Here is a 144,179-nt window from a genome sequence, read left to right as displayed (position 1 = left end):
AGCTGCTATTTAAACCTCATTCTGATGCATGGTGAGCAGCTTTGAAAAATAACTTATTGTTCGAAACGCGTAGCCTGCTGCTACTCTCTCTCCTGTGAACCATGTCTTTGGATTTTGGATTTTATCTTCAATAAATTTTGATATTTTTGGAAGCTGGATTCTTTTTTTCTATTTGTTCTACTGTTTCACGTGAAGACTGCACGTCATCCGGGCTTCCCCACAACAAATGCCTAGTAGGTGAGCTGGTTTTTCATTTTTTTTATTTTTTTTTCCCCACGAATAATGACTGTGAGTAGGAGAAGAAAAGACACACGCAGGTAGAAAACAGGATTTAGCAAAAGAGGCCACTCTAGCTAAATAGGAAAGGATAGGACAGATTACTAGGCGGTCAGTAATAAAACCCTTCCAAAAATATCCACCGCAGATAATACAAAAAATTCCACAATCTAACTAAAGACGTGGAATGAATATCTGCAACCCCAGAGAATCCAACAAGACTGAGAAAATACTGACACAATCTAAGCTGGACAAGAAAACACAAAGAATAGCACTGAATTATGAAGCACACAGCATGTGTGCCACAGAAAAAAAACCAGACACTTATCTTTGCTGATTTGGCAGAAAGACAGGAGGAACCAGGAAGAGGTCCAACACCTCCCAACAACAATTGACAACTGGCAAGGACTAATGAATCCTGCACACCTAAATACCCCAGTCAGAACTGCAATCAGCAGACACACCTGACCAGGACTGCAACCCAGGGACAACTGCATTACCACCTACTACCACCGGAGGGAACCCAAAAGCAGAATTCACAACAGTACCATCCCCTTGAGGAGGGGTCACCGAACCCTCACCAGCGCCCCCAGGCTGATCAGGACGAGCCCGATGAAAGGCACGGACCAAATCAGCAGCATGGACATCAGAAGCAAAAACCCAAGAATTATCCTCCTGGCCATAACCCTTCCATTTGACAAGGTACTGAAGCCTCCGTCTCGAAAAACGAGAATCCAAAATCTTCTCAACCACATACTCCAACTCCCCATCAACCAAACCAGGGGCCGGAGGATCAACAGAGGTAACAACGGGCACCGCATATTTCCGCAATAAAGATCTATGGAAGACATTATGGATAGCAAAAGAGGCCGGAAGCGCCAATCGAAAAGACACCGGATTAATAATCTCAGAAATCCTATAAGGACCAATAAACCGAGGCTTAAACTTAGGGGAAGAGACCCTCATAGGACATGACGGGAAGACAACCAAACCAAATCCCCAACCCGAAGCCGGGAACCAACACACCGACGACGGTTAGCAAAACGTTGAGCCTCCTCCTGAGACAACACCAAATTGTCCACCACATGAGCCCAAATCTGCTGCAACCTGTCAACCACAGAATCCACACCAGGACAGTCAGAAGGCTCAACCTGCCCAGAAGAAAAACGAGGATGAAAACTAAAATTACAAAAAAAAGGCGAAACCAAAGTAGCCGAACTAGCCCGATTATTAAGGGCAAACTCGGCCAATGGCAAAAAGGCCACCCAATCATCCTGATCGGCAGACACAAAGCATCTCAAATAAGTCTCCAAAGTCTGATTAGTTCGCTCGGTCTGGCCATTTGTCTGAGGATGAAATGCAGAAGAAAAAGACAAATCAATGCCCAGCCTAGCACAAAAGGCCCGCCAAAACCTAGAAACAAACTGGGAACCTCTGTCGGACACAATATTCTCCGGAATACCATGCAAACGAACCACATGCTGAAAAAACAACGGAACCAACTCTGAAGAGGAAGGCAATTTAGGCAAAGGCACCAAATGAACCATCTTAGAAAACCGGTCACAAGCAACCCAGATAACCGACATCCTCTGGGAAACTGGAAGTTCAGAAATAAAATCCATAGAAATATGCGTCCAGGGCCTCTCAGGGACTGGCAATGGCAAAAGTAACCCACTAGCACGGGAACAACAAGGCTTGGCCCGCGCACAAGTCCCACAGGACTGCACAAAAGAACGCACATCACGTGACAACGAAGGCCACCAAAAAGGACCTACCAACCAAATCTCTGGTACCAAAAATACCAGGATGACCAGCCAACACAGAACAGTGAACCTCAGAAATCACTCTACTAGTCCATCTGTCAGGAACAAACTATTTCCCCACAGGACAGCGGTCAGGTCTATCAGCCTGAAATTCCTGAAGAACCCGCCGTAAATCAGGGGAAATGACAGAAAGGACCACCCCTTCTTTCAGAATGCCGACCGGTTCAAGGACCTCAGGAGAATCAGGCAAAAAACTCCTAGAAAGGGCATCAGCCTTAATATTCTTAGAACCCGGAAGATAAGAAACCACGAAATCAAAACGGGAAAAAAACAAGGACCATCGAGCCTGTCTAGGACTCAGCCGTTTGGCAGACTCGAGGTAAATCAAATTCTTATGATCAGTCAGGACCACAATACGGTGCTTAGCTCCCTCAAGCCAATGTCGCCACTCCTCAAACGCCCACTTCATAGTCAACAACTCCCGATTGCCGACATCATAATTGCGTTCAGCAGGCGAAAACTTGCGGGAGAAGAAGGCACACGGTTTCATCAAAGAACCAACAGAATCCCTCTGAGACAAAACGGCCCCTGCCCCAATCTCAGAAGCGTCAATCTCAACCTGAAACGGAAGAGAAACATCCGGTTGGCGCAACACCGGAGCAGACGTAAATTGGCGTTTAAGCTCCTGAAAGGCAGAGACAGCCACAGAGGACCAATTCGCCACATCAGCGCCTTTCTTCGTCAAATCAGTCAAGGGTTTAACCACGCTGGAGAAGTTAGCAATGAAACGGCGATAAAAATTTGCAAAACCCAAAAATTTCTGAAGGCTCTTCACGGATGTGGGTTGAATCCAATCATGAATGGCCCGAACCTTAACCGGATCCATCTCCATAGATGAGGGAGAAAAAATAAAGCCCAAAAAAGAAACCTTCTGCACCCCAAAGAGACACTTAGACCCCTTCACAAACAAAGCATTGTCACGAAAGACCTGAAATACCATCCTGACCTGTTCCACATGAGACTCCCAATCATCGGAAAAAAATCAAAATATCGTCCAAATATACAAACATGAATTTATCAATATAAGTCCGGAAGATATCATGCATGAAGGATTGAAAAACAGATGGAGCATTAGTGAGCCCGAATGGCATCACAAGGTATTCAAAATGGCCTTTGGGTGTATTAAACGCAGTTTTCCATTCATCACCCTGCTTAATACGAACAAGATTATATGCCCCCCGAAGGTCAATCTTCGTAAACCAACTAGCCCCCTTAATCCTAGCAAACAAATCGGAAAGCAAAGGTAAAGGGTATTGAAACTTGACCGTGATCTTATTCAAGAGGCGATAATCAATACAAGGTCTCAAGGAGCCATCCTTCTTAGCAACAAAAAAAAAACCTGCTCCCAACGGTGAAGAAGATGGCCGAATATGCCCTTTCTCCAAAGACTCCTTAACATAACTCCGCATGGCGGTATGTTCAGGCACAGACAGGTTGAAAAGTTGGCCCTTAGGAAACTCACTGCCTGGAATCAAGTCAATCGCACAATCACAAACTGTTGTGAACTGTGTTTCTGGGCTCCCTCTGGTGGTCACTAACGGTATTGTGTTCGGCATGTCTTGTTGCAGGCCTGAGCTCCAGCTGTGTCGTTAAGCAGCGGGTGTTCCCTATTTAAGTCTCCTCCGGACTCAGTCTCTTGCCTGGCATCGTTGTATCCAGACCTATATGGTCTCCTCCGGATTCCTTTCAGTCTGTCTCATGCAAGAAAAGCTAAGTCCGTTTTGTATAATTTGGATCGTTTGCATTTTTCAGTGTCTTTGTCCAGCTTGCTTAATATTTGATTTTCTGGCTCGCTTGAAGCTCTAGGGGGCTGATATTCTCCCTCCGCACCGTCAGTCGGTGTGGGGGTTCTTGAATGTTCAGCGTGGATGTTTTTGTAGGGTTTTCTGCTGACCGCATAGTCCACTATCTATTTTCTGTCTATCTAGACTAGTGGGCCTCACTTTGCTGAATCTAGTTCATCTCTACGTTTGTGTTTTCCTCTTGCCTCACCGTTATTATTTGTTGGGGGCTTTCTATATCTTTGGGGTTCAATTTCTCTGGAGGCAAGTGAGGTCTTATTTTCCCTCTAGGGGTAGTCAGTTCTCCGGCTGGCTCGAGACCAGAACCAACGTAGGCATGTTCACCGGCTGCTTCTAGTTGTGTGTGTTAGGATCAGGTATGCGGTTAGCCCAGTTTCCACCTCCCTAGAGCAGTATTTATGTTTTTGCTATCTTGCCGGAATATCAGAGGTCCTCTACCACTGGGATCATAACAGTATGCCAGGCCGAAAGAAAATGTTTATTGCATCGCAGAAGCGGGATTAAAAAGAAGTTCTGAGTTTTTTTTTGTTTTTTTTTGCTGCAGTTTGCCTAGCTTCTTCCATCCCCTTTTTCTCTGAGTGGCTGGAACTCTGCTGCAGATATGAATGTCCAGACTCTGACTTCTAGTGTGGATCAGCTTGCTGCTAGGGTGCAAAGCATTCAGGATTTTGTTATCCATAGCCCTATGTCTGAACCAAAAATACCTATTCCTGAGCCGTTTTTTGGAGATAGATCTAAGTTCCTGAATTTTAGGAATAATTGCGAATTGTTTCTGTCTCTGAAACCTCGTTCCTCTGGTGATTCCGCTCAGCAAGTTAAGATTGTTATTTCCTTCTTGCGCGGCGACCCTCAAGATTGGGCCTTCTCTCTGGCGCCAGGAGATCCTGCATTGGTGAATGTTGATGCATTTTTCCTGGCACTTGGTTTGCTTTATGAGGAGCCTAATCTTGAAAATCAGGCTGAAAAGATGTTGCTGGCTATCTCTCAAGGTCAGGACGAAGCTGAGGTATATTGTCAAAAATTTCGGAAATGGTCCGTGCTTACTCAATGGAATGAGTGTGCACTGGCCGCAAATTTCAGAAATGGTCTTTCTGAAGCCATTAAAGATGTGATGGTGGGGTTTCCTATCCCTACGGGTCTGAATGATTCAATGGCTCTGGCCATTCAAATTGATCGACGTTTGCGGGAGCGCAAATCTGTTAATCCTTTGGCGGTGCTGTCTGAACGGTCACCTGATTGTATGCAATGTGACAGAATTTTGACCAGAGCCGAGTGACAAAATCATAGACGTCAAAATGGGTTGTGTTTCTACTGTGGTGATTCAACACATGTTATCTCAGCATGCTCTAAACGCTTAAAAAAAATTGTTAATCCTGTTGCCATTGGTACTTTTCAGCCTAAGTTTATTTTGTCTGTGACTTTAATTTGTTCATTATCTTCTTACTCAGTTATGGCTTTTGTGGATTCTGGTGCTGCGTTAAGTCTGATGGATTTGTCGTTTGCCAAGCGCTGCGGTTTTGTCCTGGAGCCTTTGGAAAATCCTATTCCTCTTAGAGGAATTGATTCTACACCATTGGCAGAGAATAAACCTCAGTATTGGACGCAAGTGACCATGTGCATGACTCCTGTACATCAGGAGGTGATTCGTTTTCTGGTACTGCATAAAATGCATGATGTTGTCGTTTTGGGTCTGCCATGGTTACAGGCCCATAATCCAGTTTTGGATTGGAAAGCTATGACTGTGTCTAGTTGGGGGTGTCAGGGGATTCATGGCGATTCTCCATTGGTGTCTATTGCTTCTTCTACTCCTTCTGAGATCCCTGAGTTTTTGTCAGACTTTCAGGATGTATTTAATGAGGCCAGGTCCAGTGCCCTTCCTCCTCATAGGGACTGTGATTGTGCTATAGATTTGATTCCTGGTAGTAAGTTTCCTAAGGGACGACTCTTTAATTTATCTGTGCCAGAGCATGCCGCGATGCAGAGTTATATAAAGGAGTCTTTGGAGAAGGGACATATTCGCCCATCCTCTTCTCCTCTTGGTGCAGGATTCTTTTTTGTGGGCAAGAAAGACGGGTCTTTGAGACCTTGTATAGATTATCGTCTTCTGAATAAGATCACGGTTAAATTTCAGTATCCTTTGCCATTGTTGTCTGATTTGTTTGCTCGGATTAAGGGTGCCAGTTGGTTCTCCAAGATAGATCTTCGTGGTGCGTATAACCTTGTGCGTATAAAGCAGGGAGATGAATGGAAAACGGCATTTAATACGCCCGAGGGTCATTTTGAGTACCTGGTGATGCCTTTTGGACTATTTAATGCCCCTTCTGTGTTTCAGTCCTTCATGCATGACATCTTCCGGAAATATCTGGATAAATTTATGATTATTTATCTGGATGATATTTTGTTTTTTTCTGATGATTGGGAGTCCCATGTGAACCAGGTCAGGATGGTGTTTCAGGTTCTGCGTGAAAACTCTCTATTTGTGAAGGGCTCAAAGTGTATCTTTGGGGTACAGAAGGTTTATTTTTTGGGTTTTATTTTTTCCCCTTCAACTGTGGAGATGGACCCAGTCAAGGTCCGTGCCATTCATGACTGGACTCAGCCCACGTCTGTTAAGAGCCTGCAGAAGTTCTTGGGCGTTGCTAATTTTTACCGTCGTTTTATCGCTAATTTTTCTAGCGTGGTTAAACCTTTGACGGATATGACCAAGAAGGGTTCTGATGTTGCTAATTGGTCTCCTGCGGCCGTGGAGGCCTTTCGGGAGCTGAAGCCTCGGTTTACTTCAGCGCCAGTCTTGTGCCAGCCGGATGTCTCTTTTCCCTTCCAGGTTGAAGTTGATGCTTCTGAGATTGGTGCAGGGGCCGTTTTGTCGCAAAAAAGTTCTGATGGCTCCGTGATGAAGCCATGCGCCTTCTTTTCAAGAAACTTTTCGCCTGCTGAGCGGAACTATGATGTTGGTAATCGGGAGTTATTGGCTATGAAGTGGGCATTTGAGGAGTGGCGTCATTGGCTCGAGGGAGCTAGACATCGTGTGGTGGTCTTGACTGATCATAAAAATCTAATTTACCTCGAGTCTGCCAAGCGCCTGAATCCTAGACAGGCTCGTTGGTCGTTGTTTTTCTCCCGTTTTGACTTTGTGGTCTCGTTCCTGCCTGGTTCAAAGAACATGAAGGCTGATGCACTTTCTAGGAGTTTTGTGCCTGACTCTCCGGGAGTCTCGGAGCCGGCTGGTATTCTCAGAGAGGGAGTGATTTTGTCTGCCATTTCCCCAGATTTGCGACGAGTGCTGCAGAAATTTCAGGCTGATAGGCCTGATCGTTGCCCACCAGAGAGACTGTTTGTCCCTGACAGATGGACCAGCAGAGTTATTTCTGAGGTTCATTCTTCGGTGTTGGCTGGACATCCTGGGATTTTCGGTACCAGAGATTTGGTGGCTAGGTCCTTTTGGTGGCCTTCCTGGTCGCGGGATGTGCGTTCTTTTGTGCAGTCCTGTGGGATTTGTGCTCGGGCTAAGCCTTGCTGTTCTCGTGCCAGCAGGTTGCTTTTGCCCTTGCCTATCCCGAAGAGGCCTTGGACGCACATTTCCATGGATTTCATTTCGGATCTTCCGGTATCTCGGAAGATGTCTGTCATCTGGGTGGTGTGCGATCGTTTTTCTAAAATGGTCCATTTGGTGCCCTTGCCTAAGTTGCCTTCCTCCTCTGATTTGGTTCCTTTGTTCTTTCAGAATGTGGTTCGTTTGCACGGCATCCCTGAGAATATTGTGTCTGACAGAGGATCCCAGTTTGTGTCCAGATTCTGGCGATCCTTTTGTGCTAAGATGGGTATTGATTTGTCTTTTTCGTCGGCTTTTCATCCTCAGACTAATGGCCAGACCGAGCGAGCTAATCAGACGTTGGAGACTTATTTGAGATGTTTTGTTTCTGCTGGTCAGGACGACTGGGTTACCTTTTTGCCACTGGCCGAGTTTGCCCTTAATAATCGGGCTAGTTCTGCCACCTTGGTTTCACCCTTTTTCTGCAACTCTGGTTTTCATCCTCGTTTCTCCTCGGGCCAGGTTGAGCCTTCTGACTGTCCTGGGGTTGATTCTGTGGTGGATAGGTTGCAGCGGATTTGGAACCATGTGGTGGACAATTTGAAATTGTCACAAGACAAGGCCCAGCGTTTTGCCAACTGCCGCCGCAGTGTGGGTCCCCGACTTCGTGTTGGGGATTTGGTTTGGTTGTCTTCTCGGCATGTTCCTTTGAAAGTCTCCTCTCCTAAGTTCAAGCCTCGCTTTATCGGTCCTTATAAGATTTTGGAAATCCTTAACCCGGTGTCTTTTCGCTTGGACCTTCCAGCGTCATTTGCTATTCATAATGTGTTCCATAGGTCCTTCTTGCGGCGGTACGTGGTGCCTATGGTTCCTGCTGTTGAGCCTCCTGCCCCGGTTTTGGTTGAGGGCGAGTTGGAGTACGTGGTGGAGAAGATTCTGGATTCTCGTATCTCTAGACGGAAACTCCAGTATTTAGTTAAGTGGAAAGGCTATGGTCAGGAGGATAATTCCTGGGTTGTCGCCTCTGATGTTCATGCGGCTGATTTGGTTCATGCCTTTCACGCTGCTTATCCTGATCGCCCTGGGGGTCTTGGTGAGGGTTCGGTGACCCCTCCTCAAGGGGGGGGTACTGTTGTGAACTGTTTTTCTGGGCTCCCTCTGGTGGTCACTAACGGTATTGTGTTAGGCATGTCTTGTTGCAGGCCTGAGCTCCAGCTGTGTCGTTAAGCAGCGGGTGTTCCCTATTTAAGTCTCCTCCGGACTCAGTCTCTTGCCTGGCATCGTTGTATCCAGACCTATATGGTCTCCTCCGGATTCCTTTCAGTCTGTCTCATGCAAGAAAAGCTAAGTCCGTTTTGTATAATTTGGATCGTTTGCATTTTTCAGTGTCTTTGTCCAGCTTGCTTAATATTTGATTTTCTGGCTCACTGGAAGCTCTAGGGGGCTGATATTCTCCCTCCGCACCGTCAGTCGGTGTGGGGGTTCTTGAATGTTCAGCGTGGATGTTTTTGTAGGGTTTTCTGCTGACCGCATAGTCCACTATCTATTTTCTGTCTATCTAGACTAGTGGGCCTCACTTTGCTGAATCTAGTTCATCTCTACGTTTGTGTTTTCCTCTTGCCTCACCGTTATTATTTGTTGGGGGCTTTCTATATCTTTGGGGTTCAATTTCTCTGGAGGCAAGTGAGGTCTTATTTTCCCTCTAGGGGTAGTCAGTTCTCCGGCTGGCTCGAGACGTCTAGAACCAACGTAGGCACGTTCACCGGCTGCTTCTAGTTATGTGTGTTAGGATCAGGTATGCGGTTAGCCCAGTTTCCACCTCCCTAGAGCAGTATTTATGTTTTTGCTATCTTGCCGGAATATCAGAGGTCCTCTACCACTGGGATCATAACACAATCCCTGTGCGGTGGAAGGGAACTGGACTTGGGCTCATCGAATACATCCTGAAAATCAGACAAAAACTCTGGAATTTCAGAAGAGGAAGAAGAGGAGATTGACATCAAAGGAACATCATTATGAACCCCCTGACAACCCCAACTAGTCACAGACATAGATTTCCAATCCAACACAGGATTATGTACCTGCAACCACGGAAAACCCAGCACAATAACATCATGCAAATTATGCAACACCAGAAATCGACAATCTTCCTGATGAGCTGGCGCCATGTGCATGGTCACCTGTGTCCAAAACTGGGGCTTATTTTTAGCCAAAGGTGTAGCATCAATCCCCCTTAAAGGAATAGGGTTATGCAAAGGCTGCAAGGGAAAACCACAACGCCTGGCTAACTAAAAATCAATTAAGTTCAAGGCGGCGCCTGAATCCACAAACACCATGACAGAAAATGATGACAATGAGCAGATCAAGGACACCGATAACAGAAATTTAGGTTGTACTGTACTGATAGTAAATGAACTAGCGATCCTTTTTGTCCACTTAGGGCAGACTGAAATGACATGAGAAGCGTCGCCACAATAATAACACAACCTATTCTGACGTCTGAATCCTTGTCGTTCCGTTCTAGACAAAATCCTATCACACTGCATTGGCTCAGGACTTTGCTCTAAGGACGACGCCACAGCGCGCACAGTTCGACACTCCCGCAAGCGCTGATCAATCTGAATGGCCAGAGACATAGAATCACTCAGACCGGAAGGCGTGGGAAACCCCACCATAACATCTTTAACGGATTCAGAAAGACCCTTTCTGAAAATTGCCGCCAAAGCATCATCATTCCATTTAGTCAACACAGACCATTTTCTAAATTTCTGACAATACAATTCTGCCGCCTCTTGACCCTGAGACAGGGCCAACAAGGTTTTATCCGCTTGATCCACAGAATTCGTTTCATCATATAATAATCCTAAAGCCTGAAAAAAGGAGTCTACATTAAGCAAGGCCAGATTCCCAGATTCCAGGGAAAATGCCCAATCCTGTGGATCGCCACGCAGCAGGGAGATGACAATTTTAACCTGCTGAATGGAATCACCGGAGGATCGCGGTCTCAGAGCAAAAAACAGTTTACAATTGTTTTTAAAACTCAAAAATTTGGACCTATCACCAAAAAACAAATCAGGAGTAGGAATCTTCGGCTCTAAAGCAGGAGTCTGAACAATATAATCAGAAATACCCTGTACCCTAGCAGCAAGCTGGTCTACACGAGAAGCTAATTCCTGAACATCCATGCTGGCACAAGACTCCTCAGCCACCCATAGATAAAGAGGGAAGAAAAGACAAAGCAGACTGCAGAAAAAAAAATGGCTCAACACCTTTCTTCCCTTCTTCTGAGATGCATTTAACTCATTATTGGCCAGTTGTACTGTTATGATCCGGTGACCTTGGAGCCGCATGAAACTTTCTCTGGAGTCGGTGGAACCTGTACTGACCGCAAATCCTGAACTAACACCGCAACTAGAAGTAGCCGTGGGGTGTGCCTAACAAACCCTAGACACCTCGACACAGCTGGAGGACTAAATACCCCTATAGATGGAAATAGGAATACTACCTTGCCTCAGAGCAGACCCCCAAAGGATAGGCAGCCCCCACGAATAATGACTGTGAGTAGAAGAAGAAAAGACACACGCAGGTAGAAAACAGGATTTAGCAAAAGAGGCCACTCTAGCTAAATAGGAAAGGATAGGACAGATTACTAGGCGGTCAGTAATAAAACCCTTCCAAAAATATCCACCGCAGATAATACAAAAAATTCCACAATCTAACTAAAGACGTGGAATGAATATCTGCAACCCCAGAGAATCCAACAAGACTGAGAAAATACTGACACAATCTAAGCTGGACAAGAAAACACAAAGAATAGCACTGAATTATGAAGCACACAGCATGTGTGCCACAGAAAAAAAAACAGACACTTATCTTTGCTGATTTGGCAGAAAGACAGGAGGGACCAGGAAGAGGTCCAACACCTCCCAACAACAATTGACAACTGGCAAGGACTAATGAATCCTGCACACCTAAATACCCCAGTCAGAACTGCAATCAGCAGACACACCTGACCAGGACTGCAACCCAGGGACAACTGCATTACCACCTACTACCACCGGAGGGAACCCAAAAGCAGAATTCACAACAGCAGGCGCAGTAGCATCTATTGCTTGCCGCCGCCATTTTGCAGGAGGTTATTTTTTTTTAAAGACCACAATATTAACTGCGCTAGTGCAGCATATAAAATAGGAGGCAGGTCATTGAAGGTTCAGTGACCTGTCATTTAAGCCCAAAATGATGATGATGAAGCCAGGGCATGAAAAAAAAGAGCTGCCCACAGTCCCGCCCCAGAGCACGAGCATCTAATTAACTGAAAGTTTCTAGCACAAGAACCACAAGACTGATTTCTTCAACACAGCTGTTTTAATTAGTGTAACAGCACCAACCTTACAATGCATGTAGTTTAAGTAGCAAAATCCTGATGACAGGTTCACTTTAAAGTGCCTCCATTGTGTCTCCATGCTGCTTGATTGAAAATGTCAATTTGGCTCTATGGAAAACAACCTTTCCTTACTTCCATAGTTGTTTAAACTCTTTGAATGTTGATTCAGATATTTACAGCCAGGGTTGGACTTGGGTGTCTGGGGCCCACAGTGAAAATGGACACCAGGGGCCTACCCTACATCTTTGTGCAATTATCTGTTAGCTGCTAGCCCTGATATAGTGGAGTGTTGATTGTAAAACACAGGAGACTCCTGCACATCTACTGTGAGCCACTATAACTGGGATGTACAATTGCAGTAGTTTGCATTAAAGGTGTTCTTAAGGTACCGTTACACTAAACGACTTACCAACGATCACGACCAGTGATACGACCTGGCCGTGATCGTTGGTAAATCGTTGTGTGGTTGCTGGGGAGCTGTCACACAGACTGCTCTCTCCAGCGACCAACGATCAGGGGAACGACTTCGGCATCGTTGAAACTGTCTTCAACGATGCCGAAGTCCCCCTGCAGCACCCGGGTAACCAGGGTAAACATCGGGTTACTAAGTGCAGGGCCGCGCTTAGTAACCCGATATTTACCCTGGTTACCATTGTAAAAGTAAAAAAAAAACAGTACATACTCACATTCTGATGTCTGTCACGTCCCTCACCGGCGTCCACAGGGTTAAAACTGCTTGCTAATGCACGCGCTGCTGCTGAGAGCTTCCCTGCACTGAATGTGTCAGCGCCGGCCGTAAAGCAGAGCACAGCGGTGACGTCACCGCTGTGCTCTGCTTTACGGCCAGCGCTGACACAGTCAGTGCAGGGAAGTTCTCGGCAGCGCGGCATTACCAGCGCTCCTGCCGAAAGCAGTTTTAACCCTGTGGACGCCGGGGGATGTGACAGACATCAGAATGTGAGTATGCACTGTTTTTTTTTTTACTTTTACAATGGTAACCAGGGTAAATATTGGGTTACTAAGCGCGGCCCTGCGCTTAGTAACCCGATATTTACCCTGGTTACAAGTGAACACGTCGCACGTCGATGACAGCGGGTCATCAGCGACGAAATAAAGTTCTGGACTTCTAGCTCCGACCAGCGATATCACAGCGGGATCCAGATCGCTGCTGCGTGTCAAACACAACAAGATCGCTATCCAGGATGCTGCAACGTCACGGATCGTTGTCGTTCTCGTTGTAAAGTTGCTCAGTGTGAAGGTACCTTTAGATGAAAACAAGTCATCACCGATCCATAAATTAAGTAGGTGATAACTTATTCATCAACGGAATCCAAGCATTAGAAACTCCAATCATCGAAAGAATGGCGAACTATTATCCCTCACAGGGCACTTTTATCCCATTTTATAATGGAACTGCAGGTGGGATGTCTGACCATAGCTACATTCATTCTCTTTGGGGGCTTCCATTGTGGTCCCTTAGGGAATGAATGGATCAGTGGTTGAGTAGACATGATATATACTAATGGAGATAAAAGTTGCACATTCTGCAGATCCGTGCAGGTCCCAGCAGTCGGACCCCCATCAATCAATAACTTATCCTTTGGCCACGTTCAATATTTGGTCAGTACTTTACATCAGTGTTTGTTACTCTCCTGGTTTTTCCTTACAATCAGAGGAAAACTATTATAGAAACACGTGCACCACTTCTGAATTTATCGCCCACTACTGGTTTTGGCTTACAAATACTGAGACAAAATACTGACCAAATACTGAATGTGTGAACATTGCCTTAGAATAGGTGATTACTTGTTTTCACCGTAGAACCCCTGTAAGTGCATATTTGCTATTGCGTAACAGTCAGAGGACAGGGAGAAGTTAAATGTCCAAGTATTTAATCTCTATTGGAAATAAAGAGTCTTCCCTTTATTGATGTCAGAGAGAAGTGACAACACAATCCCCTATACAAAGACCAATAATACCACATACAAGGGAGAAATACCACCACACCATGACCAAACACAGTGACTGAATAATACCACATACAGGAGATTAATACAGTCACACCATGACCAGACCCCATATTATCACCACATAGTGAACGAATAATACCACATACTAGAGAGAAATACCACCACACCATGGCCTTACAACATAGTGACTGAATAATACCACATACAGGGAATTAATACAGTCACACCAGGACCAGACCAAATATTACCTCCACATAGCGACCGAATAATACCACATACAAGAGACAAATACCACCACATCTTGACTAGAGATGAGCAAATTTGATCGGGTCCTTGCTTATTCGGCAAGCTATAGCACTTACCGAATAAGCTAAAGCGGGAACCTGGATACATGGAGCGCGCTGGCTGATCAGCTGTTCGGATCCGCAGCTGTATGTGTCACGGCTCTACAACAAACAGGCTCTACAGTACATGCATGTGTTGTGACTCCATCATCTTTCCTCCATCTCACTCTACCCCTCCACGAGACCTATCCATCAATGTCAATGGCTGCTCACTTTCCCCAGTCCCACACACTGGGGGCCTCGGGGTGATCCTTGACTCTGCCCTCTCTTTCAAGCCTCATATCCAAGCCTTTGCCTCCATCTGCCAGTTCAAACTCAAAAATATTTCCCATATCCATGCCTTCCTTGACCATGAAACTACAAAAACGCTAGTGCACGCCCTTATAATCTCACGCCTCGACTACTGCAACCTCCTACTCTCTAGCCTCCCCTCTAGCACTCTGGCACCACTCCAATCCATCCTACACTCTGCTGCCCGACTAAGGGTATGTTTCCACGGTCCGGAAGGTCTGCGCTTTGGACGCAGCGGATACCCCCCTCCGCCCAAAACGCCGCCCCCTGTTGTACGAGCAGTGATTCCGCATGTGTTCATTAAACATATGTGGAATCACCGCATCGTGTTCATAAACCGGGTTATTTATCTTGCGGAGATGGAGTGTCTCCGCAAGAGAAATAGACATGCTACGGTCGGTAAAGACGCGCCGCATGTCCGGATACGCAGGGCCTCCGGATGCGGCCCTGCACGCATAGGCAACCTCCACATGTACTCAGGCTGGCTACTAGCTGTAAATCATATATAGAAAAAGAGAACTGAGTCATAGCTAGTTATAGAAAATACAAATATATTTTTATTTATACCAAATAGTACATAGAACAGACAAATATAAAACGAGGCACATGTAGAGCAGTCAAATGGACTTAAAATAAACACTGGGTTAGTGATATAAAAGATCCCAAGCTACTAAGGTGCCGGCTACAGAGCTATGCATCATGGGTATATAACGGTTTAGATGTGTCACCATATGAGTAGTAGTCAGAAAAGACGGGTATTACTGGATACCAGGAAAGCAGTATATTACTATAGGTGCATAATGCTACCCCTGGGTGAATCCCAGCGCTTGCACTGCCTTCATAGTTCCAGTAAACCAGTAGATATTGGTGGCACAAAGAGACAAAAATGTGAAAAATCTAAGTCAAAGTACATTACCCGTCATGATGTAGAGCAATGGAGCCGGGACCAGTTCCCCAACGCACGTTTCAGTACGAGATGACCTTCTTCAGGGGGTGTGGCTAGTATGGGTAATGATTCCTGTATTTATATTGGTGAAACACAGTCACCTGTATGATCCGAACCAATGAGAGGAAACTTTAAACGTATGTGCGCAGCCCTAAACATCATGCGGCCGTATAATCAGTGTAGGTGAAATCACATGGAGTGGGCAAGGCTTCAGCGTGCAGCAGCACCAAGCATCTAAAAGCCCGTCATATGAAGCGGCCGGCAACTGACCGTCGCCAGGCAACCAGGCACAGAGTAGTCGGCGCCGCCGCCCCCCGGTCCCGCCCATCCACATCCGGCCACATAGAACGGCCGGCGTGACAACGTTGCCAAACAACAAAATAGTAAGATCACATGCGGTGGGCCAGGCTTCGCCGTTACCAAGCGACCAGAACACAGAGGGCGGCCCCGGAGCGCGGCAGCACCAGACATCCGAACCCGGTCGCATGGGGCGGCCGACGTCATAGCCGTCACCAGGCAACCAAGCACTCAGAAGCCGGCGCCGCCGCACCCCAGCCCCGCCCATCCAGATCCGGCCACACTGAACGGCCAGCGTCACAATGTTACCAGGCAACCAAACTGGACCGAATAGAGCTGAATGGAAAAGGTTGTATGATACATATAATTGCAAATGCCCAACAATGTATATTATAAGACTGGTTTACATATAACTGGTATTTAGCAAGGTCAGATGCCGATAGTTCAATTTTAATAAGTCATGATGTAGTCCATTTTTCTAGTCCAAAATATGGAAGCCAATATATGGATTTTCCAGCTTCAGGCTTTTGCAGAAAGAGTCCAGTAGGTATAAATATGGTAGTTTTTCAGCCATCATGGCAATAACCACTGGAATCATACAGGCGAAAATATGACAGGATATCATCACTAAATAGAAAGGGGGACAAATAACACAATATGGTAATAAAGCAAGAAATAAAAAAGTAAAACAAAATAATAAATAAAACCAGCCATTAAAAACAAACGGATGGCAGAGAAGGTGGCAGAGTACACACATAGGCAAAGTAACGCATAAGGATGGCTAAAGGAAAGAGGCAAATCCTTGTGATTCATTAAGTCCATTAGGGGACATTGTCCCCAAAATGGTGATCCACCTACATTCCTTTTGTGCCAGAAGTCGTTTTATATCACCACCACGGATACCACTACGGACATGTTGAATGCCTCTGACCATGAAAGATTTTGGATTACAGTGATGAAATAATTTGTAATGTTTGGGAATAGTTTTTAATAGTGTAAGGTCTGTTATAGAGGCTGCCGCCTGAATGTCACGCACATGTTCCCGTGTGCGTATTCTTAGTTGGCGTGATGTCAGGCCGATATAAATTTTGGGACATCCACACGTGGCATAATATATCACCTGTGTAGTAGCACAGGTGATATATTGTTTGATAGAAAAACTTCTTGCACCATCAGCTGAAGTGAAACTGGTGGTTCTTAGGATATTTCTGCAGGCAGCACATGTACCACAGGGAAAACATCCCTGTGGGGGGCCTCGAGAATTCAGAAAATTGGGAATTACTGGGGCATAATGGCTATGGACAAGAATGTCAGCCAAATTTTGGCCCCTCCTTGCCGTCATTAGAGGGTTTTTAGGTAGACATCCAGCAAGGACAGGGTCAGTATGTAATACATTCCAATGACGTTGGAGACACTCCCTCATCTGTCCCCACCGCCCATTGTATGTTGAAATGAACCTAATTTGGTCCTGTCCTGTTTTCGTTTTTACTTGGGGATGTAAGAGTGCAGCACGGCTGCTTCTCTTAGCACGCATATATCCCTTTTTGATGTTTCTGCCGCTGTACCCGCGCATCCGGAACCTATCACTTAGGTCCTCAGCCTGCCGCTCAAATCCCTCCTCCAACGAACAGATGCGCCTAATGCGCAAAAATTGACCCACCGGTATGGCCCTGATAGTGCTTACTGGATGGCTAGATCCCGCATGCAACAGCGCATTTACCGAGGTGGGCTTTCGGTAAACGTCAGTTTGTAATTGTAGGCGTTCATCCACCAATATTTTAATGTCAAGAAAGTCCAGCTCGGTCCTACTATATTTATAAGTTAACTTGATGTTATATGCATTTGAATTCAAGTCATCCATGAATTGCTGCAGTTGATACTCAGTGCCCTGCCAAATTATGAATAGATCGTCAATGTATCTAAGCCAACACTGCACATGGTCCGCGGCCTGGGCGCCCTCCCCGCCAAATACACCCCTCTCCCAGAATCCCAGGAAGAGATTAGCGAAAGAGGGCGCACAGGCCGCCCCCATGGCAGTGCCGCACTTCTGTAAATAAAACACATCACGAAATACAAAAAAATTATGTGACAGGGCAAACTGCAGCAATTCAAGTATGAGGTCACACATGGGGCCATCCCAGTTGCTCGTGGAGAGAAAGAAGCGGCAGGCCTCAAGACCATCATGATGCCGGATGCACGTGTACAGCGACTCCACATCAGCTGTAACCAACAGCATATCCCGATCCAAAGACATACCATCAATCCTGGCAAGGACATCCATCGTATCTCGGGCATAGGAGGGCAGCGACTCAACAAGTGGTCTAAGGTAATAATCTATGAATTTACATACTGGTTCGCACATCCCTCCTATGCCGGAGACGATGGGTCGACCAGGTGGCTCCGATGGGTCCTTATGGATCTTGGGTATGAAATAAATTGTTGGGATCCTGGGGAATTTTGTTAATAACCCCTCAAAAACTTTTTTAGGGATAATCCCCTTATCAAATGCATGTTGCAGTATCATTTCCAATTCCGCACTAAAGGCCACAACAGGATTGCGATCAAGACGGGAATATGTGGTTTTATCTTTCAACTGCCTAGATGCCTCTCTCTCATATAGATGTTGGGGCCAAATAACAATATTTCCCCCCTTGTCAGCCGGCTTTATAACCACATCCTTGTAATTTTTCAATTCCACAAGGGCGGCACGTTGAAGGCTGGTAAGATTATCACGACCCCATGTTTCAGATATGTGTCTGAAGTCCTCCATTACCAGCCTTGTGAAAATATCAACCGCTGGGCAGGCTGACAAAGGGGGAAATCGGGTGGAGCGCGGGTAGACTGACTGAGGGAACATACCTGTGCATGTGGGCTCTTGTTCGTTTAGTAATTCCTCAAGGGCGCGGAGAGCCTCCTCTTCTGCCCTATCATCCACAGACTGCTCTCCCCTCCCCTTTGTATGCAGTTTCTTAAGGATCAACTTTCTTGAGAATAGAAAGAGATCCTTTATGGCTGTGAACGAATTATAATTATTAGCAGGGGAAAATGTCAAACCCTTTGAGAGAACCTCAATTTGCGGCTGTGTAAGTATGTGAGTGGACAGGTTAATTACCTGCAAGTGAGTATTCCTATTCCGCTTATCCTGTTGATTGGGTTGCGTGATTTTTCGTTTGGTCACTGAGGCCTCTCTATTAGGGATCATATTGTGGGAATCCAACATAGGTTTTTGTGATTTAGAGGATTCCTCACTCGACACACAAGATGTCGCAGACATCGATGCTATTGACCTTCTCCTCTGCCCACGCATTGGCCGGCGTGATTTACGATTCCACTTATACACCGTATTGGTCTGTCTGTCTCCCACATCCCTCTGGAATTTTGTAGTTTTTGTCGTACATATTTCTTTCTCCCATTTTTGAAAGTCATTATCTATTTCCCGATTCAATGCCTGAAGTTCAGCATCAGATAAATCCTGCTTGAGATTATTTTGAGCTATTTCAATTTCTTTGTCCAGCTGATCTATGGTGTCCTTATTGAGTTGGGCCAATAGTTCCATATATCCTTTAGAGCATAAGTTTGCACATTCTTCCCATTTTTGCCGGAAGACTAGATCATCTATTTCGAATGAAGGGAACACCTGAACCCTTAGGCCCCTAGGTATCAGGCCTGTTTCTATATATTTAGATAGAAATGCTCTATTCCACCAAATTCTGGTGCGTCTATGTAGTAGATCTTTAAGTTTTTTAGTTGCCATGTGTGTGTCCCTGCCACCGCCTGCCACCGGTAACTTGGGCTTGTCACAAAAAACCTCATCAATACGTGTAAGCCACGACTGCTCACGTGCTTTATAGTCCATGGTTATTTTGGAGCCAGAAACTGTGAAAAACACAGATAACAGGAATAATATATAACCTCTCCAAGTCATCATTATAGATATGTAATACGATGTACAGATCTACATCTATATGCTAATTGCATATTATAGGTTAGCGACTCAACATTAACAATATATAGAAAAAGAGAACTGAGTCATAGCTAGTTATAGAAAATACAAATATATTTTTATTTATACCAAATAGTACATAGAACAGACAAATATAAAACGAGGCACATGTAGAGCAGTCAAATGGACTTAAAATAAACACTGGGTTAGTGATATAAAAGATCCCAAGCTACTAAGGTGCCGGCTACAGAGCTATGCATCATGGGTATATAACGGTTTAGATGTGTCACCATATGTTGTTGTTTGGCAACGTTGTCACGCCGGCCGTTCTATGTGGCCGGATGTGGATGGGCGGGACCGGGGGGCGGCGGCGCCGACTACTCTGTGCCTGGTTGCCTGGCGACGGTCAGTTGCCGGCCGCTTCATATGACGGGCTTTTAGATGCTTGGTGCTGCTGCACGCTGAAGCCTTGCCCACTCCATGTGATTTCACCTACACTGATTATACGGCCGCATGATGTTTAGGGCTGCGCACATACGTTTAAAGTTTCCTCTCATTGGTTCGGATCATACAGGTGACTGTGTTTCACCAATATAAATACAGGAATCATTACCCATACTAGCCACACCCCCTGAAGAAGGTCATCTCGTACTGAAACGTGCGTTGGGGAACTGGTCCCGGCTCCATTGCTCTACATCATGACGGGTAATGTACTTTGACTTAGATTTTTCACATTTTTGTCTCTTTGTGCCACCAATATCTACTGGTTTACTGGAACTATGAAGGCAGTGCAAGCGCTGGGATTCACCCAGGGGTAGCATTATGCACCTATAGTAATATACTGCTTTCCTGGTATCCAGTAATACCCGTCTTTTCTGACTACTACTCATATGGTGACACATCTAAACCGTTATATACCCATGATGCATAGCTCTGTAGCCGGCACCTTAGTAGCTTGGGATCTTTTATATCACTAACCCAGTGTTTATTTTAAGTCCATTTGACTGCTCTACATGTGCCTCGTTTTATATTTGTCTGTTCTATGTACTATTTGGTATAAATAAAAATATATTTGTATTTTCTATAACTAGCTATGACTCAGTTCTCTTTTTCTATATATTGTTAATGTTGAGTCGCTAACCTATAATATGCAATTAGCATATAGATGTAGATCTGTACATCGTATTACATATCTATAATGATGACTTGGAGAGGTTATATATTATAGCTGTAAATCATGCAGCTGTGTCAACAAAAACTAAATCAACCCGAGCGTGCTTGGGAAAACCTGAGCAACGAGTACACATGCTCATCACTAGTCAGGAAGCTTATTATTCTGAAAGTGAAATCAGGCAAAAGCCAAAAGACGTAGCTATGGAATTCAACTGCTCTCAGAGTCAAGTGTCACGCATAATAAAGAAAGAAAAAGAAGGTTATGGAACAGTTGACAAACCTAGAAGTGGACGACCACGGAAAACATTCTCCAAATCACATTATTAAGAAAAAGTCAGTATCTGATGTCCATAGAAGTGCTGTCCACTTAAAAGCAGTAGGGTTGAATGCCCAAGTTCCAGACAAGAAGCCTTTCATGTCTGCAAAGAACCGCAAGGTCTGACTTGAGATTGCCAAAGAACACAGCCAATGGAAAGAGACAGATTGGTCTAAGGTCTAATTGGTCATGTGTTAATGATTAATATACTCTGACTCACGTTACAGAGGATCTATAGGACCTCTTATAGATTTGGTACTGGTCCATACTTATGGCTGAAGGATGTATTGTAAGGTCCCCTCCCTGACTTGGCTACAATCATGTCTCCTCTTTGCTACCTTCTGATATCTACATAGTGCATACAGCACTTATATGCAGATTTGTGACATTTTTGTATTGATATAATTAATAAAAATGTATGTATTTTTATATTTAATTATGTTGTGGACGTTTTTACTTTGCTTTTTTGCGCTAATTCCTATTTGGAGTTGTCCTGGTGACGTAGCATCCGTGTGGTGCCTTGGGAGAGCTAATTCTACTTGCTCTTGGTTACAGCATACGTTGGTGCTTCATGATTTTGTTAATAAATACATACATAGCATGCATACACAGCCCTGCTACGTACACATTGTACACACACATGTCTGCTACATACACATTGTACACATACAGCCACTCCTACATACACATTGTACACACACAGCTCAGCTACATACACATTATACACACAGCTCTGCTACATACACATTATACACACAGCTCTGCTACATACACATCGTACACACATAGCTCTGCTACATACACATAAATCACACAGCTCTGCTACATAGATAACATACACACATCTCTGCTACATACACATTGTACACACACCTCTGCTACATACACATTTTACACACAGCTCTGCTACAAACACATCGTACACACACACGGCTCTGCTACATACATAGCATACACACACACACACACACAGCCAGGTACGGACTGGGGCTGAAATTCAGCTCTGGCATTTGAAATCACACAGGCCCATGTTGTTCCCGTCCCCATGAACCAGATGGGGATATATTACTAATATTACCCCAGGTGGAGGAAAGGAAGATTTACTACAAGACCAATATTTCTAATGATACCTCCGTCACAGCTCTTAGCAGTATGGGTGTTTTGAAAACAATGGTTCTGTTATCAACGTAGCAGACAAGGTGGCCCACGACCAGAGAGGCCCTTCTGGCATTTGCCAGAATTGCCAGATGGCCAGTCCAGCCCTGCACACAACTCTGTTACTGTTATGACCCCAATGGCAGAGGGTCTCAGAAATAATTACTAAGTCTGCAAACACAAAAAAACAGCTCATAGGGCAGTGGTAACTGGGCTGACCATATATCTAATCCTAGCACCACAAATAGCAGCAGCCGGGGAACGTGCCTACGTTGGTTCTAGACGTCTCGCGCCAGCCGGAGAACTAACTAACCCTAGAAGGGAAAAGAAAGACCTTTCTTGCCTCCAGAGAAAAGACCCCAAAAGTTGGATACAAGCCCCCAACAAATAATAACGGTGAGGTAAGAGGAAAAGACAAACGTAAGAATGAGCTAGGTATTTAGCAAAGAGAGGCCCACTAGCTAATAGCAGAATATAGTAAGATGACTTATATGGTCAGCAAAAACCCTATCAAAAAATATCCACGCTGGATATTCAAGAACCCCCGAACCGTCTAACGGCCCGGGGGGAGAACACCAGCCCCCTAGAGCTTCCAGCAAAGTCAGGAATCACATTTAGTACAAGCTGGACAAAAATAAGAGCCAAGCAAATAACCAAAAAACAAAGAAGCAGGACTTAGCTAAAATTTGCACGAACCAGGAACAGCAGACAGGAGCAAACAGAAAAGGATCTGATTACAACGATGCCAGGCACCAGACTGAGAATTCAGGAAGTCTATATAGCAACACCCCTGGACTAACGACCCAGGTGGATGCCAAACAGAGGAAAGACAATCCCAGAGTCATATCACTAGTGACCACAAGAGGGAGCCAAAAAGGTCTAATTCACAACAGTACCCCCCCTTTAAGGAGGGGTCACCGAACCCTCACCAAGACCACCAGGGCGATCAGGATGAGCAGCGTGAAAGGCACGAACTAAATCGGCCGCATGCACATCAGAGGCAACCACCCAGGAATTATCCTCCTGACCATAGCCCTTCCACTTGACCAGATACTGAAGCCTCCGCCTGGAGAGACGAGAATCCAAGATCTTCTCCACCACGTACTCCAACTCGCCCTCAACCAACACCGGAGCAGGAGGCTAAACAGAAGGAACCACAGGTACAACGTAACGCCGCAACAAAGACCTATGGAACACGTTGTGAATGGCAAACGACACCGGAAGATCCAAGCGAAAGGACACAGGATTAAGGATTTCCAATATCTTGTAAGGACCGATGAAGCGAGGCTTAAATTTAGGAGAGAAGACCTTCATAGGAACAAATCGAGAAGACAGCCATACCAAATCCCCAACAAGAAGTCGGGGACCCACACCGCGGCGGCGGTTGGCAAAACGCTGAGCCTTCTCCTGTGACAACTTTAAGTTGTCCACCACATGATTCCAGATCTGCTGCAACCTATCCACCACAGAATCTACCCCAGGACAGTCAGAAGGCTCCACATGTCCCGAGGAAAAATGAGGATGGAAACCAGAGTTGCAGAAAAATGGCGAAACCAAAGTAGCGGAACTAGCCCGATTATTAAGGGCAAACTCAGCCAACGGCAAGAAGGTCACCCAATCATCCTGATCTGCCGAAACAAAACACCTCAAATAAGCCTCCAGAGTCTGATTAGTTCGCTCCGTTTGTCCATTAGTCTGAGGATGAAAGGCAGACGAAAACGACAAATCAATGCCCATCCTAGCACAAAAGGATCGCCAGAACCTGGAAACAAACTGGGATCCTCTGTCAGACACAATATTCTCAGGAATGCCGTTGTAAACGAACCACATTCTGAAAGAACACAGGAACCAGATCGGAAGAGGAAGGCAGCTTAGGCAAAGGCACCAAATGGACCATTTTAGAAAAGCGATCACATACCACCCAGATGACAGACATGCCCTGAGACACCGGAAGATCTGAAATGAAATCCATGGAAATGTGTGTCCAAGGCCTCTTCGGGACAGGCAAGGGCAAGAGCAACCCGCTGGCACGAGAACAGCAAGGCTTAGCTCGAGCACAAGTCCCACAGGACTGCACAAATGACCGCACATCCCGTGACAAGGAAGGCCACCAAAAGGACCTAGCCACCAGATCTCTGGTGCCAAAAATTCCCGGATGCCCTGCCAACACCGAGGAATGAACCTCGGAAATGACTCTGCTTGTCCACTTATCAGGAACAAACAGTCTGTCAGGTGGACAAGAGTCAGGTCTACCAGCCTGAAATCTCTGCAACACACGTCGCAAATCAGGAGAAATGGCCGACAAGATAACTCCCTCTTTAAGAATACCAACTGGTTCTGCGACTCCAGGAGAGTCAGGCACAAAGCTCCTTGAAAGAGCATCAGCCTTCACATTCTTTGAACCTGGTAAATACGAGACCACAAAGTCAAAACGGGAGAAAAACAATGACCAGCGGGCCTGTCTAGGATTCAGGCGTTTAGCAGACTCGAGATACATCAAATTTTTGTGATCAGTCAAGACCACCACACGATGCTTAGCACCCTCGAGCCAATGACGCCACTCCTCAAATGCCCACTTCATGGCCAGCAACTCCCGATTGCCAACATCATAATTCCGCTCAGCAGGCGAAAACTTCCTAGAGAAGAAAGCACATGGTCTCATTACCGAGCAACCAGGGCCTCTCTGCGACAAAACGGCCCCTGCCCCAATCTCAGAAGCATCCACTTCGACCTGAAAGGGAAGTGAGACATCAGGCTGGCACAAAACAGGCGCCGAAGTAAACCGGCGCTTCAACTCTTGGAACGCCTCCACGGCTGCAGGAGCCCAGTTAGCAACATCAGAACCTTTCTTGGTCATATCCGTCAAAGGTTTAACAACGCTAGAAAAATTAGCGATAAAACGACGGTAGAAGTTAGCAAAACCCAAGAACTTCTGAAGACTCTTAACTGACGTGGGTTGAGTCCAATCATGAATAGCTCGGACCTTGACTGGGTCCATCTCCACAGCAGAAGGGGAAAAAATAAACCCCAAAAAGGGAACCTTCTGTACTCCAAAGAGACACTTTGAGCCCTTAACAAACAAAGCATTCTCACGCAAAACCTGAAACACCATCCTGACCTGCTCCACATGTGAGTCCCAATCTTCAGAGAAAACCAGAATATCATCCAGATAAACAATCATAAATTTATCCAGATACTTCCGGAAAATATCATGCATAAAGGACTGAAACACTGAGGGAGCATTAGAGAGCCCAAAAGGCATCACCAAGTACTCAAAATGACCTTCGGGCGTATTAAATGCTGTCTTCCATTCATCTCCTTGCTTAATGCGCACAAGGTTGTACGCACCACGAAGATCTATCTTGGTGAACCACTTGGCACCTTTAATCCGGGCAAACAAGTCCGACAACAGAGGCAAAGGATACTGAAATTTAACAGTGATTTTATTCAGAAGCCGATAGTCAATACAAGGTCTCAAAGATCCGTCCTTCTTGGCCACAAAAAAGAATCCCGCACCAAGAGGGGAAGAGGATGGACGGATATGCCCCTTCTCCAGAGACTCCTTGATATACGAACGCATTGCGGCATGCTCAGGTACAGACAGATTAAATAGTCTTCCCTTAGGAAATTTACTACCTGGAATCAAATCTATGGCGCAGTCACAGTCCCTATGAGGAGGCAGAGCACTGGACCTGGACTCGCTGAATACATCCTGATAATCAGACAAATACTCAGGAACTTCCGAAGGAGTAGAGGAAGCAATAGACACCGGCGGGGAATCAGCATGAATTCCCTGACAGCCCCAACTTGACACAGACATTGCCTTCCAATCCAAGACTGGATTGTGGGTCTGTAACCATGGCAGACCCAAAACGACCAAATCATGCATCTTATGCAGAACAAGAAAACGAATCACCTCCCGATGTTCAGGAGTCATGCACATGGTTACCTGCGGCCAAAACTGCGGTTTATTTTCCGCCAATGGCGTAGCATCAATACCTCTAAGAGGAATAGGATTTACCAACGGTTCAAGAACAAAACCACAGCGCTTGGCAAATGACAGATCCATAAGACTCAGGGCAGCACCTGAATCCACAAACGCCATAACAGGGTAAGAAGACAATGAGCAAATTAAAGTCGCAGACAAAATAAATTTAGGTTGCAAATTACCAATGGTGACAGGACTAACAACCCTTGTTAGGCGTTTAGAGCATGCTGATATAACATGTGTAGAATCACCACAGTAAAAACACAACCCATTCTGACGTCTATGATTTTTCCGCTCATTTCTAGTCTGAATTCTATCACATTGCATTAAATCAAGTGTTTGTTCAGACAACACCACCAGAGGATTAGCGGTTTTGCGCTCCCGCAAACGCCGGTCAATTTGAATAGCCAGCGCCATGGAATCATTCAGACTTGTAGGAATGGGGAAACCCACCATCACATTCTTAATGGCTTCAGAAAGGCCATTTCTGAAATTTGCGGCCAGATCACACTCATTCCACTGAGTAAGCACGGACCATTTCCGAAATTTTTGGCAATACACTTCAGCTTCATCCTGGCCCTGAGAAATAGCCAGCAAGGCTTTTTCTGCCTGAACTTCAAGATTGGGTTCCTCGTAAAGCAATCCGAGCGCCAGAAAAAACGCATCAATATTTGCCAATGCCGGATCTCCTGGCGCTAGCGAGAAAGCCCAATCCTGAGGGTCGCCCCGTAAAAATGAGATAACAATTTTAACTTGCTGAGCTGAATCTCCAGATGAACGGGGTCTCAGAGATAGAAACAATTTACAATTATTCCTGAAATTCCTAAACTTAAATCGGTCTCCAGAAAACAGTTCAGGAATAGGTATTTTAGGTTCAGACATTGGACTACTGGTAACAAAATCTTGTATGCCCTGCACACGAGCAGCAAGCTGGTCTACACTTGTAATCAAGGTCTGGACATTCATGTCTGCAGCAAGCACAAGCCACTCAGAGGTAAAGGGGAGGAAGAGAGGAAAAAAAAAAAAAACCTCAGAATTTCCTTTCTTATTATCCCACTTCTGCAATGCATTAAACATTCAATGTTGGCCTGGCATACTGTTATGACCCCAATGGCAGAGGGTCTCAGAAATAATTACTAAGTCTGCAAACACAAAAAAACAGCTCATAGGGCAGTGGTAACTGAGCTGACCATATATCTAATCCTAGCACCACAAATAGCAGCAGCCGGGGAACGTGCCTACGTTGGTTCTAGACGTCTCGCGCCAGCCGGAGAACTAACTAACCCTAGAAGGGAAAAGAAAGACCTTTCTTGCCTCCAGAGAAAAGACCCCAAAAGTTGGATACAAGCCCCCAACAAATAATAACGGTGAGGTAAGAGGAAAAGACAAACGTAAGAATGAGCTAGGTATTTAGCAAAGAGAGGCCCACTAGCTAATAGCAGAATATAGTAAGATGACTTATATGGTCAGCAAAAACCCTATCAAAAAATATCCACGCTGGATATTCAAGAACCCCCGAACCGTCTAACGGCCCGGGGGGAGAACACCAGCCCCCTAGAGCTTCCAGCAAAGTCAGGAATCACATTTAGTACAAGCTGGACAAAAATAAGAGCCAAGCAAATAACCAAAAAACAAAGAAGCAGGACTTAGCTAAAATTTGCACGAACCAGGAACAGCAGACAGGAGCAAACAGAAAAGGATCTGATTACAACGATGCCAGGCACCAGACTGAGAATTCAGGAAGTCTATATAGCAACACCCCTGGACTAACGACCCAGGTGGATGCCAAACAGAGGAAAGACAATCCCAGAGTCATATCACTAGTGACCACAAGAGGGAGCCAAAAAGGTCTAATTCACAACAGTTACATACACATAATACACACAGCTCTGCTACATACGTAGCATACACACATCACGCTGCTACATACACATCATACACACACAGCTCCGCTCCGTACACCTCGTACATACAGGACTCTGCTAACAGAGCACAGTAGAGTCCTGCATACACTGAGGCCCCTGATCATGTGACCTCTGACTCCTCCCCTCCTGTGACCTCATCACAGGTCCTGTCCGCACAGAACAGCCATATATGTGGTGTGCGGCTCTGCAGGTGGAGGTAGGTGCTGGAGATTCCCCATTACTGGGCGCAGGGGACAGTAACCCCCTCAGTGCTGAGCCTGTGATAAATCTCTGTATGTGACTATAATGGACTGTGTGTTATACCGGGGGCAGGACGGGGCCATGACTGGATGTAGTGATCATGTGACGCCGCTAACAGCTCCGGAGATTTCTTACATGGGATCTTTATGATGTTACATCGTCATCTTCTCCCCATTCAGGTCCCTACAATATCGGATCCTCTCAGTGGAGATCTTCTATATAAGAGAATTCTCCTGAGTGACCCTACAAGGATGGATAGGGACAGGGACAAGATGGCGGAGAGGATATTACACCTCACCCTAGAGATCCTCTTCCGGCTTACTGGAGAGGTGAGAGATTCTGATGACGTCACATTACATCATTCTTATCTATGGGAATAACAGATGGACAGAACTGGAGAGGTGAGGACTCTGGGAATGTCTGTAGTGAGGTTTATTAATGTGTCTCTCCATAACCAGGATTACACAGTAGTGAAGAAGATCTCTAGTGAGCGCTGTCAGGCCCCTGTGTCTGAGGGATGGGGAAGACCCCTGAGCCCAATCACGGGGCCTCCACCTCACCCCCTGATACATGAGGACATCAATGACCAGAAGATCCTAGAACTCACCTACAAGATGCTTGAGCTGCTGACTGGAGAGGTGACACTGCTGGGAATGCTGGGACATTATACAGTAACACTATGGAGGGATCGGGGATGACGGTATCATTGTATGTGTCAGGTTCCTATAAGGTGCCAGGATGTCACCGTCTATTTCTCCATGGAGGAGTGGGAGTATTTAGAAGGGCACAAAGATCTGTACAAGGACGTCATGATGGAGGTTCCCCAGCCCCTCACATCACCAGGTAATAGACAGGACTAAATACACACGGCCTATAATTATCTGTATGTAAAGAATGAATTCAGTCCCTGTATGTGTTTCCTCCAGTTCTATCCAGTGAGAGGACAACACCAGAGAGATGTCCCCGTCCTCTTCTTCCACAGGAATGTAAACAAGAAGATCCCGATGTTCCTCAGGATCATCAGGTAGATGGAGGAGGAGGAGGAGGAGAAGGAGGAGGAGGATGATCCTTCATTGTGTTTCGGCCGAAACCCGACTTTTGACGGTGGTCGGCCGATTTCACTCGACTCGACCCTAAAAAACTAAAGGTCGCTCTACCCTAGTCATGAGATCTCCCCTATGATGTGTAGAAGGTCTTGTGTTCAGTTTGATTTTATCCCCCTGATTTGACCCTCATTGTGTGGAGTGAGACCCGTTGATCCCAGAGTATAGTATAAAATGAAGTGATGAGTTATAAGCCAGAATCCACATTAAAACTTGAAGAGTGAGTGATCTGAGTGAGTTTTAACTTGGGTATCAAGGCTACATTTGTCAGTACCAGTATTTCAAAAACAACCAACCATGTGGAGATTCTCCTTTAAATTATGTCAAGGCTATACTGCCAATATTGTGAAAATATATTCTTGCCACATCCCGGCCACCCCTGATATCTGAACGTAAGACAAGGGAAAAGAATAGGTCTATTAATGGGTATAAACAAATACTAAATATAAATAACCTATATTGTAAATACTGTGACCCAAAAAACCGGACTGTATTAGGCTAGAGGGACAGCCAGTGGAAATACGTGAGGAAGATGGAAAGAAAAGAACCGTTAGTTACTTGTCTCACACTGGTATCTCCCCTTGATGCAACATAATCTCTGGAGGCAGTTATCTTTCCGGCGACATCCCCCCCAGAACATGGAAGAGGTAATTTACCTAAAGTGATAAGAGATGATTTCTCAACAACAAGGCATCTGACATGAGACATACAGGGAATATTTTTTCAGCAGTCTATAACCTGTATGCCCATAAATATAATAGTTTACATAGGTCAAATGTAGTGACAGAGTCCCTTTAAAAACATATTACATAGTATATTTACCTACTGCTCTCCGGTGTCCATCGCCGTTCTTCTCTGCTTCCCAGTGACATCACCGCTCTGCAGACTGTCCGGGTCACACTGTGCTCTGCATGACTCGGCAGTGACTTTTTCAATGGAAACCTATCTCACGTCAGAATGAAGATTTATAGGCTTTCATTGTAAAAGAGACCTCAGGCTAGAGTGAGCCAGCTAGTTGCAATTATGGTGACGTCAATGATAAGCATAGGAAAACTTTGTTAGACTTCAGGGATAGCAGCAGTATGTGATTATATTAATACACTCACACTGCATTACATACACACTTTTCATGAATAAAAACATAGTAAGGCTACGTTCACATTTGCGTTGTGCGCCGCAGCGTCGGCGCCGCAACGCACAACGCAAACAAAAACGCAGCAAAACGCATGCACAACGCTGCGTTTTGCGCCGCATGCGTCCTTTTTTTCATTGATTTTGGACGCAGCAAAAATGCAACTTGCTGCGTCCTCTGCGCCCGGACGCGGGCGCCGCAGGGACGCATGCGGCGCAAAACGCAAGTGCGACGCATGTCCATGCGCCCCCATGTTAAATATAGGGGCGCATGACGCATGCGGCGACGCTGCGGCGCCAACCGCAAATGTGAACGTAGCCTAAGATTGCATCACAGCCTGAAGTTGGATGGTAACTACAACTCCCATCATCGCCATATCATTGTTAAGGACATAGTGGGAGTTGCAAGTTCATGCTACACAGTCGTATATATGCCGGAAGCTGACCGGACATTGAATTTGATTGCTGTGCTAAGATTGTAAGATTGGTGCCATATTCCTGCACTGAGGATGATCCTGGTGCTGTATTTATGTACTTGACAATGGATCTGTATTCATATATCATCTGGTGATCTATACATGTACTGATAGATCTGATGCTGTGCTCCCGTATTGATGACTTTTCTGGTGCTGTATTTATATTCTGCTGATGGTTCTGGTGATTAATGCATGTCCTCATGTTGGTTCTCATCCTGTTCTAATGTTCATTCTAGTAATCTTTAATTTTTTGATACAAGATCATTACAGTGTCAGTGTGCTGTTCATTGCACACAAGAACTGCACAAGCACTGAAAATACAACTGTCTGAATGAGGCCAGATATCAACTGTACAAGTGTTTGACTAAAGACCCTATACACTTAAGGTAGTTATCAGCGGGCAGCAATCTTGTCCGACTGTCGACCTATGTTCATTACTCAGTTGAGCTCTCTTTTGGTTTCAATGAGGGATCTGCCACTAGATATGTCTGCTGGCGGTTCATCTGTTGGAGAACAAAAGGATCTGCAGTCTGCAATTGGACATCATTATCTCTGCTGACGTCATTAGTCAGAGACACCAATACCCAGGGGGTTGGATGACAATTTAATGTGTGGTTAGACCGACATTACTCTGTGTATGGGGGCCTTTACTCCTTTACTGTTTAATAAAGGATATATGCACCCCTAGTGTACGTGCACACGATGTCTTTTAGCCATTTGCAAACCCATATTTTTTAGATTGGTTCCAGGCAGAATCCACCTGAAAAAGACATTGTATGCCATACCCTTATTCTGACTTACAAGTAGGGTGCGTGACCATCTAAATTGCTTAGGGCACCATGAACACCAAATACAGTGTCATTTTTGACCGCCATGTTCATTCACTATTTCTGTTTTTGTTTTGTTTTTTATAGTTACACAACTTTCAATCTGTCTGTGACTTTAACAATTTGTGTTTCAGGGTGAAGATCTGACCCTTATTAATACTAAGGAGACATATGTGAGGGGTGATGAGCGGTGTAAAGAGGAGATTCCTACAGAAAACCGCACTGGTGAGTAGTGACCACTAAATGCAGAGAAGCCACAGGTTCTACTCAGTCACTGGATGGTATAATTATGCGTATAATTTTTTAGGGTCTGTTATACAGAGTTTGTTATGTGGATTTTACACCTGAGAATTTATTGCTAAAACAAAACAAAATAAAACCTTTTCAAACTATTTTATTTATTTGTCTCTCTCCTTTAGAAGGAAATCTTTTGTATTTAGTCTCCTGTTGTCATGCTTCTTGGTTCGAACCCCTGAGCCAATATTTTGTGTCTTGTGCTTCTCTGTTCACTGAGACACTGCAGATACACCTTTTCTCTGTTTGTTTTAGTTTCTGTTATTCTTGCTGCAGTCTTTTTAAGGTAACAGGTGTTCATTTTCTCATTTGTCTGCTCTATCTCCTTTTGGATGCAGTTTTATATTTTTCCCCCTTGCTCGTCTTTCCTGCTGGTGATAGTCTCATTGGGATTTCCAGTCATACTGCTGTAGTTTAAACCTGTCAGTGAAAGAACAGCTAGGGTTTATATCTTTGCTGTTTATGTTCTTTATCCGGTATCTATTGTCTGTTTCTTGTTAAGAAGTAGGCGGTTAATTTTCTTACAGTACATATTGAATCTGTTATTTTGATGTTTGTGTTTGTTTTAGTCCCTCTGGGATCTTTTTTTATTTCAGCACACGTTCCCTTCTGTATGTAATTTGCACTCTGCTCTGCCCTCTAGTTCTTTAGGAGGGACGTGACGTACTCGACTGGCTTTCAGGCAGCATTGGTCCAAATCACCATAATTTTCTCTGTGGTTTGGGCTATCTCTCCCACAGTTGCCACTAGGGACTGCAGGGTCAAGATAACCGGCAAGGTCAGTTGCAGTTTTTAGTGTGTTACCTTTTTCCTCAAGTGAGTGGCTAGTCAGTCGTAACACCTGTCTAACATCGGACACTGTGCTCAGTGGATGTCTCTAAATTTACTTTTTAAACTTGTCAGTATTGGGGATTCAAACTCGGGACCCCTAATATGGAAGGTAGAAACATTACTAGTGAGTCACAGGCTGCACTTTTAGGGACAAAATACATTTCTCAGTCTGAAAACAGCAGTAATATTCTTCTTGATAGGCATAATATTCTAGTATATAAAGGGCACAATTCTTGTTAGAATGGTAAAAAAGCTCATCATGCAGAACGGTTTTCTTTTCTTAAAAAGGACTCGTAACAAAACACAAATGGATCCCATAATAAATGGGATCACTCTGCTTCTGATTGCATTGGTTGTACAACAGATCTGTTTTGGACATGAATCTTGTTTGTTTATTCCTAAAATGGAACAGAAAAAAGAAAACTACCAAAAAAAGTGTGAACACGGCCTGAGGCTGTCAGCCAAAAATGGAGGCGTCTGTTTTTAATTTGATTTGTAGAGTAAACTTTACCGCTAAAGTGAATGTGTCTGTGAGAAAACTGGTAACACTCCGATGTCATCCGTGTTGCTATCTGAGTGCTCTACATTCTTCACTGAGCAGATGAAAATAGATCAGTAGCAGCTACAGCAGGGTGGAGGCAGTGGTGTCAGTCACTCAAGTGGCAGAAAAGACAGTAGAACCAACCAGAGAAGCAGAGTGGGTCAGGATTCCACAGCCTGCAGAGAAGATAGATTGGGTGTCCTAATCCATCCTCTGAATCCAGTACCCTAAAAGTAACAGCTGGTGGTGAGTGATCTCTGTGAAAGTTCACTTTGTTAATTAGGCCCCTTTTTTCTTCTTATTTTTCACAAGGAAAAACCTAAAAAAGCCAGCTCAAAAAGGAAAAATAAAAAATGTGCGCAATGCAGAACCTGCTACCAGGTTACTGGCAGAAAAAGCACTGTGTAGCACGTATTCAAAAACCCATTTGTGAGGAAACTTCTGACTTCGCAATGAGTCTAAATGAATCTGTCATCAGAGCAGAGGTTGACGGTTTCCTAAAATCTCTTATAAGGAAAGGAAAGAAGAGTGCTTTAAATTTATCTTCTGATTCAGATAATTCCCTTCGGTCAGAAGTTGAATATGAATCCGACTCCTCTTCATCTTCTGATAGTGGTACGGGAGGATTCACCATGCTTGCCTATGGAAGACAAAGACAAGCTGATTAAGGCTGTTAGAACCAACATGGGCCTTAAGGAGGAAAAAAACACTAGGTCTCTAGAGGACATTAAAAAGAATGAATTAGAAAGAATGGAAAAGGCCAGAGAAGAGATCATCTTTAAAAAGAAGATACACCTTTGAGGAACAAGATTCAGCCTGATGGGACAAGGTCCCAAAGATAATTGTTGTAGTGGCAAAGGTTTCAAAAAATCTACCCAGCCCTTTGAAGACACGGGTGTCCTGAGAAACCCTCTAGATAAGAAGGCAGAGAGGTATTTGTGGCACACCTGGGAGGCCTCGGGAGGTGCTTTAAAATCAGCGATTGTAGAGACCTGCACTGCTCGTTCAATGGTGATCCATATTCAACAATTGGAAGGAAGACCAGTTAAAAAATAAGACCCCAAGAGAAAAAATATTGGCTAGCTCGCCATTAATGCGGTTGTCTACTACTAGGAAAAGCCCTTCTCATACCCCACACTTTGCCCCTATAAAATAGAAAAGCTTATATTAACCTCCCATACCGTCACCGTTCCTGCGGTGTCAGCACTTGCTCTCCCCAGGGCTCCAGTTTGGTGTTGTGTCACGTGATTCCAGAGCCCAGTCGGAGCGCCTCTTGTCAAATTGAACATGAAGAGAAAGTCCAGGCTGCAGCTGATCTCTGATTTTCCTTTTCATGTTCAATTCGTATGAAGGCAGGGACAGTGATGCCAGGGTTGATTGGGTGCTGGGGTTACGTGTCGCAATACTGAACTAGAGCCCCGGAGAGCGCAAATACCGATATGGGAGTATAAAATAATAAAGCTTATCGGAGCTATGCGTGGGGTATGAGAAGGAGTTGTCCAAGTAGTGGACAACTTCTTTAACATGAGTTCTGCAGCTTTTCTGGTAGATGCCTTGGTGGATTCAGTATGACTAGCGGCAAGATCAGCTGGTCTTTCTAATGATGCTGGGCAAGCATTGTGGCTAAAGAGCTGGCCAGGAAATTTTCAGTCAAAAAGCAAGTTGTGTTCTATTCCTTGTGATGGTCAATTCCTCTTCGTTCAGACCTTGGATGACATACTAGAAAAGGCTGGAGATAAGAAAAAAGGGTTTCTCAGGTTTTCCATGCCCAAATTCAAAAAAGAGTCCTTTCAGAAGAAAAATATGGTAGAGGAAGACTTCTCAAAAATAAGATAAGATGGAAAGATTAAAATAGGAAAAATCTGAGTTTCATGTGCGGAGGTCCCTCTTCAGGGGAAAAAAAGTCTTCCCAATGATGCCATTATTCAAGAAGGGAAAAGGCTTTTTATCTTCATCCACACCTGGAAAACGATCTCCTCCAGTGACTGGGTACTAAGAATAGTAGAAACAGGCCTGAAACTATCATTTAGAGATTTCCCAGCAGACCTTCATGTTGATACCCCCCAGGAAGTCTTTCAAGCAACAGCTAGCGATAGAATCAGAAGTTTTGGATCTAGTCCACAAACAAGTTCTTGAAGAAGTACCGGTAGCAGAAGGAAGGGTATTTTATTCTTCCCTTTTCTTGATAAGAAAACCAGATGCCATATTCAGGATCATCATCAACTTAAGGAATCTAAACAGATTCCTAGTTTACCGATCTTTCAAGATGGAATCGATAAAGATGGCTATAAAACTTCTGTTTTCATATTGCTGCATGGTTGTTTTAGACTTAAAAGATGCGCACTACCATGTCCCAAAACACGCAGATCATCAAAAATTTCTGAGGGTCACTTTATTTATACAGGGGGAACTAAAGCACTTTCCATTCAAAGCCTCGCCCTTAGGTCTATCAATGGCTCCAAGGGTTTTCGCCAAGGTTATATCCAAGATGACAGCACATCTTTTGGTTCAGAACACTCTGGTTGTTCCTTACCTGGACGATTTCCTGATTGTGGAAAGACTGGTGGAACATTGCAATGCACAACTGGAAGGAGTCAGAACCATCTTAGAGGAGCTGGGCTGGCTACTGAGCATAAAGAAATCAAAACTAAAGACATTTTAAAATCTAGTCCTTTTTAGATCTTGTTTTGAACTCTCTGAGGCTTGTTTTATTCCCAAAGAGAAGATCAAAGTAATATCCCTGGTGTCAGCAGTAGTTGTAAATTCAGAGTGGACAATTTAGAGATGACAATAAGGAAAGTAAAGTCATTGTTGGGCACTCTAACTTCATGTATCCCGGCAGTGTCATGGGCCCAGCTACACACCAGACAGCTAGAACGGAAGATATTGTTAGCCCAAAAACTGTTAGGAGGGTGTTTTAGAAGGGAAAGTAAATCTTTCTGCAATGACAACAAGCGCTCCCTCTATTGGTGGCTAAACATAGAAAATTTGTTGTCAGGGGTCCCATAGATGTCTCAAATCAGCGACATCACAACCACAGATGCAAACAGAATTGGTAGGGGTGCATTTGAGAGATTGTGCAGTACAAGGGCCTTGGTCAGAATACGAGATAAGTTCTTCCAACATGGAGGAACTATTCGAGGTAGAGAAAGTGATAAAGGAGTTCCTTACCTTTCTTCAGGGCAATCATGTTTGCATGTTCACAACGGACAACAGTGGCATATATCAATCTTCAAGAAGGATGAAGATCCCATTCCCCGATGAAGGCAGTAGGGTACCTTTTTCAGATAGCGGAGCAGCATTTTATTTCCCTGACTGCATTAGCCATATGTATAATAATAATAATTAGCCATAAAGGGGAAGGAGAGCGACAGGGCAGACTTCCTAAGCCGCAGCCAACTAAAGCAAGGGGAATGGGCCATGAATCCAATGGTTTTACAGCAGGTAGTGGAACAGAAAAGTGGAAAAATTCTGCTCTCTAAACCCAAGAGAAGGTCCTTATGCAGTAGACGCCTTTCAGATTCCATGGGATTTTGGAGTGGTGTATGTATTCTGTCCAATGGTAATTATTCCGACAGAACTGAGGAAAAGCAGGGAGGATCTTGCAATGATAATACCCTATTTTGGCCCAAAAGAATGTGATTTTCCTGGATTAGGCTAATACCGGTTTCCGATGCTTGGATCTGGTTGGAGATCCTGGATCTACTCACTCAAGGTCCGATCTGTCATTTTAAAATGATAGGTTTCCATCTGACAGCTTGGAATTTAAAAAGGTCACTATTGAGGCAGGAGGGATTTTCCCCAGGCTTAGTATCCACTTTACTTAATAGTAGAAAATGGGTAATAATAAGAATATATGGCAGGACTTGGAAGAAATGTTTGGCCACTTTGGAAGAAAAGTTGGCCACTTCAGGAGAAAAGTTGAGGAATAAGGTCTCAATAAAATCTATTTTGGAGTTTCTCCAGAAAGGGCTAGAGCTTGGGTTAGCTACCACCACCAATAAAGTTCAGATATCAGCTCTGGGAGCCTTGTATGGTTGTAATCTGGCAGCCAAATAGGTGGATAACTAGATCATTAGGCTCTGTGATCGTTAGCAACATCCAGGCCTTTTCGATTAGCCCTCCATGTACTCAGGTTTTTGAGGACAGAATTGTGTTAAAACGAGATCCTATCTCTCAAAAGTAGCTTTGAGGTTTCATAGGAGTCAGGAAATTGTGCTTCCATCATTCTGTGATAATCCTAGAAACCCAAAAAGAAGGGCAGTTCCACAAGCTACATGTCAGGAGGACACTGGTTGAGTACTTGTCAGTGGAAGAAGAGACAGTTATTGTTTGTTGCCTTCCAGGGTTCTAGGAAAGTGTTTAATGTATTGAAAAGTACCCTAGCTAGATGAATTAAAGAAGTCATTAGGATAGCTTACAACGCCAGTGATATTCTGGTTACAGAGGGCATAAAATCTCATTCCACTAGAGCTGTCGCGACCTCTTGGGCACAAAAAGGCGGATGTATCCATCAACCAAATATGTAAGGCTGCAACATGGTCCTCACCTTCAACATTCTTTAGACACTATAGATTGGATCTATCCTCCTGTGCTGACCTAATCTTTGGTATAAGGGTTCTGCAAGCAGTGGTCCCTCCTCCATAAGATTAATTAGTTTCTCTATAAATCTCTCAGGTGTGCTGTCATGGGTGCAAGGAAAATACTAAGTTACTTAAAAGTAATCGTTTTTTCCAGAGCCTATGACAGCATCCTTATATCTCCCCCGTCACTGGGTTTGCTGTACATTATGGAATTTAAGTGTGTAGTTTAAGTTTGGTGATATTAGAATTTGCTGTTGGTTTGTACATATAATTGTCTTGGAAGTCATCTCGTGTTCTGTAACCCAACTGATGCGGGGTAGAGATGCCGTTTTTTATTTTTGTAGCTTTCCTGTCCTTGATGGGCTGATCCCTCTCTCCGGTGTGCTGTCATGGGCTCTGAAAAAAACGATTACCGGTAAGTAGTTTAGTATTTTTAAATGTCCGCCCCTGTGCTGCAGCTCCATCGACTCCTATGAGATGTATTTACTGCAGCCCCTGTAACTTCTATGTGATGTATATGCTCCAACCCCATTGACTCCTATGTAACGCATATACTCCTGACTCAGTGACTCCAACGTGATGTATATGCTGCAGCCTCAGTGTGTCCAGTTGAATTTGTATGAACCAATCCGGGTGTCTTGTATGTGATGTATATGCACCACTCTCGGTGTCTCCTACGTGATGAAAATACATCACTCTTGGTGTGTCCTTTGTGATATATGTACTGCAGTCTCGGTGTCTCCTATGTGATATATATTGTGACAGAGTCACTGGTAAAGTCACTGCGCATGATAGCATCAGTGATGTAAAACCAGAATAGTTTCCTCCAGCACACTGCGTGTTGTGACGGTTTATATAAAGTTATAAAGTTATATGATGGGCTGGTTTTAGTGGACCTCCATAGAGCAGGTGGGAGGAGGTCCACGTACCTCCACTTGCAGTGTCCTTACAGGACCTGTGTGATGTCAGGATTATGTGATCAGTCACATGATGAAGGGATCACAAGCTCTGGGCTTAAATGGCTGCCAAAGCTTTCAGTGTTCAGTGGTTCCTGGAGAGAAAGGACTCCAGGAAATTGTGTGCACAATCTGAGCTGTGGACATTGTTGCCTGTGAGTGGGCTGATCCAGCTAGGTAAAAAGGACTGTGTTTTTTGTTTCTTTGTATTACTGTTTTGCCCAGAGGACTGTGTTTACTTTCACAGCTTGGTTTATGCTGCGACAATAAACCAAACCTTTTCTTAAAGAGACAGTGTTCCAGTTACACCTCTGTCCAGCCGAGTGAGCCGCTCTGCCACAATATATAACATGAAAAACACAAGGCTTAACAGTGCTACAGAACTAGCATATAATACACATACAGATAGGGTCACAACAAAGGCTGTCACAAGCTTTGTCCATAGCGAAACGCAAGTCGGGTGCGGTGGGTTCCTGGTCCTGTGCACTGCTAGTAAAGCCATTTTCTATTATTACTGTTTGCTCAGTTATGTTTGCATGCTCTGGCTAATTTACATCTATAATTTTCTCTGGGTCTACCAAACAGTTCTACTTTGGTTTCATCAGACCATATGACATTCTCCCAATACTCTTCTGGATAATCCAAATGCTCTCTAGCAAACTTCAGACAGGCCCGGACATGTACTGGCTTAAGCAGGGGGACACGTCTGGCATTGCAGGACCTGAGTCCCTGGCAGCGTAGTGTTACTGATGGTAACCTTTGTTACAGTGGTCCCAGCTCTATGCAGGTCATTCACTAGGTCCCCCCGTGTGGTTCTGGGATTTTTGCTCACCATTCTTGTGATCATTTTGACTCCACAGGGTGAGATCTTGCGTGGATCCCCAGATCGAGGGAGATTATCAGTGGTCTTGTATGTCTTCCATTTTCTTATTGTTGCTCCCACAGTTGATTTCATCACACCAAGGTGCTTGCCTATTGCAGATTCAGTCTTCTCAGCCTGGTGCAGGGCTGCAATTTTGTTTCTGGTGTCCTTCGACAGTTCTTTGGTCTTCACCATAGTGGAGTTTGGAGTGTGACTGAGGTTGTGGACAGGTGTCTTTTATACTGATAACAAGGTCAAACAGGTGCCATTACTACAGGTAATGAGTGGAGGACAGAGGAGCCTCTTAAAGAAGAAGTAACAGGTCTGTTAGAGCCAGAAATCTTGCATGTTTTTAGGTGTCCAAAAAAGTATTTCCACCATAATTTGAAAAATAAATCTTGCCAAATCAGACAAGGTGATTTTCTGGATTTGTTTTCTCATTTTGGCTCTCATAGTTGTGGTCTACCTATGATGGCCCCCATAAAATAATAATCTGACACTCACCTTCCGTGCCAGCCCTGTTTCTGCGGTGTCAGCACTCGCTCTCCCCAGAGCTCCCGTGATGTTGTTGGAACAAGTGACGCCGGTGCCCAATCAGTGCCGGCGTCACTGTCCCCGTCTCCTGTTGAATTGGGCATGAAGCGGAAGTTCGAGATAAGCTGCAGCCCGGACATCCTCTTCATGTTCAATTTGTCCAAAGGCGGGGACAGTGATATAGCGCTCATTGTGCGCTGGCTCACATGTCATGGCAACCACACAGGAGCCCTGGGAGAGCGAGTGCCGACACTGCGGAAAGACGTTGGCATGAGAGGTGAGTATAAGCTTTACAATTTTATGGGGGACAAACATTTTGATCAAAAAGGGGTTTTCCTGGTAGTGGACAATGCCTTTAACTATAACTTCCGCCGCCCGGTAAATTTAAATTAATCACCGTGATTCTCACCCCCAATTCTTTTGAAAGCTATATTAGTTTTTTCCACTTGGATCTGTTAAGGAAAATATGCAGCCTTTTACAGTACAAGCAAAGTGAATGAGATTCCTGAATTCTCATGCCTATTTTTTCATACAGATTTGCAGCAGATTATAGTCTGTATAATGTAAATTTTTGCTGAGTATTTCACCCATTCTAATTAGTGGTGAAAAATACGGAGCAGAAACCATGTAAAAAAATCAGGTCAAAAATATGTATTTTACGCAGTGTTTTTCCTGCCATCACATCAGGATTTGCGGTAGAATTTTGTGCTGCAAATCCTGAATGTGTGCTAATAGCCTTAGTCCCGGTCTTGTGTCCTCTGCTCCCACACACATTCATTATAAGTCTGTGCCGATGCAAACCTGGAAAATCAGTTACGAGTTGCAACATCTCTAATACCACCTAAAATCACAACCCTACCAAAGACAAGAAGCTCTAGCTAGGGTTCAGATAAAGAGGTTGTCAACTACTTAAACATTGATGGCCTATCTTTAGAGTAGGTCCTCAATGTCTCATCGGCGAGATCCAACGCCTAGCAAGCCCGGATGATCTACTGGTATCGGTGTCGGCGGCAACTGCGAGACAGATATATTTACTTGCTTAGCTGGCAGTCTACTTGTAGTGGCTGCAGCAGGGTACTGCACATCCGCATCCTATTCAAATTAATAGAAAGTGGATGTGCAATACCGTGCCGCTGTTACTACCAGTAGACTGCCAGCTTGGCAAGTAAGTACTTCCGGCTGCTGACACCGATAGCAACTGAAAGGCAGGGGTGCCAGGTTATCAATGCAAAAGTAGTGGACAACCTCTTTAAATGTTTGACCAGGGTAATTTTTAAATTGTTAATTTTGTACGGCTCCTGAAAGATGGTGTAAATATTCAAATGGCCTTGGCAGGAAAAAGGTTCCTCACCCCTGATATAAGTGGTAATAATTGGTGACAGGCAAACTGATGTGTGAACCTATGGAGAAGATGGATCCAACAGAGAAGTGAAAAATTGAAACCGCAACCTGAAGGAGTTGCATCATAATCTAATACAGTAGTCAGTGTTTTGTGCTCTACTTTCTTCATCAATTGATAATTTATTTTACAATTTGTTTATTACAATTTGCAATAAACATATATAAAATATGTAATATTGATATAATCTTAATATACAGGGTGGGCCATTTATATGGATTCACCTAAATAAAATGGGAATGGTTGGTGATATCAACTTCCTGTTTGTGGCACATTTAATATATGGGTGGGGGGAAACTTTTCAAGATGGTTGGTGACCATGGGGGCCATTTTGAAGTCGGCCATTTTGGATCCAACTTAATTTTTTTCAAAGGGAAGAGGGTCATGTGAGACATCAAACTTATTGAGAATTTTACAAGAAAAACAATGGTGTGCTTGGTTTTAACGTAACTTTATTCTTTCATGGGTTATTTACAAGTTTATGACCACTTATAAAATGTGTTAAAGTGCTGCCCATTGTGTTGGATTGTCAATACAACCCTCTCCTACCAATCTTGACACACTGATAGCAACACCGCAGAAGAAATGCTAGTCTAAGGAGGTCAGTTTCCTTGTAGGAATGCTTGGACCTGACACCCATAATGTGGTGGTGCACTATTTTGCTGGAAAAACTCAGGGAACGTGCCATCTTCAGTGCATAAAGAGGGCAACACATCATCATGTAGCAGTTTCAGATATCCAGTGGCATTGAGGTTTCCATTGATGAAGAATGACCCCATTATCTTTGTACCCCATATACCACACCATACCATCAATTATGGGTGTCAGGTCTGAGCACTCCTACATGAACAGTTTCCTGGAAAGTGGATTGGTCATTGTGGGCCAGTTGAATGGCCACCAAGGTCTCCCGATCTGACCCCCATAGACTTTTATCTTTTGGTCATCTGAAGGCAATTGTCTATGCTGTGAAGATACAAGATGTGCAGCATCTGAAACAACGGATACTGGAAGCCTGTGCTAGCATTTCTTCTGCGGTGTTGCTATCAGTGTGTCAAGAGTGGAAGAAGAGGGTTGCATTGACAATCCAACACAATGGGCAGCACTTTGAACACATTTTATAAGTGGTCATAAACTTGCAAATAACTAATGCAAGAATAAAGCTACGTTAAAACCAAGCACACCATTGTTTTTCTTGTGAAATTCTCAATAAGTTTGATGTGTCACGTGACCCTCTTCCAATTGAAAAAAATAAAGTTGGATCCAAAATGGCCGACTTCAAAATGTCCGCCATGGTCATCACCCATCTTGAAAAGTTTCCCCCTTCCATATACTAATGTGCCACAAACAGGAAGTTGATATCACCAACCATTCCCATTTTATTTAGGTGTATACATATAAATGGCCCACCCTGTAGTATTATTGGAAAATAATACAATTTTTATTCTTGACAGATGACTGTACCAGGAGTTCAGAGGGACATCTGATACTTTCTGATTTCACAACAGATGATCATGATCTTACTCCAGATACATATGAAGAACATGTGATTATCCCAGATAAACCTCAATCTCTTCTCAGAAAAAGTCTTTCAACCGATCATTTTCAACAGGGCCTTTCTTCTGCTTCATCAACGATCTACATGCAGAACCACAGTCATAGACGGACTAATGAACATGAACTAGTTTTTAAAGAGGAGAAACTATTTTCATGCTTGGAATGTGAGAAATGCTTTAAACAGAAATCATATCTTCTTAAACATCAGAGAATTCACACAGGGAAGAAGCCATTTTCTTGTTCAGAATGTGGGAAATGTTTTATACGGAAATCACATCTTGTCAGACATCATAAAATTCACACAGGGGAGAAGCCATATTTGTGTTCAGAATGTGGGAAATGTTTTCTAGAAAAAGCAAATCTTGTTACACATCAGATAATTCACACTGGGGAGAAGCGATTTTCGTGTTCAGAATGTGGGAAATGTTTTATAGGGAAATCACATCTTGTTAGACATCAAAGAACTCATACACGGGAGAAGCCACATTCATGTTCAGAATGTGGGAAATGTTTTTGTGAGAAATCACATCTCCTTGAACATCAGAGAATTCACACAGGGGAAAAGCCATTTTCATGTTCAGAATGTGGGAAATGTTTTATTTGGAGATCAAATCTTGTTGTACATCAAACAATTCACACAGGGGAGAGGTCATTTTCATGTTCAGAATGTGGGAAATGTTTTCTACGTAAATCACAACTTGTTATACATCAGAGAATTCACACAGGGGAGAAGGAATTTTTATGTTCAGAATGTGGGAAATGTTTTATAGGTAAATCACATCTTGTTGTACATCAGAGAATTCACACAGGGGAAAAGCCATTTTCATGTTCAGAATGTGGGAAACGTTTTACAGTGAAAGCAAGTCTTGTTAGTCATCAAAGGACACACACAGGGAAGTAGCCATTTTCTTCTTTTTTTATCTGACATTCGATTAACCTTTTAAATGCCGCTGTCAATCACAACAGCGGCATCTAAGTGGTAAAAAAACACATATAAAATGTAAAGAAGTAAAAAGAAAAAAACGCAGACACAAATCGCAAAAACCTTGTTTTGCCACTAAAAATGCAGCTTTTATGCTCCATCTAAACAATTTCACAAAATTAGAAATTTGTATCGCTGGATCTGGAACGACCCGAACTACAAAACTCTCATTATTTATTTATTACAGCGAGCACCATAAACAAATTTAATATAAAACGCATCAAAAATGTAGTTTTTTTTCTGACAGATAATACATTTAATAATAAGTAATCAAAAATATGAAAATGCCAAATTGTCCCACAAAAAAACAAGCCATAATATGGCTCATTGATAAAAAAAAATGATATAAATCTGGTATCGCTGTAATCGTACTTACCCGAAGAATGAATTGTTCTTATTACTTCTACCTCACGGTAAACCACGCAAAAAGATATATGAAAACAATAACTGAATTTTTGTATTTTGTTCATTCTCCATCTGAAAAATAGTGAGAAAAAGTGATAAAAAAAGTTATGTACCCCAAAATGGTTCCAAAAAAATCAAATTGTCTTGCAAAAAATAACCCCTCATACAACTTCGTTTGCCAAAAATAAAAATTTTACATCTCAGAATATGGCAATGAAAAAAACGATTTTTATTAACAAAAAGCAAAACTTTAAACTATATAAATCTGGTATCGCTGTAATCACTCTGTTAAAGAATAAAGTCGTCACAAAAAAGGCATAAAAATAACTCCTTGTTGTACAGCTGTATATTTGTTTATCCTACCTGTCAAAAATTGGAATACGGCTCTGTTCACAATTATCGTCTCCTCCGAGCGCTTATGTCGTGGTCTTTGTGTAAATCCCAAACCTGCAGTTCAGAAAAACCCCAATGGACCCACACACTGTAATGAGGCAGATGGAGTCATTTTGGACTCCGTCTGGTTACTGTTCCGGCGGTATCCTTTGATTTTAGGAATCTTTTTAGTGCCCGAGCGTGGTCGACCACAGTTCTGTGCTTAAAAAGATGGATACCACTGGAATAGACACCAAATGAAATCCAAAGTGACTCCAACTGCCTCATTATATTTAGTGGTTCCATTGGGAGTTTGGTCTGAATTGCATTTTTTGTGGGATTTACCCAAAAACCCAATGTTAGGGTTCAGCATAGAACACAAGAATGTGATCCCAGCCAAAAAATGTTATGTACCACAAAATATTAACAATAAAAGCCTTAACTTATCCCACACAAAGCTAGCTCTCACTCAGATCCGCCATCTGTCTCCAGAAATATAGGAGGGTTCTCACATTACTGGTAGAAAAAGTGACTTCCCACCCCCTCAAATAAAATGCAATGAAATCTGCATTCCCAAATCCAAGTACTCTCCTCCTTCTGAGCCCCACTGTGCCTAAATCGCAGTAAGCGGCCACATTTGTGGCATTTTTGTAGTGAGGAGAGTCGAATTCACAATTTTCGGGCTGCTTTTCTCCTGTATCAGAAACTGGGCACAATGTATGGGGTGCTACAATATATGGGGGCACTACACTGCAGGAGGGCATAATGTATAGGCCCTAAACTGGCATATTTGCAATTCTCCAGAATAAAGTCTTTTGTGGATGTTACAAAATTTGTGATAAGTTAGAAAAAATGGTCTCCGAAAATATTACAAAGGGGTGATGCACAAACCTTACACAAACTGGGGCATGAGAAAGAGTGTAAACAAAAAGAGTGTGCACACCCATTATTAAAATGAATATAAAGTTTATTAAGAAAACTGTCAAATCTTAAAACAAACAGAAAACAATTGATTAGAAACAACTAAAAATGTGTATAGAGACTCGAAATGGTTGGTGGCATGGGTATGTCAGAAGCTTCAGACAGTCGCACTGCATCTAGCTGCAGAAGGTCTCTGCATTTGGCTTTGCAGACACCTTCCTAACCCTTTGACTCTTTGACACAGTGGCAACTTTTCTCCGGCTCTAATTGACACACCTGAACCTGGGTGTTTATAGACTCCCAGCCTGCTGCTGGGAGTTGCCTGTGATATTTCCATTTCCCCCTGTTGAGGCTTGGAGCTATAGTAGTCGGCTACCTTGCTCTTTGGTGTTACCTTCCTCTCAGGGATTAGGTGCCTGCTCGGTGATAGGTGCAGAACATACTGTATTTAGGGACGTTCAGGACAGACAGGGTGACTTTAGATCTGCCCATGGGGCTTGACTCCCCCCTTCCCTAGCGTTGGACTCCCTTCTCCTCATCCCTTCATGTTGCTTTTAGTCTTTCCTACACTGTGCGTGACATTATCACCGGCCGTGCATATTTAAGGTAAAAAAAACCTGACACATGTTTTTATTTATGTGTGTGTGTTTTTTCGGTTGTTTTTTTTTTTTCCTTTTCTTCCTTGATATGGTTCCGGTCACATGGCTGACAGAGCAGCTACACTGTCTGTCTCTGGAGGTGAATTACCTCCGATATGAGGTTCAGCAGTCACAAAAGCGGCTGCAGGTCGCTGATGTTGAGGTCTCTGCAGGTAGGCTGGTCCAACCTGAATACAAGGTCGCCGTCCCAGACAGGTTTTCCAGAGGAAGAGACAAGTTTTTTGTGTTTAAGGAAGCTTGCAAACTTTATTTTAAACTTCATCCTCACTCCTTCGGAAATGAAGAGCAACGAGTCAGTATTGGGATCTCTCCACTTCAGGGAGATCTGTAGTCCTGGGCTTTCTCTTTGCCACAGGATTTGGTTTGTCTCCAGTCTGTGGAGGGATATTTTTGGCTCAAGCCCTTCTCTATGATGATCCTAACCGAGTCGCCTTGGCTGAGTCCAGGTTGTGTCACCTTCAGCAGGGGAATCAGTCAGTAGAGACGTATAGCTCCGAATTCTGCAGGTGGGCAACTGATACTAAGTGGAATGACCCGGCTTTCAGAAGCCAATTTCTTCAGGGTCTCACTGAAAGGTTGAAAGATGCCTTGGCAAATATGAAAACCCTGAGTCCTTGGAGGCTGCTATGTTGTTGGCTATACGTGTTGACAGATGCCTTCGGGATAGGTGGGTAAGACCACCTTCTCCAGAACCTCTTTTCTGGGGTATTGCCCCTTTGCCAGGGGTGGAGTCTAGGGGTAAATCCATATGGGACAGAGTGGAGGACCCCATGTAGTTAGGGGGTGCCTCCGCATCGTACATTTCCCGGGATGTTCACAAACAAAAAGGGTGTGTGTTTTTTGTGTGGAAAAAAGGAAATTTTATTGGGGCCTGTCTTTTGATGCCTAAACAAAAGGAGACTGATTTAACTCTTGGTAGTCTAGGGTGGAATAAGCAAGGGGTGCATCTATCATCAACCTGCACTTCCCGGTTTGAGGTGGTCCTGGAGAGCAAAATCGAGGAGATTTCTGTGTTTGTTGACAGTGGAGCTGGAGTCAGCATGGTGGATGCTGAGTTTGCCAGAACTCACGGGCTGGTTTGCTGTGCTTTAGTAAAGGCCATTCCCATCTTCGCCATCGACTCAGCGCCACTTTGCACAAAAAGCTCTCACTCAAATTGTACAGAATATAAGACTGAGGGTGGGGTCGGTTCATTCTGAAATAATTCCTTGCTTTGTCCTGAACGGTCTTCCCACCCCAATTGTATTGTATTGGGTCTTCTCTGGTTAGTGAAACATAATCCGTTGGTGGATTGGCAAGCCAGAGAGATCATTGAGTGGGGGGATTACTGCCATGAGAACTGTTTGAATGTTTCCCTTTCTAGAGTCTTTACAGAAACCTTACCTACATTTTTGTCGGGGTTGATGACGTTTTCTCTAAGAGGGGGTGTCAGGATTTGCCTCTTCATCGTGAATATGACTGTCCTATTAATCTGACCTCCGGAGCTAAACTACCAAAGTCAAGACTGTATAATCTTTTTGGTCCTGAGTGACAAGCCATGAAGGATTTCATTGCGGAAAGTCTGGAGAAGGGACACATCAGACCCTCATCTTTGCCCGTGGCGGCAGGGTTCTTCTTTGTGAAGAAAAAAGATGGCGGTCCCTGTTTAGATTTCTGGGAAATAAATCAAATTACAGTCCGAGATCCATACCCCTTCCTCTGATTCCTGATCTGTTCAGCCAGGTTGTGAGAGCTAATGTGTTCTTCAAATTGGATTTAAGGGGGGCTTGCAACCTGGTTAGAATCAGAGAAGGGGATGAATGGAAGATGGCATTCAATACCCCTGAGTGTCATTTCGAAAGTCTAGTCATGCCTTTCGGTCTGACCAATGCACCTGCGGTATTTCAGCATTTCATCAATTATATTTTCCATCATTTGGTGGGTAGGTTTGTGATGGACTATCTAGATGATATTTTGGTTTACTCTCCTGATTTCAAGACACATCAGGGGCATGTTAAACAGATATTAAAAGATAACAAATTATTTGCCAAACTAGAAAAATGTGTTTTTGACATCCAGGAGGTGCAGTTTTTGGGTACCTGTTGTCATCTTCAGGTTTTCAGATGGATCCGGAGAAGATCCGTGCTGTCCTTGATTGGGACTGTCCTGAGAACTTGAAGGCCCTACAACGTTTTTTGGACTTTACTAATTTGTCCGGAAATTCATCCAGAATTATTCAGTAATTGTCAAATCCCTTACTGACATGACAAGGAAAGGGTCGCACATTTCCAAATGGTCGGAGGATGCCCTGCGTGCTTTTTCCTAAATTAAAAGCTGTTTTGCCATGGCTCCTATACTTAGTTAACCTGATGTTTTCCAGCCCTTTGTTGTGGAGGTGGGTGTTGGGGCTGTGTTGTGTCAGGGTCCATCCCCTGGTAAATGGCGTCCATGCGCCTTCTTTTCTAAAACATTTTCTTCGGCTGAGAGAAATTATGATGTGCGTAATAGGGAGCTTTTGGCAATTAAATTAGCATTTGATGAATGGTGACATTGGTTGGAGGGGGCTGTCCATCCTATTACTGTTATCACTGACCATAAGAACTTGTCACATGTTCAATCGGCTAAACATCTCAACCCTAGGCAAGCTAGATGGTCCCTGTTTTTTATTAGGTTTAATTTTGTGGTCACATTCCATCCAGGGGTTAAAAATGTCAAAGCTGATGCTTTGTCCCAGAGCTTCCCTGGTGGTGGGGACCATGAGGACCCTGTTCTGATTTTGCAGAAGGGGACAGTCATTTTGGCATTGTACCATGAGGTGGAGGTTGAGGTGTTGGAGGTCTAGGGGGACATCGGGGAACATCACAACTCTGTGCTCGCTGGTCATCCAGATGGTAAGGCAACCGCGGACCCCCTTTCTCATAATTTTTGGTGTCCAGGATTGCATTGGGATGTGGTTGAACAATTAGCTGCTTGTAGTATCTGTTCCCGTTCTAAAGTATTGCATACCCTTCTGCGTACCCTTCTTCCACTACCTATACCTAGTACACTGTGGACACACTTGTCCATGGATTTTATTACTGACCTACCCGTATCTGCAGGCAAGACTGTGGTTTTAGTGGTTGTAGATAAGGTTCAGTACAATGGTTCATTTTGTTGCATTACCGGCACTTCCGAATTCCAAGACTCTTGCTCAGGTGTTTATAAATGAGATCATGAAGTTTCACGGGGTTCCCTTCGATGTGGTCTCAGTTCAGGGGACCCAATTTGTTTGCAAGTTATGGAGGGTGTTCTGTTCTCAACTGGGGGTGCAGCTGTCCTGTTCCTCTGCCTTTCATTCCCAGTCGAATGGACAGACCGACTGTGTTATCCAGAATTTGGAGACCTACCTTAGATGTCTCCGAAAATCAGGAGGATTGGGCATCCTACTCACTGCTACCAGAATATACTATCAATAATCACTGACAAGAATCTATCAGCAGGTCACTGTTCTTTGGTGCATAAGGTTACCATCCACAGTTGGGTTCCTTTAGTGAGGGAGGGGCTTCGGGAATTCCTGAAGAGGAACATTTTGCTTCGTCGCTCTCCTCAATGTGGCAGGGGGTTCTGAATAATTTGAAGATTATGGGGGACAGGTACAAATGTATGGCTGGAAGAAAACGCTTGCCAGGTCTGGAACTGAATGTGAATGACTTTGTGTGGTTGTCTAACAGGATTATCAGGTTGAAGGTCCCTTCCTGGAAGTTGGAACCTAGATTTATTGGTCCCTATAAAATAATCACCGTAATTAATCCAGCAAGCAGCGTTTTGTCTTGAGCTACCTCAGGCTCTTAAGATCCACAACGTCTTCCATAGGTCTTTGCTCAAGAAGTATGTCGAACCTCTTGAGCCTTCATGCCTACCACCGCCCCCAATAATGGTTGATGGAAATCTCGAGTTTCGGATTTCGAGGACTGTAGATTCTCATCTGAAATGTCGTTCTCCACAATACTTGGTGCGCTGGAAGGGTTATGGCCCAGAGGAAATTATGTGGGTCTTGGCATCAAGGGTGAATACTGCCAGGCTGGTTCGTTCATTTTACACCTCTTGTCCTGAGAAGCCTGGTCCTGAGTGTCTGGATGCCACTTGTAGAAGGGGTAGGGTACTGTCTCAGGTATATCAGAAGCTGCAGACAGACACACTCCATCTAGCTGCAGAAAGTCTCTGCATTTGGCTTTACAGACATCTTAAGTCTTCTGACTCTTTTACCCAGTGGCAACCTTTCTCCGGCTCTAATTGACACACCTGGACCTGGGTGTTTATAGACTCCCAGCCTGCTGTTGGGAGTTGCTGGTGATATTTCTATTTCCCCCTGTTGAGGCTTGGAGCTATATCAGTTGGTTACCTTCCTCTTTGGTGTTGCTGGAGGTCGTCTGTGTTACATCTCTGAGCCTTCTCAAGATATGTGTTCCCCTTCTATTCCGTCTATTCCAGCTGTCTTTCTTGGTAGTGGGGATCGACTAGTGCACACCTCTTCATTCCCTAAGCAGGACTTATCGCCAGGGTCAGGCAGGGATTAGGTTTCTGCTTGGTGATAGGTGCAGAACCTATACAGGGACAGTCAGGGCAGACAGGGTGACTTTACATCTGCCTAGGGGTCTCCACTCCCCCTTCCCTAGTGTTGGTTCCCTTCCCCTCATCCTTTCGTGTTGCTCTCAGTCTTTCCTACACTGTGCATGACAGTTGGATATGATAGTCCAATTAAAACCCCTTTATCAAGCAATGCTAATATAATAATGATATTACATTAGTTTCATTGAGTGGGTACAGAAAGTATTTGGACCCCTTTACATTTTTCACTTTTTGTTTCATTGCAGCCATTTGGTAAATTCAAAAAAGTTCTTTTTTCACATTAATGTACACTCCGCACCCCATCTTGACTGAAAAAAATCAAATGTAGAAATGTTTGCTGTCCATTTCCTTGTGATCCTCCTTGAGATGGTTCTACTCCTTCATTGGAGTCCAGCTGTGGTTAATTAAACTGATAGGACTTGATTTGGAAAGGCACACAACTGTCTATATTAGACCTCACAGCTCACAGTGCATGTCAGACCAAGTGAAAATCATGAGGTCAAAGGAACTAGCCAAGGAGCTCAGAGACAGAATTGTGGCAAGGCGCAGATCTGGCCAAGGTTACAACAGAATTTCTGCAGTATTCAAGGTTCATAAGAGCACAGTGGCCTCCATAATCCTTAAATGGAAGAAGTTTGGGACCACCAGAAGTCTTCCTAGACCTGGCTGTCCAGCCAAACTGAGCAATCGTTGGAGAAGAGCCTTGATGAGAGAGGTAAAAAAGAACCCCAAGATCACTGTGGCTGAGCTCCAGAAATGGGAGAAAGTTCCACAAAGTCAACTATCACTGCAGCCATCCACCAGTCAGGCCTTTATGGCAGAGCGGCCCGACGGAAGCCTCTCCTCATTGCAAGACATATGAAATAGTTTGCTAAAAAAACACACAAAGGACTCCCAGACTATGAGAAATAAGATTCTCTGGTCTGATGAGACGAAGATAGACCTTTTTGGTGATATTCTAAGCAGTATGTGTGGAGAAAACCAGGCACTGCTCATCACCTACCCAATACAATCACAACAGTGAAACGTGGTGGCAGCATCATGCTATTGGGGTGTTTTTCAGCTGCAGGGTCATGACCGTGTATGGTCAATATGGCTCCCCCTAATATCCCAACCTCACCCACCATTTTTTGATAACCAATCAATAATTAACAATAAAAACGTAACACCAATTTCAATTTTGGATAATTATGGCCACAGCGGCCAGTTTATTAACAAACAACAAAAACATTTTATTAAACATTAGCATAATTTTATGCAAAATTAGAAGGGAGGGTTCTTGGAGCCCAACGGGAAAATTCTGGCTTAAAATATTTTTGGCAAAACCAAAAAACATAAGAACACCTCAATTTACCCCCAGCCGTACCACCAGCTCGAGGGCACCATAATTCCCGTTTTGGGAAGAAATTAACCACCACCAGCTCCCAGGGTAAACACCCCGTCCAGAGCCTGTAACCAAAAATGCCAGAACACCAAACCCGTTTAACTGTCCGGAATTTCCTTCAAATTCCTTAGCCGCTGAATCCGCATAAACTCCAAGAACCCCACCCCCCGCAACAGCCACTGTGACAAGAAAATTAACAACCTCAAAAAACTTGATCTACTAACGATCCCTGCTCTAACTGAAAATACCCTGCCAACCCCATCTACCCCTGACCCTGTAAACACTATAAAAAAGAGGGAGGGCGGGTGGGTCTCTTCTCAGGGGTTCCTAACTGGCAATGTGCCTACTTTTCCCGCACTTTTCCCTATATAGCCCCCACCCCCCCACACCCTACAAACCCCTCCCACCCCACAGGAACGACCAATCCCTGCAAAACAATTATTTTTAAAAGGGGAGCCCATGACCCAAGCACGGTCATGGGGGGCCTCCATTTATCTCTGCCTATTCCGGCCCCCTCCTTGACCGTGTATGGTCAATATGGCTCCCCCTAATATCCCAACCTCACCCACCATTTTTTGATAACCAATCAATAATTAACAATAAAAACGTAACACCAATTTCAATTTTGGATAATTATGGCCACAGCGGCCAGTTTATTAACAAACAACAAAAACATTTTATTAAACATTAGCATAATTTTATGCAAAATTAGAAGGGAGGGTTCTTGGAGCCCAACGGGAAAATTCTGGCTTAAAATATTTTTGGCAAAACCAAAAAACATAAGAACACCTCAATTTACCCCCAGCCGTACCACCAGCTCGAGGGCACCATAATTCCCGTTTTGGGAAGAAATTAACCACCACCAGCTCCCAGGGTAAACACCCCGTCCAGAGCCTGTAACCAAAAATGCCAGAACACCAAACCCGTTTAACTGTCCGGAATTTCCTTCAAATTCCTTAGCCGCTGAATCCGCATAAACTCCAAGAACCCCACCCCCCGCCACAAACTCGCAGCCCTGAACACCTCAAGCCTGCGAGTGCCCCAAAGCCAACAATGCTTTCTCAATTCCTTCTTGAATAGACAAGGCCCATAAATCAATGCCAATCTCGTTCAGGTGTACCCCATCATCCCTCCAAAATTCACCAACACCTGACTCCAACTCGAAATGCCGAACACATATTCCTCCATTTCTGGATACAAACTTGGTAATAGCCCTATTTAGCTTCACTCGCGCCCTGTTGATCCCCTTGACGGAACGCGCACCCCTCCATTTCTTACGAGGGACAATATCCGACCACACCGTCATAACCTTGGGAAATGACATCCACAACCGTAGAAAATCGGAACGAATATCCCGTATCAAGTCCTTCACCGGTTTTGACCCCAAATCATTCCCACCCAAATGAAACACCACAATATCTGGTGCTCCATTCAAGCGGGCGGCACGAGAAAAATAATGAATCGCCCTACTCCAAGCCATACCCCGGAAACCAAGCCACCGAATTAACACTTCCTTACGGCAGAAACCCAATTGCCTACCGTCTGGCCTGGCGTCCGCCCGAAGCGCCCCCCAATAAACAAAGGAGTGTCCGAATATCCAGACCAAATAAGGATCATGACCTGCAATATATAATAACAGTAACCGTTAACAAAAAATGCCAATTACACAAACAATCCTTTAGTGCCGAATATAAGACCTATAACGGCTTGAACTCCAGCGACCAATACGTTTTATAACATCAGGCCCCAAACCTAAGCCATAAGCCTCCGACGCTGCCCCTATCCTGAAAGAATGCGATCCGAATTCGCCCCGCGAAAAACCCAAGGCCTTCAAACTTCTATGTAGAATCGCAATAAATTGAAAACGGGACAAGAAAAATCCGTCCTGATGGCACAACAGTGGGCCAGAACGACCGGCCCATAAACTCCAATAATCCCGTAAACATTGTTCCGGGCACATGAATGACCCCGGAACTCTTCCTAACACCACCCGTTTGCCAACCCCCATTTGATCCGTCTTGGAACGCCGGATCCAAAATACAATGCCTCCCATCCAAAAATCCACATCTTGGGCCAATAAACCACCAGCAGTAACCCTGCTGCGTGACACCAACTCCCCAACTCGTAAAGCCCCGAAAAAGGCCAGAGAAAAAGCCAACCGAAACAACACCGCTTCAAAATGAGAGCTGCACAAACCTGCCAAAACACCACCCAAACGTTCCAGGACCTGAAACGATATAGGCCTGCGCCCATCAACCGTTCTAATATCCCTACGATAACCTTTTAATGCTTGACGCACCAGAAAATTCTTCGTCACATCTACCGAGCCCTCCAGCTTAAAGCCAAACGCTAACCCAGTCACGAACTTATTAACCTTAGAAACCGACCAACCTGCCTCAGCCGCTCTTCCGACCAAGAACAAAACGGCTAACAACTTGTCCTCATCAGACTCCAAGTCCCACTGCTCCAAAACCGAACTCTGCCAAACCTGCCAGGAAGCTTCATATGCCGCCCAAGTCTGACTCGTAACCGAGGCCCGAATCAACCGTCCCGCTCCTCCATAGGAATCCGCCACAAGTGAGAAGGGCATACTGCTCCTGCCGCGTCCGCCTCTGGTGCCAGCTCCCGGAAACGCTCCAACTGTAAACGAGATAATGCATCCGCTAACGAATTTTGAACGCCCGGAACATGCACCGCTGAAATCCACGTATTGATCCTCAAGCACCTTAAAACAAGTTCTCTTACCAATTTTATCACCGGCGGAGACGATGCCGACAGCGAATTGATCACCGACACCACACTCATGTTGTCACAATGGAATCTAATCCTGCGATTAGCAAAAGCGTCCCCCCAAATAAAGACTGCCACAACAATGGGAAACAACTCCAACAACGCCAGATTCTTTGTGAAACCACTCGCGCGCCAGGAGTCTGGCCACGCTCCAACACTCCACTGACCAGCGCAATAGGCCCCATAACCTACACTGCCTGCTGCATCCGTGTAAATTTCACTATCAAAATTGTTGACCACCTGCTGCTGCATCAAAGAGCGACCGTTATAATGCACCAAAAAATCGTGCCAAACCAACAAGTCGTCCTTATGCTCCCGACTCAGTCGAATGAAATGATGCGGAGCACGCACCCCCGCCGTTGCCCTGGACAACCTCCGACAAAATATGCGTCCCATGGGCATAATTCTACACGCAAAGTTCAGCCGACCAAGCAAAGACTGCAAATCTTTTAATGTGACCTTCTTGAGCCTGACCACGCGGCCAACCTCTTGCTTCAGAGCCAACAATTTATCATCAGGCAACCGGCATTCCATGTTTTCTGAGTCAAAATCCCAAGAAAACTCAAGACCGTACAAGGGCCTTCGGTTTTTTCCTTCGCAAGGGGAACCCCAAAATGACCCGCCACCCACTCCATGGCCGCCAACAAATTCCTACACACATTCGAATCCGGAGGACCTATGAACAAAAAGTCATCCAAATAATGAATGACCGATGAAACACCAGCCACCTCTCTAACAACCCATTCCAGAAAGGTACTGAAAGTCTCAAACAAGGAACACGAAATAGCACAACCCATCGGTAGACATCTATCCACGTAGTAACCACCGTTCCAAAACATACCCAACAACGGTATACTGTCCGGATGAATAGGCAGCAAACGAAAAGCAGACTCCACGTCCGTCTTAGCCAACAGAGCTCCCATCCCGTAACAACGCACCCAATGAACTGCCATATCAAATGACGTATAAACAACTGAACATAACTCCTGCGAAATGCCATCATTCACAGACAACCCCTTCGGGTATGACAAGTGGTGAATCAGACGAAATTTATTCGGCTCTTTTTTGGGGACCACCCCCAACGGGGAAATGATCATCCCCTCAACCGGTAAACAAGGAAACGGCCCAGCAATTCGCCCTAACTCCACCTCTTTTTTTAACTTGTCATCCACCACACCTGCATGAACCACAGCCGACCTCAAATTTTTAATCCCAAACGGAACAACATGTTCAGGGGGAGGGATACGAAAACCGTCCGCAAAACCCTGAGTAATCACACTAGCCTTCTCCCGATCCGTATACCTACTTAGAAAGGGGGCCATCTTTTCCAGCCTCACCGGCGTCACCCCCTTGACCGGCACCCACTGCCGATTTGCCTCTTGCTTTTTTGAAGCACTTGGAAGCCCCGTGTGAAACTCCGTTGCAATGGGAACACACATGTTTAAATTTGCAGGTGTTGCCGAATTTACACTGGCCCTCATTAAATTGCCAGCATGTTCCCGTTTTCTCTTTAGATCCCTGTCCTCCCTGACCACTGCTGCTATGTCCTGCCTGCTGTCCGGCATTACTCCCGCTCCCATGAAAGGACTGCCCGTACCTGCTTGGAGCCATCAGTTTTAACTAGAGCCCTATGTCCTTTTGATCCCAACGTATCTCAGGCCGAACCGCCTTCCTCTGCCTGAACTGTTCGTCATAGCGCAACCATGCTTGTCCCCCATATGTACGTTGCGCCTCCCCAATCGCATCCAGATAACAAAATAAGCCTGAACAATTCTCAGGGGCCTTCTCACCTATCACACTTGCCAATATTGCAAACGCTTGTAACCAGTTAACAAACGTCTGCGGTATGAGCCGCCACCTCCTCTTCTCCTCTTCCTCTTTCTTACTATCATCCTTTTTCCCCTTATCAAGATTAAATTTCTCTAGCGGGAGTAAGGAAAAAATCTCCACATAATCATCGCGCCAGATCTTTTCTTTAACCTCCTTTTTTAAATGAGCCCCCAACGGCCCCTCAAAGCAAACGTACACCTCGCCTTTAGCTCTATCGTCCAACTTCACAGTGTCCCCTTTATTCTTCTCCGTTTGCACGGATACTGACACACCAGACGCCGATGGCGACTGCTCGCCCGTTAACAAACTTCCCGCATCAATTAAGGACGGGCCCACAACCCCAGACCCAGGGGTCCATGCCCTGGCCGGCGATACCCCCGTCTCTCTACCCGCCCCGCTCTGTAAACTGCTCAAAAGTTGCGAAACACTCGCCAATACATCCCTCAATGCAGGCTCCGACAAACCACCACTCCCCCTAATATCAGACGCGCGCCCACCTGCCGCCTGATCCGCTATAACCTCCCCACAAAAAACCCCTCCGGGCGACACATTAGACATAGGGTGATACTCACCGAGCTGCACAGGTGCTGTGTCCCTGCCAGCCGTGCGTCCTGCATCCCGCCGATCTTCCCCAACGTCCAGCTCACCATCGGAAAACGATTCTTCTGCACCATCGTGCTGCTCCCGGCCCGCGCCCCTGGCCTCCACGTCACCAGGGGGGACCGGAGCGTCAGCTGCACTTCCATCAACCGACCTTCGCCCAGACCTGGACCGTAGTTGCTCTGAAGGTCTCTGTTCCCTCTCTGGCACCCGACCACTCCTCCTGCCAGGCAGCGGAGCCCCACTGCCCGCCGCTCTTCCTGACCGAAGCTCGTCTGTCGCTGTCCTTAGCTCAGACGCCGCCTGCCCTGCGGCGTCCGCCGCCCGCCGACGTCCTGTGCGCCCACTGCACGGTGCTGCTCCTGCCGTCGAACGCCCACCGCTCACCGCATCTTCCTCCCTGGCGCCGGAGACTGCCACCTCAGAACCGCTCCCATCTTGCCTGGCCGCCCTGACGCTGCTCCTAGGTTCCGGTCTTGCCACCGCTGCTCTTCCGCTCCTCTGTGCCATGGACCGCACTGCTGGAGCCCTCACTTCTGGCGCAGCTCTTCCTCGCTGCGCACCACTCCTCGTAGCAGCGCCAGCCGGCCGGCAAGGAGGATTCCTGCCGGAGGGGGCACAGCGGGGGAACGCCGCACCGCTGCACCCAGCCACCGCAGGGTCCCCGGAGGGGCTCCTAAGCCTGCGCCGACCGCGCGCGCTCACCTCTGGTGAGAGACGCTGTGGGGGCCTCGTGCGCCGGCCTCTCCTGCTGCTGGACTCCGGTGCTCCTGCTGTGCCGAGCAGCGCAGAGAGCTGCTCCTCTAACCACCCTCCTCTCCTGGACCTGGCTGCCTCCCTGAGTCGCCCCACCAGCGAATCCACCGACTCCATGACCACCGCTGCAGGACTGTGAGGTAGACACAATTTGCGGGTGGGGATGCGCTCTCTCTTCTCAGGGGTTCCTAACTGGCAATGTGCCTACTTTTCCCGCACTTTTCCCTATATAGCCCCCACCCCCCCACACCCTACAAACCCCTCCCACCCCACAGGAACGACCAATCCCTGCAAAACAATTATTTTTAAAAGGGGAGCCCATGACCCAAGCACGGTCATGGGGGGCCTCCATTTATCTCTGCCTATTCCGGCCCCCTCCTGGATGACTGATTGTCATTGAAGGAAGCATGAATGCGGCCAAGTACAGAGATATCCTGGATGAAAACCTCTTCCACAGTGCTCTGGACCTCAGACTTGGCTGAAGGTTCACCTTCCAACAAGACAATGACCCTAAGTACACAGCTAAAATAACAAAGGAGTGGCTTCAGAAGAACTCTGTGACCATTCTTGACTGGCCCAGTCAGAGCTCTGACCTAAACCCAATTGAGCATCTCTGGAGAGACCTGAAAATGGCTGTCCACCAACGTTCACCATCCAACCTGATGGAACTGGAGAGGATCTGCTGGAAAGAATGGCAAAGGATGCCCCAATCCAGGTGTGAAAAACTTGTTCCATCATTCCCAAGAAGACTCATGGTTGTACTAGCTCAAAAGGGTGCTTCTACTCAATACTGAGCAAAGGGTCTGAATACTTATGACCATGTGATATTTCAGTTTTTCTTTTTTAATAAATTTGCAATCATTTCTACATTTCTTTTTTTTTTTCCAGTCAAGATGGAGTGCAGAGTGTACATTAATGAGAAAAAAATGAACTTTTCTGAATTTACCAAATGACTGCAATGAAACAAAGAGTGAAAAATTTAAAGGGTTATGAATACTTTCCATACCCACTAATTTATATCATAAATATAGTAACATAGTAACATAGTTAGTAAGGCCGAAAAAAGACATTTGTCCATCCAGTTCAGCCTATATTCCATCATAATAAATCCCCAGATCTACGTCCTTCTACAGATGTAGTTAGAACACAGTTATACCATAAATTCAGGGAATACAATCTTCTATATTCACCACAGTGTCTATATTTCACCAATACTTGGTATACTGTGTAAATGAGTGGCCACCGCCACCTAGTGGAGACAATAACCCAGACACCTATATACGGATAACCAGAGAGCACCAGAACAAGGGACTATGTTTAAAAATAATGTTTTATTCAATATATTCTGACAATAACAGATTAAAATATTATATAAGTTAAAATCAATATTTAAATACAGGACAAAAGATGATAGCATGTATTATGCCGGCCAATTAAACTCATACTCCCTAATTCTCACTGCTTGTATGTGAAGGATAAACTAAAGTGCAAAATGTGCTAAAAAATTCATATATAAAAAACCCCAATGAAACACCCTATAATAACAATTAGAATGGAGTTGCTAATAGCAAAAAAGTGTCACAGTGCTCACAATTCTGTGCTAAAAAGTGGCATACAAAAAGTGCATAGTGTTATGGCTAAAAATCAGCCAATATAAAGCAGCCAAATGTGCAAAATAAGCAAAGAACGCTATCGCATAATGTGCAAAGCGAACCTGGGAGGACTACCAAAATTATAGGTTAATACCTGGTAAGTGGCCGTGTCCTGAATCCACGCAAGGGGTGCGTGGATTCAGGACACGGCCACTTACCAGGTATTAACCTATAATTTTGGTAGTCCTCCCAGGTTCGCTTTGCACATTATGCGATAGCGTTCTTTGCTTATTTTGCACATTTGGCTGCTTTATATTGGCTGATTTTTAGCCATAACACTATGCACTTTTTGTATGCCACTTTTTAGCACAGAATTGTGAGCACTGTGACACTTTTTTGCTATTAGCAACTCCATTCTAATTGTTATTATAGGGTGTTTCATTGGGGTTTTTTATATATGAATTTTTTAGCACATTTTGCACTTTAGTTTATCCTTCACATACAAGCAGTGAGAATTAGGGAGTATGAGTTTAATTGGCCGGCATAATACATGCTATCATCTTTTGTCCTGTATTTAAATATTGATTTTAACTTATATAATATTTTAATCTGTTATTGTCAGAATATATTGAATAAAACATTATTTTTAAACATAGTCCCTTGTTCTGGTGCTCTCTGGTTATCCGTATATAGGTGTCTGGGTTATTGTCCTTCTACAGAACCTAATAATTGTATGATATAATATTGTTCTGCTCCAGGAAGACATCCAGGCCTCTCTTGAACCCCTCGACTGAGTTCGCCATCACCACCTCCTCAGGCAAGCAATTCCAGATTCTCACTGCCCTAACAGTAAAGAATCCTCTTCTATGTTGGTGGAAAAACCTTCTCTCCTCCAGACGCAAAGAATGCCCCCTTGTGCCCGTCACCTTCCTTGGTATAAACAGATCCTCAGCGAGATATTTGTATTGTCCCCTTATATACTTATACATGGTTATTAGATCGCCCCTCACTCGTCTTTTTTCTAGACTAAATAATCCTAATTTTGCTAATCTATCTGGGTATTGTAGTTCTCCCATCCCCTTTATTAATTTTGTTGCCCTCCTTTGTACTCTCTCTAGTTCCATTATATCCTTCCTGAGCACTGGTGCCCAAAACTGGACACAGTACTCCATGTGCGGTCTAACTAGGGACCTGTACAGAGGCAGTATAATGCTCTCATCATGTGTATCCAGACCTCTTTTAATGCACCCCATGATCCTGTTTGCCTTGGCAGCTGCTGCCTGGCACTGGCTGCTCCAGGTAAGTTTATCATTAACTAGGATCCCCAAGTCCTTCTCCCTGTCAGATTTACCCAGTGGTTTCCCGTTCAGTGTGTAATGGTGATATTGATTCCTTCTTCCCATGTGTATAACCTTACATTTATCATTGTTAAACCTCATCTGCCACCTTTCAGCTCAAGTTTCCAACTTATCCAGATCCATCTGTAGCAGAATACTATCTTGTATTAACTGCTTTACATAGTTTTGTATCATCTGCAAATATCAATATTTTACTGTGTAAACCTTCTACCAGATCATTAATGAATATGTTGAAGAGAACAGGTCCCAATACCGACCCCTGCGGTACCCCACTGGTCACAGCGACCCAGTTAGAGACTATACCATTTATAACCACCCTCTGCTTTCTATCACTAAGCCAGTTACTAACCCATTTACACACATTTTCCCCCAGACCAAGCATTCTCATTTTGTGTACCAACCTCTTGTGCGGCACGGTATCAAACGCTTTGGAAAAATCGAGATATACCACGTCCAATGACTCACGTTGGTCCAATCTATAGCTTACCTCTTCATAAAAACTGATTAGATTGGTTTGACAGGAGCGATTTCTCATAAACCCATGCTGATATGGAGTTAAACATTTATTCTCATTGAGATAATCCAGAATAACATCCTTCAGAAACCCTTCAAATATTTTACCAACAGTAGAGGTTAGACTTACTGGCCTATAATTTCCAGGTTCACTTTTAGAGCCCTTTTTGAATATTGGCACCACATTTGCTATGCGCCAGTCCTGCAGAACAGACCCCGTCGCTATAGAGTCCCTAAAAATAAGAAATAATGGTTTATCTATTACATTACTTAGTTTTCTTAGTACTCGTGGGTGTATGCCATCCGGACCCGGAGATTTATCTATTTTAATCTTATTTAGCCAGTTTCGCACCTCTTCTTGGGTTAGATTGGTGACCCTTAATATAGGGTTTTCATTGTTTCTTGGGATTTCACCTAGCATTTCATTTTCCACCATGAATACCGTGGAGAAGAAGGTGTTTAATATGTTAGCCTTTTCCTCGTCATCTACAACCATTCTTTCCTCACTATTTTTTAAGGGGCCTACATTTTCAGTTTTTATTCTTTTACTATTGATATAGTTGAAGAACAGTTTGGGATTAGTTTTACTCTCCTTAGCAATGTGCTTCTCTGTTTCCTTTTTGGCAGCTTTAATTAGTTTTTTGGATAAAGTATTTTTCTCCCTGTAGTTTTTTAGAGCTTCAATGGTGCCATCCTGCTTTAGTAGTGCAAATGCTTTCTTTTTACTGTTAATTGCCTGTCTTACTTCTTTGTTTAGCCACATTGGGTTTTTCCTATTTCTAGTCCTTTTATTCCCACAAGGTATAAACTGCTTACAGTGCCTATTTAGGATGTTCTTAAACATTTTCCATTTATTATCTGTATTCTTATTTATGAGGATATTGTCCCAGTCTACCAGATTAAGGGCATCTCTAAGCTGGTCAAACTTTGCCTTCCTAAAGTTCAGTGTTTTTGTGACTCCCTGACAAGTCCCCCTAGTGAAAGACAGGTGAAACTGTACAATATTGTGGTCGCTATTTCCTAGATGCCCGATCACCTGCAGATTTGTTATTCTGTCAGGTCTATTAGATAGTATTAGGTCTAAAAGTGCTGCTCCTCTGGTTGGATTCTGCACCAATTGTGAAAGATAATTTTTCTTGGTTATTAGCAGAAACCTGTTGCCTTTATGGGTTTCACAGGTTTCTGTTTCCCAGTTAATATCCGGGTAGTTAAATTCCCCCATAACCAGGACCTCATTATGGGTTGCAGCTTCATCTATCTGCTTTAGAAGTAGACTTTCCATGATTTCTGTTATATTTGGGGGTTTGTAACAGACCCCAATGAGAATTTTGTTACCATTTTTCCCTCCATGAATTTCGACCCATATGGACTCGACATCCTCATTCCCTTCGCTAATATCCTCCCTTAAAGTGGACTTTAGACAAGACTTTACATAGAGACAAACTCCTCCTCCTCTCCGATTTTTACGATCCTTTCTAAACAGACTGTAACCCTGTAAGTTAACTGCCCAGTCATAGCTTTCATCTAACCATGTCTCGGTTACTCCCACTATGTCAAAGTTACCTGTAGATATTTCTGCTTCTAGTTCTTCCATCTTGTTTGTCAGGCTTCTGGCGTTTGCGAGCATGCAGTTTAGAGGATTTTGTTTTGTTCCAATCTCCTCGCTGTGGATTGTTTTAGAAATGTTCTTACCTCCCTTCTGAGTATGTTTTCCTGGGTCTTCTTTGTTCGAGTCTAATGTTTTTCTTCCCGTCCCCTCTTCTTCTAGTTTAACGCCCTCCTGATGAGTGTAGTGAGTCTTCTGGCGAATGTGTGTTTCCCAGGTTTGTTGAGGTGTAGTCCATCTCTGGCGAGGAGTCCATCGTGCAAGTAATTCACACCGCGGTCCAGGAATCCGAATCCTTGTTGTCTGCACCATCGTCTTAGCCAGTTGTTCGCATCAAGGATCCTGTTCCATCTCCTGGTGCCATGCCTGTCTACTGGAAGGATAGAAGAAAAAACTACCTGTGCATCCAGTTCCTTTACTTTCTTCCCCAACTCTTCAAAGTCCTTGCAGATTGTCGGTAGGTCCTTCCTTGCCGTGTCATTGGTGCCAACATGTAGTGTTATATAATGGCAGTGTATTAAAAAACATGAGTTAATCACAAAAACTCTTACACTAATTTTCATTTCCATGTATTGGAAACATTGCACACTGTTTTCTAATTCAAAACAGGAAGAGAAATATATATAATTTTTAACTACTTTTAAGTATTTTAATATATGCAAACTGGTCCATGATCCCTGGTATGCAGTAAATAGGTCCAGCACCATATTAAGAGAAACATGCCCATTTCATGATGCTTGCACCACCATGCTTCACTGTCTTCAGAGTATACTGTGGCTTGAATGCTGAGTTTAAGGGTCATATGACAAACTGTCTGCCTCCCTTGGACCCCAAAAAAAACAATTTTACTTTCATTAGTCCACAAAATGTTTCTTCATTTCTCTTTAGGCCAGTTGATGTGTTGTTTGGCAAATTGTATCCCCTTCAGTACATGTCTTTTTTTAACAGTTGGACTTTGCGGGGACTTCTTGCTAAGAGATTTGCTTCAAAAATTCAATTTTTTATTTTTTTTTATTCCACTTTGCATTAATTCATGTGTAGCAACTGAAGGGTTAACACATTTCTTGACAGCAGTTTTTAAGTATTTGAGGGGTGCGTTTTTTAAAATGCTATTATTTGTGGGGGGAGTTTCCAATATTTAGGCCCCTCAATGTCAATTTAAATTTGAACTGGTCTCTAAAGAAACAGGTTTTGAAAATTTCTTTAAAAATTGGTGCTTAACCTTTAACCCTTCTAACATCCAAACAAATAAAATTATGTTTAAAAAATTATGCAAATGTAAATTAGACTTATGGGAAATGTTATTTATTAATTAGCTTATACAGCATGACTAATTGGTTTATGGATATTAAAATTAAAAGTTTGAAAACTGCTAATTTTAAAAAGACTTTGCCAAAATTCTGATACTTTCACAAGTGCAACACATATCAACCTAAACATACCACTAACATAAAGTAAAATGTGTCACATAAACATCTCAGAATCACTGGAATATGTTGAAACAGTCCAGAGTTATTCGCTCTTAGGCTGGAGTCACACTTAACATAAAAAATTGGTCTGATTTTGATGGCTGAGAATCGCACGAGTGTTCTCCGTATGGTCATCCGTGTGTAATGCGTATGCAATGCGATTTTAACATGAGCTTTTACATACAGCAGTTCTCTGTATGTAAAATCTCATGTTAAAATCGCATTGTGATACACATCATTTTAAAACCAAATATTCTTCAAAACATATATATATGTATGTATATAAATATTAGATAGAAGAAAACGATAGAATAGATGGATTACATACAGTATATACATACAGAATAGGTAGATATATAGATGTGTGTGACAAATACAATTAGTATATTACAGTGCCTTGTGAAAGTATTCGGCCCCCTGGAACTTTTCAACCTTTTCCCACATATTATGCTTCAAACATAAAGATACCAAATGTTAATTTTTGGTAAAGAATCAACAACAAGTGGAACACAATTGTGAAGTTGAACAAAATTTATTGGTTATTTTTTAATTTTTGTGGAAATTCAAAAACTGAAAAGTGGGGCGTGCAATATTGTTCGGCCACTTTAATTTAATACTTTGTTGTGCCACCTTTTGCTGCGATTACAGCACCCCTGGATGAAGCTTTCCTTAGCGAAACGTGCGTTGGGTGTGGTTGGGTCCCTGGCTGGTGGCACCTACTAGGTAAATATGTTCCTCCTGGTATTTACTAATGGATGTATGTTATGCTTTCCGATATGTTGACTGATGCCTTTTACATACTTTTATAGTATATAGTATACCACTTGGTACTACATCACATTTGTGAATATTTATTAACTGTTACTATTGTATGATTTGCACTTTTTTGTCAGTCACCATATCGGTAGCTATACTCTGGTTGAATGCTATTACTATCTGCCTTAATATCATATTGGGAGGTGGTTGTTCTATGTTAGCCACTTAGTTTCCAGCCATCCCTGCCAGCTGTGTCTGTTCTCTGTGGTGTCTCATTTTTTATGTATTTGGTTTTACCTGTTCCTTAAATAAAGTTGATATTATAATTATTAGTGCCGTTTAGCATTTTCTTTTGGTGTGTATGATTACAGCAGCAAGTCACTTGGGGTATGTCTCTATCAGTTTTGTACATCGAGAGACTGAAATTCTTGCCCATTCTTTCTTGGCAAACAGCTCGAGCTCAGTGAGTTTTGATGGAGATCGTTTGTGAACAGCAGTTTTCAGCTCTTTCCACAGATTCTCGATTGGATTGAGGTCTGGACTTTGACTTGGCCATTCTAATACCTGGATACGTTTATTTGTGAACCAATCCATTGTAGATTTTACTTTATGTTTGAGATCATTGTCTTGTTGGAAGACAAATCTCCATCCCAGTCTCAGGTCTTTTGCAGACTCCAACAGGTTTTCTTCAAGAATGGTCCTGTATTTGGCTCCATCCATCTTCCCATCTATTTTAACCATCTTCCCTGTCCCTGCTGAAGAAAAGCAGGCCCAAACCATGATGCTGCCACCGCCATGTTTGACAGTGGGGATGGTGTGCTCAGGGTAATGAGCTGTGTTGCCTTTACGCCAAACATATCATTTGGCATTGTTGCCAAAAAGTTCTATTTTGGTTTCATCTGACCAGAGCACCTTCTTCCACATGTTTGGTGTGTCTCCCAGGTGGCTTGTTGCAAACTTTAAATGGCACATTTTATGGATATCTTTGAGAAATGGCTTTCTTCTTTCCACTCTACCATAAAGGCCAGATTTGTGCAGTGTGCGGCTGATTGTTGTCCTATGGACAGACTGTCCCACCTCAGCTGTAGATCTCTGCAGTTCATCCAGAGTGATCATGGGCCTCTTGGCTGCATTTCTGATCAGTCTTCTCTTTGTTTGAGAAAAAAGTTTAGAGGGACGGCCGGGTCTTGGTAGATTTGCAGTGGTATGATACTCCTTCCATTTCAGTATGATCGCTTGCACAGTGCTCCTTGGGATGTTACAAGTTTTGGAAACCATTTTGTATCCAAATTCGGCTTTAAACTTCTGCACAACAGTATCACGGACCTGCCTGTTGTGTTCCTTGGTCTTCATGATGCTCTCTGTGCTTCAAACAGAACCCTGAGACTATCATAGAGCAGGTGCATTTATACGGAGACTTAATTACACACAGGTGGATTATATTTATCATCATTAGGCAGTTAGGACAACATTGGATCATTTAGAGATCCACAATGAACTTCTGGAGTGAGTTTGCTACACTGAAAGTAAAATCATTGCACGCCCCACTTTTCAGTATTTGAATTTCCACAAAAACTTAAAATACCCAATAAATTCCGTTCAACTTCACAATTGTGTTCCACTTGTTGTTGATTCCTCACCAAAAATTTACATTTGGTTAAATCAGCTGATATGTGCTGGAAAACACGCGGTCTCAGAGGTGTAGCCTACATAGAGTGCAGGGACACGACCTAAGACGTCTATATACATCATAGGTTGTGAAGCGGTTAATATTTGGAGAGTTGAGGGATGTTTTATATAATAAAATTTATACTAATTATGTATCCTCTTGTATTTGTTGGTGTGTTTGTTAGTTCTGGACTTTTTGTGTTTCTTCTCTTCTGAGCTCTGCCATAAGCCCAAACAGAAGTGTATGATCACATTTAGGATATTGCTGCATTCGGAAGAAATTGCTTTACAAATGTTTGGGTAAATTTCCTCCTAATATTTTTTGTCAAAATTTAAAATTTGGGGCTAAAACATAATTTTTGTGGAAAAAAACACCCATAATTTTTTATGTCCCAATGTTATAAAATTTGGTGAAGCACCTGCAGGTTCAATATGCTCAGCACACCAACAGATGAATTCCCTGAGGGGTGTAGCTTCCAAAATAAGGTTATTTGTGGGGTGTTACTGCCCATCTGGCAGTTCAAGGGCTGTATAAATGTGGCATGATGCTTGCAAACCATATGAGCAAATTCTGCTTCCCAAAATGGCGCTCCTTTCTTGTGAAGCTCTACTGTGTGCCTAAACAGTAGTTTTCCCCAACATTTGGTTCATTGATATATTCAGGAGCAATTGCACAACAAAGTGTATGGTCCATTTTCTCTTACTACCCTTGTGCAAAGGAAAAATTTGGGGCTAAAGCATCATTTTTTGGGAAATATGTATTTTTTTTTTATTTTTATGGCTCAATGTTATAAAATTCTGTGAAGCACCTGGGGGCTTAGGTGCTCACCACACCTCAAGGTAAGATCCTTAAGACGTGTAATTACTATGTAAAATGTTATATGGTTATATGGACTTCATGACTTTTTTTTACTTCAGCCACATGGCCATATTGTGGAGGTTTAATGCTATTCCTTGATTATACCCACACCATATACGTTTTTCTGTGATTTCTCTGTATAGGATGTTTTCATCTCCTCATATTCTTTTGATTGTTTTTTATGTGGTTTTATCCTATGTATTTAATAAAATTGTATTTTTGAATATACTTTGTGTTTATTCGCCTTTTTAAATAGGTATGTCATCCAGCACCATGACAACCAGCACAGCACAGTCCTGCATACACTGAGGCCCCTGACTCCTCCCCTCTTGTGACCTCATCACAGGTCCTGTGCGCACAGAACAGCCATATATGTGGTGTGCGGCTCTGCGGGTGGAGGTAGGTGCTGGAGATTCCCCATTACTGGGTGCAGGGGACATTAACCCCCTCAGTGCTGAGCCTGTGATAAATCTCTGTATGTGACTATAATGGGACTGTGTGTTATACCGGGGGCAGGACGGGGCCATGACTGGATGTAGTGATCATGTGACGCCGGTAACAGCTCCGGAGATTTCTTACATGGGATCTTTATGATGTTACATCGTCATCTTCTCCCCATTCAGGTCCCTACAATATCGGATCCTCTCAGTGAAGATCTTCTATATAAGAGAATTCTCCTGAGTGACCCTACAAGGATGGAGAGGGACAGGGACAAGATGGCGGAGAGGATATTACACCTCACCCTAGAGATCCTCTTCCGGCTTACTGGAGAGGTGAGAGATTCTGATGACGTCACATTACATCATTCTTATCTATGGGAATAACAGATGGACAGAACTGGAGAGGTGAGGACTCTGGAAATGTCTGTAGTGAGGTTTATTAATGTGTCTCTCCATAACCAGGATTACACAGTAGTGAAGAAGACCTCTAGTGAGCTCTGTCAGGCCCCTGTGTCTGAGGGATGGGGAAGACCCCTGAGCCCAATCACGGGGCCTCCACCTCACCCCCTGATACATGAGGACATCAATGACCAGAAGATCCTAGAACTCACGTACAAGATGATTGAGCTGCTGACTGGAGAGGTGACACTGCTGGGAATGCTGGGACATTATACAGTAACGCTATGGAGGGATCGGGGGATGACGGTATCATTGTATGTGTCAGGTTCCTATAAGGTGTCAGGATGTCGCCGTCTATTTCTCCATGGAGGAGTGGGAGTATTTAGAAGGACACAAAGATCTGTACAAGGACGTCATGATGGAGGTTCCCCAGCCCCTCACATCACCAGGTAATAGACAGAACTAAATACACATGGCGTATAATTATCTGGATGTAAAAAAAAAATTCAGTCCCTGTATGTGTTTCCTCCAGTTCTATCCAGTGAGAGGACAACACCAGAGAGATGTCCCCGTCCTCTTCTTCCACAGGACTGTAAACAAGAAGATCCCAATGTTCCTCAGGATCATCAGGTAGATGGAGAGAAGGTGTTATGAGATCTCCCCTGTGCTGTGTAGAAGGCTGTGAAGGTCTTGTGTTCAGTCTGGTTTCATCCACGAGTATTAACACTGAACAGACCATGTGTTAGCAACACTGGCACTTTCCAGATTTGAGCTTCATTCTGTGGAGTGAGACCCGTGACCCTGGAGTGCAGAATAATTTGAAGTGATGAGTTATCAACCAGAATCCACATTAAAAATGGAGAGTGAGTGATCTGAGCAGATTCAAACATGGGTATCGATGCTACATTAACCAGGAGCAGTATTTCAAAACTGCCAACCTTGTTCTCCTTGTAATGGCATCAAGTCAATACTGAGCATATTGTGATCATAGAAAAACATCCAACATGAACATTTAAAGGGAATCCGTCACCACATTAGACCTATCTAAGCTATTAATATAGGCATACAGGTTACAGAGTGCTGAAAAAAGCATCCCTGTGTGCCTCATATCAGATGCTTTGTTGTTGAGAAATTATCTTTTATCACTTTATATAAATGACTTCTTCCAGGCTGTATGGAGGACACTGCCTGGAAGATAACTCTTCCTCTAGAGCTTGCTTTAAATTTAAAGGGGGAGTTACCAGTGTGATATGCAGATGGCGTTGCAATATTGTTGAGACATGCAAAACATGTGATTGCAAGAAGACTAATTTAATTTCTCATGTTCTGTGTTAGTTATTTGTCTCACTGGTAACTCCCACTTCATGTAAAACAAGCTCTGGAGGCAGAGTTATCTTCTCCTCAGAGCCTAGAAGAGGTCACTTATATAAAGTGATTCAAAAATGATTTCTCAACAACAAGGCATCTGATATGAGGCATACAGAGAAGATTTTTTTCAGCATTATATAGCCTATATGCACATATTAATAGTTCAGATAGGTCAAATGAAGTGACAGATTCCCTTTAAGGCTGGTGGAGGTGGATTGATATTGTGGAAATATTTTCTTGACACATCCTGGCACCTCTGATGTCTGTAGATTGAGGTTTGGACACCAGGGATTAAATACGTATTGTGGCCAACCAAATTCAACTCTTCATGGCAACTGGCTACCTTATGGTAGTAGAACCCACAATGGTCAAATTGTCAGGGGCATCGAGAGGGGAACAGTTTGAAGATGTAACAGCATGAGGCATTGATAGTGTGGAGATCATCTACTATATAATTGTCTAAGGGGTACTTCCGTCTTTCTGTCTGTCCTTCTGTCTGTCTGTCGGAAATCGCGTGTCGCTGATTGGTCTCGCCAGCTGCCTGTCCTGGCTGCCGCGACCAATCAGCGACGGGCACAGTCCGGCCGAGAATTAGTCATTCCCTACTCCCCTGCAGTCAGTGCCCGGCGCCCGCATACTCCCTTCCAGTCAGCGCTCACACAGGGTTAATGCCACCGTTAACGGACCGCGTTATGCCGCAGGTAACGCACTCCATTAACCCTGCTATTAACCCTGTGTGTCCCCAACTTTTTACTATTGATGCTGCCTATGCAGCATCAATAGTAAAAAGATGTCATGTTAAAAATAATAAAAAAACAAAAAACCTGCTATTCTCACCTTCCGTAGTCCGCCCAGGCGAGACCGCTAGGTCATCTGGGTAATTTCGCAATGCATCCTGGGAACGGAAGATGGCGGCAGCCGTGCGCATCGGCACAGCTTCGCTGGATCCTGGCGTGTGAGTATATAACTATTTTTTATTTTAATTATTTTTTTTAACAGGGATCTGGTGCCCACACTGCTATATACTACGTGGGCTGTGTTATATACCGCGTGACTGCTATATACTACCTGGCCAGTGTTAGATACTATATGGGCTGTGTTATATACTGCATGGGCTGTGCTATATATTACGTGGCCAGTGTTATATACTGCGTGGGCTGTGTTATATACTGTTTGGGCTGTGTTATATACTGCATGGCCTGTATTAACGCATCGGGTATTCTATGTATGTATGTATCTATGTATATAGCAGCCACATAGTATTTTTCTGCTATATACTACATGGCTCCTATATACTACGTGGCCTGTGCTATATACTATGTGGCTGCTATATACATACATACATATTCTAGAATACCCGATGCGTTAAAATCGGGCCACCATCTAGTAGTTCATAAGTGAGGAAGGTGTGGTAGGTGTTATCCATAAAGGAGGACAGTGTGCCGGTTGCAAATTTCTTTGGAACAATGATATTTAAGCAAGGTGAAAAACCATTTGACCCAACAAATGTTTTGCTTGTGCATCTGGTGATTTACAGCCTTTTTTAAATAGACCATTCGTTGGTTGTCGATTATCGATGAGTATAAATGCACATTAGAGAGATACTAAACTTTTTGTAACGTTATACAGTGGCATGTAAAAGTTTGGGCACCCCTGGTTAAAATGACTGTTATTGTGAGCAGTTAAGCAAGTTGAAGATTAAATGATCTCTAAAAGGCTTAAAGTTAAAGATGACACATTTCCTGTGTATTGTAGCAAAAAAAATATTGTCATTTTTTTCATTTTAAAAATTACAAAAAGGAAAATGGGCTGATTCAAAACTTTGGGCACCCTTGGAGATTTGTGTGTGCAGATAGCTTTGACCAAGGTTTCAGACATTAATTAGCCTGTTATGGTTATGGGTTGTTAACTATCATCGTTAAGAAAGGCCACATGATGCAAATTTCTCAACTTTATAAAAACCCAGCCTCCTCTAACCTTGTGCCAAAAAACATCAGCTACGGGTTCTTCTAAGCAGCTGCCTAGCACTCTGAAAATGAAAATGATGAAGCCCTACAAAGCAGCAGAAGGCTATAAAAAGATAGAAAAGCATTTTCATATTGCCCTTTCCTCAGTTCAAAATGTAATTAAGAAATAGTAGTTAAGAGGAATAGTAGAGGGCAGAATTTCAGAGAGAGCTGCTCATAGGATTGTTAGATAGGCAAATCAGAACCCCCACTTACTGCTAAAGACCTTCAGAATGATTTAGCAGATTCTGGAGTTGTGGCACATTGTTCTATTGTTCAGAGACACCTGCACAAATATTGGGCTTCATGGAAAAGCCATCAGAAGAAAACCACTCCTGCGTCCTCACCATAAAATTCAGCATCAGAAGTATATGAAAGAATATCTGAACAAGCCTAATGCATTTTGGAAAATAGCCTTGTGGACTGATGAGGTTAAAATATAACTCATTGGCCACAATGTTCCGGTATGTGTGGAGCACAGAATTTCAGGAAAAGAACATCTCATCAACTATTAATCATGGGGGTGGATCAATCATGCTTTGGGGTTGTGTTGCAGCCAATGACACAGGGAACATGTTTTAGGTAGGGAAACGAATGGTTTCAATGAAATTTCAACAAACTCTTGATACAAACCTAACACCATCTGTAAACAAGCTGAGCTGAAAATAGGTTAGCTTCAAATAGATAATGATCTTAAACATGTATAAATCCACAATAGACTACCTCAAAAGGTGCAAGCTGAAGGTTTTACAATGGCCCTCACAGTCCCCTGATCTGATTATCATTGAAAATCTGAGGCTAGCCCTCACAATAGCATTGCATGCAAGACAACCCAGGAATCTCACAGAACTGGAAGAATTTTCCAAGGAAGAATTAATGAAAATCCCTCAAACAAGAATTGAAAGACTCTTGTCTATCTGCAAAAAGCGTTTACAAGCACATAGTTATGAACATCCACACATTTATAGTCATATCCCTTATATGGTTGTTGATGTAAATTGCCACTCCAAAGAATTACGTGATGCACTCAAGAACTAGGGAGTATTATGGGTAAGTTATAAATTTAAATTACTCTTTATATGCAATTTTATGGTGACAATTTAAAATGCCTAGGGCACCATGAACGCTAAATACGGTGTCATTTTTGGTCGCCATGTGCATTTACTATTTCTATTTTTTTAATCAATTTACACAACTTTTCCATCTCTCTGTGAATCTTACAATATTTCTTTCAGGGTAAAGATCTGACCCATATTAATACTAAAGAGACCTATGTGAGGGGTGATGAGCGGTGTAAAGAGGAGATTCCTACAGATAACTGCACAGGTGAGTAGTGACCACTAAATGCAGAGAAGTCACAGGTTCTAGTCAGTCACTGGATGGTATAATTTTGCTGTCCATTCTACACTGAGCAGTTGACATTAGAGGCTTTGACAAACAAAAAAACTGGATGCCACACAGATTGTAAAAAAAACCCACTCAGACCAAAAATAGATCCAACATATAGAAATAAAAATTGTATTTTAACTTGTAAACAAAAAAAAAACTACTGTCGTATGATTGAGGCCTAAGTCTATATTCAAAATCTGAAATGCGCTCTGATGAGGGGTTATATCTTTATACACAAAATTAGTGTGCAAACGTGCCTCTGCTGTGTCCATCAACCCTTGTCTGTTGGACAAAGATTTTATTTATTTATTTATTTATTTATTTATTTTCAAGAGCCATGTTATTTCTATTTGTGTGGAATTTCGGGTACATATGACTTGTTAACAAACTTTTTAAACATTTTATATGGATTAATAGAAAAATTACTGCAATTTTGCTGTTTTTTGTCATTTTCATTTTTCAGCTATTCTCGTGCTGGACATATAAGGCGTTACCTTTATTTTGTGGGTCTGCACGATTGTGGCGATACTAAATTTATATATTTTTATTTGTGTTTTGCTACTTTTGTACAATTTTTCCATCAGCGGAGATGTATGACGGCTTATATTTTGTGTCAAAAGCTGTAATTTTCAGTGGTGCCATGTCCTGGTACATATCACATTTTGATCATGTTGTATTACAATTTTTGGAGGCAGAATGTACAGAAGAAACAGTAATTCTAAGATTGTTACGTCAGTAGGATAAGCTGTAGTTTTCAGTTTTGCTATTTCTGGGTGCAAACAACTTTTTGGTAACTTTTTATTTCATTTTGAGGCTGTATAAGCAAAACCCCTCAACAAACTGATACCTTACAACTAGTCCGACCAAGTCATCGGCGTCTCAGGGATCTCCCTGGGCAACCCAAGTCTGCATTGGGCTTGGAAGGGAGGGCTGAACCATTCCATTATAACTTTCTCTACCATCTGCCCTGGGAACAATAGGACAAAAAAATCAACTATTGATAGTCCAAATAAATGAACAATAAATGAGTTAATTATTAAAATTATATAATCACAGGGCAAGGGAAGAAGGACATAATTACACACATAGTGAAAGACGCACAATATATTAACGTCTGCATATATCATAAAGTATACATATATTTTATAGTACCAAGCATGAGAGCAATAATAAGGGTAACTATATCCAAATAGTTATGATATGGTGTAGTTAGAACATATAATAATAATAATAATAATAATCTTTATTTTTATATAGCGCTAACATATTCCGCAGCACTTTACAGTTTTGCACACATTATCATCACTGTCCCCGATGGGGCTCACAATCTAAATTCCCTATCAATATGTCTTTGGTCACAGGCCGAGGTATGCATAAAAAATAATCATTGTGCAACAAGTTGTAGCATACAAAAGAAGATGTATAGTAGGTACAACAATACATTGGCACAAGCATGCAGGGGTCCCCAGAGATTGCGTGTCTGCCCCGAAGCGCGTTTCACAGACTAAGGCAGGATCGTACTGCCAGAGGCTCCAGTATGTGTCACACTGATGACTCACGGATGTCATCTGTGTATCATCAGTGTGCGCCTGTGTACGCATTTTGTCATTTCATTATGTGAAATAAAAGGAAATGTCTGCGGGTTTTTCACATGGATTCGCTGTCTATGTAAAAACCTGACATGCGCGCTCCACCATTGAATACAATGGGTTTGCATGTGTCCATATTTGCGCTTTTTAATAAATGGACCACACACCGACATAAAAAATGGACGTATGAAGAAGGCCTAAGTGGAAAGGCAATTTTCCAATGGATAGTTTTATATGGTCCCCGAATGATGGTATAAATATCCAAATGGCCTTGGCAGAAAAAAGGTTCCCCGCCCCTGATATAACTGGTAATGATTGGTGACAGACAAAGTGAAACATGAACCTATGAAGAAGATGAATCCAACAGAGAAGTGAAAAACAGCACAACCTGAAGTCCTAACGTCATCATAATCCAATAGTCCATGCTTTGTGCTCTACTTTCTTACATAATTGATAATTTATTTGTATTAAAATTTGCATTGAAAATGTATAAAATATATAATATTGATATGATTTCAATGTAGTGTTATTAGAAAATAATAAAATCACTTTTATTCTTGACAGATAACTGTACCAGAAGCTCAGAGGGACATCTGATACTTTCAGATCTTGCAGCAGATGATCATCGTATTACACCAGATACATATGAAGACCATGCCAGAAACCCAGATACACCTCAAACCCTTCTCAGAAAAAGTCTTTCATCTGATCATTTTCAACAGGTCCTTTCTTCTGCTTCATCAATGACCGATATGCAAAACAAAAGTCACAGAAGGACTAATGAACATGAACTAGTTCTGAAAAAAGATAAACTATTTTCGTGCCTAGAATGTGGGAAATGTTTCAATAGGAAATTACATCTCATTACACATCAGAGAAGTCACAAAGGGGAGAAGCCATTTTCATGTTCAGAATGTGGGAAATGTTTTATTTGGAAATCACATCTTGTTAGACATCAGAGTACTCACACAGAGGAAAAGCCATTTTCATGTTCAGAATGTGGGAAATGTTTTAATGACAAATCACATCTCATTGAACATCTTAAAACTCACACAGGGGAGAAGCCATTTTCATGTTCAGAATGTGGGAAATGTTTTACAAGGAAATCAACTCTTGTTGTACATCAGAGAAGTCACACAGGAGAGAAGCCATATTCATGTTCAGAATGTTGGAAGAGTTTTACTGTGAAAGCAAGTCTTGTTAGTCATCAAAGGACACACACAGGGAACTAGTCATTTTCTTTTTTTATCGAAAACTTAAGAAAAAATGCAAGTTATAGAAATATCACATATCTACAAAAAAGAAGGAAGACATTTTGAAACATTAACATATTATTAGAAAATGTATTATTGAAAAGCAACTAGAATTCATAAAATACAACTATGTATAAATCATATATATATATATATATATATATATATATATATATATACACTCACTGGCCACTTTATTAGGTACACCTGTCCAACTTCTTGTTAACACTTAATTTCTAATCAGCCAATCACATGGCGGCAACTCAGTGCATTTAGGCATGTAGACATGGTCAAGACAATCTCCTGCAGTTCAAACCGAGCATCAGTATGGGGAAGAAAGGTGATTTGAGTGCCTTTGAACGTGGCATGGTTGTTGGTGCCAGAAGGGCTGGTCTGAGTATTTCAGAAACTGCTGATCTACTGGGATTTTCACGCACAACCATCTCTAGGGTTTACTGAGAATGGTCCGAAAAAGAAAAAAAATCCAGTGAGCGGCAGTTCTGTGGGCGGAAATACCTTGTTGATGCCAGAGGTCAGAGGAGAATGGGCAGACTGGTTCGAGCTGATAGAAAGGCAACAGTGACTCAAATCGCCACCCGTTACAACCAAGGTAGGCCTAAGAGCATCTCTGAACGCACAGTGCGTCGAACTTTGAGGCAGATGGGCTACAGCAGCAGAAGACCACACCGGGTACCACTCCTTTCAGCTAAGAACAGGAAACTGAGGCTACAATTTGTATAAGCTCATCGAAATTGGACAGTAGAAGATTGGAAAAACGTTGCTTGGTCTGATGAGTCTCGATTTCTGCTGCGACATTCGGATGGTAGGGTCAGAATTTGGCGTAAACAACATGAAAGCATGGATCCATCCTGCCTTGTATGGAGCATCTTTGGGATGTGCAGCCGACAAATCTGCGGCAACTGTGTGATGCCATCATGTCAATATGGACCAAAATCTCTGAGGAATGCTTCCAGCACCTTGTTGAATCTATGCCACGAAGAATTGAGGCAGTTCTGAAGGCAAAAGGGGGTCCAACCCGTTACTAGCATGGTGTACCTAATAAAGTGGCCGGTGAGTGTATATATACACTCACCGGCCACTTTATTAGGTACACCTGTCCAACTTCTTGTTAACACTTAATTTCTAATCAGCCAATCACATGGCGGCAACTCAGTGCATTTAGACATGTAGACATGGTCAAGACAATCTCCTGCAGTTCAAACCGAGCATCAGTATGGGGAAGAAAGGTGATTTGAGCGCCTTTGAACGTGGCATGGTTGTTGGTGCCAGAAGGGCTGGTCTGAGTATTTCAGAAACTGCTGATCTACTGGGATTTTCACGCACAACCATCTCTAGGGTTTACAGAGAATGGTCCGAAAAAGAAAAAAAATCCAGTGAGCGGCAGTTCTGTGGGCGGAAATGCCTTGTTGATGCCAGAGGTCAGAGGAGAATGGGCAGACTGGTTCGAGCTGATAGAAAGGCAACAGTGACTCAAATCGCCACCCGTTACAACCAAGGTAGGCCTAAGAGCATCTCTGAACGCACAGTGCGTCGAACTTTGAGGCAGATGGGCTACAGCAGCAGAAGACCACACCGGGTACCACTCCTTTCAGCTAAGAACAGGAAACTGAGGCTACAATTTGTACAAGCTCATCGAAATTGGACAGTAGAAGATTGGAAAAACGTTGCTTGGTCTGATGAGTCTCGATTTCTGCTGCGACATTCGGATGGTAGGGTCAGAATTTGGCGTAAACAACATGAAAGCATGGATCCATCCTGCCTTGTATGGAGCATCTTTGGGATGTGCAGCCGACAAATCTGCGGCAACTGTGTGATGCCATCATGTCAGTATGGACCAAAATCTCTGAGGAATGCTTCCAGCACCTTGTTGAATCTATGCCACGAAGAATTGAGGCAGTTCGGAAGGCAAAAGGGGGTCCAACCCGTTACTAGCATGGTGTACCTAATAAAGTGGCCGGTGAGTGTATATATATATATATATATATATATATATATATATATATATATATATATATATATAAATACGTTGTGTGATGTCACTTTCTTCTGTTCGAAGTGACATTGGAGAGAAGCTGCTTTAGATCAGAACAGTTGCCATCTAACAGCAAGCCCATCTGTTAGCAACAATGGTTTGCCTTAAAATGGAGGTGAAAAATAAGTAAATAGCATTCCCAAGTGGGCAAAAATCCCACGTGGGTGACAGCTGTATATGACATCTTAATGACATCTGTATCTGACATTCGTTTAACCCATTAAATACCACTGTCAATCACGACAGCAGCACTTAAGTTGTTAAAACGCATAATAGGTAATGAAGTAAAAAAAAAAACACACAATGACGCACACAAATCACAAAAAAAAAATTGGCACTAAAAATGGTGCATTTGTATTACAGCAAAAAGGCCTTCAGATAAAAAATATCGCCACATCTGGAATGACCCGAACTATAAAACTGTCTCAATATTTTGGCAGACGGCAAAACACCATAAGAAAAAAGAAAGAAAAAACAAGTAAAAAATTAAGTTTTTCTCATCATGCTGACACACAAAAAATGTAAGAAAAACCGATCAAATAGTCATATGTAAAAAAAAAATTTTGAAAGCGTCAAATTGTCCCACAAAAAAATAAGCCATAATATGGCTCATTTGGTAAAGAAATAAAAGCTTTACAGCTCTCAGAATATGTGATGCAAAAACAAATGAATGTAAAATATTGTTTTTAGTGTGTAAAAGTAACAAAGCGTAGAAAAATGATATAAATCTCATATCACTCTAATCGTACTGACCTGAAGAATGAATTGTTCTTATCACTTTTCTCACATGGTAAAACACACAAAAGAAAAACAATTTATGAATGTTTGGGTTTTGTCTATTCTCCTCTTAAAAATCAAACAAAAAAGTCATAAAAATGTTATGTACTCCAAAATTGTACTACAAAAATCTTCAATTTGCCACGCAGAAAATAAGCCCTCGTACAGCTTTGTTTACCCAAAAATAAAAGTTACATGGCAATGAAAACATTTATTTTTTATAAAAAAAAGCGCAACATTTTAAAAATATATACGGTAAGTCTGGTATCGCAGTGTCTCAAAGTATACAGCCATCTTATAAGTTACAGTTCATGAAAAACGGAGTAAGAATAAAAGTAAAGAACTAGTTGTATTGCTGTATACTTGTTCATCCTAGCTCTCAAAAGTTTGAATAAGGCTTGGTTCACATTTATGCCCTTCACTCCGCTGAGCGCTAAAGTCCTGGTTTCTGTGTAAATCCCTCAAACAGCCAGTCAAACAAAACCCTGATGGAACAACTCACTTATGAGGCAGATGTAGTCACTTTGGTCTTTATTCCGTTGGTGTCCCATCATTATAGGCATCTTTTAAGCACACAAGTGTGGTCGACCAGAGTTCTGTGAACGCCTAAAAAGATGGATACCACCAAAACAGACTCCAAAGTGAGTCCAAAGCATCACCAAGTGCCTCATGATAGTAGTCTTGTCTGTGATTTTTGATGATTTACAAGGAAATCCTGTTGTAAGTACTTGACATATAACACAGGAATGTGATCCCAGCCTTATACAATAAAAACATTTTTATATGCCAATATATTACCAACAAAAACCTTGGTTTATCATGTTCAAAACTAGCCCCCACTCCGATCCATCATATGTCACTGGAAATATAGGAGGTTCCAATGATACTGGTAGAACAAGGGATGGCTCCCACCCCCTCAAATAAAATTATGTGGAATCTATGCTCCCAAATCCAAAAGCCCCATTCCTTTTGAGCCTCACTGTGCCTAAACCACAGTAGTGGGGTGAGCCCAATTAATAATTTCTGGGAGCTCGTCGATGGAAGCACAAGCTGGGCATAATGCATAGGGGCATATATAGGGGTGCTACAATATATGGTGGCACTACACTGTATGGGCACTAAACTGGCATGTTTGCAATTTTTCCAGAAATGGGTCACTTTTATTTTTTTTTTGCTGTTTTAGCAACTTAGGGGCTCCCCAAATGGTGCACTCAAACTATGCTAGCAAAATCTGTGCTCTAAAAGTCAAATAGTGCTCTTTCCTTCTCACCCTTGATGTGTAGCCAAATAGTAATTTTTTTTTCGGGTGTTGGCACAATTAAGGGAAATAATAGTCTATTTGGGGGTTTTAAGTTCCAAGATGGTGAACCACCACATTATGGGCATCAGGTCCGAGCATTCCTACATGAACAGTTTCCTGGAAAGTGGATTGGTCACCGTGGGCCAGTTGAATGGCCACCAAGGTCTCCTGGTCTGACCCCCTTAGACTTTTATCTTTGGGGTCATCTGAAGGCAATTGTCTATGCTGTGAAGATACGAGATGTGCAGCATCTTAAACAACGGATACTGGAAGACTGTGCTAGCATTTTTTCTGCAGTGTTGCTATCAGTGTGTCAAGAGTGGGAGAAGAGGGTTGCATTGACAATCCAATACAATGGGCAGCACTTTGAACACATTTTGTAAGTGGTCATAAACTTGTAAATAACTCATAAAAGAATAAAGTTACATTAAAACCAAGCACACTATTGTTTTTCTTGTGAAAATTCTCAATAAGTTTGATGTGTCACATGACCCTCTTCCCATTGAAAATAAAGTTGGATCCAAAATGTCTGACTTCAAAATGGCCGCCATGATTACCACTCATCTTGAAAAGTTTTCCCCCTCCCATATACTAATGTGCCACAAGCAGGAAGTTGATATCACCAACCGTTCCCATTTTATTTAGGTGTATCCATATGAATGGCCCACCCTGTATTTTCTCTGTCTATTCCAATTGACTGCACTGCAGGTGATAGTGATTAACTTAAGGCAAAGGAGTTTAAATCCCAACCATAGGTGTGCAGTGGAAGAACAGTGTCCTGATCCAACTGGTTTTCCCTTATGGAGGCTTGCAGAAGGAGGATGGTGTCCAAATCCAGCATGTATTATCACATGGAGACTAGCTGTTGAGAGAGAGGGTGGGCGTGCACAGTGTGTTAGGGATTGAGTTCCCACCTCTGCACAGGGGGAATCTCGGGCCATCTCCGCTGCGGTCTCCCATTCTTCTCCTGCCGCAATGGAGCCTGCTCAGCGGAGACGTCAGTCCCAGCGTCTCGCTCAGTCTGACTCTGTACAAAGGGTTACTGCTGCTTTTCCAGCTTCTGCCATTGAAGTCAGTGCTGGGCAGCGGCGAGCAGATGCTTCTGGGACTAAGTCCTGCTTTTCTCGTTCTGAGCATGCCAAGAGTAAGATCTCTCAGTGGAGATCGAGGGACACATGTTCAGATACTGCAGCTAAATCCATTGGTCCTCCAGGAAGGTCCTGAAGGTGCTCAGGCTCTGTAGCAGCCTCTCATTGGTCCTTCTAGGAAGGTCCTGTACTTGCTGCAGCTATTTAAGGCTCTCATGGCCGCACGGCCATGTGCTAGTATTGAATCTGTTACGTGCATGCGCCAGTGTGGTTATTTATGTGTGTTCAGGGACTCGGCTGAAATAAGCCCCTAGAATGCCGGCACCTCCGGCGAGGAGATTGTGTGCATGGATTTAGGGCCCTGGCTGAAATAAGCCCCTAGAATACCGGCTCTTCCGGTGAGGAGATTGTATGTTTGCATGACCACTGACTGCTGTCTGATGGGCAGTTAACCTGTGCTCCTGTGAAGTCTAACAGGGCGCATAGCTTTACTTTCTTGGCTACTCTGTGAGGTAACAGAGCTAGTCTATACCGCCAAATAGTGCCACCATTTACTAGCAGCAGGTTTCCCTGCACGGTGGACCCCGGGCTGCGAACGCATCAATAATAATAAACATCTATATTTACTCGGTGCGTTCCGCTAGCCCTAACACAGTGTGTACAGCCGCCAGAGCTTGGTGACATCATGTTAGGGGTCGAGTTCCTGCCTCTGCACAGAGGGAATCTCGGGCCATCTCCACTGCGGTCTCCCATTCTTCTCCGGCCACAGTGGAACCTGCTCAGCGGGGACGTCGATCCCAGCGTCTCGCTCAGTCTGACTCTGTGCTAAGAGTTACTGCTGCATTTCCTGCTTCTGCCATTGAAGTCAGTGCTGGGCAGCGGCGAGCAGATGCTTCTGGGACTAAGTCCTGCTTTTCACGTTCTGAGCATGCCCAGAGTAAGATCTCTCAGTGGAGATCGAGGGTCACATGATCAGATACTGCAGCTAGGTCATTGGTCCTTCTTTGAAGGTCCTTGTAGGTGCTAGGACTAAGTCCTGCTTTGCACTCTGAGCATGCCCAGGGCAAGATCTCTCAGTGGAGATCTGGGGTCACATGCTCAGGTACTGCAGCAACTCCATTGGTCCTTCTCTGAAGGTCCTAAACGTGCTGCAACTATTTAAGGCTCGCATGGCCGCACGGCCATGCGCTAGTATTGTCTTTTGTAAACGTGTGTGTGTTGTGAGTGAAAGTCGTTCTTTAAAATCCCCTCCCTATTGTATGACTGCTCGCGGAAGGTGGATGATTGCTATCTAGCGCCCGACTTAGCCATCAGCACGTTACACACATTACAGCGTCTAATTGCTGTGACCGCCAGTGCAGCGCCGTGCGCTTTCTCTGCGCTTTCCTGACCCAAGCCTGGGTGGTTAGTGGCGTACGCCAGTGCAGCACCGCATGCACTCTCGTGCTTCTTAAATAATATTATTTCTGTCTCTCTGACACCCCAGTAGCGGTGTCGAGCGCATGAGGTCTTTATGAACTCAAATCCTGAGTCTTGGGATTGAGTTCTGAGACTCCTTGCTTGAACTCTTGGTGCGGTTCCGCGGCCCTGTGACGCAACAGGGTTCGCTTCCTTCACACAGGGTGAAGTTAACCCATGTGTGTATTCATATTGTACCGCCATATCGTTCGTCTCTACTAGCAGCAGGGTTTTCACCTGCACGGTGGACCTCGGACTGCGAGCGCACCTAATACCATTACATCTTAAACTTGGTGCATTCCGCCAATCCTAACACATCACACTTTCTCCTGGGAATGCTGGGTGAGTATAGTCTAGAAATAAGTTCAGTCAGTTCAACAATCCACGTGTTTCGAAAACACTGGTTTTCTTCCTCAGGATTGATGATACCCAGCTTGGAAACCATTCTTTTATAGACCCAGTGGGAGTTCCACCTCCAATTTTGCTAATTTCTATTGAAAGCCAAACAGCTCAATCTCACTATTTAGCCCCTTTGGTTTAATGAATCAAGTTCAAATATCCACTGGCATTCAGCCCTAGATATTTGTTTCATATAATTGTCTCCTCTCCAACTCGGTTTAACTGTTTGAATTCACCAAATCTAGGTACCTTTACAAAGTCCTCCATGATGCTCAGAGTAATGTTTTGATAGCCGGTGATCCATGAATTTTTTTCTTATATTCCATAGATGTTCACCATTACACTTGGACATTTCCCTCTTTGTTCTCCCTTCATACTTTTTATGGCCGGGGCATTGAATACAGTAGATAACACCAGTTGTACTGCACGTTATATGGTCCCTGATACTGACCATCTTGTTTCCTTTTGAGAACTTTCTTTTAATGGGACGAATTATCCAACACACTTTGCATTTATGACGAGGATAATAGCCTGTGACAACCATAGAGTCTTTATGAATTTTTATATTTTGCTGATGCACAGTTGGAACAATTAGATTACCAATATGTTTAGCTTTCCTAAAGGTGAATCTAGGGTAATTTGGTAATAAGTCCCCTATGGTTTTATCTTCACATAATATGTGCCAGTGTTTAGAGACTGTATTCCTGAATATTCTGGAGTTATTGTTGTATTGTAAAATTGTTGTGATATCTAACACTTGGGAGCTCCCTTATTAGGGCTAATTATAATCAATATTAATACTGCTATTAGTAGCACTTAGGGAGAGATTGTACTAAAGGGATAGTGTAGGACAGGATAAAGTTAATTGCATGTCTTTTCTGCTGCAACTCATACCAAAAGCCCTTCAGGGCTAATAATATTTTTGTTCTTAATCCTGCAAATTGTTCTGAACAGGAAAATATTATGCGCCATTTATACTGCACCAGTTGTGTGTCAAAAGCAAACAGCCAGATTTGGTTGGTTGACAATAGCATCGCTATATTGCTACTGCACTGTAACAAGTCCATCTAAGGTAGGCAATTTTTTCTGTGATCGTAATCCTGCAAAGTTTTTTCAGCAAGGAAATATTATACGACATTTATACTATGCCAGTTGTGCAGCAAAAGCATACAGCCAGACTTGGTTGGTTAGCAATAGCATTGCTATATTGCTAATGCACTCACCACGCAGTGTAACAAGTCCATCTGATGTGGGCAAATTTTCCTGAGATACTAATCCTGCAATGTTTTTTCAACAGAGAAACATCATGCGTAATTTAAAATGGGCAAGGCACGTGGTAATTGACAGGGAAGTGGTCATGATGCTGATGGGCAAGGTGAAACTGTGCCTGCTGCGGGAGCACAACAAACACACATCATGTCGACCTAGCTTCCTGTCCCACTTTGTAGGGGACGCAGAATACCACTCTTGAAGCCAGACCATTGTGAAAAGGGTGTTGGATGAATAGCAAATAATGCTTTCAGTCACTTTGCTAGCACCACCCTGTCTTCTACACGGTCCAGTCTCAGATGCTGTGATTCTGGACCACATAATCCTCACCCTGATTTTTTTTCCTCCCATCATGCCGAGTGCCCAGAGACAAGTGATCCCATACTTGGACACGCCGAAGAGCTGTTCACATTTCCATTTATAGATTCTGGCTTCTCACCCTGCTCATTTCAAGCAGCACATGAGGAGATCACATGTAGCTATGCTGGAATATTTGAGCAGCCATGGTTACAAGAATGCGTAGGTGGGAAAATGCAATTACTGTTGCAAGAGGTGGATGATGATGAGACACAACTGCCAACAAGTGATGTTAAGTCAGCAAGTCAGGAGGAGGACCAGAGTGCAGAAGTGGAAGACGAGGTGGTGGATGATGAAGTCACTGACTCAACTTGGGAAGGTGACATGCAGAGCAAGGACAGCAGCACAAAGGGGAGGGATCTGTGGTTTGCCCAGAGACACAAGGCAGTGGTTTGGCCAGAGACACAAGGCAGGCAACTGTTCCCCAGAGCACCAACATGGTTGAAGTTGCCAGTCCAAGGGATAGGTGTTCCCGAGTCTTTTTAAAGACAGTCCAGTTAATCCAAAAAAGGCCATTTGCAACATCTGCCATGCCAGCATCAACAAGGGCAGTAAAACTACCAGGCTGACCACCACCAGCATGCTCAGTCACATGACAGCATAGAACCTGACAATTTGAGCCGAATGCCAGGGTCCAGAAACAGTGTCTGCAGGTGACACCATTGCCTTTTCCCCTGTTCTACGTGCACGCCAATCCCCTGTCCATGATGCAGACAAAGATGCTTCCCACCTTGCACCTGTCATTGCATACTGGCAACCACCATCAGCAACCACGTCCTTGTCCTAGTGCAAGGTTCAGTTGTCCCTACCCTAGTCCTTAAAATGTAATTATAAATGCGCAGCCACCCACCCACAAGCCACAATACTAAATGGCCACATTTCCAGACTACTCAGTAATTGCTGAGTAGTTATAATATTTTGGTTTAACCTGACTGGGCTCTGTTTTTCCTGTGGTGCCTCCTGCCTGTGGTTCACATTGTCATTTCCCTATTTTATTCTGGTTTTAAATTGTCTGTTTACTATTTGTTTAATAAAATTTAACTATTTGTGTCACCCTTGTTGGTGTTCTATTCTTTTATGATATAAGAGCTGATGAGTGGGCATGGATGTCTGACATCTGTGTGGTTCTCCAAAACTTTGAGTATTCGACCAAGATGGTGAGTGTTGATGATGCCATAATCAGCAAAACCATCCCGCGTCTCTGTCTACTGAAATGCTCGGTGCTCCCAATAATAGAGGAGGCTTTGCAAACGGAGCAAGTTGAGATGGAGCAAGAAACTATACAGAGTGATCCTACACAGCCCAGCCTCATCTTCGATGTGAATTGTGTGATAATGAGCAGGAGGAGGAACAGGAGTTGGTTGCCTGCGCTACAGACGTTCCTACCCACACTACCTTCATCCCGTCTGTTCAGTGTGGATGTCCTGAAGATGAGGAGGAGAGGGAGAATGAGGACGAGGAGGAGACGATGGACAGTCATCTGCTTGGTGGGGATAGGGAAGTCTTGGCTGTTGGCAGTCTGGCACACATGGCTGAGTTTTTGTTCCACTGCCTTTCCCTATGATCCTCACATTGTACGCATTTTAGTGAACACCAATTAATGGTTGGTCACACTCCTAGACCCATGCTACAAGGAGAACTTTCCATCTCTACTTTCTGTGGGGAGAGGTCTAATAGAATGTTGAAGTACCAGAAGGCCTTAGTTGAAGAATTATTTAAAAAATTCCCATCTGACAACGCTAGAGGCAGAGGTCACAGTTCCTTGAATAACCAGAGAGTAGAGAATGATGAGTGAGACACACATCACATGCAGAAGAGGCAGGGGAACACTACCAAAGGTCTGAGACAGTTTTCTCAGACCCTCCCATAACCCAGGCCCTGATGCGCAGGGTACTCTGACAAAGAGATAAAAGTTTTGGAAGTTGCTGAAAGAGTACCTTGACCACCGTACCAGCATCCTCCGTGATTGCTTTGTGCCTTACAATTATTGGGTATCCAAGATACACGCATGGCATGAACTGTCTCTCTATGCCTTGAAGGTCCTGCCTTGCCCTAGCATTTTGTCAGAACAGGTATTTAGTTCCGCCGGGGGTATAACTGATTGGCGCATCCACCTGTCAACTGAAAATGCTCACAGGCTTACTCTTATCAAAATGAACAAGTACTGGATTGGCCCAGACTTCTCAACACCACCGGATGACAGCAGCGGAACATAAACTCAAATCCAGTGGTTTTTTTTCTGGTCTATTCCCATGAACTCCTTCCCACCCAAACATGGGTATGCACTTCAGGATTTTGTATTTTTTTTCAACAGGGTAATCATGCTACCCTAGCTATAATTTTTTAAGGGTGTTTATGATGCCTGCATTAAGAATTTTGAGAGGCCTACCTCTAACATTCTTTGAAATACATGTATATCCCCCAGGGGTAAATGCTTTTTAGCCCATACACTTAGTGCATGCACATTAATAGTCTAGAATACAGAATCGTTAATGATGGAAAAAAATGTTTCTGAGGTTTTCCACTACATCTCTTCAAAGGGGTATTGGATTGCCTGCTTCTGATATTTGGCATCCCTTGCACTTAGTGCATACGCTTTACCAGTCTGGGAGACCCACTCCTTCTTAATGGGAAAAAATGCTTTTCTGGGGCTCCATTTTCTAGTTAAGGGAATGTTTTTGGAAATCAAAAGCCGGTGGGTTCTGTTATTATATGATCCAGTGTCTTTTTATATGCTATCAGGTGGTTGTCTCATAGGGATTTTTCACACTGCATACCGGATTTCACAGCTGGAAGAGTTTGTTCAGTAAATATTGAAGATCCTGGTGTCCTCTATGTAAGGTAGAGTAGATGTAAAACTCTCTACTATGTCCACCAGCAGGGTTGATGAAATAACAGTCCTTGATGCTAAAAGCTAAAATTAAAAGCTGTTTCAGTGCTAATTCAAATACCGTAGAGTCTATTCTCTAATAATACTCTTATTGTGCAATTCGTTTAGGGTGAGCTGTCGCAGAAGGGATAGCGTATTACAGGCATCTATTCAGAGATTATTGCCTTATAATCCTTGTTGCTGCAACCTAAAACAAATATAAAGGTAAAATCTATTCTATTCCCTATTAATACGGCTGTTAGCTGCATTTAGTGTAGTGATAGGTCCTAGGTATCATCAGCTGGAAATAAGTGTTCATTTTGGTCATATACATCTTTTCCACAGTCCATAATTTGCTTGCTTTTTTCCTTGCACTCACTGACAGATTCATGGTTTTTTTTATGGTGATCTGTACTCAGAAATTTATTAAAGCAGGCAGGATTGCTTGGATTCCTCCAGAGTTTGTTGCTGCTACATACAAGAAAAAATCTGTTCAGGGCCGATTCAAATCCCGTCTATATTCTGCAATAATACCACTCTTATCTGTAATTCATGTAGGAGGAGCTGGCGCAGTAGGGATAGTGTATTACAGGCATCTAGTCAGGGATTATTGCCTTATAAATTGTACTCCTTGCTGCTGCAACCTAAAAAACAAGCAGGCCAAATTAACGGATTTAATGTGTCCATTTGCAGTTTCTCTGTAGCATCTGTATGCAAGAGATAGCGGTGGGAGACTTTATGCTGGAACTGGAATTAACACTTCTGAAATCTCCAGTGCTTTGTTTCCATACATTTCTGGGTGCTTCTTGAAGTATGTTTGGGGTAATTGTCCTGCTGGATTACCCATGATCTAGGATGCAAACCTAGCTTTCTGACACAGGGCACTACATTGCGACCCAAAATCCTTTGGGAATCTTCACATTTCATGATGCCTTGTACACAGTCAAGGTATCCAGTGACAGAGGCAGCAAAACAATCCCAAAATATCTTTGAACCTCCACCATATTTGACTATAACTACTGTGTTCTTTTATTTGTATGCCTCATTCCATTTATAGTAAACAGTAGAATGATGTCCTTTACCAAAAAGCTTTTTCTTGGTCTGATCTGTCCACAAGACAGCTGCTAGCCCTCTATAAATTGTGAGCGCTGTCTGCTGGTCCTCTAAACTTCAAAGTATTAATAGGAAAAAGAAAATTTGCCCACCTCAGATGGATACATTTTATTGCAGTAGCAATATGCAGCTATGCAAAGCATAGCCGACTGCTGGCAATGCAAAAATGCTTAGTTAGGGCTGGCTGCTGGCCCTCTTAAATTAGAGTGAGGGCAGCCAGATGGCCCTCTGACAATAGTGAGGACCACCTGCTTGCGCTCTACAACTATTGAGGGCTGCCTGATGGGTCTGAAAAAAAACTTTGTGACTTTCAGGGTCCCTTCTTCATAACCTAAACAAGATGTGTCCACGGAAAAATGCTCAAGTTTTCCATTGACTTTCATTATACTCGTTACTCAGGTCGAGCACCCGAGCATTACGATTTTCTAGACCTAGTAACGAGTACCCAAGCACTTTAATGCTCGCTCATCACCACTCCTGACCCCACACATAAACTTCCCCTCATCCAGCACCATGACAACCAGCACAGCAGAGTCCTGCATACACTGAGGCCCCTGATCATGTGACCCCTGACTCCTCCCCTCCTGTGACCTCATCACAGGTCCTGTGCGCACAGAACAGCCATATATGTGGTGTGCGGCTCTGCAGGTGGAGGTAGGTGCTGGAGATTCCCCATTACTGGGCGCAGGGGACATTAACCCCCTCAGTGCTGAGCCTGTGATAAATCTCTGTACGTGACTATAATGGGACTGTGTGTTATACTGGGGGCAGGATGGGGCCATGACTGGGTTCAAACCCCACCAAGGACAACATCTGCAAAGTTTGTATGTTCTCTCCGTGTTTGCGTGGGTTTCCTCCGGGTACTCCGGTTTCCTCCCACATTCAAAAAGACATACTGATAGGGAATTTAGATTGTGAGCCCCATCGGGGACAGTGATGATAATGTGTGCAAACTGTATAAGCTGCGGAATATGTTAGCGCTATATAAAAATAAAGATTATTATTATTATTATTATTAATGATCATGTGACTCCGGTAACAGCTCCGGAGGATTCTTACATGGGATCTTTATGATGTTACATCGTCATCTTCTCCCCATTCAGGTCCCTACAATATCGGATCCTCTCAGTGGAGATCTTCTATATAAGAGAATTCTCCGGAGTGACCCTACAAGGATGGATAGGGACAGGGACAAGATGGCGGAGAGGATATTACACCTCACCCTAGAGATCCTCTTCCGGCTTACTGGAGAGGTGAGAGATTCTGATGACGTCACATTACATCATTCTTATCTATGTGAATAACAGATGGACAGAACTGGAGAGGTGAGGACTCTGGGAATGTCTGTAGTGAGGTTTATTAATGTGTCTCTCCATAACCAGGATTACACAGTAGTGAAGAAGACCTCTAGTGAGCGCTGTCAGGCCCCTGTGTCTGAGGGATGGGGAAGACCTCTGAGCCCAATCACGGGGCCTCCACCTCACCCCCTGATACATGAGGACATCAATAAACAGAAGATCCTAGAACTCACCTACAAGATGATTGAGCTGCTGACTGGAGAGGTGACACTGCTGGGAATGCTGGGACATTATACAGTAACACTATGGAGGGATCGGGGGGGATGACGGTATCATTGTATGTGTCAGGTTCCTATAAGATGTCAGGATGTCACCGTCTATTTCTCCATGGAGGAGTGGGAGTATTTAGAAGGACACAAAGATCTGTACAAGGACGTCATCATGGAGGTTCCCCAGCCCCTCACATCACTAGGTAACAGACAGGACTAAATACGCACGGCCTATGTGTAAAGAATAAATTCAGTCCCTGTATGTTTTTCCTTCAGTCCCATGCAGTAAAAGGTCACCAGAGAGATGTCCCCGTCCTCTTATACCACAAGACTGGAAACAAGAAAATCCCAATGTTCCTCAGGATCATCAGGTAGGGGTATCACAACCCAGACTGGCACCAATCTGCTCTGGATTAAAAATCATATTAGATATTCCCAAAAGTTAAAGAGGTACTCCCACTTATTCTTTAAATAAATGTGCATATAATGTAGTGTGTGTATTAATATTCTCTCCTAATGCTGGTCTCTACAGTATCCAGCGCCTTTCTTTTTTGCTTCCCAGTGATGTCAACAATCTGCAGACTGTCTTGGTCACGCTGTGCTTTGTGTAACCCGGAAGTGACTTTTTCATTGGGAAACCTTGGAGCTTCAGAAAAAAAGTTTTATGGGCTTTTATTGTAAAAGAGACTTCAGGCTCATACATAGAGTATATAGTGAGCCAGGTAGTTGCAATTGTGTTGACGTCACTGAGAAACAGAGAATAATGTTGTTGGATACTGGTGAAAGCAGCAGTATGTGAGTGTTTTAATACACTCACACTAAATTACATGCACATACCCACAATTTTCATGAATTAAAAACATAGTGGGAGTGATTGCTTAATTTACTTTAAATATTTAATAGTGCTACTGCCTGAATCTAATAAATAGTATGGTTACTGGATGTTCCCCAGCCTGAAGTTGGATGGTGGCTATAACTCCTATCATATCAAGTTTTTGATGTACTAAGATTGGTGCCATATTCCTGTACTGATGATTATTCTGGTGCTGTATTTATACACTGACAATGAATCTGTAGATGCATTCATATATTGAGCTGCTGATCTATACATGTACTGATAATGGATCTGATGCTGTATTCATGTACTGATGACTTTTCTTGTGCTGTATTTATCTTCCGCTGGTGGTTTTAGTGATGAATGCATGTTCTGATGTTGGTTTTCATCCTGTGTTAATGTTGATTTAGTAATCTTTTATTTATTGATTCAAAATAATTATAGGGTCAGTATACACACATGAACAATATAAAAGACTAAAAATACAACTGTCTGAATGAGGCCAGATATTTCAACTGAACAGTGTTTGACTAAAGACCTTATACACCTAAGGTAGATGTCAACTAGCAGCAATCTTTTCTGACTTTTGCCCTATGTCCCTTCCTCTGCCGAGCTCTCTTTTGTTTTCTGAGAGAACTGCTGCTAGATATTTCTGCCAGCGGTTCATCTATTGGAAAACAAAAGGATCTGCAGTCTGCAATCAGACATTATTATCTCCACTGATGTGATCAATCATAGCCACAGATATGCATCAAACTGTGGGCCAAACTATCTGGTATCAGGAACACATTTACTCTAATGTATGCGGGGCCTTTACTACCTAATAAAGGGCTTGTGCTAAATTAAGGGTACTTGCACACAATGTCTTTTATCCTTTTGAAAACCTGTTTTTCAGATGGGTTCAATGCAGAATCCACCTGAAAAAGACATTGTGTGCACATACCCTTAGGGTACCGTCACACAGTGCCATTTTCATCGCTACGACGGCACGATTCGTGACGTTGCAGCGTCGTATAAGTATCGCTCCAGCGTCGTATACTGCGGTCACACGTTGCAATACACGACGCTGGAGCGATAATTTCATGACGTATTTGCGATGTAGAAGCCGTTGGTTACTGTGCGCACATCGTATACAACCTGTGTCACACAATGCAATCATGCCGCCACAGCGGAACACTAGACGACGAAAGAAAGTTTCAAACGATCTGCTACGACGTACGATTCTCAGCGGGGATCCGGATCGCAGTAGCGTGTCATACACAGCGATATCGTAAATGCATTGCTGGAACGTCACGAATCGTGCCGTTGTAGCGATCAAAATTGCACTGTGTGACGGTACCCTTAGTCCGACTTACCAGTGCCTAGGGCACCATGAAAGCCAAATACTGTTTCGTTTTTGGTCACCATGTTCGTTTACTATTTCTGTTTTTTTTTATTGATTTATACAACTGCTCCATTTGCCAGTGACTTTACAATTTTTGTTTCAGGGTAAATATCTGCCCCGTATTAATACTACAGAGACATATGTGAGGGGAGATGAGCGGTGTAAAGAGGAGATTCCTACAGATAACCACACAGGTGAGTAGTGACCACTAAATGCAGAGAAGTCACAGGTTCTAATCAGTCACTGGATGGTATAATTATGTGTACATTGTTATAGGGGCTGTGACACAGAGTTTTTTTATGTGGATTTTACACCTAAGGATTAATATTTGAAAAAAAACCTTTTCATACTATGTTCTTTAGTTTGTCTCTCTGCTGTAGAAGGGAGTCTTCTGTATTCCTAGTCTTGTCTAACTCCGGACACTGTCCTCAGTGGATGTCTCTAAATTTACTATTGAAACTTGTCAGTGTTGGGGATTAAAACTCAGGACCCCTGATATGGAAGGCAGAAACATTACTAGTGAGCCGCAGGCTGCATTTTTATGGCCAAAATACATTTCTCTGTCCGAAAACGTCATTAACATTTTTTATTTTCAAGCATAATATTCCAGTATATATATGGCGCAGTTGTTGTGAGAATAGGTAAAATACTCGCAGAACTCTGATTTCCTTGCAAGCTTTTTTTCAATTATTCCATTGCCTGCACAATTTTTGCTTGTTTTTGGCAGCCATAAGATCTGTAAGGCAATCAACCCTGTCGAAATGTGTCTAGTGTGCTAATCCCTACTTTACCAGCTAACCCTAAATGATTTTCAGATATGAGCGGTGTTATTAGAAAATAGAATCTATTTGAATTAACCTTAAAAAGGACTTTTAGTTTAATGTATCAACACCAGGGTCTGTAATGCAATCAACCCTTCTCTAAGTGCCGCTAATTCACTCTTCCTACTAATCCTACCCTAATTGCAGCTAAGACCAGTATTCTAGAATAGAATTTATTTGAATAAGCTCTAAAAATGGCTGTTGTTTAATTATTGTACCAGCATGTAACTAAACACTGTTGAACACACTGTCCCTTCAGCAGCGAGTCTCCCTACACTATGTCTTGGTACAGTGCCCTCAAAATTGCATCACCGGGTCTTACATAGACCCAATGACACTATGCAATCTGCCAATCACAGTAATGCCAACATGGCTACTGCATTACCGCAATCCAAACATATGTAGTGGCTGAAAATCAGGCGCCAAACATGCGGGGCGGAGAATCGAGCATGGCACTCAAGTACCCAGATACTTGATGGAGTGCCGAGGTTCTCGAGCACCATGATGCTCGATCGAGCACTGAACAGTGCGAGGAATTCTCTCCCATCACTAGTGCCCTGCCGTGTGCATCAACCCCTTAAGAACGTGTCCATTTTTGTTCTTCTTTATTGTTTTGTTTTTATTTTCCTTTTTCCTTTTCAAGACCCATGCCTTTTTATTTTTATGGAATTTGGGGTACATATAACTTACTAACCAACTATTTTTAACTCTTTATAGGAATAAATAGTAAAAAAAACCAGCAATTCTGTTGGTTTTTTATTAGTTCATTTGTCGCTATTCATATGCTGCGAGGTTAACTTTATTCTGTGGGTCCGCACAGTTATGGTGATATTAAATTTATATATTTCTGTTTGTGTTCTACTACTTTTGTATAACAAATACTGTGAGCAAAAAAAAAATCATTTGTTTTTATCTCGTCATATCCTGAGAGTCAGACAGTTTACAATTTTCCATCAACAGAGATGTATGACGGCTTATATGTTGTGTAACAAGCTTGTATTACAATTTTTGGTGGCAGAATATGCATATTCTCTCGTGCCATTTCTGGGTACAGACAACTTTTTGGTAACTTTTTATTTCATTTTGAGTCTGTATGAGCAAAGTTTGACAATTCTGTAGTATTTTTTATTCTTACAATGCTTTTGTGGAGAGTTAATAATGGTATAGTATTAAAGGTACGAGTCAATTGCATTACTTGTGCAACAGATCACTGTGGGAAATATATTCTCTTTGCCATCCATTGTTTGAAAGGTTTGCCTTGTGGACAATCAGGCACTGGTCTGGCCCTGTGTGGGTGAGGTTATAGCAAACAGCCTCAGAAAGTTGAGAAGGAGGAGCTGAGCTTGTGCTGTGCTAGTTCATGAGAAATCAAAACACACCATGTGACCAGTGCGGGAGAAACGCCCTTCCTAAGGGATAAAAGCCATAATGTATGAACATAAAAGTGGTGAAAAAAACAGCCATGATGGTTTCTGATTTTCATAGCCTTTAAGCTAGGTGAGCAATGCAAGAACCAGGGACTGACAACCATGGCTTACAGAGGACACTGCTGCTAATTCTTTTTCAGACCCCCCCCCCTAGTTCTCCCATATTCATATATTCCTGATGGAAGCCAGTGTTTCCATTGGCTGCTATTATGTATAAAATAATATAAAAGACTCTTTCTTGTGTTCACAACGCAGTTCTATAAGAAAAAGTGGTAACCCTACATTTTCTCTAAATCCATGGCTTCCTTTAAATCCTCCCCACTGCCCTGCTCTGTGCTAGACTACATGTATCTCACAGGAAGGTATGAGACAGACACCAACTAATAGCCAAGGAAAAGGATTAAGGGTGTCACTAACCAGAAACACATTGATGTTTTAAGGACTTATCTATCACGATATTTTAATCTTGTTTGTACGGCTTTTTTGTACTCATCCACAAATAAACATTTGCAAAGGTGAACGTCTCCTTCTTTTCCTTGGATTTATTGTGTTTAGGCATAGACACCTCCATTGCTCCAAACTACTTGAGATTACATGCGGGTGAGCTGGATATTTTCTCTTTCTCACCAACTAGTAGCACTGACTTAAAGTCCCCTTTAGGGTTCTCCATTGATCTTATGACTCAGGGGTGGGGAACTTCTGGCCCACGAGCCATTTATGGAATGTGATGAACTTTACTCTGACCTCTGGCAGATTCGCGGAGACCGCAGTGTTTGGACTGGCAGCCCTATTTTGTGGGGTCTATATTTCCTTCTTGCACTGTGAGCTTACGTATGCAGCGTTCACTACTGAATGTTGCGGCGCATAAAGGGCCGGACTGGGACTAAAATTCAGCCCTGGCATTTGAAGTCACACAGGCCCACTTGTCACATGGTGACTGTATAATATCTTTGTACACTTGTAGGCTACAAGAAGTGAGGGGAGTGTAACACGACTATATAACATATAATTACAGCTGTATCCAGCATTACAGCTCAGCCCCCATAGAATGTAATACAGCACAGCCCCCATAGAATGTAATACAGCCAGCCCCCATAGACTATAATACAGCACAGCCCCATAGAATGTAATGCTGCACAGCCCCCATAGAATGTAATGCAGCACAGCCCCCATAGAATGTAATGCAGCACAGCCCCCATAGAATGTAATGCAGCACAGCCCCCATAGAATGTAATGCAGCACAGCCCCATAGAATGTAATACAGCCAGCCCCCATAGAATGTAATACAGCCAGCCCCCATAGAATGTAATGCAGCCAGCCACCATACAATATAATGCAGCACAGCCCCATAGAATGTAATGCAGCCCAGCCCCATAGAATGTAATGCAGCCAGCCACCATAGAATATAATGCAGCACAGCCCCATAGAATATAATGCAGCACAGCCCCATAAAATATAACGCAGCACAGGCCCATAGAATATAATGCAGCACAGGCCCATAGAATGGAATGCAGCACAGGCCCATAGAATGGAATGCAGCACCGGCCCATAGAATACAATGCAGCACAGGCCCATAGAATACAATGCAGCACAGGCCCATAGAATATAATGCAGCACAGGCCCAAAGAATGGAATGCAGCACAGCCCCATAGAATATAATGCAGCACAGGCCCATAGAATGGAATGCAGCACAGCCCCATAGAATATAATGCAGCACAGCCCCATAGAATATAATGCAGCACAGGCCCATAGAATATAATGCAGCACAGGCCCATAGAATGGAATGCAGCACAGCCCCATAGAATATAATGCAGCACAAGCCCATAGAATATAATGCAGCACAGGCCCATAGAATGGAATGCAGCACAGGCCCATAGAATGGAATGCAGCACAGGCCCATAGAATGGAATGCAGCACAGGCCCATAGAATACAATGCAGCACAGGCCCATAGAATATAATGCAGCACGGGTTCATAGAATGGAATGCAGCACAGGCCCATAGAATGTAATGCAGCACAGGCCCATAGAATACAATGCAGCACAGGCCCATAGAATATAATGCAGCACAGGCCCATAGAATGGAATGCAGCACAGCCCCATAGAATATAATGCAGCAGAGGCCCATAGAATGGAATGCAGCCAGCCCCATAGAATATAATGCAGCAGAGGCCCATAGAATGGAATGCAGCCAGCCCCATAGAATATAATGCAGCAGAGGCCCATAGAATGGAATGCAGCCAGCCCCATAGAATATAATGCAGCAGAGGCCCATAGAATGGAATGCAGCCAGCCCCATAGAATATAATGCAGCAGAGGCCCATAGAATGGAATGCAGCCAGCCCCATAGAATATAATGCAGCAGAGGCCCATAGAATGGAATGCAGCACAGCCCCATAGAATATAATGCAGCAGAGGCCCATAGAATGGAATGCAGCACAGCCCCATAGAATATAATGCAGCAGAGGCCCATAGAATGGAATGCAGCCAGCCCCATAGAATATAATGCAGCACAGTCCCATAGAATATAATGCAGCAGAGGCCCATAGAATGGAATGCAGCCAGCCCCATAGAATATAATGCAGCAGAGGCCCATAGAATGGAATGCAGCACAGCCCCATAGAATATAATGCAGCAGAGGCCCATAGAATGGAATGCAGCCAGCCCCATAGAATATAATGCAGCAGAGGCCCATAGAATGGAATGCAGCCAGCCCCATAGAATATAATGCAGCAGAGGCCCATAGAATGGAATGCAGCCAGCCCCATAGAATATAATGCAGCAGAGGCCCATAGAATGGAATGCAGCCAGCCCCATAGAATATAATGCAGCAGAGGCCCATAGAATGGAATGCAGCCAGCCCCATAGAATATAATGCAGCAGAGGCCCATAGAATGGAATGCAGCCAGCCCCATAGAATATAATGCAGCAGAGGCCCATAGAATGGAATGCAGCACAGCCCCATAGAATATAATGCAGCAGAGGCCCATAGAATGGAATGCAGCCAGCCCCATAGAATATAATGCAGCAGAGGCCCATAGAATGGAATGCAGCCAGCCCCATAGAATATAATGCAGCAGAGGCCCATAGAATGGAATGCAGCCAGCCCCATAGAATATAATGCAGCAGAGGGCCATAGAATGGAATGCAGCCAGCCCCATAGAATATAATGCAGCAGAGGCCCATAGAATGGAATGCAGCACAGCCCCATAGAATATAATGCAGCAGAGGGCCATAGAATGGAATGCAGCCAGCCCCATAGAATATAATGCAGCAGAGGGCCATAGAATGGAATGCAGCCAGCCCCATAGAATATAATGCAGCAGAGGCCCATAGAATGGAATGCAGCACAGCCCCATAGAATATAATGCAGCAGAGGCCCATAGAATGGAATGCAGCCAGCCCCATAGAATATAATGCAGCAGAGGCCCATAGAATGGAATGCAGCCAGCCCCATAGAATATAATGCAGCAGAGGCCCATAGCATGGAATGCAGCCAGCCCCATAGAATATAATGCAGCAGAGGCCCATAGAATGGAATGCAGCCAGCCCCATAGAATATAATGCAGCAGAGGCCCATAGAATGGAATGCAGCCAGCCCCATAGAATATAATGCAGCAGAGGCCCATAGAATGGAATGCAGCCAGCCCCATAGAATATAATGCAGCAGAGGCCCATAGAATGGAATGCAGCCAGCCCCATAGAATATAATGCAGCAGAGGCCCATAGAATGGAATGCAGCACAGCCCCATAGAATATAATGCAGCAGAGGCCCATAGAATGGAATGCAGCCAGCCCCATAGAATATAATGCAGCAGAGGCCCATAGAATGGAATGCAGCCAGCCCCATAGAATATAATGCAGCAGAGGCCCATAGAATGGAATGCAGCCAGCCCCATAGAATATAATGCAGCAGAGGGCCATAGAATGGAATGCAGCCAGCCCCATAGAATATAATGCAGCAGAGGCCCATAGAATGGAATGCAGCACAGCCCCATAGAATATAATGCAGCAGAGGGCCATAGAATGGAATGCAGCCAGCCCCATAGAATATAATGCAGCAGAGGGCCATAGAATGGAATGCAGCCAGCCCCATAGAATATAATGCAGCAGAGGCCCATAGAATGGAATGCAGCACAGCCCCATAGAATATAATGCAGCAGAGGCCCATAGAATGGAATGCAGCCAGCCCCATAGAATATAATGCAGCAGAGGCCCATAGAATGGAATGCAGCCAGCCCCATAGAATATAATGCAGCAGAGGCCCATAGCATGGAATGCAGCCAGCCCCATAGAATATAATGCAGCAGAGGCCCATAGAATGGAATGCAGCCAGCCCCATAGAATATAATGCAGCAGAGGCCCATAGAATGGAATGCAGCCAGCCCCATAGAATATAATGCAGCAGAGGCCCATAGAATGGAATGCAGCCAGCCCCATAGAATATAATGCAGCAGAGGCCCATAGAATGGAATGCAGCACAGCCCCCCCCCCCCCCCAATAGCTCCACAATCCAGTCATCACTCATTGATAAAAAAAAAACACTCTACTCACCTTTCCTCCTGCCCCGCGCTGCTCTGGCTCTGGTCTCAGCAGTCGCAGTCTGCCCGCCCGGTCACACAGCAGGTGCGCAATGATATGACGTCATCGCGCACCCGCAGTGTCAGCGGCAGGCAGAGCGGGGAATGATGGGAGAGGAAGCGTCAGCAGACGCTCTCTCCTCCATCATTGCATTCAACTGTACAGGCGTCTATGACGCCGGTATAGTTGAATGCGGGGCCGGGAGTGCGCCGACAGCGGGGAGAGTGTGCCGACAGCGGCACACTCGAGCGGCCCACTACTGCCACCGGCCCTTCTGGCATTTGCCAGAACTGCCCGATGGCCAGTCCGGCCCTGGGCGCATGTAATAAAGGATTACATCCTGATGTTGACCAGTGCCAGCAGGGCCGTATTTAGACTTTGTGCTGCCCTAGGCACTTTTAGTGCTGTCTCCCCCATTGGTATGACTAAGGGCTCATACTCACATGCAAGAAACTCGGATGAGTGTCGCACATCAATACCCGGCACTGAGATTGGAGACTGTGGCCGCATAGCAGTGCACGCTCCGCTCCTGGGTGCCAGGTATTGATGTGCGATATTCATCCGTGATTCTCGCATGCGAGTATGAACCCTAATGCAGACACTGTCGGCAGTGACTTAGGCTACTTTCACATCAGCGATTTTTGCCATTCGCGGCACACATACATACAGCCCCGCACACACACATACAGCTCCGCACACACACACACATACAGCCCTACACATACAGCTCCGCACACACACATACAGCCCCACACATACAGCCCTGCACACTCACAGCTCCGCAAACATACATACAGCTCCGCACACACATACAGCGCCACACACACACACAGCTCCGCACACACATACAGCACCGCACAGGCACACACATACATACAGCTCCACGCACACAGCTTTGCACACACACACATAGCCCCCCACACACAGCTCTGTGCACACACATACATACAGCTCCGCTGCCTGCACACATACACACATACAGCTCTGCACACACACAGCTCCGCACACACATACAGCTCTGCACGCACGCACACACATACAGCTCCGCTGCTCGCACACACACACAGCCCCACACACATACAGCTCCGCACACACACACACAGCACCGCACAGACACACACATACATACAGCTCCACGCACACACACACACATACATGCGATACAGCCACATACACACACCAGCACTGGCAATGTTTGCTCCTAGGACCCAGATAGAGTGAGTGGGGGTGTATTATACCCCACCCCCACCACTCACTCTCTAGGTCCTCCGTCTGCCGGGAGCAAAGATCAAACATTAAGGGCTGCTGACTGTGTTTTCATGGCTCCTCCAGCCTCAGGCACTACAGACAAAAACTAGGCTGAGGAATGTGAGGGAAGGGAAGGGGTGAGGACCGTGAGGTGAGTCACAGACAGAGCCGTGCAGCAGGCAGCGCGCGGGCACGAGCACGAGCAAGGAGGGAGATCATTACAGACAGAGACAGTGTACACTACTTATTGTGTATGTACTGCTCTACTGTCTGCGAGTCCTCCAGGCCAGCAATGTGAGTCCAGGACACGACCCAGGGTTGGGACACAGGGCGCCGCCGCTCCACCTCAGCCATCAGTCACAGTCACATTCCGGCCGGGCACCAGTGAGGCTGTGAGCAGGGGCATCACTGTGTCTCAGCAGGGGGGAGTAGGGAGAGTCGGCACCAGCACCACGTGTTCTGGCTGCCTCTCTGCTGCCCCCTGTCTTCAGGAAGGGACGCACAGCCAGAGCCAGGACTAGTATTAAAAAAAAAAAACATTGCTCAGGTGCCCGCCCCAACTTGTTCCCGCCCTAGGCACGTGCCCTCAAGTGCCTAGTGGCAAATACGGCCCTGAGTGCCAGCGTCTGGATCTACTTTGCTGGCGGAGTTAGCGCATGATGCACTCACATACCACTGATAAAGACATCAGCAGCAGCCCCCGTGTCTCCTGTGGTGTATGTGCTCCAGCCCCAAAGGCTCCTATTGTATATATATATCCCAGCCCCAATGTTTCCTATGTGATGTATATCCTCCAGCGACATTGTATCCTGTGTGATGTATGTGTTGTAGCTTCAGAGTATCCTGTTTGATGCATATGAGTCATTCCTAGTGTATCCTATGTGAGGTATAGGCTGAAGCCCCAGTGTCAGAGATATATACACTGCTCAAAAAATAATGGGAACACTTGAACAACAGAAAATAACTCCAAGTAAATCAAACTTCTGTGAAATCAAACTGTCCACTTAGGAAGCGACATTGTTTGACAATCAATTTCACATGCTGTTGTGCAAATGGAATAGACAACAGATGGAAATTATTGGCAATTATCAAGACACACTCAACAAAGGAGTGGTTCTGCAGGTGGGGACCACAGACCACATCTCAGTACCAATGCTTTCTGGCTGATTTTTTTGGTCACTTTTGAATGTTGGTTGTGCTTTCACACTCGTGGTAGCATGAGACGGACTCTACAACCCACACAAGTGGCTTAGGTAGTGCAGTTTATCCAGGATGGCACATCAATGCGAGCTGTGCCAAGAAGGTTTGCTGTGCCTGTCAGCGTAGTGTCCAGAGGCTGGAGGCGCTACCAGGAGACAGGCCAGTACAGAGGAGACGTGGAGGTGGCCGTAGGAGGGCAACAACCCAGCAGCAGGACCGCTACCTCAACCTTTGTGTAAGGAGGAACAGGAGGAGCACTGCCAGAGCCCTGCAAAATGACCTCCAGCAGGCCACAAATGTGCATGTGTCTGCACAAATGGTTAAAAATGGACTCCATGAGGATGGTCTGAATGCCCGACGTCCACAGATGGGGTTGTCTTCACAGCCCAACCCCGTGCAGGATGCTTGGCATTTGCCACAGAACACCGGGATTGGCAAATTTGCCACTGGCACCCTGTGCTCTTCACAGATGAAAGCAGGATCACACTGAGCACATGTGACAGACGTGACAGAGTCTGGAGCGCCATGGAGAGCGATCTGCTGCCTGCACCATCCTTCAGCTTGACCGGTTTGGTAGTGGGTCAGTAATGGTGTGGGGTGGCATTTCTTTGGAGGGCCGCACAGCCCTCCATGTGCTCACCAGAGGTAACCTGACTGCCTTTAGGTACTGAGATGAGATCCTCAGACCCCTTGTGAGACCATAAGCTGGTACGGTTGGCCTGGGTTCCTCCTAATGCAGGACAATGCCAGAACTCATGTGGCTTGAGTATGTCAGCAGTTCCTGCAAGATGAAGGCATTGAAGCTATGGACTGGCCCGCCCGTTCCCCAGACCTGAATCCGATTGAATATATTAAGAAAAAAGGAGCGCACTCAGCTATATTAAGTTGGTGCTGGCTGTACTTGGGAAAAACCCAACAATAAGTCCAATATAGAAAAATCAGCCGCACTCTTATGGTATATCTTTGCAAAAATGTGATGTATTTATTCACATATGTTGAGACAAAATTGTATATATATATACACACACACAGCAGGGAGTATAAACGGAGTAGTAACGTTTCGACCCTGCCTCGGGTCTTTCTCAAACTGCGTTTTCTAGATAGTGTGCAAAATAAGAAGTGTGGTCCCTTTAAGGGCTCCTATTATTGTGATGTCAGGACGTCCTGCTTCTGTGGGCGTGTGACACATCACAATAATAGGAGCCCTTGAAGGGACCACACTTCTTATTTTGCACACTATCTAGAAAACGCAGTTTGAGAAAGACCCGAGGCAAGGTCGAAACGTTACTACTCCGTTTATACTCCCTGCTGTGTGTGTATATATATATATATACAATTTTGTCTCAACACATGTGAATAAATACATCACATTTTTGCAAAGATATACCATAAGAGTGCAGCTGATTTTTCTATATTGAATCCGATTGAACACATCTGGGACATCATGTCTCGCACCATCCACCAACGTTACATTGCACCACATACTGTCCAGGAGTTGGCGGATGCTTTAGTCCAGGTCTGTGAGGAGATCCCTCAGGAGACCATCTGCCTCACCAGGAGCATACCCAGGCGTTGTAGGGAGATCATACAGGCACTTTGGGACCACACACACTACTGAGCATCATTTCCTTGTCTTGAGGCCTTTCCACTGAAGTTGGATCAGCCTGTAACTTCATTTTCCACTTTGATTTTGGGGATCATTCCAACTCCAAACCTCCGTGGGATATCAGTTGTTATTTACATTGATAATTTTTTGGTTTTATTGTTCTAAACACATTCCACTATGTAATGAATAAAGATTTACAACTGGAATATTTCATTCAGTGATATCTAGGATGTGGGATTTTATTGTTCCCTTTACTTTTTTTGAGCAGTGTATATATATATATATATATATTTGATACAATAGAAAAACAGAACGTTATATTTGGTACAGAAACCTTTGTTTGCAATTACCGAGGTCAGACATTTCCTGTAGTTCTTGACCACATTTGCACACACTGCAGCAGGGATTTTGGCCCACTCCTCCATAAAGATCTTCTCCAGATCTTTCAGGTCTTGGGTCTGTCGCTCGGCAACACTGAGTTCCAGCTCCCTCTAAAGATTTTCTATTGGGTTCAGGTCTGGATACTGGCTAAGCCACTCTAGGACCTTGAAATGCTTCTTACGGAGCCATTCCTCCCCGCCCCAACAGATTCAGATCTGCATAATTTAAATTTTTGCTGCTCTCATTCCGATGAGTGGAGAAAAATATGGAACAAAAACCATGTAAATAAACACGGCAAAAACGCATATTTTATGCAGCGTTTTTTCCTGCCATCACATCAAGATTTGCAGTAGAATTTTCAGCTGCAAATCCTGAATGTGTGAAAATAGCCTTAGTCCCTGTCCTGTGTACTCTCCCCCATACATCCATTATAAGTCTGCATTCAAGACAAAAGCAAACCTGGAAAACAGTTGTGAGTAGCAACCTCACTAATATCACCTAACATCACAGCTGCACCAAAGAAAAGCAGCTCCAGCTACCGCATTAAGGGTGAGTTAACTAATGTTTGACCAAAAATAGCAGGGTAGTTTTCAAGTTGATAGTTTTGCCCGGCCCCCGAATGATGACATAAATATCCAAATGGCCTTGGCAGAAAAAAGGTTACCACCCCTGATATAACTGGTAATGATTGGTAACTATTGCAAAACAATGGGGAGACAAAGAGCGCAATAGGGTCTTATCCACGTTACACAGAGGAGAATATACACCAAATTAGCTCACCTGGTTAGGATGAGATTAGAGCATGTAGATAGCGGCTGCTGCAGATCCACAGGTCTTCACCGACCAGAGAAAATAATGTCTTCAAAGGGAAATTTGTAGTTAAAATTCTACGCTGCCGCTAAGATGAATTTCAGGAGAGTATAGTTGTTTCACAGTGGTTTTATTCAACGCGTTTCAGGGGTCTCATGCCCCCTTCATCAGGAAATACCACCAGGTGGTATTTCCTGATGAAGGGGGCATGAGACCCCTGAAACGCGTTGAATAAAACCACTGTGAATCAACTATACTCTCCTGAAATTCATCTTAGCGGCAGCGCGAGATGGTAATGATTGGTGACAGACAACGTAAATCGTGGACCATTGGAGAAGATGAATTGAACAGAGAAGTGAAAAATGTAAACCGCTTAACCTAGTGGCCTAACGTCATAATCCAATTCACTCGAATGTGAAATGCCCTAGATGTGGAGCAGAGGATACACATTTAATGGACATATTTTGGGAATGTAGGTGTTTGGGCTCGTATTGGACAAATACGGTACCTTGTCCAAGGTACAAAGATACAGATATTTTAGGGTGCAACTTCAGGCAGACCGTAAGATATGTGTGTTGAGGTATTTGGGAAATTCAAAGGATTTTTAGCTATTGGATTATGACGAATACTATACCAAGCTCGCAAACTCATTGCATCGCATTGGTTGAATGCTCAGCCTTTGCCAAGAAAAGGAATTAATAAATAGAATGAATGATAACATATGTTTGGAAAAGGGGCTATATAGAAAGAGAAAAGCAACAAAGAAATTTGAAAAAATATGGGGACCCTGGCTGAATGTTCCAGGCCTACCGTCTGGTGCATTGATGAGAGATAGGTAATTAAGTTGTTCTGGTTATCTGGGGGGGGGGGGGGGTTAGAGAGGTATTGGTTTATAGTTTTATAGTTATTAATAAATAAGAGATAAAAATGTTTATATAACTGGATAGTGCTTGCATTTAATGGATAACAATACTGTGATGGCCTTTCATCTATATATATAATTGTCTAAGGGGTACTTCCGTCTTTCTGTCCTTCTGTCACCGTTATTCGTTCGCTGATTGGTCTCGGCAGCTGCCTGTCATGGCTGCCGCGACCAATCAGCGACGGCCACAGTCCGATTAGTCCCTCCCCTACTTCCCTGCACTCACTGCCCGGCGCCCGCTCCGTAATCTCCCTCACACAGGGTTAATGGCAGCGGTAACGGCCCGCGGTGTAACGGGCTCCGTTACCGCTGCTATTAACCCTGTGTGTCCCCCAACTATTTACTATTGATGCTGCCTATGCAGCATCAATAGTAAAAATATGCATATCTATATATATAATTGTCTAAGGGTTTTTCTGTCTGTCTGTCTGTCCCGTTTATTCATTCGCTGATTGGTCGAGGCCTGGCGGCCTCGACCAATCAGAGACGCGGGATTTCCATTATGACATCATCGTCGCCATGCTATGCCCGTCGCTGATTGGTCGAGGCCCAGGCGGGCACAGTATCGACGTAGATGTCATAATGGTTGCCATGGCGACGATGATGTCATAAAGGTTGCCTCGACCAATCAGCGACGGGCACAGTCGGAATCATCATTGTCCCTATACTACGGGGACATGCATATTCTAGAATACCCAATGCATTAGAATCGGGCCACAATCTAGTTAAAAATATTAATAAAAAAAAAAAACCTGCTATACTTACCCTCCGCCGCCTTTCTCGCTCCTCGCCACGCTCCCCGGACCGCTCCATTACAAGCGTCAGCTTGCGGTGAGGTCCCGTCCCAGGGCTGGTGTGCGGCAAGGACCTGCCGTGACGTCACGGTCATGTGACCGCGACGTCTTCATAGGTCCTGCTCCCACCAGCCCTGGCACTTGCAATGGAACTCGGCTTCAGGAAAATGGCCGCCGCGATCTCGATCTGCGCACGCGCGGCATCCCGCGGCATCCCGCCGAGCACTACCATCTGCACAGGATCCCAGGAAGAGGAGAGGCGGGACGCAGAGGAGCAGCGACAAGAATGGTGAGTATGATACACTACAAGGGGCCCTTGGATCGTTAGGTGAGTATGTTTATTTTTTATTTTTTGGACCTGTGACATACGTGCCTCGGTAATATACCACGTCACTGGGCAATATCCTACGTGGCTCTGCTGTATACTACAAGGCTGGGCAATATACTACGTGGCTGGACAATATACTACAAGGCTGGGCAATATACTACAAGGCTGGGCAATATACTACAAAGCTGTGCAATATACTATGTGGCTCTGTGCAATATACTACGTAGCTGCGCAATATCCTACGTCGCTGTGCTGTGTACTATGTAGCTGGGCAATACACTACATGGCAGGGCAATATACTACGTGGCAGGGCAATATACTACGTGGCTAGGCAATATACTACGTAAATGGGCAATATACTACGTGGACATGCATACTCTACAATACCCGATGCATTTGCATCGGGCCACCATCTAGTGTAATTATAAACATGTTGTTGTTAATTGACTGACTTGTAATATTGTTATATATTTTCTCTTATCAATAAAAAAGATCTGATTTAAAAAAATGTATAAACTATATAATATTGATATGTTTTCAATGTAGCATTATTGGAAAATAATTAAGTTATTTTTATTCTTGACAGGTGAATGTACCAGGAGCTCAGAGGTACTTTCAGATTTCGCAACAGATGATCATGGTATTACACCAGATACATATGAAGAACATACCGTTATCTCAGATATACCTCAATCCCTTCTCAGAAAAATACTTTTATCCAACCATTTTGAACAGGTCCTTTCTTCTGCTTCATCAATGACCGATAAGCAAAACAAAAGTCATAGAAGGACCAATGAATCTGAACGAGCTCTTAAACAGGAGAAACTATTTTCATGCTCAGAATGTGGGAAATGTTTTAATAGGAAATTGAATCTCGTAAGACATCAGAAAATTCACACAGGAGAGAATCCATTTTCATGTTCAGAATGTGGGAAATGTTTTAATAGGAAATTGAATCTCATAAGCCATCAGAGAATTCACACAGGAGAGAAGCCATTTTCATGCTCAGAATGTGGGAAATGTTTTAACAGGAAATTGAATCTCATTACACATCAGAGAATCCATACAGGGGAGAAGGAATTTTTATGTTCAGAATGTGGGAAATGTTTTATTGGGAAATCAAATCTTGTCAGACATCAGAGTATTCACACACAGGAGAAGCCATATTCATGCTCAGAATGTGGGAAATGTTTTACTGACAAATCACATCTTATTGAACATCATAGAATTCACACAGGGGAGAAGCCATTTTCATGTTCAGAATGTGGGAAATGTTTTACAAAGAAATCAACTCTTCTTGTACATCAAAGAAGTCACACAGGGGAGAAGCCATTTTCATGTTCAGAATGTGAGAAACGCTTTACAGTGAAAGCAAGACTTGTTAGTCATCAAAGGATGCACACTGGGAAGTAGCAATTTTTCTTTTTTTATCTTTTATTGAAAACGTAAAAAAAATGCAAGTTTTAATAAATTCACACATTTACAAGAAAAATCAATAACTATTTTGAGCATCCTAAGATTATTAGAAAATGTATACAGTTACCAATGATTGTTATTGAAAACAATTAGTATTCATATAATACACCTACGTATGAATCATATATATAGATGTCACGAGGCTTTTCTCAAACATATCCAACTGTCGTGGTGGTGTCAGGATCTGTGGGTTCCACTGATTCAGACACTCCTTTTTAACACTCCATAGATAGCTATGATCAGCACAGAGTGACTTCTAGAGCTGCAGCTTATAGGCAGGTTAGATCTTCGCTGGACTGAGCTTGTTGACTGCATGTGGTAACATACTGTGAGACAACCATTCGTATCTGATTTTTCCCTATTTAAGCTGGATCCACTGTTCAGGAAATACCAGCAAAAAGTTCTCTATCCAGGTCTGGAGAGTTGGACACATCCTGGATATTAGTGGTTATTTCTAAAGTTGTTGCAAGCGGTGTTTGGTTAACCCTTTCCTTTTCATCGAGTTGTCATAATATTTTTTTGTTGCCTTTTGGCTATACACTTTCTATTCCTCTTTTCATTTCCCTGAGAGAGTGTTGTGTGATTGTCCTTCCAATTCTGCCCTGTCTGTCTTGTGTTGTATTTCCTTGGTCTGTATAAGGATTTGTTTAGCCAAGCTGGTATCTCTGGAGATGCAGATATACCCTCCATATCTTTAATTAGATGTGGAGATTTTGTATTTTCTGTGGTGGATATTTTCTAGTGTTTTAATACTGACCGCATAGTACTCTGTCCTATCCTTTCTATTTAGCTAGAGTGGCCTCCTTTGCTAAATCCTGATTTCAGTCTGCGTATGTTATTTCCCTCTCCTCTCACAGTCAATATTTGTGGGGGGCTGTCTATCCTTTGGGGATTTTCTCTGAGGCAAGATAGTTTTCCCTTTTCTATCTCTAGGGGTATTTAGTCCTCCGGCTGTGTCGAGATGTCTAGGGAGTGTTAGGTACATTCCACGGCTACTTCTAGTTGCGGTGTTAAGTTCAGGGTCTGCGGTCAGTACAGGTACCACCTTCTCCAGAGTACGTCTCATGCTGCTCCTAGGCCACCAGATCATAACACTGCTGTCAATCACGACCGCATCTTCTAAGTGGTTAAAAGGTCATTAAAACACATATAATATGTAAAGATGTAATTAAAACACACACAGAAACTCACACACACACATCACGAAAACCCGTTTTGCCACTAAAAATGCAGCCTTTATATTACAGCAAAAAAACCTTCATAGAATTGGTATCGCCAGATCTGGAGTGACCAGAACTATAAAACTGTCTTGTTATTTATTCCGTATGGCAAAAACAGTGCAAGACAAAACATGTCAGAAATGTAGTTTCTTCATCATACTGACAGACAAAAGATAGATAAAGGTCTTATCCAACTCACCAGATAGATGAATGCAATTCCTCCGGCAGTGCACGGAAATGAAGCCTGTGCAGGGTGAAGACAATTCAAAGGGAAGATATATCCAGCAACAGGTCTGGGGAAAAAATTCAGTTAAAAACAGCAAGTTTATTGAGAAAGTGTTAAAAAATATCCATATAATAAAAGTGCAGTGTCACAGAGATTTGCACAAACTGAAGCGTTTCGAACTATGCATAGTATAGTCATAGTATGGCATGATTCCCTGACATAGTGTTGTTTTATGTAGTAAAACCTAGAGGAAGTGACCTAGACAGATCATTATTAGTTAAAGAAACTGTAAATTTTTTGTCAAATATTTATTGTGCGGAGTGTGGTTATGCTGTGGACCTGAGAGGAAGTGTTTGAGCTGAGCTCTGTATAGCTGATACAATATCCTGGAGAAGATCCACTCACTGGGGTCTCAAAAACTATTCTAAGCATCCTGAGTGAGCGGGGAAATGGTGGAGCTGTGAGAAGACATCGGGCGTCCCTCAAGTCGTGTCAGGGGAGAGTTTGAACTGGTGAAGCAGCAAGTGGGAAAAGTTGCAGCGGCCATCTTTGTGCTTGTGCTCAATGCAGCTTCGAGAAGAAGAGTGTATCCTCCCACAGTAATACAGCTGCATGAAGATCTGCCGAACACAAACCTGAGCCCTCACCTGTTTTGATTCTCTCTGGACTGGTGGAGGCCCCCTGGGTCCTTGAATCATTGGCTGTCCGGGCTTGAGGTCTCCTGCGGTCTTTTGGAAGGTAAAGGAGGTAGGATGGACTTCCAGGAGCTGTCTGAGGCTAGGGTCTCCCAGCCTGAATTATAAATCGGTAAATCGGTTGTCCCAGCAGGGAGTACTGTAGCAATATGTTATATGTTCATGTGGCCTCTAGGGGTCTCACTACTTTTATGTGTGTTCTATATTCTTTGTTTGGAACTTTTTGGATGTTGTTGTTCACTTGATTCATGTAATGGAGGTTGAGACATGATGTGAATAAAGAGCCTGGAGATACTCACAGAGTGAGATTCATGACAGGATTCATCAAACAGAACATGGTGGCAGCCGGACACAGAACCTACAAATTCTCAGAGCTTATATGAGGCTGGAACTGCACAGATCACTGCAACTGTAAGTACAGATTCCCTGACAGTACAGCAAAATGGAGACTGGTCTGAAGCCCCCTCAGAGACTAGATGTCACTTCATGTAATCTGTCCCGGACCTGGAGACATTGGAAGGAAGAGTTTACACTGTATGTGGATCTGACTTTGGGCCCCACTGACGACAAACAGAAAGTAAAGCTGTTTTATTACCTAATTGGGGAAAATGGCAGAGAATTAGCCCACACCTTGCTCCCATACACAGACAACCTCCTCCTAGCAGACATTGTGCAGGCATTTGATAAACACTGTGACCCAAAGAAGAATGAGGCAGTGGAAAGATATAAGTTTTTCACAAGACATCAGGAGGATGGTGAAAATGTGGACAGATATCTGACAGAGCTGAGGAGACTTGCAGAAACATGTGGCTTTGGAGAGATCAGGGACAGTCTAATCAAGGACAGAATGGTGTGTGGCATAAAGGACAGTCATCTCAAAGAAAGATTACTGAGAGAGGAAGGCATGACTTTAGAGAAATGTATGCAAATCTGCAGGGCTGCGGAGCTCACACAGCACAGCCTGAAGATGATGGCAGGCACCAGTGAGAATGATGCTGACAAGGTACATGCAGTATCTATGAAAGGAAAGACAGGACCAGACTACCATATAAACACTGTCCACTGCAAGTATTGTGGGAAAAGACATGAGAGAGACAAAACCAAGTGTCCAGCATATGGGGAAACCTGCAGGTCATGTGGCAAGAAGAATCATTACACTGCTGTCTGCAGGCAGGGAAGAGGCAAACAGTACAGACAGCTCCACACTGTGACACCAGACACTGACAGTGCAGAGGACATTACATGGCTACACATGCAGTCTACAACAGAGAAAGTCAATGTAGTCGGGCAGTCAGTAGTGAAGGATGCCAAGCAGCTTTATGCAACATTCTTGTTGAAGGAGAAGCCCATTAGATTTCAGCTGGATTGTGGAGCAAGCTGCAATGTAATTTCATTTGATCTGCTAAACAAACAGGTTTCTATTGAGCCAACTGACAAGGTACTGGTGATGTACAACAAAAGTGTTCTGAAACCAATGGGGACATGTAAGCTAAAATTACGAAACCCATGTAACAGAAAGAGTTATAGAGTTGAATTTACCGTGTTACGGGGTGGTAACCATGTACCATTACTGGGAGTAAAAGCAGTTCAGGCAATGGACTTAATAAAAGTACAGTCTCAGAACATTATGTCTGTTGAAGTTGCCCAGGATATACAAAATCCAAAACTAAATGCAGAGCACAACTTGGACATGCAGAAAATAAAAGCAGAATATGCTGATGTATTTGAAGGTGATGGGTGCTTTGAAGGTAAATATAGGCTAGAAATTGACAACACAGTGCAGCCCACCAGATTACCTACAAGAAGAGTGCCTGTAGCTTTAATGCAACCGCTGAAAGTAGATCTACAGAGAAGAGGCATGATAGCACCAGTCCATAAGAGCACAGATTGGATCAGTAGTTTGGTCATAGTGCAGAAACCATCGGGCAAGTTAAGAATATGTATTGATCCTAAGCCACTCAACAAGGCGCTGAAACAAAACCATTACCCAATGCCAACATTAGATGATGTCCTACCAGATTTATCAAAGGCTAAAATATTTTCTGTATGTGATGTAAAAAATGGATTCTGGCATGTGGCCCTGACTGAAGATTCAAGTTTATTGACAACATTTTCTTCACCATTTGGACGCTTTAAATGGCTGAAAATGCCCATGGGACTAAAACCTGCTCCAGAGATATTCCAGCAGAAATTGATTCAATACAAAACTCACAAAAATTAATACATATGCGTGGCCGAGAGACAAGGATTGTTATATCTCTCCCAATATTTCTGTCCGAAACAATAGGACAGTCTAGGAAACTCCCCAATAAATACAAAACAACAGAACGGAGTATACAAGTCCCAATACGCATTTTATTTAAAAATTGTATAATTTTATTTATATTATCAAAATATATAATTCAAACTGAGTAATCAAATATAAATACAATACATATAAATAACAGGATTAGTGGAGGAGGAAACACTATAATAGTGGCGGAGCGGATGACAACACCTATCACATCATATCACAAGGACTGCTATTGTGGGAGCCATAGTATGAAAAAAAAAAAAAAAAAAGTTGCAACAGTGCAGGTTATATCACTAGCTAAAGTGCCATAGTGCCTACAGGACTCATCACCTCATATCATATAAAGCAGCTTACCCATTAGGTCTGAGATGTCTCACCACGCTCCACACACCACCCCCTTGACGCACGTTTCGCGGTCGCTTTCTCAAAAAGGGGTTTGTTGCTAGCTCACTCTCTCACCGGTTAAAATAGGGCGCATACAGGAAGTCTCATCAAGCGCATCGGCGCACATGTGTCCAAGGTCCAGATCCATCATACCCGGCGGTCGTCAGAGCCGCACACACAGGGGGCGGAAAACCGCTCAGTGACGTCACATGGTGTGTGTGCGGCATCTAATGATAACCGCCCAGGAAGTCAGGTGCATAGACTCTAGAGCACGTGTGCGCACAGCCTGAGACCCTCCCACCGAAGTCCATGGCGGCCGCCATTTTCTAAATGATATCCAGTATGTTACAAAGTAACATGTGAGTAAATAAAAGAAAGTCTTTGACCAGAGACCATCAGAAGCACGAATCACCGCAAAGTAAATAATACTACTAAGCCTGCTGTGAATTACATAGTTTAACTCCCCAGATCACCATATCGGGGACCACAAGAAAAGTGCTTAAAGTGCTGTAAACAAAGTGACTGCCTACATAAATAAATCCAAAACCCACCCATGGATAACCATGGGAATCGCTATATTATAATGGTGAGATATAACGTGCATAAGCACGATTAAAATGTCATTAATGGAGATCATACAACCCCTCCTGCTATACTAAATAGAAACTCATACTTGGTGAAAACATAACAGTGTGCACCATGACAGGGGCCCATCAGAAAACATGATAAGTGATATACAAAAACTAAACATAAATTCATATGTGAATACATAAGTAATTACAGACGTGTACACATACATATAAATGCAACACAGCAGGAATAAAAAAAAAAAAAAAAAAAATAGTAAATATATAATACTAATAAATAGTATGCATAAATAATAATAAAAAAAAATTATAAAGATATAATAAGACAAATATTCAATAATGAATATATATGAATATGAATATATAAATATATATGAGTAATTGAATAATACGAAAAAAATAATACAAGAACGATATCTAATATAATAATAATAACGAAGAAAAATAAACACATCAAATAATATAGAAAATAAATAAAATAAAATGAAAATAAAAAATAACAAAATAATAAAGTTGAAATCCGGTTTCATTCATAGAAGGTCTCAGGCGAATCCGGTGAGAGATCGCATAACAGGTCACATTGCGGCAGCGTCCCATACTAATAAAAACTAAAGACAAGAGAACAAACTTATTAGATTAAAACTTAAAAACACAGAAAGGAATCATCTGGAAAGAGGATAAACAACAATAGTCAGAATTGTACTGAGTGCTGGGACAGCACAAAAGTATTACCAATGAGGACGAAGTCGTGGTGGAACAGCAATCGCACATAAGAGGTGGGAAAGGCGTGTCATAAAAATGGAACAACACTCAATTGTTCATTAAGTCCCTTGGGGGACATGGTGTCAAGGGTGGCAATCCACCTGCATTCACATTGTGCAAGCAGTTGCTTCAGATTGCCACCCCTGATGCCGCCATGAATCCTATCAATTCCCCTCACTTTTAGACCGGTGGGATCAGACCCGTGGTACATGCGGAAATGCCTAGGTAGGGTTTTCAAAGTTGATATATCCTTTGTTTCTTTTGCAGCCAGAATGTCACGAACATGCTCGCGCGTCCTAACCTTCAGTTCCCTAGATGTGAGACCGATATAAATCAGGGAGCAGGGACATGTAGCGTAATATACCACATGGGTGGAATTGCATGAAATATAATCACGAATTGTATATTCCCTGCTCCCATCAGATGATAAAAAGGTCCCACATCTAAGGATATTAGGACACGCGACACATGACCCGCAGGGGAAGCAACCCAGTCTGGGATTTATTTTCGCCAAGAAGGTATCACATTTTGCCACATAATGGCTTTTCACCAGACTGTCTTTAAGATTTCTTCCCCTGCGCTGTACCATACATGGGGCTGGAGACAAATGTTTCGCCAGAACATTATCCGTCATTAAGACCGACCAATGTTTGGTCAAAATATCACGGATCCGATCCCACCGGCAATTTGCTGTGGAAATAAACTGTATCTCAGGATCCCGTGCTTTGTTGGTCTTTTTAGATGGTACCAACAGATCCTCTCTCCGGGTCTGTTTCGCCCGTCTATAACCTGCCTTGATGCACCGACGACTGTACCCCCTGGCCTTGAATCTGTCCGAAAGAGTCGCGGACTGTCCCTCAAAGCGGGCCTCGGTGGAGCAGACACGCCTATTCCTCAAGAACTGACCAACTGGGATGGCCTTAATAGTTGAGTAGTTATGTGCTGAAGAGGCATGAAGTAAAGAATTGACGGCCGTCTCTTTGCGATAGAGGTCCGTCTCAATAGAGCCATCTGCGGCAACACAAAGAGTGATATCCAAAAAATTAATCCGAGTTTTGTGCCAGCAATAGGTAAACTTCAAATTAAAACAATTTTGATTAAGGTACTGCATGAACTGGGTCAGGCTGGTCTCGTCACCGTTCCAGATCATAAGTACATCATCGATGTAACGAAACCAGCCCACCACCTGGTCCGCGGCATGTGCCCCGTCGCCCTGGAAGATGGTTCTTTCCCAGTACCCCAAAAATAGATTAGCATAAGACGGGGCACACGCCGCGCCCATTGCAGTACCTTGTAACTGTAAAAAAAATTTATCCTTAAATACAAAAAAATTGTGCTTCAAAATAAATTCCAATAATTCTAAAATAAATTCCGAAAAATGTCCATCCCAGTTGGTTGTCTCAAGAAAGAAGCGTGCCGCCCTTAACCCATCGCTGTGTCGAATTGACGTGTATAATGATTCGATATCGATGGTAACCAGAAGCATACCCGCCTCGAGGGACAGGCCATCGACCCTTGTTAGAACATCCATAGTGTCTCTGACATAGGAGGGGAGCGTTTCCACGAGTGGTTTTAGATAGTAGTCAATAAATTTACACACATTATCGCACAACCCTCCCATGCCAGAGACAATCGGTCTGCCAGGGGGATTAACAGCGTCTTTGTGCACCTTCGGCAGTAAGTAGAAGGTGGCTACCTTTGGAAATTTTGGAAGCAGGCCATCAAGGACCTTCTTTGGAATAATCCCTGACTCCCCAGCATAGGATAGAATCACCTCTAATTCATTAGTGAAGGATTGTAAAGGGCTGTGGGGCAACACACAGTAAGTGGTTTTGTTCCTCAACTGTCGAAATGCCTCCTTCTCGTATTTGTCGGTTGGCCAGATAACCACATTCCCTCCCTTGTCTGCTGGTTTAAAAACCACTGAATCCAATGATTGTAATTCCTTCAGAGCTCTCCTCTGTGTCTGTGTAAGATTGTCATTACATCTAAATTTTGATATCTTCTTGAGATCCTCCGTTACAAGTCTACAGAAGATCTCAACTTGTGGACAGAGAGACAAGGGAGGGAATGAAGAGGATCTGGACACAACCGACAGGGGAAATTTACCTGGAAGTTCAGACTCCTGCTCCCTCAAAAGATCTTCCAATGCCTCCAAGGCTTCACGTTCCGCATCCACAGGTAGATCTTGATTGGAATCCCTTTGACTATATAGCTTCTTAAGTATCAACTTACGACAAAAGAGATGGGTATCTTTTAGGACTGTAAAAAAGTCAAAGTTATTACAGGGTACAAAATTTAAACCCAATTTCAACAGTTCCACCTGTGTTTGGGAGAGATGATGGGATGATAAATTAATTACCTCCAAGTCAGAGGATTTGGATTTGCAGTCATATATCCCTGTTGGTGAAAATTTATTCTTATTAAAATTTCGTTTCTTGGCAACTCTGCCCGGTTGTATCTTTCTGGCTGGCTGCTTATTCCTTGAGTGATCAGATATAATACTTGATTCATCAATAGAAGTTACGGATGAGATAGAGCCGGATCGGGACTGAGAGTACGGGCGACCCCTTTTATTGTTATTTCTCCACCGGTACACTTTATTGTCTTGGTAATCAGAGTTATCCCTCTGTAGTTTTTTGGTTTTAACTGCACCAATCTCCTGTTCCCACCTTAAAAAATCTTTGTCTAAGTCTCCATTCAATTTCTCCAAGGCCTCTGATGTCAGGTCATCCTTGATTTGGGATTGGAGGGTATCAATATCCCTCTCAATTTCTCCCAATTTAGTCTCGTCCAATCCCATCAACAATTCAATAAACCCCCTAGAGCATTTGGTGGCCAGATCCTCCCATTTTCCTTTAAATACTTCATCATCCACTGTAAACGAAGGGAAGATCTGGACCCGTAGGCCCCTAGGTATTAGATTGCGAGCCAGGTACTGGCCCAGGGAAGCCCTATTCCACCACAGCTTCGTCCTCCTATACAAGAGTGACTTCAATTTAACAATCCTCTCCCCAGAGTCCCCTCTGTCAGAAGTTAAAACAACATTAGCGTCCTCCTTGAACACCTCCTGTAACCGGGATAACCAGGTTTGGTCCCGGGTACGAAAATCCATTTTGTAGTTAGATGCTGTGAAAAACACAGAACAATTAGACTCAATACAAAACTCACAAAAATTAATACATATGCGTGGCCGAGAGACAAGGATTGTTATATCTCTCCCAATATTTCTGTCCGAAACAATAGGACAGTCTAGGAAACTCCCCAATAAATACAAAACAACAGAACGGAGTATACAAGTCCCAATACGCATTTTATTTAAAAATTGTATAATTTTATTTATATTATCAAAATATATAATTCAAACTGAGTAATCAAATATAAATACAATACATATAAATAACAGGATTAGTGGAGGAGGAAACACTATAATAGTGGCGGAGCGGATGACAACACCTATCACATCATATCACAAGGACTGCTATTGTGGGAGCCATAGTATGAAAAAAAAAAAAAAAAAAAAGTTGCAACAGTGCAGGTTATATCACTAGCTAAAGTGCCATAGTGCCTACAGGACTCATCACCTCATATCATATAAAGCAGCTTACCCATTAGGTCTGAGATGTCTCACCACGCTCCACACACCACCCCCTTGACGCACGTTTCGCGGTCGCTTTCTCAAAAAGGGGTTTGTTGCTAGCTCACTCTCTCACCGGTTAAAATAGGGCGCATACAGGAAGTCTCATCAAGCGCATCGGCGCACATGTGTCCAAGGTCCAGATCCATCATACCCAGCGGTCGTCAGAGCCGCACACACAGGGGGCGGAAAACCGCTCAGTGACGTCACATGGTGTGTGTGCGGCATCTAATGATAACCGCCCAGGAAGTCAGGTGCATAGACTCTAGAGCACGTGTGCGCACAGCCTGAGACCCTCCCACCGAAGTCCATGGCGGCCGCCATTTTCTAAATGATATCCAGTATGTTACAAAGTAACATGTGAGTAAATAAAAGAAAGTCTTTGACCAGAGACCATCAGAAGCACGAATCACCGCAAAGTAAATAATACTACTAAGCCTGCTGTGAATTACATAGTTTAACTCCCCAGATCACCATATCGGGGACCACAAGAAAAGTGCTTAACCCCTTAAGCCCCGAGGGTGGTTTGCACGTTAATGACCAGGCCAATTTTTACAATTCTGACCACTGTCCCTTTATGAGGTTATAACTCTGGAACGCTTCAACGGATCTTGGCGATTCTGACACTGTTTTCTCGTGACATATTGTACTTCATGTTAGTGGTAAAATTTGTTCGATATAACTTGCGTTTATTTGTGAAAAAAACGAATATTTGGCGAAAATTTGGAAAATTTCGCAATTTTCCAACTTTGAATTTTTATGCCCTTAAATCACAGACATATGTCACACAAAATACTTAATAAATAACATTTTCCACATGTCTACTTTACATCAGCACAATTTTGGAACCAAAATGTTTTTTTGTGACGGAGTTATAAGGGTTAAAAGTTGACCAGCAATTTCTCATTTTTACAACACCATTTTTTTTTAGGGACCACATCTCATTTGAAGTCATTTTGACGGGTCTATATGATAGAAAATACCCAAGTGTGACACCATTCTAAAAACTGCACCCCTCAAGGTACTCAAAACCACTTTCAAGAAGTTTATTAACCCTTCAGGTGTTTCACAGGAATTTTTGGAATGTTTAAATAAAAATGAACATTTAACTTTTTTTCACACAAAATTTATTTCAGCTCCAATTTGTTTTATTTTACCAAGGGTAACAGGAGAAAATAGACCCCAAAAGTTGTTGTACAATTTGTCCTGAGTACGCTGATACCCCATATGTGGGGGTAAACCACAGTTTGGGCGCATGGCAGAGCTTGGAAGCAAAGGAGCGCCATTTGACTTTTCAATGCAAAATTGACTGGAATTGAGATGGGACGCCATGTTGCATTTGGAGAGCCCCTGATGTGCCTAAACATTGAAACCCCTAACAAGTGACACCATTTTGGAAAGTAGACCCCCTAAGGAACTTATCTAGATGTGTGGTGAGCACTTTGACCCAACAAGTGCTTTACAGAAGTTTATAATGCAAAGCCGTAAAAATAAAAAATCATATTTTTTCACAAAAATGATCTTTTCACCCCCAATTTTTTATTTTCCCAAGGGTGAGAGAAGAAATTGGACCCCAAAAATTGTTGTGCAATTTGTCCTGAGTACGCTGATACCCCATATGTGGGTGTAAACCATTGTTTGGGCGCAGGGCAGAGCTCGGAAGGGAAGGAGCGCCATTTGACTTTTCAATGCAAAATTGACTGGAATTGAGATGGGACGCCATGTTGCATTTAGAGAGCCCTTGATGTGCCTAAACATTGAAACCCCTAACAAGTGACACCATTTTGGAAAGTAGACCCCCTAAGGAACTTATCTAGATGTGTGGTGAGCACTTTGACCCAACAAGTGCTTTACAGAAGTTTATAATGCAGAGCCGTAAAAATAAAAAATCATATTTTTTCACAAAAATGATCTTTTCACCCCCAATTTTTTATTTTCCCAAGGGTAAGAGAAGAAATTGGACCCCAAAAATTGTTGTGCAATTTGTCCTGAGTACACTGATACCCCATATGTGGGTGTAAACCATTGTTTGGGCGCAGGGCAGAGCTCAGAAGGGAAGGAGCGCCATTTGACTTTTCAATGCAAAATTGACTGGAATTGAGATGGGACGCCATGTTGCGTTTGGAGAGCCCCTAATGTGCCTAAACATTGAAACCCCCCACGAGTGACACCATTTTGGAAAGTAGACCCCTTAAGGAACTTATCTAGATGTGTGTTGAGCACTTTGACCCAACAAGTGCTTCACAGAAGTTTATAATGCAGAGCCGTAAAAATAAAAAATCATATTTTTTCACAAAAATGATCTTTTCACCCCCATTTTTTTATTTCCCCAAGGGTAAGAGAAGAAATTAGACCACAAAAGTTGTTGTACAATTTGTCCTGAGTACGCTGATACCCAATATGTGGGTGTAAACCATTGTTTGGGTGCATAGCAGAGCTCAGAAGGGAAGAAGCGCTATTTTACTTTTCAATGCAAAATTGACTGGAATTAAGATGGGATGCCATGTTGCGTTTGGAGAGCCCCTGATGTGCCTAAACATTAAACCCCCCCACAAGTGACACCATTTTGGAAAGTAGACCCCCTAAGGAACTTATCTAGATGTGTTTTGAGAGCTTTGAACCCCCAAGTGTTTCACTACAGTTTATAACGCAGAGCCGTGAAAATAAAAATATTTTTTTTTTTCACAAAAATGATTTTTTAGCCCCCAAGTTTTGTATTTTCACAAGGGTATCAGGATAAATTGGACCCCAAAAGTTGTTGTCCAATTTGTCTGGAGTACGCTGATACCCCATTTGTGGGGGGGGACCACTGTTTGGGCGCATGACAGAGCTCGGAAGTGAAGGAGCGCCATTTGGAATGCAGACTTAAATGGATTGGTCTGCAGGCGTCACGTTGCATTTGCAGAGCCCCTGATGTACCCAAACAGTACAAACCCCCCACAAGTGACCCCATATTGGAAACTAGACCCCCCAAGGAACTTATCTAGATGTGTTGTGAGAACTTTGAACCCCCAAGTGTTTCACTACAGTTTATAACGCAGAGCCGTGAAAATAATATTTTTTTTTTTCACAAAAATGAAATTTAGCCCCCAGTTTTGTATTTTCACAAGGGTATCAGGATAAATTGGACCCTAAAAGTTGTTGTCCAATTTGTCCTGAGTACGCTGATACCCCCTATGTGGGGGGGAACCACTGTTTGGGCGCATGACAGAGCTCGGAAGGGAAGGAGCGCCATTTGGAATGCAGACTTAAATGGATTGGTCTGCAGGCATCACGTTGCATTTGCAGAGCCCCTGATGTACCCAAACAGTACAAACCCCCCACAAGTGACCCCATATTGGAAACTAGACCCCCCAAGGAACTTATCTAGATGTGTTGTGAGAACTTTGAACCCCCAAGTGTTTCACTACAGTTTATAACGCAGAGCCGTGAAAATATTATTTTTTTTTTTTTCACAAAAATGAAATTTAGCCCCCAGTTTTGTATTTTCACAAGGGTATCAGGATAAATTGGACCCTAAAAGTTGTTGTCCAATTTGTCCTGAGTACGCTGATACCCCCTATGTGGGGGGGAACCACTGTTTGGGCGCATGACAGAGCTCGGAAGGGAAGGAGCGCCATTTGGAATGCAGACTTAAATGGATTGGTCTGCAGGCGTCACGTTGCATTTGCAGAGCCCCTGATGTACCCAAACAGTACAAACCCCCCACAAGTGACCCCATATTGGAAAGTAGACCTCCCAAGGAACTTATCTAGATGTGTTGTGAGAACTTTGAACCCCCAAGTGTTTCACTACAGTTTACAACACAGAGCCGTGAAAATAAAACATATTTTTTTTCCCACAAAAATGATTTTTAGCCCCCCAAATTTTTATTTTCCCAAGGATAACAAGAGAACTTGGACCCCAGAAGTTGTTGTTCAATTTGTCCCTAGTACGCTGATACCCCATATGTTGGGGTAAACCCCTTTTTGGACGCACGGGAGAGCTCGGAAGGGAAGGAGCACTGTTTTACTTTTTCAACGCAGAATTGGCTGGAATTGAGATTGGACGCCATGTCGCGTTTGGAGAGCCCCTGATGTGCCTGAACAGTGGAAGCTCCCCAATTCTACCTGAAACCCTACCCCTAACCTCACCCCTAACCGTTTACTGAACATTTTCTGACAGTCATAAGTGCCACGTATATAAGTGCCACGTATTTAAGAGCCACGTATTTAAGTGCCACGTATTTCAGTGCCACGTATTTCAGTGCCACGTATTTCAGTGCCACGATATTTCAGTGCCACGTATTTCAGTGCCACGTATTTCAGTGCCACGTATTTCAGGCACTGAAAAATACGTGGCACGTAAATACTTCAGTGCCACGATATTTCAGTGCCACGAATTTCAGTGCCACGAATTTCAGTGCCACGTATTTCAGGCACTGAAAAATACGTGGCACGTAAATACGTGGCACGTAAATACGTGGCACTGAAATACGTGGCACTGAAATACGTGGCACTGAAATACGTGGCACTGAAATACGTGGCACTGAAATAAGTGGCACTGAAATACGTGGCACTGAAATACGTGGCACTGAAATACGTGGCACTTAAATACGTGGCACTTAAATACGTGGCACTTATATACGTGGCCACTGAAATATCGTGGCACTTATATACGTATATACGTATATAAACGTATATTTCAGTGCCACGTATTTCAGTGCCACGTATTTCAGGTTAGGGGTAGGGTTAGGGGTAGGGTTAGGGTTTTTTGTTTTTTTCTTGTTTTCTTGTGTTTTTCTATAAAAACGCATGCGTTTTACCGCGTTTACATGCATTTTTTCACACATGCGGTTTTTTTAAAAAACGCATGCAGATAAAAACGCAAGTGTGAAACCAGACTAAAAGACGCTTTTTATAGCAAAAAAGTTTTTGCGTCTCCACATTTTGAGACCTATAATTTTTCCACATTTTGGTCCACAGAGTCATGTGAGGTCTTGTTTTTTGCGGGACGAGTTGACGTTTTTATTGGTAACATTTTCGGACACGTGACAGTTTTTGATCGCTTTTTATTCCGATTTTTGTGAGGCAGAAAGACCAAAAACCAGCTATTCATGAATTTCTTTTGGGGGAGGCGTTTATACCGTTCCGCGTTTGGTAAAATTGATAAAGCAGTTTTATTCGTCGGGTCAGTACGATTACAGCGATATCTCATTTATATCATTTTTTTATGTTTTGACGCTTTTATACGATAAAAACTATTTTATAGAAAAAATAATTATTTTGGCATCGCTTTATTCTGAGGACTATAACTTTTTAATTTTTTTGCTGATGATGCTGTATGGCGGCTCGTTTTTTGCGGGACAAGATGACGTTTTCAGTGGTACCATGGTTATTTATATCCGTCTTTTTGATCGCGTGTTATTCCACTTTTTGTTCGGCGGTATGGTAATAAAGCGTTGTTTTTTGCCTCGTTTTTTTTTTTTTTTTTCTTACGGTGTTTACTGAAGGGGTTAACTAGTGGGCCAGTTTTATAGGTTGGGTCGTTACGGACGCGGCGATACTAAATATGTGTACTTTTATTGTTTTTGTTTGTTTTTTTTAGATAAAGAAATGTATTTATGGGAATAATATTTTTTTTTTTATTATTATTTATTTAGGAATTTTTTTTTTTTTTTTTTTTACACATGTGGAAATTTTTTTTTTTACTTTTTTACTTTGTCCCAGGGGGGGACATCACAGATCGCAGATCTGATAGTGTGCACAGCACTCTATCAGATCCGCGATCATACTTTCATCGGAGCAGGCTGCAGCTTTCATCTGCAGCCTGCTCCGACCCGGAAGTGCTCCCTGCAGGACCCGGATACAGCCCCTCGGCCATTTTGGATCCGGGGCCTGCAGGGAGAAGACGTTCGGTACGAGGTGAGTACATCACCTTGTACCGATCGTCTCAGGGAAGCCCGCAGGGAGCCCCCTCCCTGCGCGATGCTTCCCTGTACCGCCGGTACACCGCGATCATGTTTGATCGCGGTGTGCCGGGGGTTAATGTGCCGGGGGCGGTCCGTGACCGCTCCTGGCACATAGTGCTGGATGTCAGCTGCGATATGCAGCCGACACCCGGCCGCGATCGGCCGCGCTCCCCCCGTGAGCGCGGCCGATCGCGTATGACGTACTATCCCGTCACCGGGAATTAAGGCCCACCCCACCTCGACGGGATAGTACGTCATACGGGCTTAAGGGGTTAAAGTGCTGTAAACAAAGTGACTGCCTACATAAATAAATCCAAAACCCACCCATGGATAACCATGGGAATCGCTATATTATAATAGTGAGATATAACGTGCATAAGCACGATTAAAATGTCATTAATGGAGATCATACAACCCCTCCTGCTATACTAAATAGAAACTCATACTTGGTGAAAACATAACAGTGTGCACCATGACAGGGGCCCATCAGAAAACATGATAAGTGATATACAAAAACTAAACATAAATTCATATGTGAATACATAAGTAATTACAGACGTGTACACATACATATAAATGCAACACAGCAGGAATAAAAAAAAAAAAAAAAAAAAAAAAAAAAATTAAAAAAATTATTTAAAAAAAAAAAAAAAAAAAAAATAGTAAATATATAATACTAATAAATAGTATGCATAAATAATAATAAAAAAAATTATAAAGATATAATAAGACAAATAATCAATAATGAATATATATATGAATATGAATATATAAATATATATGAGTAATTGAATAATACGAAAAAAATAATACAAGAACGATATCTAATATAATAATAATAACGAAGAAAAATAAACACATCAAATAATAAAGAAAATAAATAAAATAAAATGAAAATAAAAAATAACAAAATAATAAAGTTGAAATCCGGTTTCATTCATAGAAGGTCTCAGGCGAATCCGGTGAGAGATCGCATAACAGGTCACATTGCGGCAGCGTCCCATACTAATAAAAACTAAAGACAAGAGAACAAACTTATTAGATTAAAACTTAAAAACACAGAAAGGAATCATCTGGAAAGAGGATAAACAACAATAGTCAGAATTGTACTGAGTGCTGGGACAGCACAAAAGTATTACCAATGAGGACGAAGTCGTGGTGGAACAGCAATCGCACATAAGAGGTGGGAAAGGCGTGTCATAAAAATGGAACAAAACTCAATTGTTCATTAAGTCCCTTGGGGGACATGGTGTCAAGGGTGGCAATCCACCTGCATTCACATTGTGCAAGCAGTTGCTTCAGATTGCCACCCCTGATGCCGCCATGAATCCTATCAATTCCCCTCACTTTTAGACCGGTGGGATCAGACCCGTGGTACATGCGGAAATGCCTAGGTAGGGTTTTCAAAGTTGATATATCCTTTGTTTCTTTTGCAGCCAGAATGTCACGAACATGCTCGCGCGTCCTAACCTTCAGTTCCCTAGATGTGAGACCGATATAAATCAGGGGAGTCAGGGATTATTCCAAAGAAGGTCCTTGATGGCCTGCTTCCAAAATTTCCAAAGGTAGCCACCTTCTACTTACTGCCGAAGGTGCACAAAGACGCTGTTAATCCCCCTGGCAGACCGATTGTCTCTGGCATGGGAGGGTTGTGCGATAATGTGTGTAAATTTATTGACTACTATCTAAAACCACTCGTGGAAACGCTCCCCTCCTATGTCAGAGACACTACGGATGTTCTAACAAGGGTCGATGGCCTGTCCCTCGAGGCGGGTATGCTTCTGGTTACCATCGATATCGAATCATTATACACGTCAATTCGACACAGCGATGGGTTAAGGGCGGCACGCTTCTTTCTTGAGACAACCAACTGGGATGGACATTTTTCGGAATTTATTTTAGAATTATTGGAATTTATTTTGAAGCACAATTTTTTTGTATTTAAGGATAATTTTTTTTACAGTTACAAGGTACTGCAATGGGCGCGGCGTGTGCCCCGTCTTATGCTAATCTATTTTTGGGGTACTGGGAAAGAACCATCTTCCAGGGCGACGGGGCACATGCCGCGGACCAGGTGGTGGGCTGGTTTCGTTACATCGATGATGTACTTATGATCTGGAACGGTGACGAGACCAGCCTGACCCAGTTCATGCAGTACCTTAATCAAAATTGTTTTAATTTGAAGTTTACCTATTGCTGGCACAAAACTCGGATTAATTTTTTGGATATCACTCTTTGTGTTGCCGCAGATGGCTCTATTGAGACGGACCTCTATCGCAAAGAGACGGCCGTCAATTCTTTACTTCATGCCTCTTCAGCACATAACTACTCAACTATTAAGGCCATCCCAGTTGGTCAGTTCTTGAGGAATAGGCGTGTCTGCTCCACCGAGGCCCGCTTTGAGGGACAGTCCGCGACTCTTTCGGACAGATTCAAGGCCAGGGGGTACAGTCGTCAGTGCATCAAGGCAGGTTATAGACGGGCGAAACAGACCCGGAGAGAGGATCTGTTGGTACCATCTAAAAAGACCAACAAAGCACGGGATCCTGAGATACGGTTTATTTCCACAGCAAATTGCCGGTGGGATCGGATCCGTGATATTTTGACCAAACATTGGTCGGTCTTAATGACGGATAATGTTCTGGCGAAACATTTGTCTCCAGCCCCATGTATGGTACAGCGCAGGGGAAGAAATCTTAAAGACAGTCTGGTGAAAAGCCATTATGTGGCAAAATGTGATACCTTCTTGGCGAAAATAAATCCCAGACTGGGTTGCTTCCCCTGCGGGTCATGTGTCGCGTGTCCTAATATCCTTAGATGTGGGACCTTTTTATCATCTGATGGGAGCAGGGAATATACAATTCGTGATTATATTTCATGCAATTCCACCCATGTGGTATATTACGCTACATGTCCCTGCTCCCTGATTTATATCGGTCTCACATCTAGGGAACTGAAGGTTAGGACGCGCGAGCATGTTCGTGACATTCTGGCTGCAAAAGAAACAAAGGATATATCAACTTTGAAAACCCTACCTAGGCATTTCCGCATGTACCACGGGTCTGATCCCACCGGTCTAAAAGTGAGGGGAATTGATAGGATTCATGGCGGCATCAGGGGTGGCAATCTGAAGCAACTGCTTGCACAATGTGAATGCAGGTGGATTGCCACCCTTGACACCATGTCCCCCAAGGGACTTAATGAACAATTGAGTTTTGTTCCATTTTTATGACACGCCTTTCCCACCTCTTATGTGCGATTGCTGTTCCACCACGACTTCGTCCTCATTGGTAATACTTTTGTGCTGTCCCAGCACTCAGTACAATTCTGACTATTGTTGTTTATCCTCTTTCCAGATGATTCCTTTCTGTGTTTTTAAGTTTTAATCTAATAAGTTTGTTCTCTTGTCTTTAGTTTTTATTAGTATGGGACGCTGCCGCAATGTGACCTGTTATGCGATCTCTCACCGGATTCGCCTGAGACCTTCTATGAATGAAACCGGATTTCAACTTTATTATTTTGTTATTTTTTATTTTCATTTTATTTTATTTATTTTCTTTATTATTTGATGTGTTTATTTTTCTTCGTTATTATTATTATATTAGATATCGTTCTTGTATTATTTTTTTCGTATTATTCAATTACTCATATATATTTATATATTCATATTCATATATATATTCATTATTGATTATTTGTCTTATTATATCTTTATAATTTTTTTATTATTATTTATGCATACTATTTATTAGTATTATATATTTACTATTTTTTTTTTTATTTTTTTTTTTTAAATAATTTTTTTATTTTTTTTTTTTATTTTTTTTTTTTATTCCTGCTGTGTTGCATTTATATGTATGTGTACACGTCTGTAATTACTTATGTATTCACATATGAATTTATGTTTAGTTTTTGTATATCACTTATCATGTTTTCTGATGGGCCCCTGTCATGGTGCACACTGTTATGTTTTCACCAAGTATGAGTTTCTATTTAGTATAGCAGGAGGGGTTGTATGATCTCCATTAATGACATTTTAATCGTGCTTATGCACGTTATATCTCACCATTATAATATAGCGATTCCCATGGTTATCCATGGGTGGGTTTTGGATTTATTTATGTAGGCAGTCACTTTGTTTACAGCACTTTAAGCACTTTTCTTGTGGTCCCCGATATGGTGATCTGGGGAGTTAAACTATGTAATTCACAGCAGGCTTAGTAGTATTATTTACTTTGCGGTGATTCGTGCTTCTGATGGTCTCTGGTCAAAGACTTTCTTTTATTTACTCACATGTTACTTTGTAACATACTGGATATCATTTAGAAAATGGCGGCCGCCATGGACTTCGGTGGGAGGGTCTCAGGCTGTGCGCACACGTGCTCTAGAGTCTATGCACCTGACTTCCTGGGCGGTTATCATTAGATGCCGCACACACACCATGTGACGTCACTGAGCGGTTTTCCGCCCCCTGTGTGTGCGGCTCTGACGACCGCCGGGTATGATGGATCTGGACCTTGGACACATGTGCGCCGATGCGCTTGATGAGACTTCCTGTATGCGCCCTATTTTAACCGGTGAGAGAGTGAGCTAGCAACAAACCCCTTTTTGAGAAAGCGACCGCGAAACGTGCGCCAAGGGGGTGGTGTGTGGAGCGTGGTGAGACATCTCAGACCTAATGGGTAAGCTGCTTTATATGATATGAGGTGATGAGTCCTGTAGGCACTATGGCACTTTAGCTAGTGATATAACCTGCACTGTTGCAACTTTTTTTTTTTTTTTTTTTTTCATACTATGGCTCCCACAATAGCAGTCCTTGTGATATGATGTGATAGGTGTTGTCATCCGCTCCGCCACTATTATAGTGTTTCCTCCTCCACTAATCCTGTTATTTATATGTATTGTATTTATATTTGATTACTCAGTTTGAATTATATATTTTGATAATATAAATAAAATTATACAATTTTTAAATAAAATGCGTATTGGGACTTGTATACTCCGTTCTGTTGTTTTGTATTTATTGGGGAGTTTCCTAGACTGTCCTATTGTTTCGGACAGAAATATTGGGAGAGATATAACAATCCTTGTCTCTCGGCCACGCATATGTATTAATTTTTGTGAGTTTTGTATTGAGTCTAATTGTTCTGTGTTTTTCACAGCATCTAACTACAAAATGGATTTTCGTACCCGGGACCAAACCTGGTTATCCCGGTTACAGGAGGTGTTCAAGGAGGACGCTAATGTTGTTTTAACTTCTGACAGAGGGGACTCTGGGGAGAGGATTGTTAAATTGAAGTCACTCTTGTATAGGAGGACGAAGCTGTGGTGGAATAGGGCTTCCCTGGGCCAGTACCTGGCTCGCAATCTAATACCTAGGGGCCTACGGGTCCAGATCTTCCCTTCGTTTACAGTGGATGATGAAGTATTTAAAGGAAAATGGGAGGATCTGGCCACCAAATGCTCTAGGGGGTTTATTGAATTGTTGATGGGATTGGACGAGACTAAATTGGGAGAAATTGAGAGGGATATTGATACCCTCCAATCCCAAATCAAGGATGACCTGACATCAGAGGCCTTGGAGAAATTGAATGGAGACTTAGACAAAGATTTTTTAAGGTGGGAACAGGAGATTGGTGCAGTTAAAACCAAAAAACTACAGAGGGATAACTCTGAATACCAAGACAATAAAGTGTACCGGTGGAGAAATAACAATAAAAGGGGTCGCCCGTACTCTCAGTCCCGATCCGGCTCTATCTCATCCGTAACTTCTATTGATGAATCAAGTATTATATCTGATCACTCAAGGAATAAGCAGCCAGCCAGAAAGATACAACCGGGCAGAGTTGCCAAGAAACGAAATTTTAATAAGAATAAATTTTCACCAACAGGGATATATGACTGCAAATCCAAATCCTCTGACTTGGAGGTAATTAATTTATCATCCCATCATCTCTCCCAAACACAGGTGGAACTGTTGAAATTGGGTTTAAATTTTGTACCCTGTAATAACTTTGACTTTTTTACAGTCCTAAAAGATACCCATCTCTTTTGTCGTAAGTTGATACTTAAGAAGCTATATAGTCAAAGGGATTCCAATCAAGATCTACCTGTGGATGCGGAACGTGAAGCCTTGGAGGCATTGGAAGATCTTTTGAGGGAGCAGGAGTCTGAACTTCCAGGTAAATTTCCCCTGTCGGTTGTGTCCAGATCCTCTTCATTCCCTCCCTTGTCTCTCTGTCCACAAGTTGAGATCTTCTGTAGACTTGTAACGGAGGATCTCAAGAAGATATCAAAATTTAGATGTAATGACAATCTTACACAGACACAGAGGAGAGCTCTGAAGGAATTACAATCATTGGATTCAGTGGTTTTTAAACCAGCAGACAAGGGAGGGAATGTGGTTATCTGGCCAACCGACAAATACGAGAAGGAGGCATTTCGACAGTTGAGGAACAAAACCACTTACTGTGTGTTGCCCCACAGCCCTTTACAATCCTTCACTAATGAATTAGAGGTGATTCTATCCTATGCTGGGGAGTCAGGGATTATTCCAAAGAAGGTCCTTGATGGCCTGCTTCCAAAATTTCCAAAGGTAGCCACCTTCTACTTACTGCCGAAGGTGCACAAAGACGCTGTTAATCCCCCTGGCAGACCGATTGTCTCTGGCATGGGAGGGTTGTGCGATAATGTGTGTAAATTTATTGACTACTATCTAAAACCACTCGTGGAAACGCTCCCCTCCTATGTCAGAGACACTACGGATGTTCTAACAAGGGTCGATGGCCTGTCCCTCGAGGCGGGTATGCTTCTGGTTACCATCGATATCGAATCATTATACACGTCAATTCGACACAGCGATGGGTTAAGGGCGGCACGCTTCTTTCTTGAGACAACCAACTGGGATGGACATTTTTCGGAATTTATTTTAGAATTATTGGAATTTATTTTGAAGCACAATTTTTTTGTATTTAAGGATAATTTTTTTTTACAGTTACAAGGTACTGCAATGGGCGCGGCGTGTGCCCCGTCTTATGCTAATCTATTTTTGGGGTACTGGGAAAGAACCATCTTCCAGGGCGACGGGGCACATGCCGCGGACCAGGTGGTGGGCTGGTTTCGTTACATCGATGATGTACTTATGATCTGGAACGGTGACGAGACCAGCCTGACCCAGTTCATGCAGTACCTTAATCAAAATTGTTTTAATTTGAAGTTTACCTATTGCTGGCACAAAACTCGGATTAATTTTTTGGATATCACTCTTTGTGTTGCCGCAGATGGCTCTATTGAGACGGACCTCTATCGCAAAGAGACGGCCGTCAATTCTTTACTTCATGCCTCTTCAGCACATAACTACTCAACTATTAAGGCCATCCCAGTTGGTCAGTTCTTGAGGAATAGGCGTGTCTGCTCCACCGAGGCCCGCTTTGAGGGACAGTCCGCGACTCTTTCGGACAGATTCAAGGCCAGGGGGTACAGTCGTCGGTGCATCAAGGCAGGTTATAGACGGGCGAAACAGACCCGGAGAGAGGATCTGTTGGTACCATCTAAAAAGACCAACAAAGCACGGGATCCTGAGATACGGTTTATTTCCACAGCAAATTGCCGGTGGGATCGGATCCGTGATATTTTGACCAAACATTGGTCGGTCTTAATGACGGATAATGTTCTGGCGAAACATTTGTCTCCAGCCCCATGTATGGTACAGCGCAGGGGAAGAAATCTTAAAGACAGTCTGGTGAAAAGCCATTATGTGGCAAAATGTGATACCTTCTTGGCGAAAATAAATCCCAGACTGGGTTGCTTCCCCTGCGGGTCATGTGTCGCGTGTCCTAATATCCTTAGATGTGGGACCTTTTTATCATCTGATGGGAGCAGGGAATATACAATTCGTGATTATATTTCATGCAATTCCACCCATGTGGTATATTACGCTACATGTCCCTGCTCCCTGATTTATATCGGTCTCACATCTAGGGAACTGAAGGTTAGGACGCGCGAGCATGTTCGTGACATTCTGGCTGCAAAAGAAACAAAGGATATATCAACTTTGAAAACCCTACCTAGGCATTTCCGCATGTACCACGGGTCTGATCCCACCGGTCTAAAAGTGAGGGGAATTGATAGGATTCATGGCGGCATCAGGGGTGGCAATCTGAAGCAACTGCTTGCACAATGTGAATGCAGGTGGATTGCCACCCTTGACACCATGTCCCCCAAGGGACTTAATGAACAATTGAGTTTTGTTCCATTTTTATGACACGCCTTTCCCACCTCTTATGTGCGATTGCTGTTCCACCACGACTTCGTCCTCATTGGTAATACTTTTGTGCTGTCCCAGCACTCAGTACAATTCTGACTATTGTTGTTTATCCTCTTTCCAGATGATTCCTTTCTGTGTTTTTAAGTTTTAATCTAATAAGTTTGTTCTCTTGTCTTTAGTTTTTATTAGTATGGGACGCTGCCGCAATGTGACCTGTTATGCGATCTCTCACCGGATTCGCCTGAGACCTTCTATGAATGAAACCGGATTTCAACTTTATTATTTTGTTATTTTTTATTTTCATTTTATTTTATTTATTTTCTTTATTATTTGATGTGTTTATTTTTCTTCGTTATTATTATTATATTAGATATCGTTCTTGTATTATTTTTTTCGTATTATTCAATTACTCATATATATTTATATATTCATATTCATATATATATTCATTATTGATTATTTGTCTTATTATATCTTTATAATTTTTTTATTATTATTTATGCATACTATTTATTAGTATTATATATTTACTATTTTTTTTTTTATTTTTATTTTTTAAATAATTTTTTTATTTTTTTTTTTTATTTTTTTTTTTTATTCCTGCTGTGTTGCATTTATATGTATGTGTACACGTCTGTAATTACTTATGTATTCACATATGAATTTATGTTTAGTTTTTGTATATCACTTATCATGTTTTCTGATGGGCCCCTGTCATGGTGCACACTGTTATGTTTTCACCAAGTATGAGTTTCTATTTAGTATAGCAGGAGGGGTTGTATGATCTCCATTAATGACATTTTAATCGTGCTTATGCACGTTATATCTCACCATTATAATATAGCGATTCCCATGGTTATCCATGGGTGGGTTTTGGATTTATTTATGTAGGCAGTCACTTTGTTTACAGCACTTTAAGCACTTTTCTTGTGGTCCCCGATATGGTGATCTGGGGAGTTAAACTATGTAATTCACAGCAGGCTTAGTAGTATTATTTACTTTGCGGTGATTCGTGCTTCTGATGGTCTCTGGTCAAAGACTTTCTTTTATTTACTCACATGTTACTTTGTAACATACTGGATATCATTTAGAAAATGGCGGCCGCCATGGACTTCGGTGGGAGGGTCTCAGGCTGTGCGCACACGTGCTCTAGAGTCTATGCACCTGACTTCCTGGGCGGTTATCATTAGATGCCGCACACACACCATGTGACGTCACTGAGCGGTTTTCCGCCCCCTGTGTGTGCGGCTCTGACGACCGCCGGGTATGATGGATCTGGACCTTGGACACATGTGCGCCGATGCGCTTGATGAGACTTCCTGTATGCGCCCTATTTTAACCGGTGAGAGAGTGAGCTAGCAACAAACCCCTTTTTGAGAAAGCGACCGCGAAACGTGCGCCAAGGGGGTGGTGTGTGGAGCGTGGTGAGACATCTCAGACCTAATGGGTAAGCTGCTTTATATGATATGAGGTGATGAGTCCTGTAGGCACTATGGCACTTTAGCTAGTGATATAACCTGCACTGTTGCAACTTTTTTTTTTTTTTTTTTTTTTTTCATACTATGGCTCCCACAATAGCAGTCCTTGTGATATGATGTGATAGGTGTTGTCATCCGCTCCGCCACTATTATAGTGTTTCCTCCTCCACTAATCCTGTTATTTATATGTATTGTATTTATATTTGATTACTCAGTTTGAATTATATATTTTGATAATATAAATAAAATTATACAATTTTTAAATAAAATGCGTATTGGGACTTGTATACTCCGTTCTGTTGTTTTGTATTTATTGGGGAGTTTCCTAGACTGTCCTATTGTTTCGGACAGAAATATTGGGAGAGATATAACAATCCTTGTCTCTCGGCCACGCATATGTATTAATTTTTGTGAGTTTTGTATTGAGTCTAATTGTTCTGTGTTTTTCACAGCATCTAACTACAAAATGGATTTTCGTACCCGGGACCAAACCTGGTTATCCCGGTTACAGGAGGTGTTCAAGGAGGACGCTAATGTTGTTTTAACTTCTGACAGAGGGGACTCTGGGGAGAGGATTGTTAAATTGAAGTCACTCTTGTATAGGAGGACGAAGCTGTGGTGGAATAGGGCTTCCCTGGGCCAGTACCTGGCTCGCAATCTAATACCTAGGGGCCTACGGGTCCAGATCTTCCCTTCGTTTACAGTGGATGATGAAGTATTTAAAGGAAAATGGGAGGATCTGGCCACCAAATGCTCTAGGGGGTTTATTGAATTGTTGATGGGATTGGACGAGACTAAATTGGGAGAAATTGAGAGGGATATTGATACCCTCCAATCCCAAATCAAGGATGACCTGACATCAGAGGCCTTGGAGAAATTGAATGGAGACTTAGACAAAGATTTTTTAAGGTGGGAACAGGAGATTGGTGCAGTTAAAACCAAAAAACTACAGAGGGATAACTCTGAATACCAAGACAATAAAGTGTACCGGTGGAGAAATAACAATAAAAGGGGTCGCCCGTACTCTCAGTCCCGATCCGGCTCTATCTCATCCGTAACTTCTATTGATGAATCAAGTATTATATCTGATCACTCAAGGAATAAGCAGCCAGCCAGAAAGATACAACCGGGCAGAGTTGCCAAGAAACGAAATTTTAATAAGAATAAATTTTCACCAACAGGGATATATGACTGCAAATCCAAATCCTCTGACTTGGAGGTAATTAATTTATCATCCCATCATCTCTCCCAAACACAGGTGGAACTGTTGAAATTGGGTTTAAATTTTGTACCCTGTAATAACTTTGACTTTTTTACAGTCCTAAAAGATACCCATCTCTTTTGTCGTAAGTTGATACTTAAGAAGCTATATAGTCAAAGGGATTCCAATCAAGATCTACCTGTGGATGCGGAACGTGAAGCCTTGGAGGCATTGGAAGATCTTTTGAGGGAGCAGGAGTCTGAACTTCCAGGTAAATTTCCCCTGTCGGTTGTGTCCAGATCCTCTTCATTCCCTCCCTTGTCTCTCTGTCCACAAGTTGAGATCTTCTGTAGACTTGTAACGGAGGATCTCAAGAAGATATCAAAATTTAGATGTAATGACAATCTTACACAGACACAGAGGAGAGCTCTGAAGGAATTACAATCATTGGATTCAGTGGTTTTTAAACCAGCAGACAAGGGAGGGAATGTGGTTATCTGGCCAACCGACAAATACGAGAAGGAGGCATTTCGACAGTTGAGGAACAAAACCACTTACTGTGTGTTGCCCCACAGCCCTTTACAATCCTTCACTAATGAATTAGAGGTGATTCTATCCTATGCTGGGGAGTCAGGGATTATTCCAAAGAAGGTCCTTGATGGCCTGCTTCCAAAATTTCCAAAGGTAGCCACCTTCTACTTACTGCCGAAGGTGCACAAAGACGCTGTTAATCCCCCTGGCAGACCGGTTGTCTCTGGCATGGGAGGGTTGTGCGATAATGTGTGTAAATTTATTGACTACTATCTAAAACCACTCGTGGAAACGCTCCCCTCCTATGTCAGAGACACTACGGATGTTCTAACAAGGGTCGATGGCCTGTCCCTCGAGGCGGGTATGCTTCTGGTTACCATCGATATCGAATCATTATACACGTCAATTCGACACAGCGATGGGTTAAGGGCGGCACGCTTCTTTCTTGAGACAACCAACTGGGATGGACATTTTTCGGAATTTATTTTAGAATTATTGGAATTTATTTTGAAGCACAATTTTTTTGTATTTAAGGATAATTTTTTTTTACAGTTACAAGGTACTGCAATGGGCGCGGCGTGTGCCCCGTCTTATGCTAATCTATTTTTGGGGTACTGGGAAAGAACCATCTTCCAGGGCGACGGGGCACATGCCGCGGACCAGGTGGTGGGCTGGTTTCGTTACATCGATGATGTACTTATGATCTGGAACGGTGACGAGACCAGCCTGACCCAGTTCATGCAGTACCTTAATCAAAATTGTTTTAATTTGAAGTTTACCTATTGCTGGCACAAAACTCGGATTAATTTTTTGGATATCACTCTTTGTGTTGCCGCAGATGGCTCTATTGAGACGGACCTCTATCGCAAAGAGACGGCCGTCAATTCTTTACTTCATGCCTCTTCAGCACATAACTACTCAACTATTAAGGCCATCCCAGTTGGTCAGTTCTTGAGGAATAGGCGTGTCTGCTCCACCGAGGCCCGCTTTGAGGGACAGTCCGCGACTCTTTCGGACAGATTCAAGGCCAGGGGGTACAGTCGTCGGTGCATCAAGGCAGGTTATAGACGGGCGAAACAGACCCGGAGAGAGGATCTGTTGGTACCATCTAAAAAGACCAACAAAGCACGGGATCCTGAGATACGGTTTATTTCCACAGCAAATTGCCGGTGGGATCGGATCCGTGATATTTTGACCAAACATTGGTCGGTCTTAATGACGGATAATGTTCTGGCGAAACATTTGTCTCCAGCCCCATGTATGGTACAGCGCAGGGGAAGAAATCTTAAAGACAGTCTGGTGAAAAGCCATTATGTGGCAAAATGTGATACCTTCTTGGCGAAAATAAATCCCAGACTGGGTTGCTTCCCCTGCGGGTCATGTGTCGCGTGTCCTAATATCCTTAGATGTGGGACCTTTTTATCATCTGATGGGAGCAGGGAATATACAATTCGTGATTATATTTCATGCAATTCCACCCATGTGGTATATTACGCTACATGTCCCTGCTCCCTGATTTATATCGGTCTCACATCTAGGGAACTGAAGGTTAGGACGCGCGAGCATGTTCGTGACATTCTGGCTGCAAAAGAAACAAAGGATATATCAACTTTGAAAACCCTACCTAGGCATTTCCGCATGTACCACGGGTCTGATCCCACCGGTCTAAAAGTGAGGGGAATTGATAGGATTCATGGCGGCATCAGGGGTGGCAATCTGAAGCAACTGCTTGCACAATGTGAATGCAGGTGGATTGCCACCCTTGACACCATGTCCCCCAAGGGACTTAATGAACAATTGAGTTTTGTTCCATTTTTATGACACGCCTTTCCCACCTCTTATGTGCGATTGCTGTTCCACCACGACTTCGTCCTCATTGGTAATACTTTTGTGCTGTCCCAGCACTCAGTACAATTCTGACTATTGTTGTTTATCCTCTTTCCAGATGATTCCTTTCTGTGTTTTTAAGTTTTAATCTAATAAGTTTGTTCTCTTGTCTTTAGTTTTTATTAGTATGGGACGCTGCCGCAATGTGACCTGTTATGCGATCTCTCACCGGATTCGCCTGAGACCTTCTATGAATGAAACCGGATTTCAACTTTATTATTTTGTTATTTTTTATTTTCATTTTATTTTATTTATTTTCTTTATTATTTGATGTGTTTATTTTTCTTCGTTATTATTATTATATTAGATATCGTTCTTGTATTATTTTTTTCGTATTATTCATATATATTTATATATTCATATTCATATATATATTCATTATTGATTATTTGTCTTATTATATCTTTATAATTTTTTTTATTATTATTTATGCATACTATTTATTAGTATTATATATTTACTATTTTTTTTTTTTTTTTTTTTTATTCCTGCTGTGTTGCATTTATATGTATGTGTACACGTCTGTAATTACTTATGTATTCACATATGAATTTATGTTTAGTTTTTGTATATCACTTATCATGTTTTCTGATGGGCCCCTGTCATGGTGCACACTGTTATGTTTTCACCAAGTATGAGTTTCTATTTAGTATAGCAGGAGGGGTTGTATGATCTCCATTAATGACATTTTAATCGTGCTTATGCACGTTATATCTCACCATTATAATATAGCGATTCCCATGGTTATCCATGGGTGGGTTTTGGATTTATTTATGTAGGCAGTCACTTTGTTTACAGCACTTTAAGCACTTTTCTTGTGGTCCCCGATATGGTGATCTGGGGAGTTAAACTATGTAATTCACAGCAGGCTTAGTAGTATTATTTACTTTGCGGTGATTCGTGCTTCTGATGGTCTCTGGTCAAAGACTTTCTTTTATTTACTCACATGTTACTTTGTAACATACTGGATATCATTTAGAAAATGGCGGCCGCCATGGACTTCGGTGGGAGGGTCTCAGGCTGTGCGCACACGTGCTCTAGAGTCTATGCACCTGACTTCCTGGGCGGTTATCATTAGATGCCGCACACACACCATGTGACGTCACTGAGCGGTTTTCCGCCCCCTGTGTGTGCGGCTCTGACGACCGCCGGGTATGATGGATCTGGACCTTGGACACATGTGCGCCGATGCGCTTGATGAGACTTCCTGTATGCGCCCTATTTTAACCGGTGAGAGAGTGAGCTAGCAACAAACCCCTTTTTGAGAAAGCGACCGCGAAACGTGCGTCAAGGGGGTGGTGTGTGGAGCGTGGTGAGACATCTCAGACCTAATGGGTAAGCTGCTTTATATGATATGAGGTGATGAGTCCTGTAGGCACTATGGCACTTTAGCTAGTGATATAACCTGCACTGTTGCAACTTTTTTTTTTTTTTTTTTTTTCATACTATGGCTCCCACAATAGCAGTCCTTGTGATATGATGTGATAGGTGTTGTCATCCGCTCCGCCACTATTATAGTGTTTCCTCCTCCACTAATCCTGTTATTTATATGTATTGTATTTATATTTGATTACTCAGTTTGAATTATATATTTTGATAATATAAATAAAATTATACAATTTTTAAATAAAATGCGTATTGGGACTTGTATACTCCGTTCTGTTGTTTTGCAGCAGAAATTGATGCAGGCTTTGGAAGGACTTACTGGAGTGAAGATAATAGCGGATGATATCCTAGTAGTGGGAGAAGGTGAAAATATGGAATCTGCAATCAAGGATCACGATCAGAAGATGATACAATTTTTGGACAGATGCAGAGAAAAGAACATAAAGCTGAATTTGGACAAATTCAAATTGAAAATGACAGAAGTGGCCTATATTGGTCATCGACTGACTTCAACTGGGGTCAAAGTGGATCCTGAAAAGGTGAGAGCAATACAAGATTTGCCTACCCCTACTGATGTTTCTGGAGTACAACGATTTTTGGGCATGGTGAATTATCTCTCAAAATTTTGCAGACATCTGTCAGACATGTGTGAGCCAATGAGACAGCTAACCCACAAAGATGTGCGCTGGGAATGGACAGAAAGCCAGGAGACTGCTTTCCGAGCAGTAAAGAATGCCATTGCAGATACAGCAACCCTAAAGTATTTCGATCCAGATCGAGAAGTGGTGGTACAATGTGATGCTTCGGAAAAAGGCCTTGGAGCCACCTTAATGCAGAACAAACAGCCAATTACATTTGCAAGCAGAGCCCTTACAACAACAGAGCAGGGATATGCGCAGATTGAGAAGGAACTACTGGCTGTGGTATTTGGGATGGAGAAGTTTCACCAGTACACCTATGGTCGACGGGTAACAGTGCAGTCGGATCACAAACCATTGGAGAGCATTACAAAGAAACCATTACTAAATGCCCCAAAGAGACTACAGCGCATGCTGTTGCGACTTCAGAAATATGATGTTGACATCGGGTACTGTCCAGGAAGAGACTTACTGATTGCAGATACGCTAAGCAGAGCTTACCTTCCTATCACAAATGATGAGGAGGAAGACATTGAAACCATCAATATGTGTAATTACCTTGCAGTGTCAAAAGAATAGGTCAAGCAAATCCAGACTTTTACAGAGAAGGATAAAAGTCTCCAGAGTTTAAAGACTGTCATCTTGCAGGGCTGGCCAAAGTACAAGCAGCATGCTCCGAGGGAAGTCTCACCATTCTTCCACATAAGAGATGAATTGTCAGTGCAGCAAGGAATCATCTTTAAAGGAGACAGGGCTGTTATACCTGAAGTTCTCAGAAGAGACATATTGAAAACATTGCACTCTTCTCACTTGGGCATGGAAGGATGCCTACGTCGTGCACGAGAATCAGTTTATTGGCCAGGAATGAATGATCACATAAAAAATTACATAGCACAATGTGAAATATGTGCATCCTGCAATGATAAGCAACCAAAGGAGACATTGCAACCTCATGAAATTCCACATAGGCCTTGGTCAAAAATAGGAACAGACTTGTTCACATGGAATGACAAAGAATACCTGATTACAGTGGACTATTTCTCTAACTTCTGGGAGGTTGATTTGGTGCAGGACACAAGGGCGAGAACAGTGATTAAAAAACTCAAGGCCCATTTTGCCAGGTATGGCATTCCAGATATCGTTTTCTCTGACAATGCGGCACAGTTTACGTCGGAAGAATTCAAAACTTTCAGTAAGAAATGGGAATTTGAACACCAGACGTCTTCTCCAAGATATCCTCAGAGTAATGGGAAAGCAGAGTCAGCAGTAAAAACGGCCAAAAGACTCATGCAGAAAGCAAACCAGGCGGGTGCTGATGTATATCTGTCTATACTGGATCATAGAAACACACCCACCCAAGGCCTAGACAGCAGTCCGGCACAGAGGCTCATGAGTAGGCGTACAAAGACACTTGTACCAACTGCGTGTCATCTGTTAGAGCCAAAGCTGATGGGAAACATCGAAGCTAAATTACAGAAGAATCAAGCGAGGCAAGCTTTCTATTACAATAAATCTGCAAAGGATCTGCCTGAGCTCCAGAGAAATGACAACATTCGGCTGCAGCCAAGCAGCACATTTGACAAACACTGGCAAAAGGCAAAGGTTGTCCAGAAACTGGGACCTCGGTCCTACGAAATTCTAACAGACGACGGAAGAAGACTAAGGAGGAATCGGAGATATTTGAGGAAAACGCAAGAAAGAGATGATTCATGGCCTTTTGAACAGTATCCAGACACCCAAGACAACGAGGCAGCAAGTACAAGTCAGGCACCAACAGTGACAGCTGACCATCAGGGTGAGGACTCTGGCCAGAGACAGACAATATCAGAAGAACTACCAGATGTACCAGATGTAGAAAGTGACACATCTTATATTACCAGAGCTGGCAGAATTAGCAAAAAGCCGGCGCATCTCAAAGATTATATCTAACTGGACGTACTAGGTTAATTTCTAACTTTGTCATAGTATACATTAGTTTAGTATCTTTTATTGTTCCTCCAGTTAAAAGAGAAAGGATGTAGCAATATGTTATATGTTCATGTGGCCTCTAGGGGTCTCACTACTTTTATGTGTGTTCTATATTCTTTGTTTGGAACTTGTTGGATGTTGTTGTTCACTTGATTCATGTAATGGAGGTTGAGACATGATGTGAATAAAGAGCCTGGAGATACTCACAGAGTGAGATTCATGACAGGATTCATCAAACAGAACAAGTACTCCACTTATCTCTGTTTTCTGTTGCAGTACCAGAAGGCCTTAGTTGAAGAATTATTAACAAAATTTCCATCTGATAACACTAGAGGCAGAGGTCACAGTTCCTTGAACAACCAGAGAGTAGAGAATGATGAGTGAAACACACATTACATGCAGAAGAGGCAGGGGAACACTACCAAAGGTCTGAGACAGTTTTCGCAGACCCTCCCATAGCCCAGGCCCTGATGCGCGGGGTACTCTGACAAAGAGGTAAAAGTTTTGGAAGTTGCTGAACGAGTACCTTGACCACCGTACCAGCATCCTCCATGATTGCTTTGTGCCTTACAACTATTGGGTATCCAAGATACAGGCATGGCATGAACTGTCTCTCTATGCCTAGAAGGTCCTGCCCTGCCCTAGCATTTTGTCAGATCAGGTATTACTGCCGCCGGGGGTATAACTGATAGGCGCATCCACCTGTCAACTGAAAATGCTCACAGGCTTACTCTTATCAAAATGAACAAGTACTGGATTGGCCCAGACTTCTCAACACAACCAGATGACAGCAGCGGAACATAAACTCAAATCCAGAGTTTTTTTCTGGTCTATTCCCATGAACTCCTTCCCACCCAAACATGGGTATGCGCTTCAGGATTTTGTATTTTTTTTCAACAGGATGATCATTCTACCCTCGCTATAATTTTTTAAGGGTGTTTATGATGCCTGCTTTAAGAATTTTGAGAGGCCCACCTCTGACATTCTTTGAAATACATGTATATCCCCCAGGGGTAAATGCTTTTTAGCCCATACACTTAGTGCATGCACATTACCAGTCTAGAATACAGAATCCTTAATAATGGAAAAAAATGTTTCTGAGGTCTTCCACTACGTCTCTTCAAAGGGGTATTGGAGTGCCTGCTTCTGATATTTGGCATCCCTTGCACTTAGTGCATATGATTTATCAGTCTGGGAGACCCACACCTTCTTAGTTTCAATATTTTTATTTAAAGTTTTCATAACAAATTACAACATTAAAACATTGTCAGCCCTCCATACAAGGAAGTACGTAAATGATTGAAAGAAAATATCACAATAAGGATATATGACAACAAATAGCCTCGAGGAGGGTTGGACACGAATACCAACAAAAAGGACATGACGAAGACAGACTAGGGGTAGTAACAAAAAGGGAAATAGCACCAATACAGTCAGGAAAGAATAAGAAATAAATTATAGGGGTAGACCAGGTATTTGAGTGGGATTGAAATCCGAAAAGTAGTTGCATCCAGGTTTATTTTAACACAGAAAGCAAGGACAATCTAACAGTTATCAAACATATAACCACGACCCACACCTTCTTAATGGGAAAAAATGCTTTTCTGAGGCTCCACCTTTTAGTTGAGGGAACGTTTTTGGAAATCAAAAGCCGGTGGGTTCTGTTAGTATATGATCCAGTGCCTTTTTTTATGCGGTCAGGTGGTTGTCTCATAGAGATTTTTCACACTGCATACAGGATTTCACAGCTGGAAGAGTTTGTACAGTAAATATTGAAGATCCTGGTCTCCTCTATGTAAGGTAGAGTAGATGTAAAACTCTCCACAATGTCCACCAGCAGGGTTGATGAAATAACAGTCCTTGAGGCTAAAAGCTAAAACTAAAAGCTTTTTCAGTGCTAATTCAAATACCGAAGAGTCTATTCTATAATAATACTCTTATCTGCAATTCGTTTAGGGTGAGT

General features: G+C 43.2%; 2 protein-coding genes across 2 annotated transcripts; both read left to right on the top strand.

Annotated features, from left to right (window-relative positions):
• The first annotated feature begins 28,588 nt into the window (after positions 1-28,588).
• LOC143767291 (gastrula zinc finger protein XlCGF66.1-like) lies at positions 28,589-109,666 on the top strand. The gene is made up of 6 exons (XM_077255510.1): positions 28,589-28,734; positions 69,506-69,685; positions 69,768-69,891; positions 69,975-70,072; positions 74,052-74,142; positions 108,218-109,666. The coding sequence occupies exons 1-6, from the start codon at positions 28,657-28,659 to the stop codon at positions 109,042-109,044; spliced, it is 1,398 nt and encodes a 465-aa protein (XP_077111625.1). The 5' UTR covers positions 28,589-28,656; the 3' UTR covers positions 109,045-109,666.
• Positions 28,822-47,385, top strand: LOC143767027 (uncharacterized). The gene is made up of 5 exons (XM_077255047.1): positions 28,822-29,043; positions 29,125-29,248; positions 29,332-29,429; positions 32,077-32,167; positions 43,394-47,385. Exons 1-5 carry the CDS (start codon positions 28,822-28,824, stop codon positions 44,395-44,397), a joined length of 1,539 nt encoding a protein of 512 aa, XP_077111162.1. The 3' UTR covers positions 44,398-47,385.
• Positions 109,667-144,179: the final 34,513 nt, after the last annotated feature.

This window comes from Ranitomeya variabilis, chromosome 4 (genome assembly GCF_051348905.1).
Source record: "Ranitomeya variabilis isolate aRanVar5 chromosome 4, aRanVar5.hap1, whole genome shotgun sequence".
NCBI lineage: Eukaryota > Metazoa > Chordata > Amphibia > Anura > Dendrobatidae > Ranitomeya > Ranitomeya variabilis.
Note: the sequence above shows the minus strand (reverse complement) of the source record. Positions and strands in the feature narration are given on the sequence as shown.

Excerpts from the sequence above, each read along its gene's own strand:
- LOC143767291 (XM_077255510.1), top strand. The coding sequence starts at position 28,657 with ATGGATAGGGACAGGGACAAGATGGCGGAGAGGATATTACACCTCACC. Across the intron at positions 70,073-74,051 it reads ATGTTCCTCAGGATCATCAG|GGTAAAGATCTGACCCATAT; the intron begins GTAGATGGAGAG and ends TATTTCTTTCAG. Across the intron at positions 74,143-108,217 it reads TCCTACAGATAACTGCACAG|GTGAATGTACCAGGAGCTCA; the intron begins GTGAGTAGTGAC and ends TATTCTTGACAG.
- LOC143767027 (XM_077255047.1), top strand. The coding sequence starts at position 28,822 with ATGTCTGTAGTGAGGTTTATTAATGTGTCTCTCCATAACCAGGATTAC. Across the intron at positions 29,044-29,124 it reads TTGAGCTGCTGACTGGAGAG|GTTCCTATAAGGTGCCAGGA; the intron begins GTGACACTGCTG and ends TGTATGTGTCAG. Across the intron at positions 32,168-43,393 it reads TCCTACAGAAAACCGCACTG|ATGACTGTACCAGGAGTTCA; the intron begins GTGAGTAGTGAC and ends TATTCTTGACAG.